This window comes from Tachypleus tridentatus, chromosome 6 (assembly GCF_004210375.1).
Source record: "Tachypleus tridentatus isolate NWPU-2018 chromosome 6, ASM421037v1, whole genome shotgun sequence".
Lineage (NCBI taxonomy): Eukaryota > Metazoa > Arthropoda > Merostomata > Xiphosura > Limulidae > Tachypleus > Tachypleus tridentatus.
Genome location: NC_134830.1, coordinates 26679235 through 26823413, shown reverse-complemented (window position 1 = coordinate 26823413; position 144179 = coordinate 26679235). Strand labels below are relative to the sequence as shown.

Here is a 144179-nt window from a genome sequence, read left to right as displayed (position 1 = left end):
GGTCAACTCAGAACTGACCTTTGTCTTTGTTTATTTTTGAATTTCGCACAAAGCTACTCGAGGGCTATCTGTGCTAGCCGTCCCTAATTTAGCAGTGTAAGACTAGAGGGAAGGTAACTAGTCATCACCACCCACCGCCAACGCTTGGGCTACTCTTTTACCAACGAATAGTGGGATTGACCTTCACATTATAACGCCCCCACGGCTGAAAGGGCGAGCATATTTGGCGCGACGGGGATGCGAACCCACGACCCTCAGATTACGAGTCGCACGTCTTAACACGCTTGGCCATGCCGGGCCCTGACCTTTGTCATTCCTAAACTTGTTGCAATACCAGTTCTTCTTTAATTATGTTTGGCCTAGCGCGTAAAGCGTGCGACTCGTAATCCGAGGGTCACGGGTTCGCGCCCGCGTCGCGCCAAACATGCTCGCTCTCCCAGCCGTGGGGGCGTTATAATGTGACGGTCAATCCCACTATTCGTTGGTAAAGAGTAGCCCAAGAGTTGGCGGTGGGTGGTGATGACTAGCTGCCTTCCCTCTAGTCTTACACTGCTAAATTAGGGACGGCTAGCACAGATAGCCCTCGAGTAGCTTTGTGCGAAATTTCCAAACAAACAAACTTTAATTATGTTATTTATGACCAGATACATAGAATTCCCTCCAGTTCTGATGATCATCAATAATTTCCTATGGATTTGGGAGTCATGACACCACAGCGTTATATTCCTAATATTTGGACTCTGAAAAAAATGAAAGTTTTATAGAAATCAATAACTTATGATCTGTCTATAAAACGAAATAATCAAAGAATTAGACTTAAACGTCGGTTATGTTCAATTGTATATTTGAAAAAAAACAACCTTACTAAGAGTAAATAACGTACACAACGATTTTATTTTTTTACAATATGACCAATGAACAAAGGTCAAAGCCTGTTTTCAACTGGTTTGATAAAGTAACATACATACTTATTGTGTGAGTGGCCATGTCACGATCTCGTAAAATCAGGGGACTTAATATTAAACAGTCTAAAAGTTTAATAAATGTTAACCTTCAAGGGACTGGATGGATAAACAGGAAGTCATTGATTTATTACCTTTAGTTGTATTATATAAAGTGAAACAGAATGTTAAATAATATAGAAATTTAACTTATCTCCATTTTCACGAAGATAAGTGATTTACACTACGCTATTCAAATAATGGATAAAATGTATGTTATAACAGTCGTCGTGTTGATTTGTGAAAGCAAAACAGCAGATTTGTTGAAATCCTATGGACAGTGAGATTGTCTTTAAAATAATAATTTTCTTGTAACATAATAAAATCTAGACATTTATGATGTAATATTACATGATAATATAGTGACATCATCCACCCTACTAAAACTCATGTAAGTTATCATAAAACGATAAAGTTATATATGTAAAATAAAATATTTTATCAAGTTATATGGATATCATAGAGTCAAACTTGTGAAACGCGAACTTAACAAGACGCCCTCTGGTACCACTATGTAAAATTATCAGAGAAGCATCTCGGGTGACAGTATCTTTTCTATCAATTTTCCCTCTTATTGGCTGAGATCGACACATGTGTAGCACTCTCTGGCAACTTGTCTTGCAAATGGGTCCCCTACCTATCTACTAAGACAATTATGTTAGAGACTATATACATAAATTGAATTGACATGTCTTGGTGGTTAGGAAATTCGATTTGCAATCTCTTAGGAACATGATTATCATAATGTTTTTACGATCACTGTGTCTGTTGTGTTCTAACTGGCCTGATGAGCTCTGGATGGAGCGAAATGCATCATCAGCAACAGATATGGCAAACATAACATGATTGAAGTGCTTTTACACTGCACTCTTCTACTTCGTGAGGCACTAGATAGAGATAACAGTGTTTAAAATGAGATAGGTTCAATAGTAATGTCATATGACAACTATAATTAATTACAACGTTAACTTTTGACTTTAAATATTATGTTAAATTTATTTATGTTATGTCCAATTATGGAAATAACGAAGCTAAACTTTCAATAGAGTGTTCAAAGCAAACAAGTAAAGAAAAACTCTTCAAAACTACAGTAAATTTAGGGACAGCTAATATCAGTCCTTAAAAAATAATGTAATCATCCCTACGTAACAGCACATAATATGCAATAAATATGTATTTTGTTCCCTATTTTAGTCAGTTATATTAATGTAATATTACGGGGATCAGTTCTCCGGGGTCAGTTATTAGGTTGTCATGTTTGTATATCATTGTGAAGCAAGATTTCTCACCAGTGGGTCTGGCAATGCCTGTTGGTTAGAGTACTCGACTCACAACCTGTGATTCGTGATTTCGAATCCTTCTCACCAATCATATTCGTCTTTCAGTCATAGTGTGTTGGTATGTAATAATGAAATTCGACATTCATTGTTAAAAGAATAGCTCAAGATCTGGTTGTGTGGGGCACTGACTAGCAAGCAGCCTTCCATCTATCCTATCACTGCTAAATTAGGAATGGCTATTGCAGATATCACTCTAATAACTTTATGCAAAATTTGAAACAAATCAAACCAATCTAACAAGTGTTTAAAAAAAAAGAAGTGAGTAGCATCAGTCTGCAATAGTTAACTGAGGCTTTTATAATATCAATATAATTTTGTTTTTCAAACCTAATATTGTATTCAGAAATAACTTTGAGGCAAAACAAATATTTTCAAATCACCTGAAAGTAACATAATATACAGAGAATAAAGATTCTTCAGAACTATCTCAACACACGCCTATCACTTTTAAGAAAATGAAAGTAATCCTATTTTTCTAGAATTCTCCTTTCAAACTATTGTAAAGCACCATTTTAAAACACTGCCAGGTAGAACAGATTCTATGAACTGATATACTTAATAAGAAACGAAAATATCTCAGCAATACTTTTAGATCTTCGACTTGTATTATTTTGTCTTTAGAATAAACCACAAGTAAAACTGAGTCACTTATTTTATCTATCTTTTAGATAATTTTGTAACTTCAATAACAGTATCCCTTACCAGTCTTCTATCAAAAGAAAACAACCAAAGAGATATAAGATAATTTTCCATCCTCAGAATCACGTAGTAGACCTCTTTAGCATCCTTTTTCAATAAATAATTACCTTAAGATATGAGACCAATATTATGCATACGATGTATGATGGATATGGTACCATAAATTGTAAGGATAAGGTTCCAAATCAATTTTAATATAATGTACTCGACCCTTTATATGCAAATGTTTTCCAAGCACTTGTTTTAACTACCCAATCACACAAAAATCCATGTGTATGATCACTCAACCAATACGCCTTTACATATAAATATGTTTCATAATGTTGCTTGAAGCAACTAAACAGCTGTTGACACTGACCATTGTTTTTGTATATTCTTATCTGTTACAAAACATCACATTTTGATTACCATAGCTGAAGTGTAATTTCTTCCAAGTCTTTTTCTGGATGGTCTTGGTGCCCTAAGTTAATCTATATTCTTGCTTTTTAATACCATTAAATATAAAATGTACCTCATTTTAAAACTTCTAAAACCCCCATCTGAAAAAAATTATTTATGATGTAAATTTATTCATAATTTACATCATAAAGAAGAGGTAATACGTACCTTTCCCAAAGTAGCCAATTTTCAGTAGCACTACACTACTTATGAAATACCAAACTGTGGCTTTATATTAGTGGTGGTCATCATGTAACTTGCTTAGTTACATGTTCAATATCTTGTTCATATAAATATCAATTTTTAATCTAACTTGCCATTTTATATAATAATATGTGACCCAATTCATTTTTATATAAGAAAATTTAAATATTCTAAAAAAATTACAAATTTTTATTCATATTAATATAAGTAGTTAGGTTTCCTGAATAGAAAGCCTACAATTATAAAAAAATAATCAAAAGTTTCGTAATTCACAAACTAAAAAAACCTATTGGATATTTTGTTTAGCAAAAATTTGATTGTACTGGGCCACTTTACTGTTGCCCTACAACTGTTAATAGTTAGGAGGACACTTGACAGGCGAAAGCTATCTCCGTAACACTACTCTGACAGAGAACGTGTTATTAGGGTCAAGTTGCTTGGGGTTATAGTTCCATGTCTTGGTATAACGAGCTTGCAGAAAGTTTTAACATAATTACAGTTTTGTTTTATATGTAAAATATTAAATCTGTGATGCTGTCACAAGTTCCTATATGTGGACTATCTTATCAAAGCTTTATAAGTGGATAGTGTTAATAGGCGGACGGTGTTACTAATATTCTATATGCAGATAGTCTTACTAGGGATAGTGTTTTTATGGGCGGACGATGTTATTGTACCTTTGAAAGATTGTATAGAGATTTTAACTTGTCTAAACTTATATTTATAATTTTCATTTATATATTTAACTGACCATCCACCACCAACTCTTTTACCAATGACTAGTTAAACATAACATTATAACATCCCAATGGCTGAAAGGAAAAGCATATTCGGTATGATGGTGATTAGAACCTGTGACCTACAGTTTACAAACCAAGTGCCCTAATCACGATGCATTGCGGGTCTCATTTATTGCTTTTATTTTATTTTTCTTACATGGTATGTCTCTTTCTTTTATCTCCTTTCTTATATGTCTCTCTCTCTTACTTTTCGGTCTTCTTTTGATTTCCTGTGACATTTTTCTTCATCTTCTCTTGTATTTTATTCTTATTTTCTATACATTTCTTCTTAGTTTTTTGTTTCTATCTGTTTTTACTGTTTTAAATTATTTGTTGAAATAATTTAAGGTCCAATCCCTTAACTTAAATTTGTTAATCCCTCCTTTAATATTTCTACAAGCTTGAAGATTGTACGATGTTGTAAATCGTTTTAGGCCTACATTATAAATTACGTTCAAACTTTTTTAACGTTCGAGAATTAATGTAAAATCAAATATACATACTTGGACAAAGTACTCGTGATAACTAATACAGTAACTAACTCAGTCTGCCCTCTTCTATAAAACCTCTACACACTTTCTTCCTTGACTATCTTCAACTCACTCTCTCTTGAAACATCTATCCCATACCAATAATCGAGCTACAAACATAAGAGAAAACTTGAGGTCAACTTAAACACATGTAACTTAACCCAGTAAGAGAATAGCAGAATATACATGATAACCCTTACTGAATAACTTCTCTGATTCTGAACTAGTTGACTGTAGCGAAACACTAACTCTATCAATTAGTAATTGTTCATAGGTATATTATACCCCTGTTTATAGATATTTAACTAGGCTTCTCAATTATGAATTAGATTATAATGAATTTTCCAGATATTGCATCATCATGATCAGTATGACAATTTTTGCAGGATATATTTACTAACCTCAGATTTGAGCACGAGACCTGTTGCATCCTAAACAAATAGTGTGCCAACTGCAATAAACGACTAGTATCTTAATGCTTGCTACTAAGGAATCGTTAATTCATCAGATCAATACATTATTCCCTCGTTAAAATAAAGGGACATCCTCAGATCTAACTTTAGGGTCGTAGGACAGTCATTGGATGAGTGCCAATATTGTATTTTTTCATCACATAGTTCCTCATCTCAGATTTGAAACTAAGACTTTTCACGTGCTAGATAAATGCTCTAAAAACTGAGTTAAACGGCAAGCTCTATGGTACTTACTAGTATGGAAATGTTAACTGCTTATACAACTACATTCAAAAAGAAGAACTTCTTCTTAGTCAACTTGGTGACCCTCATTTTGTCAAAGGTCACCATACTGACACTGAACATAGAGTATACAGCTGATAAACATAAGCAAGTGTACAGCAGAACTCCCACTGATCTCAAAACAGAGAGATCACAGAACAATACAACGACCTACAGTCAATTGTGATTTCAAAACCAAGTACAGCTGAAGAAAAACTGTGCTTAAATCTAAAATTTAAATAAACTACCTTTCTTTGCCCAGTTGATGGTATCACCTCGTAATCTCCGTTCTTTGAAAGCAACGATCAACTCTCACTTTCAGTAAAAGTTATAACTGACCAAAGAAGAGTACTTCAGTGCTAATCCATTCAAAGCAAAGTCAATCGAGACATTACCGACTAAAAAACAAAGATATAAAGTAACAAGAAAAAAATCACTTTCTGTTCCACGTCCAGCAGTTATGACAGTGATGAAACGAAATAGGCCCGGCATGGCCAGGTGAGTTAAGGCGTTCGACTCGTAATCTTAGGGTCGCGGGTTCGAATCCCCGTCGCATCAAACATGCTCGCCCCTTTAGCCCTTGGTAAAAGAGTAGCCCAAGTGGGTGGTGATGACTAGCTGCCTTCCCTCTAGTCTTACCCTGTTAAATTAAGGACGGCTAGCACAGATAGCCCTTGAGTAGCTTTGCGCGAAATACAAAACAAACCAAAACCAAAAAACGAAATAATCAAAAATTGAAAAAAGAATCTATGTTACTTTAAAAGGTAGGAAATACATGATATGCATGCATTTTTCATACCTTCTTCCTTTCAGATCTATCCTCATGCCAACAGTTATAATAAAACCAATCCTTTTTAATACTCGTGACATAATCCAGAAGCATGTTAACTACCTTATTTCTAAAACACACACACACATACTGTAGACAACACAAAGCATATAACAAAAAAGAAATTATTTGCATCTTTACACTTATAGAAAAACGTTTTTTAACAAAATAAAGAATATATTATCAAAAATAAATTTTAACAAAGTTATCTACCCCCTTCGAACTTTAGCAATTGTCAACGTTTTCATAGAATTTTCTTAGATACTTCGTTCCATTTACAGTTTTGTTCCACCTATGAGGTTTCATTACCATGTATCAGATAGCATCCACCTCCTCTCTATTAATAATTCAAAAGCGATATTTTGTAATGGAACAACATTATGAAAATATTCACTAAAACTATTTACTTATTAATAGCATACCAATCTGCCTGATTGAAAATATTTCTATCACAACAAAAAAAAAAGGATACACCACCTGTATACATATATTATGACACCTAAGCCACTGTTCATAATAATTTCATTTCAAATAAGTCCAAATATTTTCTGCATCAACTTACTACAATAAACAACAGGTAAATCCATGCTGCTTTAGCCATCAGGTACAATTATGTTCTAACAACCTCTGGTAAAACTGTTTTCCTTTTTAACTGTGGTCAATCTTTCATTACTTTAATCTCTTTCATGAAAATTTTATTGCCTGCTGAGCATTTTGACTGAATATTTTAAAATTCTCTCAAACATATCGATAAAAAAAACAGGTATACTGCATTTTCCAGTACAACTTTCAATGTCAGTTATCCCAGTTAACCTCATACTAATCAATTCTCAATGCCAAGGTCAACTTTTTGTCTCCAAGACCGTGCAACTAAATGCTAGGCTTTTCATAAAAAACAAAACACAATGCCCTCATAACTCGTAGATTTTGAACGATTTCTAGTTAAATAGATGAAAAAAAAAATCTGCTGAGCAATAGGTTCGTATACTCCGGGTAGTTCTGTATGACATGTGTGAAACTTTGCACATTCACTGCTGAACATCCAAAGTCTGCAAAGGCGAAGTCCATGCTCACTAGATGAAATTTAACGTCACTCAACGTCAATAACGAGTTTGCCCCCTGTGAGTATCAATAACTGCTTGGCATCTCCTGCCCATAGAAGCGATGAGATGACTAATCACATCCTTTGGAATGGCTGTCCACTCAGCCTGCAAAGCTGCTGCAAGCTGAGGTAGAGTCTGCGGTTGAGGTTATCGCCGTCGCAGACGTCGGTCCAACTTGTCCCAAAGATGTTTGATGGGGTTTAAATCTAGTGATCTGGAGGGCCAGGGAAGAACGTTGATGTTGTGTCTCAAGAAGACAGTGGTGAGTCGGGCTGTGTGAGGACGGGCGTTGTCATGTTGAAAAACGTCGTTGATGTTCACCATGATGGGTTGCACATGGGGCCTAAGAATCTCGTCAATGTATCGTTGAGCCGTAAGATTCCCTCAAATGTGCAAAAGGTCTGTTCTGGCATTGTAGGCGATGGCAGCCCACATGATGACGCTGCCATCACCAAATCTGTCAACATCCTGCACACAGTTTGCTGCAAAACGTTCACCTCGGCGACGGTAAACACGGGTCCTTCCATCGTGCTTACGAAGCATAAAACTTGATTCATTGCTGAACCAAACATGCCTCCATCGTCGATGAGGCCATACCCAATGTGCCCGAGTCCACTGCAGCCTTGCTTGACGATGTTGCTGGGTGAGGATGACGCCTCTGACTGGACGTCGAGGTCGGATTTCTGCATCTCGTAGACGGTTGCGTACTGTCTGATCGGAAATCCTACGCAGCCCTGGTATGGTTGAGGCAGTAGACGTCGCAGTGGTGGTCCTATCCCGAAGATGACGTAACCGGATGTTGCGATCTTGTGCGGGCGTGGTCACACGAGATCTGCCAGATCGTGGACGGTCACGAGTTGATCCATGTTGTTGGTGACGATTTCATAGTCTTGTGATGGTGCTTGGGTGGACATTCACAGCTCTGGCAACATCTGATCGAGATTCGCCTACTTCCAAGCGACTAATGGCATTGTTGTGTTGTGCTTCAGTCAGTCTTGGCGTAACTGTATTGCGTGTTGGTGGCTTAACACTGAGCTATGGAAACCGAGAACCCGTCACTTTTATAGGGATTTTGCACATGTTGCACTTGCAGAACATGCAGATCTCTCAAACAAATTTATTGGACACGCATGCGTTTTGGCGAAAAATCCGATGTTTTCCTCGGATTTTCAAAGTGCACAACTTTTATTGTCATTTTGGTCTGACAATCAGTGCCTTAACACGTGTAAAATCACATACTCTGAGCTTGTAACGTTATTACATATATTTCTCTTTATAATAACAAAAATATCCCTTTTGCGTTTCTTGTTTTGAAGAGTATATTTTACTGTAGTATTCATTATTTAACGGGATATTTCGAGTGTATTACTTTATAATGTACAATGAGTTACTCTACTTTCTGATGTTGGGCCTGGCATGGCCTAGCGCGTAAGGCGTGCGACTCGTAATCCGAGGGTCGCAGGTTCGCGCCCGAGTCGCGCCAAACATGCTCGCCCTCCCAGCCGTGGGGTCGTTATAATGTTACGGTCAATCCCACTATTCGTTGGTAAAAGAGTAGCCCAAGAGTTGGCGGTGGGTGGTGATGACTAGCTGCCTTCCTTCTAGTCTTACACTGCTAAATTAGGGACGGCTAGCACAGATAGACCTCGAGTAGCTTTGTGCGAAATTCCAAAAAACAAACAAACAAAAACAAGCTTTCTGATGTTAAGTCTATGGATATGCACTTGGAAGCGGGGGGGGGGGAGCTTTTTATTAGCTTATAAAAATGAACGAAACACGATTTCATTGTTGTAAAACGGACAAAATGATTTAAATGTATAGAAAAATAAATGTTTTAAATAAACAATAGTAGCTTTATGACTTAGATGATTACTAATTTATTTTCTTATATTTTGTATTTTTATTTTCACGGCACTCGATATTTATATTTAAATATCTGGTTTGGAAACACAGAAGGCAGCTCGTAATTCTGGTGTAGTGGTGAAATTAGCAGGAGAGATTGTGTTAGGTGTGGTTAATTAATATTAGTAGACAACTTTTCTTTTACATGAATATAAAGTTGTAAGTCTTCATATAGATTATTACCTTTATTCTAATATACCTGCCTTGCAATTGCATAAAACTGATGCCTACTGTTGTTTTTTACGCGAAGAGAAATGTCTACGTTTATATTGGCCTTGCTTGAGAACTAAAACCATGAGAAAATAAGTATTCCAGACTAGAGAAAATTCATAATTTTTTTATTTTATAACAGTGTAACAAGACTTGTTTGCAAATTCTTTGCTTTTTTCTACCAACCGAACTTTTAAATGTTTCTTCTGTAGAATTATTTAAAATACGTTCGTGTGACATTTTTGAAGTAGATTAAGGTAGAAAATAAAGCTTTCGGCATGCCCTTTCAGCTTTTGGATACAGTATTCACACTGAACCGTTTGTACATAATAGTACGAATGATATCAATACTAGTGGATTTAAGATGGTGTACGTGCTTTGTTTTTTTTATTCTCGAGGCAGTGACGTTGACAAAAAATAAACAAACAACTTAAATTCTGAAAATTTAAGAGACGCTTGAATAAATTTTGTGCTGCTGCTTGTAGTAAAAATACCTTGGCCATAAGTTGAAGGTTTTACAACTAGTAATTAACATGGAAGTGTTTAATATAGATAAATGGATGGTAGTATTATACTGTTAGCAAAAAACTTAATTTTACAAAATTGAAAGTATGTATATCACTATCAAAAATAAATACAATCAAGTAGGAGATAAAGATGCTGAATAAACTAGCAACATCAAATATCTGGAAGTCATTTATGATAAAAAAATTAACTTGTAAAGGTAATTGGTACAAAAATCTAAATATCAAAATTGATTTGTGTTAAATCTAGAAAGGTGCAAATTGTTTATGGTGCACTTATATTTCCATTTCAATAATGAATTGAAAGATCGACTGATGTTATAAACCTATATGCAGTGGATATATTCATTGTAAAATATGTGAATATTGCGTCAAGGATAAACCATGTAACAACACGTATTTGGTTTCAAATGTTTTGAAAGTCAATAGTGTCTTTTAATTAGAACTGGCAAAATTTATATATAAATTTAACCAGCAAATGTTACCTGTTGTGTTAAAATAAATTATTTTCATATACATGTTGGGCCTGGCATGGCCTTGTGATTAAGGTGCTCAGCTTGCCATCAGAGGGTCAAGGGTTTTACTTCCCATCACACTGAATATGCTTGCCCTTTTAGTTGTGGGGGGAGTTGTAATGTTATGTTCAATCTCATTATTTGTGGGAAAACTTGTGTTGGCAAGTTTTCCAGTTTATAATTACTAAATTAGGGACAGCTAGCACAGATATCCTTCTTATAGCTTTGTACAAAATTCTAAACAAACCAGATCATAACAAAGTTAGTAAACTATCTGGATTCAGTGAATTTAATCTACCTAGATATATTTTGTACTTTTTTAGATTAACAGTGTGTTAAATTTGATGAAGTATGATTTTAGATATTCTTTGATAGATTGTTTAGGCAGAGTATTCATGATGAAACTTTGTAGAATGGATGGCTACTGCCTGTTGCAGAGGCACAAGTGTAGAGGACTACATTTCGAAAGTCTTTTGCCTTTCATCTTCAAATCTTGAAAGACGAAAGGTGGACGACTTTTGAAACATCTTACTTTGTAAATCTGTGGAAGGAATAACTTGTATGTATTTATTAAAGTTATTTTCGGTTCCCCTCGGTGGGCTGAGCAGATAGCCCTTTGTGGCTTTGCTATAAGAAAAACACAATTAAAGTTATTATTTTATGTATGTAACATTCAAATTCATAGATAGTTTATCATAATGATGGTCTACCAGATGATCTTTTTGACATCCTGCATTTAATTTTTTAAAATGATTGTTAATAATTGCATTCATTTTGTGAAGTTCTTAAGCATGATGTTGTTCTTAAGCTTTTGACTATATCCTACTTCTTATACCTTAATAGCACTAGGGTTACTATTATCCAACTCCATTCTGCAACAGAGTTACATGAGCTGTTTAGTAGAAACTATGCTGTAAATACAGGGGAAAACAGACATTTATTTGAAAAAAAAGTGAAAAAGTCTATATGTTATGGAATCCTCAAACCACTGAAAGAGAAATATTAAATAAAGTATTTATCTCATTGAATATTTTATAAAGATAATAGTTGGAATTACACTTCCGTTATAAATATGATAAAATTCACTGGGCAATATGAATATCAGTGTAGGAATATAGGCAGTGGTCAATAGAAGTGAAATTTGTTCATAAGTTGTAATATACTATAATCATGGTCTAATAAACCAGTTATCTGTAAGTTGCCCTTATACACACACACACACACACAAGAAAGGTAATGTAGAAATAACTTATTACAACTGAGGAAAAGGAGGTAGTCAAAGGAATAGGCTCTAATTTCCCCTAAAGTAATAATATTCCATGTAAATTACATAGCCATAACTAAAATGGAATTGTCAAACTTGATACTTAAAATTCGTGTGTCAATAGATGTTAGATCTGGTTATTCTATTTCAGATGAAAACACCTGGCAACAAATCAAGAAATACAACCCAAATATTTACTCATGAAATGAAGAAATATCTATTCCCCAAAGGAATGATTAATTGTTAACCCTTAAAATATTTTATGGGAAACTATGGGTATTCTGAAGGCTATTTTCTGTTGGAAAAATTCAGTAATATTCCTCTTGTTGGTTTAGGTTTTTAACCAGCAAAAAAGAAATCAGTGTGGAATTTCTGGCAGATTTCATTGAAACAAATGTGACTTCTGCAGAATCCTGAAAATAGTGTCATGCTTGCATCTAAAATGCAATGAAAGTGAAAAATTTAGAGATGTTATTAAAGTATGCAAGTATTTTTAATGATAAACCTAGATTTATAGATGTTGCTTAACATGTAGGATTGAAACAATTTATGAAGGTTCAATAATTAGTAAATCAGTTCATTATTTAACTGTCAAATTAAAAGTTTCACAAACAAGTGCATGAAATGCTTTATGATAGGTTGATAAAACTATTAGTTTCTAATGAGCAGCTGTACATGTAAAATGTTGTGTAACAGAGTTTTTGGTGAGAGCAGTGACTCCTCCACCCCTGCATCATAGTGTCAAGCATTAGTTAACTGTTGTGAGCATGGTTTTAAAATCTATTTGTTGATACACAACTATATAAAAAAAAACAACAACTTATAGGTGTGAGGATAGTTCTTAGGCTTCAGCAGTAGTTATTAAGAAAAATAATAATGATTTTTGGTTTTGTGAGGACTAGAGGAAGTAGAACGGGGTCTGCAAAACAGTACCTTTAAAAAGTGACATTTTAAATACCTTGTCAGGAACAATGCAAGTGAGTGCTCTAGATTTATATAGTGGATAAGGGCATATAAAGGTTGGGGATAGATGTGATTCTGAGTTTATAACTAATATTGGACTTTGTGAACTCAGAATTGTGGCTTTTTAATATGAGAATGCACTTGCAGTCTCTCAGGTTTCAGAATAAGGATCTTAAGGTAGATATAGTTTGTTTTAGTTCACATATGGATGATATTATTGTGTTGTAACTAACATTTGAACATTTCAAAGACTTCAAGCTAGTTTTTCATAAGCTTTATAAGGTGAACCTAAGTATGAAAATAATTCAACCATAAGTATCTTATATAGGATTTAAAATGACTTCTGATGTAATATATACAAATACTGTTAACATTAAAGATTTGCAAGATTTTCTTACTGCAAAGAAATGTAAGGAGTTAATACTTTTTTTTAGGTATATGTGTTTTACATACCCAGTTCTCCTGGTTTTACTGCAATATCCAAACCATTATTCCACTTAGAATTAGAGACAAATGGAGTTAGATTCCACAGTGTCAAGATGCATTTCAAAAATGTAATGCAGTCATTGATAATGGCCTCAGTTTTGCAACTACCAATGAAGGATAAACATACTTTTTGCAAATAGATGCTACATTAGGAGCAGTTCTACATCAGAAGGGCATCATTGCATATAATAATTGAACATTGCATTCAAAAGAAGGGAATTACACAACTATGAAGTCAGAATGTTAAGATGTTTTCTGAGCATGACAGAAATTCAAGCCATACAGTATTGTGATGGTGAAGTGTGAAGAATTCACAGTGACAATTTGCCTGTGGCAACGTTTGCTCAAATCAGCCAGAGAACACTACAACTAAATCCCTAAGACAGTCACCAAAGTTAGCTAGTCTCTCATGTATGGTGAGGAAAGTCTAATGAACATTTCCACTAAGTTATAAACAAGAGACCTTTCTGCCACATATATGTATCTAAACAGTATAGGGTTTCTTTTGTTGATGTAAAGGGTATTTGATTTAATGAGAGGAACTAGTAATTCCATTAGAAGTTATATTTGCCATCACCCCTCCACTTTTTTTTTTTTTTTTTTTAAAAGGGGTAAGGTAATTTAGTTATGATTTTGTTTATCAGTTATTTATTTTTTTTACTTCTACCCTTTAGTTTGCCTATATTTTCATTTGCCTTACAATTGCTAATTTATTTACCTCCTAGCAAATATTAAATAATAAATAAGTTGTTTGTATGTAAAAAAACCCTAAAAAACACAAGGTTTCCCCAGTATTGAAGTGTGAATACTAATATAATGAGTGTTTACATGAAACATAGTTTGTTTAGTTGTGATAAATTATCTCACTGCCTTAAGTTAAACAAAACTGTACTGTTGTGATGCAAAAGCCGATTATATTGTTGTATGGATTTGTTTGCTCATTATTTGTAACTCAATGTCATTTTTAGAAGTGTTTATTATGTTTTATAATCTTGCATCTTAGTTTTTTTTTCTGTTTTTTTTCCAAATTTATCTTTATTGTTATTTGGTGTGATTTGATATTAAGTGTTGCTCTTTTGAATATTCATGTTTGAGATTGCTTTAATTACAAAGATATCGCTAAGCATTAATTAGTAATTTTTAACATTTATGAAACTGGTTTGGTGTTTAACAATTGGCTCCCAAGCCTATTTTGCCAATACTTTCCAAGGCCGTACAGGCTGTTTTACAGTTACTTATTTAAGGAAGAGTATATATGTAGCAGTTGTGTCCCAGCCAAGAAGTGGTCCTTTAAAAAGAAAATAGAGCATGACACGACAGTGGGTCATGTGGGTCTTACTGGAAGACTATCACAATCCACTGGTGGGTCATGTGGGAACCAACATGTTAATAAATTTTTAGTTTATCTTATCATATTAGTAAATTGGTTGATATACATATTACATTGATAACATATATTTATATTATGTTATTTTAACTGACTCTTGGAGAATGAATAAAAAACTAATCCAGTGGTGTTGAATCATGTCAATGATACTCTTATTTTAAAGAAATTGCAAGACCATGTGTAAGATACATTTTATATAATATTAAGGGTAAAATAATTCTTAGAGTATTTGTAATGACCTGTTTTTAAGTGATAGAATGCTTGGGTTTAAGACTGGAATTTTAACATCTTGTGTAATAGCTTAAGTTTTTTTGGAAGCCAAGATTTAGACTTACTGAGTAGGATGGTGATTCTCAAACATTTCAGGCTTATGCACCACTTTTTGTTTGTTTTAAAATTTTTGTGAAGTAAAAATCCAATCTGAATTTTTGGAAAAATGAAAACTCGTAGTTGCAAAAATCAATAATTTAAACACTCGTTCATTTTTGTGTATCACACCATATTCAAGTGTAAGAATTCCTGGTTTAGTATAATTATTTTTCTCTCAGAATCATATACCTGTGGGAATGGTTTGTCTGAGGATGTGATGTGTGCACAGCTCAAACATTTATTAGTTAGTATATGAGAACATTTAGACTAACTTGTTTGATAGTAAGTGCTATAAACTACTACTAACAGTGGCTTAAAACACTAATTGGAAAGTTTGCAGATTGTTAACTATTGTGAACATGGTTTTAAAATGTAGGTTTTAATATACAGTGTAAAAAAATGTATATATTGACAATTGGGACTATTTTTATAGCATTTATGAAGTTCTGAATGAAGATACTCTCATAGATGTATCTTGACTTCAAGATAACCTTTCAAATAATGTCAGATTCTCAAGGAATTGGGAAAGTGAAGACTAGAAGAGTGTGACTGTTTGGTCTTTTTGGGTTTTTGTTGCAAAATGTTTATTGTTCATTATTTATTTTAGCAATTTTTGATATTCATTGATGATTTCAAGATGCTGAAAAAAAGCTGATTTCATTGAAGACTTTTATGTACAAAAATGATCCTGCAGTTTTGATTATTGGACCGTGTTCTGAGTAACAAATTTCAACATTAAAAAAAATTATTTTTCATGTTTTTATGGGGTTTTTTGCATTGATAACTTTTTTTCTTGTATTTATAAGTGTTTGTTTGTTGGAGAAGAGAATTCACTGTTACTTTTACAGGAGAAAACTTGTCCCTGGAACTAATGCACGAAAATGTCATACATTAATATATTTTCTGAAATAGTTATGAACTACTGTGCAAATGTAATAAATGCCTTTTAATTTTTTAACAGCTCTCTGGCACAAGCAGTATTCTCAGATTTAGATAGAACTTGGATCAAGTTAACTAATAAAGGAAATTGCAATATTGTACTTTCCTTTTCTCACAAGATGAGTTATTCTTATTTAGTGCTACCCTTTATAAGCAACTTTTTCTTTACGTGTACCACAAACCTTCTGCTCCTTCCCCATTAAAGTCAAATGATTTTCACATGTTTCTTGTGTAAATCATCATGTGTTACTTCACCACTAAGACCACATCATACTCACATGATGCATGTTACTCCTTCCAAATGCCTCTACTGAATTATCACTCATTTAGCAGTAATTGTGCTCAGATGTTTTTTTTTTTTGTTTCTATCTACATGTTTATCTTTAGTATACTCATAAAGTTGTCTTTATTTTCTCTTCTAATTTATATTAAGACTTTCTCCAGTAAGACAGGTGTAAGTCTTTGGATTTACAATGCCAAAATTAGGGGCTTGATTCCCTTCAGTGGACACAGCAGACAGGCCAGTGTGGCTTTGTTATAAGCAAACATACACATACATTAAGATTTTTTTTAACTTTAATCCTAATTTGTCACTGTTGTATTATTATTTATACTTTTGATTATTGGTTGACTCTTTCTCATCATGAATTCAGAAGCTCCTGTTACCACTTCAGGGATCATACCTGTGACTACTACTATGTCTTAGGCCTGGTGGGAGATTTATCTGTGTTCCTTTGCTGGAAGCTTGAATGTTGCATGGGTCAACCTCTGTTTCTGGACCTTGTCACACTTTCTCCCAAACAAGCTCAGCCTGTTCAGGCTGACAAAAACTTGGATTGTCTATTTCCATGTTCTGATTTTGCTGTACCTTTCCTGAGTAGTCAGTTAGGCCTAATTATGTCTTTATGGATTTTACTTTTTAGGTAAGTAATGTTTTATCCCTTTCCCCTATTTCTTATGAACTGCATCCTTCCATACTACTTAACTAATCTTTCCATTTCTATTTGGTTTTTCACCCTTCCCCAGATGTTTGGGTACATGCTGACCAATTTACTTCACAAGTAAGCAACAGGAATAGCGTACCTTACTTTTTTTTGGCTTTGGATCAGCTTGTTCTTTCACATTATTGCACACACTGTTTTTTCTAGACCAGCAATTGTTAACTTCCATTTTGCCTGTTTGGGGTGCATCATCTAAATTCCCTGCAAGTTTAACCCTGACCCAATTTTCTTGTTTTTGTCTTAATACCATAACTTGCTTCCCCTATTGTTACTGTGCTAATGTATTCCTTCTGGATCTATCATTTCCCCAGATGGCATAATTTTCTGGACTGGGAAATTAATGTGTTCCTCTACTTCCTCACTTCCATTTGAACCACTTTCCTTGTGTTGCATGTTTTACTGTAAAACACATTTCCTTCTCTTCTAACCCTGTGGTTGTTAAAGGCCTGTTTTGTTCACATTGATGTTTCAGGTATGCTTTAGCACCCTACCTGTCTCCTCCTTTATAGGGAGAGTAATTCTTCCATTTTGCCTATTTCTCTTCATTCTGCTTCTCATCTGTACTTTCTTAATCTGGATACACGTTCGTATCCAGTCAGTATTCTTTGTTGTTATGTTGCCTGCATGGCTTCCTTCCATGATACTCATTCCCAGTTCTTCATTTTGTGTCAGTCTTTCTCTGTTTGGGATCTTTTCCCTTCTACCTTCACCAGTTTGATTTGACTTTTGATTCAGTTGTGTTATTCTTCCTTGTCTTCTCATCAGATTTGACACCTAACCTTCCCCTCATATCTCATCTGCATTGGCCATTGGAGAAATTCCTATAGTCAGGTATGTGGACTATTCTTAATACATTTATCTCCCATTATTTACACCATATTGCAGTTTCTTTTTGATAGGGTTTTCATCTTCCACCTATGGCTGTTCTTCAGGCTTCAGTGCAACTTTGACTGGGTAACTTAATATTCACACTTTTCCTTTCTGGGTTCCTTGCTTCATTTACTTATTCTATGAGTATTGTTCTGTGGTGAGTGGTGCTTGACCAGTTATTCTTCAACATAAAATGTGCTCTGTACAACCATCTTGATTCATGCTTTGTCTTCCATGGCTTTGCAATGCTCACTGTTGAGATAGGATGCTCCACAAGATTGCTAGTAGGTGAATAACCTTGCAATGTAATTGCCTTGTAAACTTCCCCATTCAGGACTGTAACACCCATGGACTTCATGTGTAAAAACACAAGGGGATAGCTGGCTATCCCTGCCATACATTGTACATAATAAATTAGTATGGTTTGCTTTTCAAAATAGGGTTTTGTAGTTTCCCATTTCTCTGTCTCAGGTGATGACATTTCTCTGGACCCTTGAATGAAGAGCGTGGAGTATAGGAGTCCTTATTACTTTCCAGTTCCAAGTTGCTGGGATAGTTGAGCATGGAGACACCCTATCATAAGTCATAATTTTCCTATGCTGAAAATGTATTTCTGATAGATAGTTCCCTTCATTAACACTTCTCACCCTTACTCCCAACTTTCTTCCAGTGCCCAAGTCTTCTCTGAGAAACCTTGAAGTGATAGTTTAGTAGAGGCTTATAAAAGGAATCTCATGTATAACTTGAGTATGTTGTACTTCTGTTGGTGGTGAAGTAACATGAGAGACATGTTGGAATATTTTGATTCCAATAGGGGGTAGCAGTAGGCTTGCAGCATGCCTAAAAAAAACATTTGCATATAGAGAGCAGCACTGAACGAGAATGGATAATTTTATGAGTGGAGGGAAGTAACTGTCAAAAATATATTTTCAGTATAGGAGAATTATAACTTCTGTTATAACTGTTAATGACTTTTATGAGATTATACAACATAGCATGTATCAATATTTTGATTATTAAGCAAGATAGTTTCTGATTAATACTTTAAAATCATAATTCTTCATTTTATATTGTAGAAATAATTTGTTAAAATTACTAATTGAGTTGGTAATATGCATAATTAACTTAGTTATGTTTGTAAACTAACTTATTCTCTGAAAATGAATATCAACGTGCACTTGGCAACTTTGTCTTTTGAGCTAGATGTTAAATCCACTGTTCAGAAATCTGTTTTGAAACCCCTTTTGTACTTTAGATTAATAGTTTTGTTTAGAAATTCTTAAACTAGAAAATGTTACAGCCAGATATTTGTTTTCATCAATAAATACTTGTTTACTTCATTTACAGGTATACTAAAACAAAGGATGGTTTGATGAGATTGAAATATCTTCTGTTGTAATTTTTATATGATAATCTGGTGAAGGATGGCAGAAAAGACATATGGAGAGAAGATGGATGGAAAGAACTTTCTTCATTTGATGAAGGAAGTAGATGAAAAGCTCACAAAAAGACTGTCAGTGTCAGCAACTGCATCTTCTCCACTGAGTCATTTAAGACCATACTTAAAAGCACTGGAAATATCTTGTCATGGAATTCCTTGGCTTGGTGGATGCATTTTGGCTTTATGGCTGTCTGAAAATCCACAGTTTTTAGCATATGTTTTCAACATGCTCATAGGTATGTATAATAAATAACAGTAACTTTCAGTTTGAGTAAGATTTTAAGAAATGCGATCAATACACACCTGCAGAATTTTTTTTGTTTCTCCATTCATATAAACAAAATTAAATGACAAGTATTTTCTAAGATTATTATTCTGAGTTACTTTCAAATACTCATTTGTGTGTTCAGTAATTTTTAGATGTTAGGATATATATCCTGGTGTGAAGAGAGCTTATTATAGGATTTAATTCTCTTTAGTTGAGAAGGTAAAAAGTAATAAAGTTACATGTATTATTAAAGAATTTAATCCATCAAAGTGAGATTTAGTTGCATCAGATTTGAGTTTTCAACAGTTAGAAATGCCAAAAATAAAAATAAAAAGGTTAGTTATTTGGTTCATATTTAAACATTTTCATTAAGTAAATATGAAAACTATGGTAAAACCTCAATTAATGGGCACCTTCAAACAATCACTGTGCTGTTAAGGACAGCCCTTTCAGTTCTTGCTTTTTACTACTCTGTAACCAAAATAAATTGTACAATAATGAGTACCTCAGTATTCCAGATTATGGACAGTGTCTTTAGTCTCATTCTGTATGCAGGCACTCAGTAAAGCAAGCAGTTAGCCCTTTTGCTGTGGGCAGGTTAAAGTGAGCATGTCATGACCTTATAGAGAAGCATTTTCAAAATGTATTAAGTAACTTTACTCATAACTCCGAAAGTACTCAAAATCTTTCTTTTTTGAAGTATTTGATGTTTATTATTTTGTATTTTAATAAAAGTAAATTAAAGCATTTTTAAATAGACTTTATTGGTTGATGACTAAATTTGGTGAAAGGTAAATACAGCAGTATTTTATAACTATATGCACACACTTGTACAGTATATTTATAAATTCCAAGCATCTCAGAAGGATGACCAATATTTAAACACTTGTTGTGTTTGTTGAATCAGCTCTGAACCATCTAAGTGTGACAAACAATCCATCAAAGAATTTTTTACAAGGTGAACACATAAATGTAAGACACAAAGAATAAGAGTATAAGTGTGTTAAAAACATGTTTGTGCTAATGACCTAATGTGTATGAAATACAAATGCATGGTAACTTTTTATATGTAATTGTATTTCATACATTTGGATTAGAAACAAATTTAGATTACATATATTTTTTGTTCCATTTATTAAATGTTTTTACAGTAAATGCAAAAATTGCTTACATAGATATAAAAAAATGGCTTTAAATATATACATTAAACAAAATGTGAAGAGGGGCATTACAGTTCAGAAATTGAGTGTGGTGAATATGGAATCCAGCTTTCTGTGGCTTATTTTTAAAATTAAGGACACTATAAAATAGGGGGCATTTGGAAGCATTCAGAAGGGTGCCATTAATGTCAAAGTTTTAGTGTACATCAGTTCCATTTCTAAGATATTACATTGTAAATGCACATGTAACATCCCTTCTTTCTAAGGAATTGGAATCTATATATTGTACTGGGCATGTCCCAAAAATATGTTGACTTAAAGAACAAATGTATATATACAAAATTGCATTAGTAGATAAAAAATTAGGCCTGGCATGGCCAGGTGGTTAAGGCACTTGACTCATTATCTGATGGTCACGTGTTCACATCCCCGTCACAACAAACATGCTCGCCCTTTCAGCCATGGGGGCATTATAACGTAATGAACAATATTACCATTTGTTGGTAAAAGATTAGCCCAAGAGTTGGTGGTGGGTGGTGATGACTAGCTGCCTTCCCTCTTGTCATACAGTGCTAAATTAGGGTCAGCTAGCACAGATAGCCCTCGAGTAGCTTTGCATGAAATTCAAAACAAACAAACAGTTCGAATTCCATTCAAATGATTTATTAGGACAACTCCTTCAAGAAGTAAATCAGGTTTTGCTGATAGAAGTTTATCAAGATAGAAATTCAAAACAAACCGAAATGAGATAAAAATCAAATGCATTTTTAATTTTTAATGGCCTTTTGTATATATCTTATATACATACATACATACATACATATCGTTACTCTAACATGGTTTTAAAATGTAGTTGCTATAGTTTATCATACATCATAATACTGATTTTGATTGACTTAGTTTTACTTTGTATTACTGTGAATGGAAAGTATTAAACAATTTTTTATGCTGAGAATAGTTTCCACTGCCATTATTAAAAGTGCATTTTATCCCTCTCTGTAGTTAAGCTATTATTTTTAGCCATATTTTGTATGTAACAAGGAATATACATGTTACAGTTACAAGTAATGAGTCATTTAATGTAGCTTCATTGTCTTTATCTTACCACAAAGAATTATTTTAGTATCACTGGGCTACTGTTTTCTGAAATTGTTTTATAAAATTTGAAGTTTAGTTTGTGTTTGTTTGTGTGGTATATAAATTTAGTCTCACATAATTTTTCTTGCTTCATAAGAGATAGAGTAATTTTATTATATTTGCTTGTACAGCATAAAATATGGAAAACATAATGAACAAGTTTTTAATGGGTTTTTTTAAACATGCATGTGGTCCCCTGCTGGGGCAACAGTAAGTCTTTTTATTTAGAACTATAAGATCAGTGGTTTGATTTCCCTTGGTGGATGCAGCAGATAGTCTGATGTGGCTTTGCTATAAGAAAAAGACATAAAACACATATAGAGTACAATATTCTGATACAATCCCTCCCTTTGTTCACAATATTACCTATTCATTTCTTCCCCATATATGCAAACTTTTTTAATACACATGCCACAAGCCTTCTGTCCCCCTCCCTTACTTGAATCAAATGATTCCAATGTGTGTCTTATGTAAATCATCATGTGCCACCTATCCACTAATAGCAGCATAGTACACTCATGTGACTCTCTTTTTGTGTCTGTACCAAATTATCATTTCTTGTTTGGAAGTTCTTGAACTCGGACATCTTTCTATCTTCATTTTGATTTGTGTTTCAGATTGTATTATTTCTCAAAGTGGCTTAATTTAATATATTTAATGGTTTTTAGAACATTTTGTTTACTTACCCTTATTTTGGTTGCATTTATTCTTTTCTCAAAATGATCTTACCAACTATAGAAATCTAAAGTCAGCTGTTAATGTCACTACTTCAGGTGTCTTATGTTTGACAAGTCTTTAACATAGGCTTCACGTGTTGGTGATCCAAAGGGAAATTTGCCTACATTTCTTTGGAAGGAGGTTGAACATTCTCTGGTTCAACTTCTATCTCCAGACAGAGGTATTGAGAACCAGCCCAGGCCCTGAGGTCAGTAATATCATCAGGCCCCTTTCATCCTATTTCTTAAGTTTTCTTGATTTATTTATAATGGAAATTTATGTAACAGATTTCTTCATGTATCCATGAAAATGCTGCATCCATTTTCAGTTACAGTAGACCTACAAATCTTAGAATTAAATAATGCTAGAAAGTATCATGAAATCTATAATGAAAAACAAATTAAAACCATTGCTTCAGTTCTTCTTGATGCTTCAACCTTACTCATGTAAATAAATATTTCAATTGCCCCATTTCATCCTGAACCTGTGAAACCTGGGGTAGCTGACAAGGACTATGCTTACCTGCTTCCACCTCCTAATTTTACCATACCTTCCCATACCCTACCTGAGAATTCTGTATGCCTTTTTTTTTTTTTTCTCAGATATGTGTTGTTTCAACCCTTGCTCCTACATCTTATGACCCACAGCCTTTCTAACTGCATGAACATCTTTCCCAACACCATTTAGTTTTTTTCCCTCAGTTTCATAATATTAGGGTTCATTCTGTACAATTCACCTCTCTATTGGGCAGTGGTGTCAGTATACCTTGTCACCCACATGTCTTGGATCATTCAGGCTGACTGGCTATACCTCGACAAATTATTGTTGATTTTACCCATTTGGAAGGTGGACCTGAATTTTCCATTGCTCTCACCCATAACAAACCCATTTTTCTCACTTTTATCTTACCTTCATGGATTTTTTTGTAACCTAGGCCTACAGTATAGTAAGGTTGTGGCAGTATACAAGTGTTCAAACCTGTAGAAGCAATAAGGAAAGAAATGCAGCTTTTAACAAGTAGCCGCATTCTCAGTAGAATATCTTTGCCCAATCACAAATGAATTAAACTGTGACCATTTAATTAGGACAGAATTGCTTGTTTTGTTTTTGAAAATAAACCATTCTTGAATAAGAATGACTGTGCATTAAATGGTAGTTTTAATTATTAGAAAAGCATATTACACAGATAAAATTATGGTGCAATAAGTAACCTTTTTTTGATAAAGTAGATGTGATGCATATTATAAGAAGTTTCAATAGATTAATAAGGAAATTTCTATTCATATTTATAGTTGGTTATATTCATATTACTACATTAGATGTATACTACAGGGTGTTCAGAAAGTCACTGTGCAGTTTTGTAATCATATTTTATTCAGTCTATTTCAAGCCAGTAACTGATAGCGGTGTTAGAAACAAAATAAGAAGGATCCAAGCCTGTATTGATGCCAGTGGGGATCACTTTCAACATTGTTTATAATTGTCATTCATATTTACTTACTATATTCTATATTGAAACATGTCTGTTAATAAATATATAAGTGCACAGTAACTTTCCAAAAACCCTGTATAATGTATAATTACAATATTGTATGACAAAAAATTGTCTGGCTCAGAGTCCAGGGTGATCCAAAATTATCTTTTGTTATTTAAAGTTTAATATTGAACTAATTAAAGAAATACAATCATTTAATTTTCAACATCTTGAAATCAAAAGATTTTATTGACATTGCAACAAGCATGCACCACTAGTAGCTTTCAGCATGTGTAATTGATATATGATTGCTGAAACATCACCACAGTTACAGTGGTGATGCTGTTTGTTGATATGGTCATTAACTGTGATTTTAGCTACAGGTGTGCACTGTCTTGTATCCTTAATATATCCCCATACTTCTCCCTGTACTGGCATCTGTAATTATGCTGCACTTGGTTTCCACAAATCAAAACAACACATTGAGCCTTTTTTGCACAGTTGCCAACTTACATGGTAACACTACTCATTAAAATGAAAAAGGTTGGCTATAAAATATTGAAATTATCATGGTTTATTTCCTCAATTATTTAAATATTAAATTTTACATTAAAAATATATATTTTAGACCACCATCTGTTATCAACAATATTAACTGATCATTGACTTATACAAAACTGAATGCCTTAAGTGAATAGGCAGCTGATAGATGTCACCATTATGTGTACTGTCATTACATTTATCTGTTGATGAATATTTATTTTAAAGAGCATTATCTATCAAAGTTAAAAATAATTAAGAAAAGGTAGTAACGAAGAGTTATCCAACAAAAGAAACATTCAGTTATATTTATGACATGTTCCATTGACATTCTTCACACTGTGGGATCATTTCACTTGTAATTAATGTTATATGAAAGTAAATATTATAAGCATGCAGTACATCAGCAGTCATTCTTATTTTAATGCTTATGATTTAAATAATGTACATTCTGTTTCTTTTACACAGTATTTGGATCTTGAAAATACTTGGGATTTTATTTGTTTTATATTGAGGTTGTGGTGTTTACATATCTATTGTTTTCATAGTTAGTAGTGTATATGATAGCCTACTGATATTCAGTGAATAACACATCAGACTTTCATTTTAAAAAAATCCAAGATTGAATCTTGTAAGATTCCCTAAGATGGATACCCTAAGATGAGTACATGTAACTCTAAATGGAATAAACATCTATATTTATTTTAATTTTCAGTTGGATCATGCTTGCAGAAATGTAAAAATTTTATTTTACTTTCTTGTGGAAAATGCCTAGTAGGGAAAAAAAAGACAAATTAATTTTCTACCAGTGGCTTGTTCATAAAATTTCACTTTCTAGTGGGGCACCTCATGTAAAGAAGGAATCCATCTTAATATATTCTGTAGATCATTTATTGTTGTTTATAATTTTGTCTAACATTTATACAAAGTACATAAATGTGTGTGTGTGTGTATATATATATATAAAAGCTACTATACAGTTGGTATATCATTGATATTGAAGAAAATATTACAAAAATAGTTTAAACCAATTTACTTGCTGTTTGTTGCCAAGTAATTACTAGAAATTAAACTATATTCTAAATAAAACAACTGTATGGTCACTTTTACCATATTCTGTATACAAGGCTGGATTAAGGGTTTTATTAGCCCTAGGCTTTTCAGCTTACAGAAGATCCCTCGAGACAGAATCTCTATGTGCAATACATTTATAGTCGTAGCTTGATGCCCCCTACTTAGTGTGAGGCCTTGGGCTTCAGCCCAGTAAGCCCGTGTCTTAATCTAGGGTTGTCTGTATATGTGAAGAAGTTTAGAATATGTTGAATCTCAAAATAATGGCTCTTTGTAAAAGAGTTCATATCTCATTTCTAGCTTTCTGGGAAAGTTAGAGATATTTTATGAGTTGTGTAGCTAATTTGTGCTTTAAAAAAACCCTTAAAAGATGATTTACAGGAATACAATACCACATTAGTAAGTAGAACTAGGTTTAATATTGATTTAAAACATTACAGTTTATAACATCAGTATGTTGTAATTAATACACTCAAACATTTTAAATGTGTTTTTTTGATAACTGAGTTGTAAGTTAACCCAAGTGAATGTTTTGTTTTGTATTATTAAAACTGTAGAGTTCATTATAGTATTTATATGATAATTTTGCCTGTGATAATGTTTGAAGTAACTAAATTATGGAATAAATGTAAAGTAACACAAATTACGACAAACTTTTTTCATATTGAAGTATTTCTTAAACACATTGTATCGTTTTGGATATTTGAAAAGAAAAAAATTCATTAAGACAGCTTTTATAATTATTCATTATTATAGCCTGAAATATAATCTCTACCAAAGATTCAGTCAGCTGTATTTAAAAGAGTTGTATCTGTAAAGATCTTTATCTGTATTTATACAAAATGTCTAGAACTTCATAGCTAGAAAGTAAGAACTAATATCATGAAAAACTATTTTAAATATCTCTAATAAAAATTTTCTCAGTTTTTTCTTATATGGTTTCAAGCTTATTTTTACAAGTTCATTTTCATTTCATGCTTTGCTTGATTAGGTGAGATTGTTAGTTATTTTGGAAAAAATATATTTTTAAACATTTTATTTCATTGGCATTGGACCACCTATCTGTATTAAAAGTAGGTATAATTTTTCTTCAGTGATTAAGAGAATTTATATTTTCAGCTCTTCTCATTGACATAATATTTGTGGTGATTGCAAAAGCAAGTGTGAGACGCCGGAGACCCAAGACTAACAACATGGACATGTTTATGACATTCACAGTAGACAAACTGTCTTTCCCTTCAGGTCATGCATCACGAGCAGTTTTGCTAGCTTGTATATTTTACAGTACCCTCTCCCTGCATACTGTTTTTAATGTTTTATTAGTTGCATGGAGTATTTCTATCTGTAGTTCAAGAGTTTTGTTGGGACGGCATTATGTATTTGATGTAGTATTTGGAGCATTGTTAGGGATTTTTGAATTCAAACTGATGGTATTAATTTGGTGTGGTTCAGAAAGAGCATTATATATTTTAAGTTGGTTCACAAGTTTTGAGAATTTTCATGCAGACTATACTAGTGAATTGTGAATGACTTTAAATTGAGTGGCATAATGTTCAATGTGATATGAGATTAGTGGAAGTGATAGTCTGAAAATAGAACATAAAGTAGAAAGTTTTAAGTGTGTTTCATAACTTATGTAGTTTTGCTGTAAAAATGCTTAGCTATCTACAGGTCTCGGAATAATATACAAGTAATCCTAAAATTCTTGCTATATGACTAGAATTCTATGTACAAACACTAAGAATACCTACACATGAAAGGTGTTTTTGATTGTTTGCTCTTGTTATTTTGATGAACTGCACTTTATGTAAAGTTTTTTAATTTGTAATCAATATTTTCTTCATTAATAATGTGAAACAGGCTCAACAAATGCAGTTTTAAAAGATTTTTGTATACTTTAAATATTTCTGTGCAAATGATTGTTTGAAATTCTTATAGTTGTTGCTTGTGTTTATAATTTATGCAACAATTATGGGTTCATGACATATAGACATAACTAACTGAATAGAGAGATGCTGGTGAACATCTGTCAAATATAGTATTATCACATTAAAACCAATGATTTTTCACAGAATTGATTTTATGTCATATTATAAGGTGACACATTCATTACAGTTGATCATAGAATTGTCAGATGCTTGCAAGTGCATACCTAGCAGACACCTGGATGTCCATTCACACCTTTGAAATCAAAACCAACTAAGCAAAGCCCTCAACGTAAAAAAATGACAAAAAAGAAATTACATGGGATTTGATATTTCTAGAGGTTTATTATAAAGCATTTTTTTTGTATAGATGTTTCAAAACAGATTTGCATAATCCAAAACCAGTTCTGTTTTCTATTTATTTTTTGAAAATAAATAGCCATGTGAATGTAAAAGATCTTGTATATTGATTGTATCGTATTCCTCCATGAATACTTTAATTGGTCAGTAGAATGAAAGCATCTTTTGTGACTAAACATAGTTCTTTCATAATCAACAACTTACATTTTAATTGTAATTGTAGTTAGAAAATATCTTGAAGAAAATTCCAACTAATAATTTAAGTGTACACTTCTTTCTGAAAAGAAATCAGTGTTTATGTATATAAACTGTTATCCTGTAACATAGGCTTTCATTTGGACTTGTTTTGTTTAATATTGGTTTAAGTGATGTCAACTTACACTACAGTAAATTAATAAAAATTGGATGCATAAATGTACTTACTTTTTGTTTAATAACTCCCATTTTTGTGAAAATTTTGATAGGTATGACTCAAGTACTATTGACTTTTGAAATAGTTTAAATGTACCACTATTGTATAATCTATTTGAATTGTGTGTATAGATAAGATTAATTCCCATTTTCTATGAGCTTATGTTGCACATTGTAGTTTTCAAGCTTGCAGAATAAATAATACATAAGTGAAGAAACAGTCTCAGATAATTATGATATGAAAGAATGTAACAAGTTTAAATGAGAACCAAAATCAACACTAAGTGATATTACTATCCAAAACATTGAAGCTTAAATGAATGATGATCTTATTTTTTAACCATCTTGACATTAGAATATGCTGCTTAAACTTAGTTTCACTTTGTAGCTGAGACTTAAATGTGAGACACTATGCTTTATACCAAACATTTGTCTTTGTGGAAAACATGACAGAAACCAAAAGTAGAAGTCAAACAGTGTTGAAGTTTGTCTAATCCACATAAAGTTCAACAGATAAGACAATAATTTGTATCTCCAGTTTTTAACATGATAATTTCTTACAAAGGTCTGGGAACTTCTTTGTAATGCATATATTTTTAGCTACAGTTTGCAAGTTCTTATGGTGTATGTGAATTTAATCCAAGCTGGGTTATAAAATATGTAAATTATAGCTAGAAATATGTTCATTCCAAATAATTTAAACTGGCACCTTAAAGGACCTTTTTTTGTATTTCCTTTGATAAGAAACATAATGAATAGTTAGTGCTTTTAATTATAGTTTTAGTAATGTTTGTGATTCTGTGGTTTATACAGTTATTTATGCAGACCTGAATTTTATATAGGATTTTCTTGATTCATGTAACAGACTTAGAAAGTTAGCCATATAGTCCACAATTCTAAAAGTTAGTTTGTAAATTCTGCAACTTAGCTTTCTGTTTATGATGCCACACATTCAGATCTCACTATGTGTAGTTCCATTAATGATGTTTGGTAAGGTGTCTGCTTATCCATATATCAAGACAATGTAAGCAAATTTAATTACACACATTTTATTCTAGTTGCAAGAATCAGAAATAATGGATATCATTGTCTTGAAATTATGATTTGATATAAGAAAATTTTCTTGTAGATTGGTGAGCAAAGTATTAATCAAAACTTGCATGTAATTTATTTTTATTCTACTGTATAATATATGACTAAGTTATAATATTGATACCTCTGATTTATTAATTAATATACAGATAAATTCAATTTAGACTATTTGTTTATGCAGTTATAAAAAAACTGCAGGTATCTTAATGAACTTAAAGGTTCTGTTGTGTTAACTGTAATTTTGTTTTGTCTGTTATATTTGGATGGCTGTTAAAAGTGTCAAGCATGAATACAAGTTAGCTTGCAAAAGTGCCAAAAGAATAACAAACTGTTAGTTTCCCTTATGTTCTTTTTTTATATACAAGTTCTTCTTATAATTATTTTTGTATTTTTTCTTTACAAAAGTTTTATTTTTGACAAATTTATAGTATTTTCAATCAATGAACTTACTGCCCTATCATCACTATCAGTTCTAAAACACACTAAAGACCAATGACTTACCTGATTTCAGAGCTCCAGGCATGAAACATTGTACTGATAAATGGCAAATCAAAACTATCTGTATGATTTAATTGGTCATCAAGTGGTTTGTTCAACTTTGCTTCTTTAACTTTTGGAAGAATCATTGAAGAAGTGGAGGAAATTGTAAAATTAAATATTGGAGAAAGTAGCTGACAGAAATTACAGCCATATTTTTTTTAATATAGGTAATCATCACACTACTAGTATATATATAAATCATTAATAATTTGTCTTGTCTTTAGACTGTGTTTACATGTAAAAAGAGATGCAGTTTATTTTGGATAACTGTTTTAAAACTTTCAAAGCAGTGATTGACAGCATTTTTCATTTTCTTTATGATCTTTGGAAAATATACTCTTAGAAAGGAGTCCCATAACTTAGGAATCTACCTCCTCTCCAGGTTATTTTAATAAATAGCATGTACATTAGTATGTCTAAAAGTTGTCCATGTTAAAAAAAATGTTTAATTTGTTTTTGTAAATCAAATTGTTTGGGTAATGATTCTGTTTTGCATGTTTTTTTTTTCTGTTGTGATATTATGTAGACTAAAAAATTCTATTTTCATGAAATTAGAAAATACAGTTTTATGAGGTAATTCTAAAATTAGACATTTTTCATTAATGAAGTATGTTTTTGTTTATTGTATACACGTTAAAAGATAGAACGCAGAAAATTTTCTAGAGAACAATATTTATTTTGTACTTCTACAAAATCGAAGAGGTTACTGTGCTTTTGAAAATAAATTATCAGCACAGTTTTCCTTGTCGAGGTATGTTTAACCTTGTTTAATTAAATGGTTTCAGTTTTGAATAAGGATATTTGTTATTTCAGTGTTTTTATTCTACATGTTTTGAATATTTCTGTAAAAATCATTGAAATTGTTAAATTTTTGTGATTTAGTTTTTCTTTAAAAATAATACTTTCTACATACGTCATATTAATTTACACTTCATTTATTAACAAGTAGTAAAATGCAAAGTTTAATTTGTGTTTCAAGAAGTGAAATATAATTATGGTTCTAAAAATTGCTTGGATTTAATAAGTATAAATTACTATTTCCGTTTATTGGTCCTAATAGGGCAGAATAGATACTAATGATTTCAATCTCTCTCTATTAAATAAATGATAATTTTAAATGTGGAATTAATACTGAGTTTAACATTTAAATATTTCACTGGTTTATCTTTTAGGTGAAATAATTAAAAGAGAATTACTATAGATTGTTAGTAATTTTAATTTGTAAAAGAAATTCTGTGATACAATGTTGTATCAAAGTCTCTACAGTGAGCTGTAGCAGTCTGTTCCTAGTCTGAATACTTGCAAATAAATCATTATTTGATCTGTGTGCATTGTTCCTTATTGAATAGGGAGATTGTGTTTTTTTTTATCTTTCTTATTGAGATTTTACCTAAAGTGGCTATTTATATCCATTGTTAGGATATTCAACATGACAATTAGACATGCTATTTCAGGATTTTTAAGCAGTTTAAAAGAGATTGAATAAGATTTTAAATGTCTCCAGTTCCAAACATCTGTTAGATGAATTTTGTATTTTTACAGAGTTAGGTTTTGTGGATTAAAAACAGTTGTAAAGCTATTGCTGTTACTTCAGTAGAATTAAATTTTTTGTAGCTTTTTTTTTCTTCCATCATACTAATTTTTCTGTCGTACGTGTCATCATAGCTAGGTAAGTGATAATAGTATAAGCATAACAGATTGCTAGTTGTAACTTTCATAAGCATAGCAGATGATTTACTTTGAGATTTCAAATGAAAAGTGCCACAAAGATTTTATTATTTATATTCATAAATCAGTTAAGCATTCTGATTTGTTTCTCCAGTTTTGTAGTGTTGTTTTTTCATTTTTCTAGCTTGTTAATTTATTTTATTTTATTTTTTATTGGTTATGCTTCTCGGAAGAAGAACTTTGAACAGCAATAGCTTTTAATATAAAGGTCATTACTTAGTAATGAAATTTTTCCATAAGCATTTTAAACTCTCCCATTAATTTGAATGATATTGTGGGTAATAATAGTGCAGAGTGAGAAGTATTGTACTGTGGGATTTCTACTTCACCTCTTCCAGAATATTATAAAAGATGACCTGGTGAGTAATAGCTCCTATATGAATGTTATCTTTGATGAGTTGATGCTTTCTTCAGTTTAACTATCTGTATCAACGTGTAATTGAAGTTACTGAATTCCATTTTTTTCTGTTGTAACAGACAGTGATATCTTAGAAATTGAGCCCTGAAGTACCCCACTTGTAACATTAATCCAGTTTGACTGAACTCCATTTGTAACAACTCCATTGCTTCCATTCAGCCACTTTTTTATCCAATTTGATGACTTATCCTTCACATCTATAGTTATATGTTTTACAAGTCTTTTATGGTAGCCCCTTGTCAAATGCTTTCTGAAAATCCAAACACACTAAAGCTACATCTTTACCCTCATCTATGTAAGCAGTAACCTTTTCAAAGAATGTCAAAATATTTGTAAGGCTAGATTTTCTCTTAATGAAAACATATTGATTATCCAATAAAATACTATACTATGTTAAATGGCTTTTCAAAGTATTTTTATTAGAATTTTCAAAACTTTTTTTTAACTGATGTGAGACTAATAAGTTTAACTACTGGGACAATTTTTATCATCTCCCTTGAAAAGAGATGATGATAAAAAAATTGTCTGGTACTTGAAACAAAAAAACAAATAGCAGGTGACTAGGATACCTACTCCTTAACATCTTTCAAAACCCTCAGTAAGATATCTCATCTAGGAGTCTTATTATTCTTTAACCCTTAAACAGTGGGAATGTTGTATGGAGCAGCATCAATTGATGATGGCTGCCATTTAAGGGTTAAACTTCCTAATACTTCGTAACAAAACGGGATTAATGCAGCCATTTTGTTCAGTGTCGTTCCTACATATCAACTGTTCAAGGTAAAGAATATTGCTTGAATTTTTATGAGTAGAACCTCGAGTGTTCTAATCCCATTTTAACATTTTGTTTACCCTTAATATATTTAAAGAAATATTTGATATTAATGTTTTTACACTTTCATCCAACCTTTTCTCATACATCCTAATTTGTCTTAGTTTCACCAACTTTCTTGAACTTTTGTATTCCAAATCTTCCAACATACCAGTGAATTTAAATTTCTTAAATTAATGGTGCTTTCTTTTTTAATTTTAACTCTTACACAATGTGAGGTAACCTGTTTTTACTTGCAGCTATCCTTTTTCTATAAATAATATGTTAACCTAGAATTGTAAAAAGATTTATCTTTAAAAATTTTCCATATCTGATCACCGTCTCAATAACTGGACTGCACTCACAACAGAAAACTATAGTTGCAACGTTTCAAAATGTCCCTTTTTTTAAATTTATAACCACATTATCATTATTCCTTTTATTCATGTACAGTAAAACATTGAACGTGGTGGAGAGATCATTTGCACCAGATGTTCCCAAATATCCACACTCGATCATTTCTATATTTGAGGTTAATAAATTTAAATTAGCTTTGTTTCTAATAGTTTTCATGACTAATTGATGAAAACGATTTTTTGGAAACGCTTCAAGATGGATTTTCCCATCACGGTTTGACTTTAATATTTCTCAGTCTGCATGCTTGATACTGAAATCACCCATAATTATGACTTTGTTAACAGTTATAATTTTAATTAATCTCATTGTAAAGTTTCTCTCTAATTGCGTGACTAACATTTGGCAGTCTGTAACAATAATCGTCCCTCAATCTCACTCTTCATCAGTCTGGCAGTGTATCAGTCAGAAAGAAGTATCCAAACCAAAATTATAGAACAACAAGGGAAGGAAATAAAAACCTTGGCCAGACTTTGAGAAGATTTGTAAAGATTTGCCCAATTATCTTACCTAGATGCTTCTCGTGAAATGGTGAATTTATGAGCACGAGAACAATTTATAGATGCCATAACCTAGAACTATACGAGAAACAGGTTGACTCAAACTAATGTACATCTTTACAGGAAGATGTACAGTTGGCGATGGAACTTGAATTACTTGGTTACAAACAGCAAAGGGCACTGCAAATTAAAGAAAACATTTGGTTTCTACATCACAGATGATATTTTCAATTTTACTTTTGCTGAAATAAACTTAGTATCATGTGTATGTGTATACACACACACACACACACATTTATGTTGATGTATTGTGAACTGAAAAATACTCAAACTGTGAATACTTTTGTACTCATCCAAACGTAACTTCGCTGTTTTCGTAACATGTTTTTCAACACATGGTAGATATATTTTCATATGTTTATCATGTATAATTTTATGTACAAAAGAGAATGAGACCTATATCTATTTATTTGTTTTACTACTTGAGGTGATTTATAATTTTTTACAACAGAGTGGTCTAACGTATGCGCTCTTAAGTCGTATATTTATATATGTGCATGAACGTTATCAGTGTAATAGCGTAGTAAATGACTGCAATCTAGCCATTTGTTATCCTGTTATAAATTATTAGTTGATGAAAAATATCGTATACGCTCTATCAAAAGGTGTGATACATATATCATGTCGTGTAGTTGGAATGTCTGTGTTTCATGTAGTAACGTTTTTAAGTTTTTGTCGCTTAGTTTTAAAACTTTAAAACCAGCAGTAAAAAGGAAAAGTTAAAATATTTTGAGTCATTAATAATTAAGTGAATATTAACAAAACAGTGGTCTGAGAGCTCTTCAAATAAGGTGAACTATATATTTTTTAAAATTTATAATCAAGATTTTTTTAAAGTATGATTTGTTTCTGATACCTGAGAAAAAGTGGAAGACTAGTAAACCTAGATTTATTTCAAGTACTTCTCCTTGAAATGGAGTATCCACCCATGTGTTTGCTGTACATGGTGACGCGTGTAGGGGAGGAATGGATCCTGGTGGTTGAAGAGTCCAACCCTAACACAAGACTTTAGCCTTGAATTCCTGTAAATGGGCGGCCTCGGTATCGACCCCCAGGGTCAGTCGGCTGGTACACTAAAACTACGATCAACCGAGTACCAGTGTTGAACATTATCAACAGTTGTTGTGGACATTGTGTCTAATGCTGGTGTTTGGGTATGGTGCTCATGAAATCCTGGCTTTGTTGCAATGTCCTTGTTTAGCATTGCATTACGTCCCATCGTAGGGATCTATGGTGGAAAGGAGCATGGAGCACTGAAATGTACATACTTTATTATAAATACACCTATCAATGAAGAAAAAATAAAACTGAAAATATTGAAAAAACATATCGGAAAACGACCAAGTATGCACGACTCTGTTCAATATTCACCATCACACTCTGACTCAACACCTCGATTTCTCATCCTGCATTTATTGTCTGAGAAATCCTTAGGTCACATGTCTCCATTTTTCATTCAAAAAGGATTAGAGAGGTTTGCTGGCTCCCCAACTTATTAAGGAAGCTGCGCTCAAGAGACATTTTGATGGAAACATCTTCACCACAACACACCGATCTCCTTTTGAAATCAAAGGTCATGGAGGAAAATCCCAGTGAGGTTACTCCTTATGCTACTTTGAATTCCTCAATAGGAGCTATGATTGAGGAGGATTTAAAGAATATTCCCGAATCGGAAATTCTTGCTGGTTTCTCCGGCCAAGGCGTTTCTGTAGTGCCTTACTACATCGCTACGTCCACTTTGCACTATCAAGGTAGGTTACTTAAATTGTAAGGTATGGTCATATATTTCCAACTCTTTCCAATGTTTCCAGCACCAGTAGTTCGGACATTCAAAGACGTTTTGTCGTGAAACTGTTGAGGTTTCCATTCGAATATAGATGATATTGAGGATTTGGCTAATTATTATCATCTTGTGTGTGTCTCCTTACAGGAAACGTTTCTGAAACCTACTGATGCAGTCACGTTTCAACAGTCCTCTTTGTACAAAAATGAGAGGTTGTGTGATAGATGAGTGCATGGAGAGGTAGCACTGCTGGTCGATCAGCATGTACCCACCCTGTCTTTGTCAGTCGAGACACCCTTTAAGGCTATAATCATTTGTGTTTCCTCGGGTCGTATCATCATTGTTTCTCTCTACCTGTCTCCTGGAGAAACACATGATCAATCACACCTTAATGCTCTCATTGAACAATTGCCGTTTTTCTTTTTAATCCGTAAGAATCGGAAAGAGTATGTTGTGCTGGCTAGGCTGCGTACTGGTTACAGTTTTTTAACTCATCGTTTTCATTTATTTGTGACTGATGCACCACTGTGTGGCCTTTATGAAACTCAAGGCACAATAGCCGACATTTTACTGTCGTGCCCTCGTTACGACTCTGAACGTCGGCGCCAGATGAGACACGGTTTTACCATTGGTTTACTCATAACATTGGACAGTGTCATTGGCGATGGTGACACTGACCACCTTCTGATTTTAAATTTTAAGTGTCATTGGCCTTTTTAATTCTCTAAGTTTTTATCCGAAATTTGACCATCCTTTTATTTTAATTTTACTTATTTTTATATGCTTTAATAATTTTATCTTTACTTTCTAACGATTGTGTGATGCAGATAGCCTAGTTGCTTTGCGCCAATAAACGCCAACCAACCAATTATTCACCTACTTGTTAGTGGTAAAAAAAAGTTTTTGTAAAGACAAGAGAGGAATTGGTAGGGAAAAGGCAATAAGACTATTGGGGATCTTTCCAAAAACTCTTAAAAAGGCATAATGCTGGTGTTACAATACTTAGCTTTACGTGAACAATTTCCTATAAAGTTTAATAATCATGAGGATAAATACGTAAATGTTTTAGTTTAACATGAAAAACAGGCCTTTTCACGACTACGTATATTGCAAATTTAAAAAAAGATACATATAGAATCATGTGAGCAAGTCATGGGTGGACTATGGCAAAACATGGTGAAATAAAACAATTTGGTTAGTAAAAACGCTTTATTTATTATTGCAAACTGAATACAACCGTATATTTTCTAATAGACATGCATTTTTCGTTAATGTTTTACATTTCAAATAACTAAATTTTGAATGTTTTATATTAACAAGTAAAACAGTCCCCTAAATATATTGTAAGTTAATCCAATGTACCTATGAGCATATAGTAAACCATGCAAATATTCAACGTGTAAAACATAACATTAATTTTAACTTATTCAGAATGAACAATAAGGCTATGTACTCAAAATACGATTTTGTTGTTGAAATGAAAGTATAAAGTTGTCCCTAGCGATAATGCAGATACTAATATTGTGTTAAGAACAATTTTGTATCACATGACACAACTTGGGATTCAACAGCACTCTCTGGTGATTCGCGAACAAACCACATGAAACATCTGCACGCGTATCATTGGTGATCTAACCGCTCCGCTACATTTTGGAATTAATCGCCCTCTAGTAACACAAATTAGAATTATCAGCCTCTCTTGTAGCATTCTTTGGAACAATTTGCACCCAGCAAAATTCTGTGGAACTGTGACGTCACGTGGCCTCTTTGTCTTAATGGATGCCCCCCTGCATCCTTTAATGTCAACCAACCCTACTGAGCGGCTTCTTTAGGTGGAGTTTGCGAGAAGTAACTACTTACCACGTTACAATATGGGTTTCCATACTCATGGTAGGCACGATCCAGATTAATTCGTGTTGACATAAAACCCACTTGAGGTATAAACGTATCCCAGGATGGCTGGTGTTGGTACTAACACTTTTATTAATAAAGCAGGGAATAACGTTTCAGCCTTTTTGGTTTGCAAATTCTCTCTTTGCTAACCTGAAGACGATCTAAGAAAGTCGAAACGTTCAGTGATGTCGAGAAACCCACTTGTTGAGAAATTTATATGCAAAAACGGATCGTTTGGGTTGAGAAAATATTTTACATAGAAGAGCGAACAACGTTTCGACCTTCTTCGGTCATCGTCAGGTTCACAAAGAAAGAGGTAACTGACCGGAAGCTGACCACATGTTTGAAAGGGGTTGTGTAACTGTGTGTCGAAATGTAGAGGGCGGTATTAGATGTTTGAATATATAATTTTATTTGTTATATTATATTAATATAGGTATAAAGGCGTTCCTTTATATTGGTTTATTTTGGGTTTAAGTTGTTGTATAAGTAAGGCTTCTTTAATTTTGCGTTTGTTTATGTTTGTTTCTTTATTTAGTATTTGAGTGTTTTCCATGGTTATGTTGTGTTTATTTGACTTGCAGTGTTCGAAAACGTGTGAAGGTGACTTTTTTATGTTATTTGAAACTGGTTTCCATTTTTCTACTTGTTTCTCCAACATAGAAGTCGTGGCAGTTATCACATTGTATTTTATAAATAATGTTGGTGTGGTGTTTGTACATTTCGACACACAGTTGCAGAACCCCTTTCAAACATGTGGTCAGCTTCCGGTCAGTTACCTCTTTCTTTGTGAACCTGACGATGACCGAAGAAGGTCAAAACGTTGTTCGCTCTTCTATGTAAAATATCTTCTCAACCCAAACGAGCCGTTTTTGCATATAAAGGTCGAAACGTTGTTCTCTGCTTTACTAGTAAAAGTGTTAATACCGTTACCAGCCGTCCTGAGATACACAATCCAGATCAGCTCGTTGTGCAATATTGCGCTTAACAATAACAAACAAAATTTTATTTTCTGCAGAAATTATTTAAATTCAAAGAACAAGTTCATGGTATTTCGTGGATCATAAATAGTTTATAATAAATTTTGTTTTTCGAAAGGCTTCTTTCAGCAGACACGACATTTACGAACAAGACTCATCAGAATTCTTAGTGGGTCTCGTGTTAGTTTGAATACAAGCTCTTCTATCTATCTGTTTCTCTTTTTTTTTAATGGATTTAAGTCAAAAACTTGAGAAGTAGACAGTGATTCTGGAATGACTAAAAAGAAACCTAAAGTTCTTTACATAATTCCACATTATCTGTATCACAAAAATCTCCATTTCGAAGCAAAAAAGGTTAACAATGATTATTTAATGCTTCAGTCTGATATAAAAGAAAATGTCATTCTCATACTTGCAGAATTTTGATGCTTACCACAAAAAGTGAGCTCGTTTTCAGTGACGTTTTGAATTATTGTGGATATGCGTCCAAGAAAAACCTCCATTGGTTCTTCCTTTCGTAATTCAGCCTCAATTTCTCTCTCAGTTATGTTGTGTGTATTCGTGAAATGATTTTCCAGCTCATGTTATTTTTGTGCACTTTCGAAGTGGATCACAAATATTCACGATTTTTTAAATAAGGAATGCAGATTATGGTTATGAGGAAATCCTGCTTTACAGAGGACTAGGATCTGTTTGTAACAAAAGCACTACATTGGATTTTTGTTTTCTAAATTGATTAATCATGGTTTGTTACTATCTTTGCTTTCTAGAAAATTCTTAATAATATCTTTACAATCAAGATTGGTTATTTTTTCCAACTTATAAAGTTTTAAAATGTCAATAAAAATAGGCCTTTTATCTATTAGGTAATCATGTATTTTCCTATTACAAATTTCAAGTCATGAACTCGAATCATTAACTAATACTTTTTTTTAAATTTGGAAATCCTATTCTGCAAACCTTTTGTCAACATTCACTTTTGAAATTCAAGATGGCACATACACCTGCCCAGAGTGTACTCAAAATGAATATGGAATATATTTTTTATGGGTCTGGCATGGCCAGTTAGGTTAAGGCTTTCGACTCGTAATCTGCGAGTTCGAATCCCCGTCACACCAAACATGCTCGCCCTTTCAGCCGTGGGGGCGTTATAATGTGACAGTCAATCTCACAATTCGTTGGTAAACGAATAGCCCAAGAGTTGGCGATGGGTGGTGATGACTACCTGCCTTCCCTCTAGTGTTATACTGCTAAATTAAAGATGGCTAGCGCAGATAACACTCTTGCAGCTTTGCGCGAAATTCAAAAACAAACAAATATTTTTCATGTATGAACAATGACATCTGAAAGAAAACAATAAGGAATTCTTCTGATGCAATATTTTTGAAATGCAATAATAAATAAACAGTTAAATTTTAATTTTATACAATGCAGCAGCAGACCTTATTATTGTCTACTTTACGTTAAAGCTAAATCAGAGTGTTTACTATTTTTATGTAGTACTTTAATGTAACACATAGAAAATTCATAATTTCGGTTTTTAAAATCATTTCCTGGTCATCAAAAAACTTGAATATGAATATATTATTTTTAAAAATTTGTGTTGAAGCTTTGTCACCCAGAACTAAAAGTTTTTCATATGTTATATTATAGTGCCAGCTCACATTGTTTCGTTCAGCAAAACTTTGGATGTCACATGTCAAGGGAGAGTCAGATTGAACAAACATTTTTAATCATTTAATCACTAAAGGTTCATCCCCTGGAATGACAATTAATACGTTGTGCATGTGGAATTCTTCACCATAAATCATAATATCTTTAAGGAAAATCTTAATATGCAGTTGTGTTTCTTCTTTTCCTCGACTAAAATCTTAAAATCACTTCTAGTCCAAGTTATTCACAGTTGCTCGACTTTAAAGTGCACGTATGACAAGAAAACAGTGACTATAAATTCAGCACCGGACTAACACCTGGTTTAATTTGTCTTGCTTTTCCACTAATTCAGGGTAAGTCATTAAATTCTGACCCTCGCTAGTGGAGCGATAGGTTTACGGATTTACAACGGTAAAATCAGAGGTTAGATTCCCCTCGGTGGGCTCAGCAGATAGCCCGATATGGCTTTGCTATAAGAAAGACACACATATTAAATTCTAAGCTTTATATCTAGGATCTAGCAGATTTATTAAAACCAGATGAGCTTTGTCTGAAGTCTTAACTGTTCAACGTTCCGTGATTTAGCTTTAATTGCTATTACAACTAACAGTAGTACTAGTTACAAAGCAGTGAACCGCACAACTCCCCGAACGTTTTACTTTTAATCTTTTTCTTGTTTGTACTGTCGGATTTCAGGTCCTTAAATTGCCTTGTGTGTTCAGCGAAACATTACTGCTAACAGTATCGAACACAACGTTAGGTGTCACTACATTTAAGCTTCAACTTAACTTACAGACAATATTAAGTTTTCAAATACCAATCTGTGGGATAATATATTTTATTTTTTAGAACAATGAAACACATACGTGATGATGTCTCAGTGTTAAATACAAAACGTTTCATATCAGTGTCAACTTAAGTTGACTTCTCTTGGAATAACGTGGAGTGTATATTCTATGTAAATTATTGTAGATGAATTAAATATTCTATCGAGTTACGAGGCCAGATAGATCAATGTTCTTACTTTTTTGTTCGTTATGGGTATACGCTTTGATCTCTCCAGTAAAAACAATAACTAATATCAGCTGATTAGTAGAATAGCTTTTCACAGGTTCACGTCACTACACTGCTTCAAGCTAATAAGTCTATTTTTATCCTGGACAGCATTATTGAACTATTGTAGGTCATAACAGTACAACTGAGTGAGCTTCAGTCGTCTATGTAAATATTTCTTCTCCTTCTTTGTTCCATTCTAGAAACGTATTCTCATATACTTGGTATGGTACATTTATGGATTATATTCTCTTCTAGATCTTCTATTGTATATTCTTTGGGTTTTACATACATTGCTAAAGCCAACCAAGAGACATAATCGTGGTATATGTGATCATTTATATATAATCCTGTTACTTTTTAATCGAGATTAAAGTACGCTTTAATTATCATAATTTAAATGATAAAAATAGTTCAGGACACAAACAACAAAATAATGGCTGCCAAAATTCTAAAGGTCTAATAACTAACTCCGTAGATTTTCTTGTAACTAATCACTCCCTTCAAACAAAATCTTTTATCGAACTTTTCAAATCATTATATACTGTGATAACATTGCCTTCAAATCAGATTTGTTTTTAAGCTGTTTTTTTATTGTTTTTATTTATTTTGTACTGGATCAGTCCGTGTTTTAGTAACTTGTAAGCCTGCTGTCTCGATTCTTCCCAAAATTCTGTCCACTATGAAACTGTTCCTGCGTCTTATTCATTGCTTCTTAGACTTTTTGTTCCTCTTTCTTCCACTATCATTCCGAACATAAACTCGTGTTCTTCTAAACTCATATTTCGTTCTTTCAAAATTTCCAAATTTTTATAGTGGTTTTAAAAAAAAGATCTAGTATATTTTCGTTTATCTATTCTCTATCTTACCCTTCCATTTTTATGTTACATCATTTTATTTTCTTGGCATATTCATAAAACAAGAGCTTGACTCTGCCTTCATTGACCTCATGATGGCTGTGATCCTTTCATCATGACCTGTGAGGTAATAATATAAATCATTATTAGTTTTTTTTTGTTACATTAAAATATTATTTCCATATAACGACAATTTCATATCGAAGTGCTTCAAGTTGTCATTTTTTCTATCTAGCTATCTCTTTTTAGGTTTGTTTTTTATGACCCACATTGTGGTATTTAGATCAATGTTTAATCTATAAAACGCACTGAGCTTTATATATAAGTTTTGTCGTATTGTACGTTGAAGTTGTAAATGTCTGAAAGTAGTTGACATGATGATCATTTGATTTTTTAGCAATGTTCTCGTTCTTCATCTCTGGCTTAGAAAATATGGCTCATTTTGCATTTAGCAGTATCATCATTGATGTTGTTCTTGTGCTAAAAAATTGTTAGGAAATACATTTGGTGTTTGTTAATGTTTTTGATGTGTATGTTTTTCTTAATAGGTCCAGTTAATTATAAAATTGTTCGTCACTGTTTATCATTGGCAGCTTAGTTAATGTAGATGTTTTACATTATCCAGCCCCTACCATTAAAAGACCAAGCTTGGCCTAGCTTTATCTGACCTTTAGGCATTAGTCATACGCTGGGCATTGACAACAAACCAAAAGGTAGACGTTATCAGATACACTAAATACATTAATCACCTTTTTTGTTTGTTTGTTTCTCAACTTTGAGGCATGGTGCAAGAACCTTGGGTGAAAAATAAACCGATACTGTTTCTTGTTTGTTATAATGTTCGGTGCAGACATTTTGTGTGAATTCATATCTAATGTTTGTTTTACACATGTTGGACATCTGTTTATAGTTTATTTTATGTCAGTTATGTTCCACTGTAAAATAACAAAATTTATCGGTTTCAAATGTATGTCTAAACAGTTCTTCTTATCAATTGTTTCAGCGATCTAATGTTTCATACTTCAATGTGAATGTTCTACAGAAAACTATAGAAATTGTGATATCCTATCTGATATGATGACAGAACATAAAATGACAAATGTTGTCACCCATAAACTAAATTGAAATAATATAACTTATCTAAACAGCAAACCGAAATATTTTGTTGTAAAAATAGTGTGGAATTATTTTTGTGTAAAAATACATTCGTGCAAATTAAACTTTGCATTCACGTGTTGCCAGTATTTCTGAAATAAATTGCTGGTTCTCCATTGCAATATGTGATATGGCTTGTGGCGTTTGAAAAAAGCTTAAACACAATATAGGTGTAACATTTTAAACTTCCAGCTAAATGTTCTGCAGAGAATCATAAAAGTTGTGATGGCGTATTCAATGCTTTTGAAACATAAAGTAATAAGTGTAAACATTTATTTAAATTTCTTAATAAAAAAATCTGAAACGTTTACATGCGTGAATATATTTTCTTCTACAGTAAGTCGATCATTTAAAAAAGAAACTATTAAAAAGTATAATATCAGTGCTATTATATTTAGTTAGAGCAAAATAATCACGTATTGCATTTAATAACTAGACTGTAAAATGAAACATAAAAAAGAAGATAACATTATAATGAAACATAAAAAAGAAGATATCATTATAATGAAACATAGGAATGAAGATAACATTATAAAGGCTACGATAAATTAAATATTATTTGGATGCTCATTTTTTTGAATCTGGACACGAAGAAAATGTTTGAGGTTAACATAAATAACAGTCCTTTTCACGACAACACTTGTAAAGTTTGTTTGTTTGTTTTTAATTTCTCGCAAAGCTACACAAGAGCTATATGCGCTAGCCGTCCCTAATTTAGTAGTGTAAGACAAGAGGGAATGCAACTAGTCATCACCACCCACAGCCAGCTTTTGAGCTATTCTTTTTTCAACGAATAGTGGGATTGACCGTCCCCTTAAAAAACCTCATGGCTGAAAGGGCAAGCATGTTTGATGTGACGGGGTTTCGCACCCGCGACCCTCAGATTACGAGTCGAACGCTTTAACCCACCTGGCCATGCCAGGCCTCCACTTGTAAAGTAATTTCATGCATGTACAGTCGTAAACGCAAAATTAAACTGTACTACGTTACAACTAATTAATGTGACGCATGTAATATTTATAGAGTGTGGGTGTGTTTTCTTATAGCAAAGCCACAACGGGCTATCTGCTGTGTTCATCGAGGGGAATCGAGCCCCTGACTTTAGCATTATAAATCCGAAGACTTACCGCTGTACCAACTGGGGACTGTTTATAGAGAATAAGGATGTACACATTAATGTTTGAATGTATTATGTTACTATGGAAATCAGGTGTCTATTTAAATTGTAACACTAACTAGTGTGAATATTCACAAAGTACGCCATCCTTTAAACTGCTCTTTGAGCGTAGCATAGGGATCCTAAATAATGTGATATGTTCTTAATCTCTTAGACTTCACCTTGTGCTACTGGAGAAGAGAACAGAAAATAAGGTCATATTGTCAGAAATTATTGAGTATGTTGGTGTAAATTGCTTTGTGAAGAACCATTTTGATGTACCGATGTGACGTTCATAAGGTAGAATCAAAGATCTAAATTGGTTTGTGAAGCGCTATTTTGATGTATTAATGTGACGTTCATGAGGTAGAATCAAAGTTCGTTTAAGTTTATTTTGAAATACCAGTAAGTTTATTTTAAAATCATATAATGAAAACTAAAGTTTTGTGTATCACTATGTAGTTTTGTTTCATTTTAATTTTTACTTGTTGTATGAAGAAGTGAATTAGTTATTGTCTTTTACAAATAACATCTGAAATACGAAACTATAATTTCAAAATAAATAATGTTGCTTTCGAAAGAAATAATTTTTATATAAACGTTTACTTCAGAATTCTGGACGTTGGAATATGTGTTGTTCTGTTGTTTGTACGATGAACATTTCAAAGTTTGTATTTTAAATGTAATGCAGCCTAACTCTACAAACGAACCTTAATATATTTATGAAAGAAAAGTATGTTACCATTGTTTATATTAAATACATAAAAATATTGCCTTTAAAAATACTAACATATAGGTAAATTCAATTAAGTTAAAATTAAATGTTTTGTAGAAATAGTAGTCATGCTTTTGTTTCACTAGATACACACCATGTTTTGTTTCAGTGAACTCTAAAAATCAGTAATACGGTTGGGTCAAATTTCATAAATTCAAGTAAACAGAAAAAACGACAAAGCTATAGCGCTGAGTACATATTAAATCTGGACTAACAAAAGTAAGTCACTGTATTAATCCTACTTCACAACAAACTGTTAACTTCAAAATTTTTCATGAAACTTCTATATTGTTCAATAAGATATATTTGTTTGTTTTTTTATTTAATATCAAACATTCGTATTTTGACCTGACGTGAGAAGGATATGGGTTTGTTATATTCTTACTTGAACTTCTAGATGAAAAGTTTAATAAGCAAAGATGATAAATCACCAATAGTCACCGTTCAATAAATGAGATTTCTCATTATTCAATAGATAATCTACTCTACAACACAACGCACGCAAAACAGATGTGAAGTGTAGAAAGAAAATATCGATAGCAGCGCATTATAATCACGTAATGTCGGATTAGGGAAATATTTTTGTGAGAAGAAACATATAGAGATACAGGGTGGCCCGTAAGTCCTTACCCATCCATATATCTTATGTATCCAGTGTATCTGTGTGCTGTTCCTCATTCTCGCTGCATAATATGTGACGCCATGTTCTGTAAGACATTTTCATCAACATAGCAGGGGTTATTGTTCAAAATGCTGTAATAACAGCTGCCTTCAACTCATCATTAGTATTATAACGTTGTTTATATTAACATATGGATGGGTAGGGACTAACGGGCCTCCCTGTATATAAAGATACTACCCATTTTCAATGTAAAGAGTCCACCCCTCTCTTTTCCTTTGGTTTGGTCCGTTCCCTGCCGTATAGCCTAGTCTGAGAAGGAAAACAAACCATACAGATGTTAAAAATAGAACATTCCATCGAACGAAGCTGTGAGGACTTCTCTTTGCACGCGATAACTGCCTAAAAGGTTAAAGTTGTGTTTTATCTCTTCTCTTTGATCATCTTTTCCAATTTACATGAACTGGTAATAATATCTCACTGTGTATCAGTTTTATCCTTTATGAATAAGTGATGGCGGTAAGTAATGATTCAACATAATTTTAAATTCGATTTCCACTGTTCCTCATGTACCAGTGTATTATATCAAAATAGGAGTAACTGTAGCCGTGTTATACCTATAGTTTATGTATGTAGTTTTAAAGTGATGATGAAAAATAAATTCTATGCCAATAACTTAAGCGTTAAGTTATCAGTAGCTTAAGAGTTAAGTTTATCCATGTTTATTTAAAATATCTAACCTAAATTTTAAATCTTATATTTCTGTAAGGCAAATATGAGCTTGAATTAATCAGTAGCTTGACTGCATTTCAATATTGTTTTAAATTACTTCAAAACCATGACGTAATTGAGACTGTGTGTTTATTAATGTCTATTCTTTCTAACTATGCTAATTCAGTTATTCTTCTTGAGTTTTAGACTACTCTTGTAAGACTAATTCATCAGACTTTCTAATGACAAATAATGATGAAAACGTTAGGGCTTTAACTAAGCCTAAGCTAGGTTTTAGTTTGACTTAATTTAAAACTTACCGTTATTGTTACATTTAGGTTGTAAACTAATTCATTATTGATCTTTATTTCAGTTTCACATCACCCCATACCTTATCTAATAATGCATCACAAAATCAAGAAACTCTTCTGTTTAAATAAGTTCATTTAACCAGAAAACCTATGGTTCATTGAGTTCCAGCATTATTCTTTATATCTAAAATTTATCTAACGTTCTACGTACATAGCTTAGATAGAGAAAGCCTTAGGTAGCTGAACTGACATTAAAATGCAATGCCGCTCATGGTGTGTATCACTTAGTACAAGTTACCTGGGTAAAGTAAACTTAGAAAGAATTATTAAAGTTTTTCAGTATTTTTTATTAATAATGTGTTTGGCTTTAATTCCTGTCGCTAGAAAAAATTATTCTGTTTCCTTTTTCATGCAACTGGCTTCAGTTAGTAACCCGTCATTTGTTCTGATATGTGTAATTACATGAACGTTTCTAAACATTAAAATAATTTTACCTTTAAGCTTTCGGCCCTCTTACAGGCGCCTTCTTCGGTCAACAATATGCTGAGCCATAAAAATTCGTTAAACTGTGGAACACTTAATTTAAATTGGGTATCTAAGCAACAGTCATAACAATAAGTGACATCTGGTATTAAAGTTATAAAATTTCGATGAATGTAGACTATAAATCGATTGCTTCGATATAATAAAGATAAGAAAAATACAATTATAGGTATTATGTAGAGAAATAATGGTAAAGGTATTTTCCAACTTCAAATAATAGATTGTAAAAAAAAGGTTAAATTTTACATCGAAACCACGACAAATGATGTTTTTTTTATATTTTTGTTAGTGATGTCCATGTAGTATTTATTGAGTAGTCATTAGCCATTGTTTTAATCAATACCCACTGGTAGTTCACTGTCTTGTGCTTGAATGGCAACAGCTTCTTTTATTTTTCCACGTTTGATGTTTTTTCTCTGTCTTTTATCTTGGCATTTTTGGGTCTATTATATGGTAGTTTGCCTGAACGTGAAATTCTATAGCTGATGTTTTTATAGTACAGTTCTTAATATACTCTTCAAAAAAAGAAACGCAAAAGGCAAAATTTGAGACATATTGTTAACAAGTTTATTCCGGTAGTTCTGTATGACATGTGTGAAACTTTGCACATTCACTGCTGAACATCCAAAGTCTGCAAAGGCGAAGTCCACGCTCACTAGTTGAAGTTTAACGTCACTCAACGTCAATAACGAGTATGGCCCCCGTGAGCATCAATAACTGCTTGGCATCTCCTGCCCATGGAAGCGATGAGATGACGAATCACATCCTGTAGAATGGCTGTCCACTCAGCCTGCAAAGCTGCTGTAAGCTGAGGTAGAGTCTGCGGTTGAGGTTGTCGCCGTCGCAGACGTCGATCCAACTCGTCCCAAAGATGTTCGATGGGGTTTAAATCTGGTGATCTGGAGGGCCAAGGAAGAACGTTGATGTTGTGGTGTCTCAAGAAGACAGTGGTGAGTCGGGCTGTGTCATGTTGAAAAACGTCGTTGACGTTCACCATGATGGGTTGCACATGGGGCCTAAGAATCTCGTCGACGGTTGCGTACGGTCTGATCAGAAATCCTACGCAGCCCTGGTATGGTTGAGGCAGTAGACGTCGCAGTGTTGGTCCTATCCCGAAGGTGATGTAACCTTGTGCGGGCGTGGTCACACGAGGTCTGCCAGATCGTGGACGGTCACGAGTTGATCCATGTTGTTGGTGACGACTCCATAGCCTTGTGATGGTGCTTGGGTGGACAGTCACAGCTCTGGCAACATCTGATCGCGATTCGCCTGCTTCCAAGCGACCAATGGCGTTGTTGCATTGTGCTTCTGTCATTATTGGCGTAACTATATTGCGTGTCGGTGGTTTAACACTGAGCTATGGAAACCGAGAACCCGTCACTTTTATAGGGATTTTGCACATGTTGCACTTGCAGAACATGCAGATCTCTCAAACAAATTTATTGGACACGAATGCGTTTTGGCGAAAAATCCGATGTTTTCCTCCGTTTTCAAAGTGCACAACTTTTATTGTCATTTTGGTTTCACAATCAGTGCATTAACAAGTGTAACATCACATACTCTGAGCTTGTGACGTTATTACATATATTTCTCTTTAAAATAACAAAAATATCTCTTTTGCGTTTCTTTTTTTGAAGAGTATATTTCCTTGTTGTTTTTTACTTGCAACGGGCGTTGTGTTTTCCCAATGTATTGTTTATTAAACTGATAAGTGCTATAAAACACGTTCTTTGTGAGAGGACTGATTTTAACTTCATAAGACTGTCGATGATATTGGCTGGTAGGCAGGGAAGAAATTCATTTCTTCTTTCGTTATGAATTTCAGGTTGTGATTCGTTAGCAGTTAAAATAGATGAACCATATAAGACACGTTGAATTGTTTTATGTGGATAATCATTATCTCTGAAAACACTTCTCAAAATGTTTTAAGTTCTTCATCCAGATAAAAGAGAAACTTGTTGATTACTGTCGTGTATGGGAAGAAGACTCGAACATATAAATATTTTAATTTTCGCTCACGCCATACAGTAGTTGTCAGAAGTTGTATTATCAAAACACTAAAATCTAGAGCTCGCAAATAAAAGTACTTTAACATATAAAAAAAATCTACGTATTAATTTTAATTGCGTATTGAGTCTTGAAAAACAGTTTTGTTCTGATATTGACTGAAAGATATTTTAAATAATAAGAAAGAGTTGCGAGTGGTTCGTAAGCGAGTGTGGAAAAGTAGAAAGGAACAAAATATGTTATTATAAACACAGGTTTACTTTCATACAACATTATATTTTTCATGTAAGTAGAGATAGATGTTAATTGTGGGAAGGTCAGAAAGAACAATCCACCCCTTTCAAGAAGTTAAATGAACCTGATAGTAACCTGATTTGTTTATATGCAAAAACGGCTCGTTTGGGTTGAGAAAATATTTTACATAGAAGAGCGAACAACGTTTCGACCTTCTTCGGTAAAATATTTTCTCAACCCAAACGAGCCGTTTTTGCATATAAATTTCTCAACAAGTGGGTTTCTCGACATCACTGATAACCTGATTTGTGTTCCAGTTTTACGTATTTTAGTGTATGTGGTGTACATCGACAGTACGGTCCAATACTGGACTACAAATTATTGCATTTTCCTTTTAGAAAAATCCAAAAGCTCTTAGGAACGTTCCGTAAAGATTTCCCTTATCACAAATTATAGATGCTGTGGCACTATTGTAGTTAACATTCGAATGTTGACTATACCATGGTGAAAAAAACAAACAACAAACGTAACATTCGAAACAGTTTGACATAGAATTATAAGTAACTACCTATTTGCGAGAAGCGTATACTAATTTGTGTTTTTTTTATGCTTAGGTAGCAGAAGCAGTTCCTTTGGAAAACTTACAAATTCCTGTGATCTTTGTTATTGGTAAGTAGCTTTCAGATTTGCTATTTGATGTATTTACAGTATTTGAAATGTTTTTGTAGAAAATTAAAAATATCGTATATGGCTCTGTACTAAAAGTTTGAAGTTATTGACACTCAAAACAAAATTAACAAATTAATTTACTACTGAAGGGAAATATAATAATATTGAAAATATGTCTAATATTAACTATCCGTAGGTAATATCTAGAAATTATCAGGTTTATTTAACATTTTTATTGGCATATTTAGATATCAAACCCTTGCTGAAAACTTGCTAAATGTGAAAGACTTAACAATTATTTTCACTCTACAGCTATTCCTCTGACCCATCCATTTTCGTTCTCACAAAAATTCGAATAAATACTTGTAAACTTTACACGTGCACGTTGCTTTTGAAGTTCCATGCGTGCTTTTGGTTTTAGGAGGATGTTTCTGATTACACGTTGTCTCCTTTATCAACATATAACCCTGTAACTCTGTCTCAAAAACATACAGAAACTTAAACATTTAAAAAAAAAATAAAGGATCCACATGTCAAATATATTGTTTAAACCCGATCTTACAGTTTGATTTTTCTGTATGTGAATATTTTGTTTATTTGTATATTTCTGTTTATGGAATATTTTAAATAATGTACGAGGGCTGTTCAAAAAATACGCGGACTGTTTGAATTGCGCGGCTCCAGTTGGTTCCAGGGGAATCCGCTTGGTGTCTCTAGGTTCGCACAGATCAGCTGATTACGACGCCATTTCCCGATTGCAGATATCTTCATTTGTGTATTAGCTACGCGGTTTTAAGTGAAGTGCGATTTTTTCGTTTGGCGGATTTCAGAATGAATGACCTGAAGGAGCAACGACTTGCTGTGAAATTTTGTGTTAAACTTGGAAAATCTGCGACTGAAACTTTTGCTATGCTTAATACGGCTTACGGTGATGTTGCTGTGAAGCGTACGGCATGTTTCAAGTGGCATGAACGTTTTAAGGATGGTCGAAAGTCCATTGAAGATGATGAGCGTCCTGGACGTCCTTCCACGTCAACTGACGACCCACACGTCGACAAAATCAACACCCTGGTGCGGACAAATCGACGTCTGACTGTCAGGGAGCTTGCTGAAGAGTGAGGGATATCAGTTGGATCTTGTTACGAGATTTTGACAGAAAAATTGAAGATGCACCGCGTTGCTGCGAAATTTGTGCCTCAGAACTCGTGAGTTTTTGGCCAAACACTCGATCACTGTTCTTCCCCACCCCCCCTACTCACCTGACCTTGCTCCTTGAGATATTTTCTTGTTCTCCAAACTCAAAAGACCCTTGAAAGGAAGAAGATTTGAGACGATTCCCGAGATTAAGGCAAATGCGACGAAGGAGCTGGAGGATATTACAAAAGAAGCGTACCAGGACTGTTTCAACAAGTGGAAACACCGTTGGGATAAGTGTGTGCGTTGGGGAGGAGAGTACTTTGAAGGGGTCCCAGATCTGTAACTTCTAAATAAAGTACATTTTGTTTTATGACGTCAGTCCGCGTATTTTTTGAACAGCTCTTGTATTTCAAATGTCTTGCATTTGTTGTTGTGTTATTCAGGTGGACCAGGTTCTGGAAAAGGAACACAATGTGCAAAGATCGTTGAGAAGTACAATTACACTCACTTGTCCACTGGAGACCTACTAAGAGATGAAGTGAATTCGGGGTCAGAAAGAGGGAAGAGGTTGGAAGAGACCATGCAACGCGGAGAACTAGTTTCTTTAGTAGGTAGATAGTATGTGATAACATTTTTTATGCATAAATTCGAAATGGAAGTTTTTGGTACAGTTAAAACATATTGTACGTTCACTGAGCTATCTCCTCAGTGTAAAATTCCACCTGATGCGCCATTCGAGTACACTTATGTTAAACGACGACTTTATTTGTATCTTAACTCGACACAGATTTCCGAAAAATATGATATAATCTGAAATATGTTACCAGTTTATGTAATTTCAGTCTATTTTTCTATAATAAAAATAATATCAATGTGTACCTCTCATCACATGTAAAAGTTTTGACTGCTTGTCTTTGTGCATTCGAAGATACAAACTTTAATAGAATGCATTTTCGAGATACATAATAAAGAAATTGTTGTTGGATTTATTTCGTTGAATATTAAATAAACTTCATGCACAAGTCTGTATGACTACAAATGAAGTGTGAAAACAGCTGAACCATGTTACAGAGGGTTTTTTCAGCTGTAACACGATTAAAACAAAATTTGATTGCATTTTTGTAAATTAAGACCAACAGCAAAGAACCAGTGGTTTATGTTTTTCTCTCAGGAATTATGTATATTGAATTCTTACATATTCAGTTTAGTTTTATTATCCAGTATGTATATCACATAATTGAGTGCTATTTAAAAATGTTGGAAGAATTAGAAACTCTTTATGGTATGTTATTTACAATTAAACTTTAGGATGGCAACTATACCACTTGTAATATGTTTGAGTTTTTTTTTTTTAGGATTTAAAGATAGGTCAGAAATTATGATTCTTCAATTTAAGCCTTTTGTAATAGTAGTGCATAGATATTTAAGCTGAAAATCAGTAGACTTTAAATGTTTAATGTTAGATACATTATTTAAAAATATGTTTATCACAAATTCATCTTGATAATTATCAAGTTCTGGAATATATAATGATGTGCTGTTTCAGTTGAGGACTGCATGAGTGTTTGTGTGTATATATATGTTTGCAACAGACTAAAAAGAAAATTAACAAACAAACAGATGTATGTCTGAAATCACATTAATCAAATTTGAATAACATTTTACTACATTGATGAACACGATTTTAGCTGTGTAGCGTAAAATGGCTTGTTCTCTGATATGTTCCTCACAATTCACACTCGGAAATATTCCTCATGGAGTGCCAGCAGACCAGTAAGTTTGATTTGGAAACAATAAGGTTTTCTTGAGTCTCAAGCTGTATAAAATATGGTCCACAGTAAACCACACCATACCACTTGAGTGGTTGAAGTATGAGGAAGTTTTTCCAGCTAAGCCTTTTCTTGCTACCTCTTATTTGTGGCATTTTTGTTTGTCTCTGCTCTGTGTTTTTGTTCAAATAATGATTTCCAACAGTAGAGTAAACTTAATCAGAATAAGAACAATATACGTTTATTTACAAATCTCATCGTACGTACAGACAAGGATTGATCAAACTATAACTGGCCGTCAGTTTTCAGTATTTGTATAGGATCTAATAAAATTCTGATCACTAGATCAAGTGATGTACATACATTGCTCCAGTTATATGTGACCATTCTGAGTTGAAATATGTGCTTTACTAATTACTTTAAAAGTGCGTAGCTAATGAATTGTAAGGGTAACAGGGTCAAACACTTCATATTGTACAGGGTAATATCTAGAGTTGTGTTTCTGTGATTTCTATTTCTATAATACATTGGTTTATTCCATAGAAATGCCATTTTAATCATTGTATATCATATAACCCATGAGGTGTGAAAATTAACAACCAAATTTCTCCAGGTCATTAATTCAAACAACCTTACAGTACTTGCAGATTTGGTTTGCATGCTGAAATTTCACACATGTAATTTTATTGTACTCTACAATATATGAATTAATTCATTCACCCACAAGAGCACTTGTTACTGTTTAATAACTTCACAGTTAGTTGTGAATGATTCAAAGTAGTGAAGCCAGTCAAATAAACGTTCGTTGTCACAAACAGCCCCACTACCTCTCACTAGGTTTGGATTGCCGTTAAGCATTCTTTCCACCAAAACTCATTTCCCTTTGGGTAAGGCAAACTTGGCCAAGGGAGTGTGGATTATGTCCATCTATAGTATGCTAATTCAAGGTCTTAGATACGTGAACACAGTGTTTATCCTATGATTCACACAGTGTTCACACACAGATAGGCCTATCTTTCTGTGGTCAGACTTTCACAATTTCCCAAAATGACGACTAGCCAGAACAGCCACTTTGATTGCCCTATTCTGCATATAAACACCGCCCAGCCTATACAGTGATGGGATAACTACCACGTTAGTTGATACAAATTGATTGTTATGTACTCCTGTGTCAATAGTCAAGCCTAACTCAGACTCTATTAGTTTCTTGGATTTTTATTCATGGCAACAACGTCTCACTTCTATCCCTACTACTATTCATATACAGTCAGTCTTAACTTAGTTACCTTTATATTTTACTGCCAGGCAAGATGTGTGCATATTGCACAAATATTCCTGCAGCCCACAACCGTAGCAAATGATTAGGTCCCCACACTTGAAGTAATAATCAGGAAGAGGCACTGGTTATCCCTGTTATGGTGGTGCAAACGCCACAGGTGGGCCTAGCTAGCCCTGCCCAGTGGTTAAATACCAGTCAGTTTGGTTCCAGCATTTTGTAGTGCTGTGTATGGGTCCATTTTGTGCAGTTTCAGGTCTGTGAGGGACACCACTTTGGATTAGATGTCTCATACTTGGAGGAGCCATGGCATCTTGTAATCTAGTGATCAGTCTCTTCTCTTCTTGGAGAGGGTCTGCACCTCTTATCTAGTAATGTTAGAGCTTAGTGAGATCGTACCATCTGACAACCCTTGTTCACCAACAACACCTCGTGTCTGACATATTATGGCTGGGCATCTCCCCTTTCGGAAAAGCTTTGTGTTCCCCCACTGATCGTCAGCATCTTACACAAGGGCAAGTCGTCTTACCGACTGTCAAGCAACTGTTGGTATATTTCGCGCCCCACAGGTTCGGCTTAGCTGAATTTTAAACATTTTATTTTCTAACCAGAGAAATGAAAACGTAGCGCCCCCGTACCATAAGAGAATGCAAATAATCTTCCAAATTAAGTTGCATTAAATAAGATCATATGAATGCCAAATAGGTGAGTGGATATTTAATTTAAAGGCTGAAAACTTATATTTATAAATCTTCCCATGTACTATTTAATCAACCAACCTGTCTGTAATTTTAAAAGTTATTTATAGGTTATTAACCATTTCACAAAATATAATATTAATGTGTAAAACCTCTTAAAATATTTCTTGAATATATTATGTTGTAAATAAGATTATTAAATTATAATATAGCAGATTGCCTCGAGACTGTACAGCATTAGCTAACGTTACAATTTGTATAACAGGACTCGCCCAGACGTGTAAGAGACGAAGGTACAGATCAATTTTGAAGCTTGCTGGCTGTTCTTTAGCCTTTTTCATGAAAGATTTGTGTTTTTAAAGAATGGTAATTAGAGAAATATATGTTGTATTTACCTTTGGCATTTTAGAGAATTTTGTGTAAAATAATTAAGGATAACCGTCAAGAAGTTGATTGGAAAGGTTTCACTGGAAATTACGAAACCCATGAGAAGGAAAGCACATTAATATTTTTTCTTCTTTCTAGTAGCACTACTAGTGACTGTGGTCCATTCGTGTTTGTCATGCTACGTTTATAATTCAGTTGACCTATTTACAACTACATTGCTAGATTTATTTTTTGTATACACCCAGGATGAAGTATTACAACTACTGAAAGAAGCCATACAGCGCCATCTAAAGACTTCGAAAGGCTTCTTGGTGGATGGATATCCAAGAGAGGTTGAACAAGCAATTCGGTTTGAAAAAGAAGTTAGTAGAAATTGAATCATTTAGATATGTAGCTCATCGTTTGAGGAATGTTGGTACTAATATGGATATATTTTTCTTTGACTGACAGCTCAAAATTAATGTAAATTTAAATTTACTTATGATTTATAACGAGATAAATGTTTTTGATAGTTAGAGTAATTTTGAATTTTGTCATGTGATTTAAAAGTTTAACTTCTGAGCATTATATGTCAATTTTTTTTATTTTCGAGAATAAGTATAATTATTCTTCTGTCAAGATTGGGCTGGGTGTGACCCTGTGGTTAGCTTGACCTGAGTCCGAGAGGTTTTACGGTTGCAACTCATTGCCGCAAAAACGCTGTCCAAAGTATGGAGCCGTGAGTTCCCTACAAATGTGACGGTCAAACAAAAGTAATCCATAAGTTGACAACGGATGATGCTAACTGCCTGTCTGTTTTTTAGTATGTCAGTTAAAACCTAGGGACGATTATGTGTAGATAACCCCTCATTGTAGCCATAACGCTAAAATCGTATCGAATACAGCAGGTAGCCTAATGTAGCTCTGTGTTAAAGATAAACAAACCTTGTGTAGCTTTGCCCAAAATCCAATAAACAAATTTTGTATAGTTTTGCACAAAACACAACAGAGCACTTTTCAGGGTTAAACTAAATTTTGCATTATATGTATTAAGTGATAACAGGCCCTCAGTGATACAGCGATATATATATATATATATATATATGAGAGCATATAACGCTAAAAATCGGATGTGGATATCACAGATATTTTATTATGTAGTTTTGTGTTAATGACAAACAAAACCTATTATCAAAATCAAAAATTAAATATTACTACTGTAAAAAATAATGTTGATTGTAATGATGGCTTAGTTTTAAACGAACTGATTACTTATGTGCAAAGTATACAAGACCTTAAAACTTGATATATGTTTTGCTCTTAAGGTTTTTAAAGTATGCTTATTTTACATAATTTTGATAAATTACTTCCTCAACTGCAGGAAAAAGTTTTTAGATCGGGTAAAGCAAACAAAAATTAGTGACAAGTTCATATAGTTAATTTTACTAAATTGTTATAATTTATGCAATACAAAGAACTTGGAAGTATATTAATAAAATATTCAGATTCCATAAACAACACAGGAACAGCTACATGATATTGGTCCAGTCTTCAAAATAGCATATTTTAAGTTTACTTCTGACCTAGTTATGCCAAAATTAAATACTTATATATCAATGAAATCTATTTAATCAGACAAGAAGACCCTGAAATTTAACAGTGGATGCAGTTAACTAGGTGCCTTCCATCTAGTATGTTAAGAAATTAGTAACTTCTAAGCAGATAGCCTTTTGTGTAGCTTTTCACGAAAGTTCTGGAATAAACAAATATACACTGAAACACATACTTATTTAACCAAAAGTAAATGATTGGTTTGAATTTCGCACAAAGCTGCACGAGACCTATCTGCTCTAGCCGTTCCTAATTCAGCAGTGTAAGACTAGAGGGAAGGCAGCTAGTCATCACCACCCACCGCCAACTCCTCGGTTTCTCTTTTACCAACGAATAGTGGGATTAACCGTCTCACAATAACGCCCCCATGGCTGAAAGGGCGAGCATGTTTGGTGCGACGGGGATTCGAACCCATGACCCTCAGATTAAGAGTCGAGTGCCTTAACCATCTGTCTATGCTGGGTCTTGAAGTAAATGAACCAGAGCTAGTATATTTTTCCATCTTTAGATTTCATTAATATTGACTGCAGAATAATCACAACGTAACATATTTAATCATCAGCATAATTTTTAGAGTTCTTATTCTGACAGCACACTCTCTCCAAACATTTACATTTATTCAAATTTATTGTTTTTAAAAAAATCGGTGCATAAAGCAATGCTTCCAACACTTTTTTATGTGATCCCATTTTGAGGCGAAATAAAATTAACCCGGTCACACACAGCAACCCAAAAAACCTAATAATCAATTCATCCACAGGGCGATTTTCAAAGCCTTTCAGTCTAGAACAAATGTAGGCCTAATTGTTATCATTTCTTTTGTGACCTCCACAGTTTGGAAACAATTTAAAACAAATAGATGCTCAAGCTACCTTGCCGTGTAGGATTTTTGTTTTCTTACCTACATTGTCCCCCAGTGGCACAGCAGCAGGTCTGAACTTAAAGTGCCTTCTAGAAAATGGGGTTTAAAATCATTGATGGGTACAACAAAAGATGTACCACTGGGAGTAGCGCAAGATAGCCCACTGTGTATGTGTTTTTTCTTAACTATAAACAACAAAATTCTTTTCTTAAGAGGTTCACTCTTATCGTGAACTGTAATAATTTTACCATAATGTATGTCTGAAAGAGGTTTTATTTTCTTAACGCTAGATACAGTAATTGTAATTTCGGAAAATAACTACTGCTAGGGGAAAAAAGAATAAAAGATTTAGTTACATTCAAGATATTGGATTCTGTGACTAAGATATATGGTTTTAATGCGTGTGTGTCTTTAGAGCCAAACCACAAAAAGCTACCTGTTGTGTCCATCATAGGTAATTGAACCACGATAAGTTCGAATGTACTCATCACTGTTCTTATTACTCTTTCTAAAGAAACTGTAAAACGAAATTTTGAGTATCATATTAAACAAAAATAACATTTGGGTGGTGTAAGGTCATTTGGCGCTAGTATTAGAATTCAATTTCATTTTATTCTTTCGATAGAAAAATTAGGTTAGTATACAGGGTGGCTCGTAAGTCCCTACCCATCCATATGTTGTTACGTTATATTCAATTAAACATGTATTATAAACTTGTTTCTTTTTTTTTTCACAGAAATATGTCCGATGTAAGCCCATTTACACTTGAAGAGCGTATTGCGCATAATATTATGCAGCGAGAATGAAGGACAGCACACAGATACACTGGGTACATAAGATATATGGATGTGTAGAGACTTACGGGCCACCCTGTAGATCGCATAGGCGAAAACATGCCTCGCCTGTATTAGCGCACGTGGCTATACATGTACCGTTATGTGTTTCGTATCTGCACACGGGATTGCAGAGAACTGTACTTCTTTCTGACGTTCACAGTCCGTCTTGTATTGAGAGTAGGACACTCCTGTACCACAGGAAAAACATCAGACTATACTGTATTACCTTGTAATCTGAGTGGTGATACACCTGTACTACACAAAATAACACCACAAAGAATTCTACATGTCTGTACGTTTCATGATCTGTTTTGTATTGCAAGCATGACTACAATTCTGCTACACAAAATCGCATCACAAGAACTACGTTGTACTCTCTTGTATTGCAAGCGAGGCTATACCAGTACTACACAAAATTACACAACTAGAACTATCATTGTATTACCTGATATTGCAAGTAGAGCCACACCTATGCTGTACAAAATAACACAATAGAGAACTATACATGTTTTTGAGCTTCATGGTGTGTCTTGTATTGCAGGAGGGGCTACATCTGTATTTCACAAGAGATATTGTGAATGGAGCTACACCTGTGCCATGCAAAAATGACACCACAGAGAATTATACTTGTTTCTGAACTTCATCGTGTGTCTTGTATTGCGAGTGGAGCTACACTTGTACTCCACAAAATGACACCACAGAGAATTATACTTGTTTCTGAACTTCATCGTGTGTCTTGTATTGCACAAAATGACACCACAGGGAATTATACTTGTTTCTGAACTTCATCGTGTGTCTTGTATTGCGAGTGGAGCTACACTTGTACTCCACAAAATGACACCACAGGGAATTATACTTGTTTCTAAGCTTCATAGTTTACCTTGAATTACAAGCAGGGCTAAAACTGCGCTGTATAAAATAACATCACACAGAACTTACATGTTTGTTTTAGAGTTAATCCATATTAGGCTATGTGCTGTGTCCATCACAATAAATCGAACTCCGGATTTACGCGCTGTAAGTCTATAAAAATAATTCTATATCATCACAGAGGATTACCTGTTTCTAAGCTACCTAATTTGCTTTTTTTACTTTGAGTGTAAAATGCCCTCGGAAAACATCAAGTTAGATACAACTTTAAGTCGTGGTAGTAAATACGTCTGTTATCACCTACAAGTTTCATAATAATTGTTCATGATTGTTATCTTAATAACGTAATAATAAAAAGGAAGTTTCTGATGTACAACTTATATTACATTGCAGGTGTGCAAGTGTTCGTTCCTGTTGTACTTCGACGTTTCTGACGGAACAATGACTAAGCGACTGTTGCAGAGAGGCATTAGTAGCGGTCGTGTGGACGACAATGAAACGACAATTAAAAGCCGACTCCAAACCTTCCATAGCCATAGTCAACCAATCTTAGACTATTTTGGTGACAAAGTCAAAAAGGTAAGAGACAACACGCAGCGAAGATGATTTCTAGATTTGATATGCAGGGGCGCAAATGTTTCTCTTGGGGTCCTGGGAAAGGATAGTTTTGTGAATTCTTCACTCCAATTAGTTTTTTCACACACGTTCCTTCTTCCCGTGCTGAATCAGATTTTGTGGTCATCAGCTAATTAGGGAACATATGACAATTGGATAATGCGATCACTTGATGATCATACAAAGTGACAATTTCCTGATAAGAAGAGTAAGTGGAACCATGCAGTTAAAGCTAGATAAATTACTTTCTTAAAATTACTTGCCTTCTTTCAGTTCGTTCGTAAAGTTGTGTTTTCAGGGTGTCGTCTGTTGACGTTAAATTGAATTGCAGTGACATCTATAGTCCGATTTTGTTTTTAATTTTTTGTAGTAGTAGTAAAAATTGGCAGTTGATTTTTTTATTTTCTTTGGTTACTAGGATCGCTATGATTTTAGTCCAAAGCTCCATCACCTCCACCTATTCATGTGTAGTGTAATTAGGAGCTTCAACAGCGAATATCCCATTTATTTCCGACCAATAACAGGAAAAATAATAGTAAATCCAGAACTTAGCTGGCATTATGCCAGTGACTGCTATTGAAGTCCAAAGTATTGAAATCCAAGCGAGCGTTTTTTCCTTCTTTTTTAGTCGAAAAGAAAATATAAAATATACACAGCCAAAGCAAAACAAACAGAAAACAGTAAGTAATGCACGTATTGCAACAACAACACAAACGTTACTACGATCAGCTTAAAACGATAAATAAAATACGAGAGTTCGATTTGGAGAAATGTGTTGAAATATTTGTCTTAACTTCTACAAAGATTAATTTCTTCGTTTATGAAGCACTGAAGATGTTTAACGTGTTAGTAATTATACATTTTTAATAAAGTGTTGAATAAATGTCAAATTCACCATATTACCAAAATCCAAGGAAATGGTGTGATGTGTTGTCGTACAATGTTGTTTACTGAAATTAGTACTATTACACAGGCGTGCGATAGTTTTACTATCTTGTACTATTACACAGGCGTGCGATAGTTTTACTATCTTGAAATGTTTCCATGTTCTACAGTATTTCGTTCCCCAGTTGCTCAGCGGTATGTCTGCGGACTTCCAACGCTAAAAACCGGGTTTCGATACCCGTGGAGTTTAGAGCACAGATAGCCCATTATGTAGCTTTGTGCTTAATTCAAAATAACAACAAGCTACAGTATTTCCTGTACGCTAAATCCGAAAATGGTGTCTATTTTTCTCCATTGCATACAGATTTTTCAAAAACAAACGTCATGTGTACTTTTAAATAAGTGAATAATTTTATTTGAAATCGGGTAACATTTTGTTATGCTTAATAGGTTGACAACCACTGGCTCTAGATTTCTCTAGACCAATCGCGACAAGAGAGTCATATCGATTGTTCTGTAACCTAAGCATAACAATAAAAAATGTTCATTGTGGTAAACGAAGCAATAATTTGATATAAATAACATTTTGTTCTTCCCGATTTAAGACAGAAAAAATGAATATTATTTTTGAAATCTGCATAGTGCAATTCTGGAAAATTCGTTATTGAAACCAAAACAACTTTTATGAAGTTTAAATTCGCAGGCCCTTATTAATAATACAATATTGTGTGCCTCCCGGTGGCAAAGCGGTTTGTCTGCGGACTTACAACTCAAAAATTTAAGTTTCGATACCTGCAGTGGACAGAAGACAGATAGTCCATTGTGCAGTTTTGTGCTTAATTAGAGATAAACAATAATTTATAAACCAACAGTATCTTTAACAAACTTTGTTAATTATTTTTCTATTATCGATGCTACGTTGTTGTTTTGTTTTCATAGTAACTTATGTTATTTCTCAAGGTTTTTTGTTGTCTATTTTGAACCCCCCGCTAGTGCAGCGGTATGTCTCCGGATTTACAACGCTAAAATCACGGGTTCGATTCCCCTCGGTGGGCTGAGTAGATAGCCCTTTGTGGCTTTGCTATAAAAAAAACACAGTCTATTTTGATAATATCAGCAAATCGAAAAAATACATGTAATTGACTGCCAAGTGCAAAATGTGTCTTTAATTATAATTATATCAGTTTTATGAGAGTCAAAAGGAAAAAAAGAAAAACCCAACGGTGAAAGACATACAAGGACTTAATTCTATTTGTGAATGTTTTGTAGACAAACAATCAACCCTGCTTCTAGATGTAGAGTACTTTAAGCAAATTAGACTTTAATACATGTGTGCAAATGTTCCTTTAGCCGTTAAATACGACTGGGTGCTACAAGTTTTTCAAGTTCTGTTATATCGGTTGTATTAACTTGATAATATATTTTGTTAAAAATTCACTTTTCCGTCTTTCCGTCTGACAAAGTGATTATTTACAGTGTCAGAGTTCACAGGGTAAGTAAAGCAGCTTTCAACTGTTTATGGAACGCAGATGATATTTAACCAGTTTTATCTTACTTAATTATCCTTTCTGTTCCGCAAGGTGGCTGAGATCGTACAGGAAATGTTTCAGGCTACACTGCAACATGAAAAGGATGTTTGAATGAGATTTCATTTACTGCATTAAAAATATTTTAAGTGTTCGGTATTAATTGACCATTTTGTACGTCCTTCTTCAGAGCGTCCCCCAGTGGAAAAGATGAATGCCTGCAGACTCGCACTGCTAAAAACGGGGTTTCGATACCCGTGGTTGGCATAGTTCAAATAGCTCATGGTGTAGCTTTGTGCTTTATTACAAACAAACAAACCTTTGCCAGGACCCCGGAGTAACTTTATCGACCTCCACGCCCTCTGGGTGGGTTTGATGAAATGTTATAGTACACATGCAACCCCGATTGTGTTTATTAGTAATAAACTGTTGTAGAAATTTATGGAACAAGTGTTTGTTTTTTTTAAATAATATACTACTGTTAATAACGAAATGAGCTTATGCGGAATTTAATAACATCATGTTTTTTTTTAAATTGTAACTGACTGACTAAATATTCTGAAACACCTGTAACAGTTTTAAAGATTTTCGTCTGAATTAAAGCGGTTATAATCAGTCTCGGTGACTATATCGTGTTAGAATAGACAGGTGAAAAAGGTTTTTGGTTTTCTGTGTATATTTTAATTTGTGATAAAGAAATATTGTCACAGATCTGTTGGTTTTTAAAACAGGAATATCTAATTTTTATTTTCTTCATCCAAACTAAAGGTTTAGATAACTAGAGAGTGAATAATGTAATAGCTTTGAGTTTCTGTATCATTCATTACAGTTTATCAAGAGATAAAAGATATCCTTCGTTATTTATTACAAAGAAGTGTTCGGCACGCCAGTTCAGTTAAAACGACTTATTGGTTAAAAACAAACTTAAAAAAAGTTTATGTATTTAGATAAAAATAATAAATCACAATATTCGAAATAAAATCTGTAGATATAAATTTAAAAAATGTGGTGTCGCTGTTTCACATACGAACAGAGACAAATCTCCTTGGTTAAACTAAGAAAAAAGGCCAACATAGAAGAGTGCCAATGTATGAGCCAAAACTAGCTATAACAAATAACAGGAAATGCTAATAGATAGTATTAAAAGGCATTAGAAAGCAATAAGCTTCCTATTCTGAAACTTAAATAGTATAGTATTAATAAGTACAGTTGTTCTTAATATTTTTTTAAACTGCTATCGGGCCATTTTACTTGACCATGGAAAATTACTGTGTATAAATCTCATGATAATTAAAATTTAGTTATTTACAGTTTATTAATTATATTTCATACAGTTTTAAAATACTTGAACTGCTATAATAAAAACTAGCCAATACATTCTTCACTTTAAAGGTTTCTCAGGTTTTGAAACGTCTGTTTGTTCAAGTCTCTGAGTGGTTTTTGTAAGCTACCATGTTTATAAAATTAATAATAAAGAGGAAGTACATACTGCACTTTATTCCACTGTTATACCTTTCGAGACCGCCTAAGTTATGGAAATTTCTTGGTTTTGGTTTATTTCTATATCAATCACTTCAAGTTACACACATCCATGCATGAAATTGGTTTAACTATGTTTTGTTTGGTATGAATTTCAAGCAGAGCCGCATGTCCCTAATCTAGCAGTGATATATTAGAGTGAAACAGCTAATTCACGCTACTCATCGCCAACTCTTTAGTTACTGATTTACTAACGGCTGAAAGAGCAAGCATGTTCGGTCACTGGGATTCGAAATCTTAAACCCGAGATTGTGAGTCTAACGACCTAACCACCAGGCCATGCCAGGCCTAGCATTTTGTTTCTACGTTTTGAATTATTGGTTAAAAAATTTATAACAGCTGTCTAAGTTTGATGCCATAAGGCCTGACTTGTAAATAAAAATTTGAAACCGCCATTCGATCACAAGTCTTAAATAAAGAATTTTTTTTATGTATGCGTAAAAATCTAGCTCAAGATTGGTATGTAGATTCTGTGAGGGTTAAAGAAAGTGTATTTGGTGTGTGTGTATGTGTATTTTAAATATTATGAACACAATCTTAAGCCTAATACAACATTGCTTGTGACGACAGGATATAAACATTAAGTTGTTGTTTGGAATTAAGTACAAAGCTACACAGTAGGCTATCGGTGTTCTGCCACCACGGATATCGAAACCCGGATTTTAGCGTTGTAAGTCCGCAAACATTCCACTGTACTACTGTGGGGAATAAACGTTAAGTGTAATACAAACTTTGCTTGTGACGGTAACGTACAAAGATGTTATATTTTATCAAAAACTCGAGTAAATTTAATATCGTTTTACCTGATGTGTTTCATTAGACAGTGTGAAGTGACCTTTCTTTTCCAGATTCCTGCAGAACGTGAACCTGAAGAAATCTTCCTCGAAGTTTGTAACTATTTAAGCGCTCACCAGTCATGCTAATGACACTTGAAACTTGTTATACAATGAGGCACTATAAACGTGTTACAATAACATATTATAAACGTATTATTCTAGGATTTTTTTGAACATTTTGTTCTGCACAAGTATACATGAAAATCGTAACGTTTCTCGTGTGGTGTGAAAAAAAACAACCTTTATTACAGTTAATAAACTGAGAGGTAACAAGTAATTTAGTTTTAAGTTTGTGATAGTAATAAACAATACACAAAGTGTTGTATAAAATAAACTATTGTGGACTTACTTAGGTTAGGCTGAACATGATTTTTAAAGTGTAAAAGCAAGGTTTTTTTTCAACTTGAAACATGAATAGTGAATTCTGCATTTTCTACGATTAGCTAAATAAAAATATTAATTAGTCTCAAGTGAAACAAAACCTTTCATAAAGTGAGATTAACCAATGTTTGTTTGCCTCTGTAATCTGTAAAATAGCTTTATTCGGATTATAAATATTACGATTTTTTAATGATTTCTCCATTTCTGCTTACCCTTTCACTTAGTATTACATTTTTATAAAGTAGTTTACTCATATCTTCAACTGTAGGTGCTCACAGACATTTATTACAGGCCTGTGATTTTCAAAAAAATTAACCAAAGAGTAAACTCATTTTTATAACGTGTAACAAATGCATTTTAACGACTGTTAGCAACAACAGCCAGTGAGAGTCAAACTCTTACAAATGCGGCTTCGTTATTCCAACGGACGCTGTAAGACATTTTCCGATATAAACATATATCGCACCTTGTATTTGACGTATAACTTTACACTATATAAAGGATGTTTAGAATTCCAATATTGGATCGTAAATTAAATCAGACATATAAGTCTGCAGTGAAACTGATCTCTAATCAAACGAATGAAAAGCAATATAGAAAATATATAACAAAAGTTATTCTTTTTCCCAACTCTAGATGGCGTGTTACTATTGTTTTAGTTTTACATTTGTTGTTTTGGGTTTGTATTTTATGGATTGTTGAAATAAAAAAAATAACGTTGTATTATACTGAGTATTTATTTCACTACTTTGCGTCGGTTTTAAGAACACAACTAAAAGATCTCGTAGATGAATGTCAAACAGTCCATCCATTTAACTTTGAGTGTTAAAACGAAATTCTATATTGTTAATGTTAAACGCAAGAATAAGTGTTATAAATTTTTAAATATAATTATATGTAAAAACGTTTTTTCTGTCTGTATCGTTACTTTGTTTTAATTAAAATAAATATTAATGAAATAGCCCTCATCGTCTCAGATATGATTTTGAAGGCTTATGACGCTACAAACCGAGTTTTAATACTCGTTATGGGCAGATCGCAGAATGTGTAGCTTTGCCGTTTACGCCAAGAATGAACCTAATTAATACAATAACAACTACAGAGACATCTAGTGACATAATAACGAATACGATATTTTGTCAGCTGGTATATATTTTTATGTATTATTAAAAGTTACCAATAGCGTAATAATATATATATATATTATATGATAAAAACTATTATTTGTTGCCAGAAAAAGTATACAAGACACAAATTTTAATTCGAAGAGTTTTTCAAACTTGTGTCAATTGTCATAAATATCGCGAGTAAAGCAAACAAAAATCTAACAGGGAAAAAGATAATTTTTACTTTTAGAATTTAATACTTTTTAAAAATCAAGATTTAAGCAGAACAAAAGACTAAAGTTTATTAATCTTAATAAATCATGCACAGTTAAATACCTAAATTAATAATTACTAGAAAGCAAATTCTAACTATGTTGTTATTACCAAAGAAAATTTTGCGAAAACAGTTGAAACCAATTTAATTATAGTTTATTTCAAAGCGACACCTTAGAAATTAAAGTAAGCTCGAAGTGAAACAAAGTCTTTCTCTGTATTGGCGTAAAATAGTTTACTGAATGTCTGCTATTCAAAGGTTACAAAATAAATGAAATAAAACGGGTACTTACACAAAAATTACTTCACGTTAAAACCAGTGTGAAACCGGAACTACAGGGAGGGAAAAGATAAGGTTATATCACGAGAATGAAAAACACATTTTTTATCCTCGCATGACATTGTTTAAGGAACTTCATAATTAAGATACGAAACACAAATTCTCATTTGTATGAATTATTATTTCGATTATCACACCGCTTACCTACCAACACAGTTTTATTATTCTTTATTCTCTGTATCTTTATAACTAACTAGTATGTGCGATCTATTTCCTGGTTCACTCACGGTTGTTCTTCTTGTTGTTTTTTTTAATTTCGCGCAAAGTTACACGAGGACCATTTGTGCTAGCCGTCCCTCATTTAGCAGTGTAAGACTAGAGGGAAAGCAAATGGATAGCACCGACAACTGTTGGACTACTATTCTTTTACCAACGAATAATGGGATTGACTACACCTTATAACGACCCTCAGCTCTAACCACCTGTCCATGTTGGGCAAATCTGTTATTAGTTTATGGTATTATTAGCTGGAGTACCAGTCTCCTGCACGGAAGTTATATAAATTATTGATTAAGGAAAGGTATCTTAGGGCATGAAAAATTGCTTCCTTTATATGTAATTGTCTATACAAAAAAGCCCATAAAACTGTAGAACGCGCAATGTAAAACTGTAAATATGTATGTTCCTTCACTTGGACCTGATGAACCTCGATACCAATTTTTGATGAAGATTCATCCTCATCCTAAGAAATAGTTACATGGACCTACAATAAGTAACAGACAATACTATTACATTTATGTAGATTAATTACGTTACATGGGATTTTTGTTTTAAATTGTCAGGAAATACTAATGTTTTATTTCAGTAAATCTAAATATCGTCTTTATTCTTTATCAAAATGATTATTTTCGGTATTCATGCATTAACTTATGTGATAACGTTAGAATTTTTCAAGGATAGATATAAACTAAACTCTAAAATAGGGCTAACACTTAGGAATAAAGGAAAAGGGAAATTACGTGTTCAGGTTATGACAGTATCCAAAGGATCCCAGGATTAAGTGTCACGGCTATTATATATACAATCACTACAGTGTTCAGGTTATGACAGTATCCAAAAAATCCCAGGATTAAGTGTCACGGCTATTATATATACAATCACTACAGTTTAATTATGAATAAGTTGTTATTTATATTGTTAAATACTAATAATTAATTAGTTTCATAGTTACTAGCCTACACAATCACCGACGTATGTCTAGTTATTACTTTGATGTTTATTCTAATTAGCAATTATTAAGCTGTTTCATGTTTATAACCCTGACCGATCACCTAAACTTAATTATTAACCACTTTGTGTTACTACGAAATAATTAAAATTATTAACTATTTAATGATTAGAATTATGTAGTCGTATAAGCTTCTAACCAAACAAAAACTGAAAACCGATCGCTATAAACTTATCTAAGTATTCCAAAAGAAATGCACTCATTTTGTAACATAGACATATGATACATCTTACTCCAATTTTCAGTTCGAATTCGGCCTGGCATGGCCTAGTGCGTAAGGCGTGCGACTCGTAATCCGAGGGTCGCGCCAAACATACTCGCCCTCCCAGCCGTGGGGGCGTTATAATGTGACGGTCAATCCCACTATTCGTTGGTGAAAGAGTAGCCCAAGAGTTGGCGGTGGGTAGTGATGAATAGCTGCCTTCCCTCTAGTCTTACACTGCTAAATTAGGGACGGCTAGCACAGATAGCCCTCGAGTAGCTTTGTGCGAAATTCCAAAACAAACAAACAGTTCGAATTCCATTCAAATGACAACTTCTTCAAGAAGTAAATCAGGTTTCGCTGATATAAGTTTATGTTGTCTTTGTATAGCTCTAATTTTAATCCAAATCGAGATTATCATAAACACATAAAAGTAAGAATTGTAAGTTTACCAAAGGTACTGTCAGTAAGAGAATGGGTCGTCTTAGTTGGTCATGATCAAAGTAAAAACACACTTATGTTAAGTTTGGCCAGCAATAATCTCAAGTAGATGCATTTATATTAGCATTATGGTTTGGTTTGTTTTGAAATTCATGCAAAGCTACACGAGGGCTGTCTGCTCTAGGCGTTCGTAATTTAGCAGTGTAAAACTAAATAAAAGGCAGATAGTCATCACGATCCTACCGCCAACTCCTGGGCTACTCTTTTACCGACGAATAGTGGGAGTGGCCATTACATTATAACGCCCTCAAGGCTGAAAAGGCAAGCATGTTTGGTGAGACGGGGATTTGAACCCTCGATCATCGGATTACGAATGGAGTGTCTTAACCACCAGGATAGCGTTATGTTATTAACCTTTGCACACTCTCCACTTCAAGTTGAATATATATGAAAAATGTGCTGTATAAAGTTTGTGAGCAAAAATATTTACAAGTTAGTTGTAATCAAAATTTTCTTGTCCTTTCACATACTGGCACTATCACGTTGGAAACATATCGTAAGTCCAGTCTGAAGGTAATAAAACATTATAATATTTACGTGACTTCTGGAAATCCTTAAATTCACGAACTTCTAGTATAGTTAATTCAGTGAAGTTCTGAAATTTAACAATTTCTGCCTGAATACTTTGATATTTGTATTTGTTTTATTACTAAATTACAGAAACTCATTGTGTATAAACTGCATTATGAAAAACAGGAATAGAAAACAACTATAAATATATTAGTTCGAATCTACCCTTCCCCACCCTGATAAGAAAAATGTTTCTTTCATACAATGATATATTTCATGTTCAGGAGCCAGCAATGATCTACTCGTTCTTGAGATTTAGTTTAGTGGTCAATATCGAGAAATAATAATTTATTTTTAATAAATATTTGGTGTCATTTCGGTACATTTTAAAGTCTTTCAAATATTTTTTTTTCAATTATTGATATCAAACTAGAGCTTAAAACAAATACTATCACATAACGAGCGTTGAAATGTATAACCAGAAGAAAATACGAGATTTGCTGAAATAGTTCAAAAGGTGCAGTTTCTCTCTAAAGTAACGACTGTTATCTTTTATTTTAATCCATTTTTTTCTCAAGGAAACAAGAGTGTGCTAATGTTACTCAGATATTTTCCCCCTTTATTTTTCTTTACAAAAGATAAAAATGTAGATTACTCTCTGAGATCGTAATCTGAGGGTCGTGGGTTCGAATTCCCGTCACACTAAACATGCTTGCCCATAGAGCTGTGAGAGCGTTGTAATGTGAAGGTCAATTCAACTATTCGTTGGTAAAAGAGTAGCTCAAGCGTTGGTGGTGATGACTAGCTGCCTTCCCTCTAGTTTTACACTGCTAAATTAGGGACGGCTAGCGGAGATAGCCCTGGTGTAGCTTTGCGCGAAATTCAAAACAAACCAAACCAACCATCAAGCCGGAATTGTTTGAGGGTGGAAGAAATCGTTAAAATAACGTTGTCAAGGGCTCTGGTAATGGATTAGTCCGCGTGAAGCAGCTCTGATGCAAGTTCAGCCTACGAGTCACTATCGGGCACTGAGTGGAGACCTTATGGTCCATTTATGTAGATTTCTTTATCTGGAAGTTTTCTTTAAGAAAAAAAACTAATGTATTACGCATATTTTGTAACATAATCAATAAAAAATAAAAATCGAAAGAACGGAAGAAGTTTTACTGAATTTTAAGTATGTTCTCGCACATCTAATCACTGTTGCTACGAGACAAGTGTTGTATAAATATTTTCTTTGGCTGCCAATTGATTTGACATTTGCTAAACGGACCTAAAATGTACTACTGATTGTAATCAATAGACTTTGATAAGATAAACGTATTTGTGTTACGACACATAACGTGAAATTAACGTTTGCTGAAGGACATACATCTTTCTTTACAAAGCTAAAATCAAGGGTACGATTCTTCTCGGTGGACTTATCAGATAGCCCGATGTAGCTTTGCTATAAGAAAACACACCCACACACACAAACATATTTCCATCAAGAAGCTTTCGATATCATTTTCAATCTGTCCAACTGTGATAATGACAAGTGAAACTGTAACATTCTTCCTAACGTTTCCACTTAAAAAGAAATTTGTTAATAAAGTCCAGATGTAGCTAAATATACAGCTAAATAGACATATGCAACGTTTTTAATATTCGCATAATTAACCTCGTAAGTGCCTTTGCTGTTACAACTATTATTGTTATTTTTCACTATAACACCTTTACTTTTTATCGTTGTTTATTTTTAAATAATGGGTAAAACAAAGAGAGATAACGTTTAGATGTTCAACGTAACTGATCTTGATGTATAAAAATAGAAACCGAAACCTTTAAAACGTCTTAAATGTTATCGTAAAATGTACAACAATAAAAAAATTTATATTTCTAAAGACAATTTAGTCTCTAGATAGTATTTTATGTCATCAATATATAACTTATGATATCTTAAACTTGTTTTAAGGTTGAGAAAAATAAGTAATCTTAATATGTATGCATTGTTTTATTGCTTGTCCCTGGAGTTTGTTCAGACGTTTCGGCGTGATATGCTAGATTGTTACTATTGTTTTACTGTTCGCTCCTAAAGTTTGTTCAGACGTTTTGGCGTAAGATGCTATATCGTTACTATTGTTTCATTGTTCGTTCCTAAAGTGTGTTGACTTTTCGGCGTGAGATGCCAGAACGTCACTACGCTTTGGTAAGAAAGCTGTTTTTTTTTTTTTTTTTTTTTTTTGCACAAGCTCACAAGAAGGTTTAGAACACTATTCTGCTTACATCAGTTATTAGCTACATTTATCGACTAGTGAGCACTTCTTTTAGTCATTGCTATATTATATTATGGGCGCCTGCATAAGTAAAGCATAGTCCAATACACGAAGTGTGTGGAGTGTTTCCCCAAGGCATAGCTTTTCAGCTATTCTCTCTTATAAGAAACCGAGATCAGTTGGTGAATGTCCCCTCAGTGATCCACAATTGAAGATAAAGTTATTTATTTTGTAATATTTTGTTGTTGTCTTCATTTCTGTACGATGTGTGGCTTTGTAATTAGTGTGGCCAATTTTTGATCTGCATGTCCAACGTTCGTCTACCATTACCATTAAGTATAAATAAATAAACCGCGTGAGTGCGTTATAAAGATGACGTAGTAGCCCAAGAGAAAACGGTAGATGTTTTATTGTATTTTTTTTAATTAGATGTCTGACTGTGGAATATACTCCAATACGGAGTTTATCATTCAGTTACCTCTTCACTTACAGTTTCAACTCATTTGCTACACGACCCAAATAATTAGTTTTTTTTGTGTTAACTCAGAGCAACGCTGCCTGAATTGACATCTTGTTCGGCTAATAAGATTTCGTTCTCCACCTCAGTTGAAAGTGGTGTTTGATTTGCAATTTATGTCAAACGGAGGCAGAAAAATGTAAAAATTAGTGAGTGGTTTTCGTCAATTGTTGGTTTAAGAAGAAACTTGAAGTACATTATTTTAGAACGATGAGACAGTTCGGAAGTTTTTTCGCTCATCATTCACAATTATTATTATCTTAGAGTAAAGTTATAGAACACATTAAGGGCTATGTGTAATGTTCAATGTAATTTAAACAGTTGCATATATCTAACACAATTTTAATAGAAAGAAGTCATCTCAATGAAAAATATACAGAGTAAAAACGAACAGAAACTTAGCAACTTTACAGTTGTAATAATAAATATGGAATATTTCTGAAGATAAGACTTGATTAACATTGGAACGATTTTAACCAAAAAGGCAGTTTATGTGCACGTGAACTAAACGATTGGATCATGGTTCAGATGAAGTTGTGGATAACTAGCACCGTCACCATCTTAAGTAGAACTGACCATCACTTTTCTGCCGTACACACAGCTTTAATTGAAACACACTAAGTTCAGCTGCACAAACCTTGGACCTTGCGATCTGTAATCTGAAGTCCTAAGCGCTAGGCTACGTTCGATCCAAAAAAGTGAATCAGTAAGGTTCATCCGAACAAAAAAGATGTCTCTACTGCCCCCTTTGAGAAACAGCAGTGTATCGATTTTATATTTTGTCCAGATCGAGATACATAGTTTTCTATATATATATATGATGCTTTAGTGTTATACTAAATAAGGTATTAAACTGCTTTATGTCGTTCAATAGCAAACAGTTTGTGTTGTAGCTGACCGATTTTCCAGCAAGGTTGATAACTGTTTCACATTCCATTAGATAAACGTCATTTGTTTGCTTTTAGGGCAAAGTTACGTTGAGTAATCCGCTATCCACCAGATGGCGTTAGTGTTGTCCTAGCGAAACTTACAAACTATAATTATAAATATAATAACACGTTAAACGTAATTCAAGACTGTCTAGATGATTTGGCGAAAAAATAATTTCGTCCATTTTGTTAAAAAACAACTATGTACATAAACTTTTACTTTTCCCATACTTGATGAACACGTGACGTAGAAAAGGTTTTTAGCAATGTTAGTTTCATCTGAAGTTTGGTTCATTAGTAGAATGTTTCCATCGGTATAGTGGCCTGGCATGGTCAAGCGCGTAAGGCGTGAGACTCGTAATCTGAGGGTCGCGGGTTCGCGCCCGCGTCGCGCTATACATGCTCGTCCTCCCAACCGTAGGGGCGTATAATGTGACGGTCAATCCCACTATTCGTTGGTAAAAGACTAGCCCAAGAGTTGGCGGTGGGTGGTGATGACTAGCTACCTTCCCTCTAGTCTTATACTGCTAAAGTAGGGACGGCTAGCACAGATAGCCCTCGAGTAGTTTTGTGCGAAATTACAAAACCAAAAAAAAATAATCCATCGCTATGCGATCATGTTCGAGTATACAATTAGGCGTCGACTTAAAAGTTTTCTAAATATACATTTCTAGTTAATGGTTGTAGTTAATTTTATAAAAAATAAGTTTTACCTTTTTATTCTTTTGATTTGACCGAGACAGAGAAATCAAGTACATGAAATTAACTTTAAGTTTGATTTCACAGTACGACATGATATAGCCGAAAGTATACTACACATTTCAATTTCATATAAACCTAATTCCAAAACTGCAATAACCAGGTAATGCCTACAGATTTGAAAGAAATGTTTCATATATCTATGTTTCAATATAATTTCTGAGCAAAAGTGGAAACAAAAGTCGTGTCGAACAGACCAATGCAGCTGAAATAAAACGTTTATTTCTAGGACCTTCCGTTCCACTTATGCCAAAGTAAGTGGAAGTGATTAGATCAGGTATAGATAAGTAATTGAAGACAAGTTACTTTATTAGAAGTCTTATCTATGATTTTGAAACATGCATCTCATGTTGTGAGAATATGTCATTTGACCACGCTGTTCGTGTGCCTAAGCGTATATATTTTTGTGATGTATGTTTTCCTTGGAAAATGAGGCATTTTCGATTATAGTGTAAAAATAATGTGAAAATCAGTTCTCATAACAAAACATTTTTTTTCTTTACTAACTTTTGCTATAGGTTACTTTAAGTTATGGTTGTAAGCACAAGTACACAAATAAATTCCGAGACTATGGAAGTACACTTATCTGACAAATAAGTTCACTTTTAACCTTTCCTTGCTAATAGTTGCACTAAATCTCACTTATGGCACAGAACTGCGAACAATTTTTCCAAGACTGAACTAAACTTACTGTATACTGATTGGCATACTGATTACACATTCTCATGTTTATCCAAATAACACGAACATTTTATATTATTACATCATCATTAACTTTGGACGAATTTTATAACTTCTTCTACAAACTATATAGGTTTAGCGTCATAATCATGATTAGCAGCTCATTTTAACAAACAACTAAGCAAAATCATTAAAAATAGAGCTTACAATGTTGCCATCTTTTCTGGTTTGCAAAATCCCTTGAACAAGCCTAATAATCAAGTAAAAAAGTAATCTGAAGTGTCCATTCACCAAGTCCTTCTGGTTGTTTTTCTTTTCAAAGATTCATAATGTGCGCATGGGATAACGTCTTGTCCGTTATGGCTCGCTCCCAATGGCATAGCGACATGTCTGCAGATTCGCACCGCTAGAAACCGGGTTTCGACACCAGTGGTGTAGAGAACACAGATAGTCCTTATGTCTTATCCACTCTGGACGTAAGAGCTGCGAGTGACGTCGCCCAATGTCATTCCACAACAGACATGAATTGAAAACATTCCAAAAATACTGGAAAAATTCACGGCCTGCTCATGCATTCCCATTGTACTTTCCAGTGATGGGCTATCTTAATACAAAACAAGTCATGCTTTAATAACAAGAGCTCTAATTTCCACAATAATAACAATCTACAGTTGAACTAATACTTTCAATAAACTAAAGTGACTAAAGCCATGGGTCATTTAATGATGTTCCTTGGTCCCGCTGTATATTCACTATAAGACTGCCAAGTAATGAATTTCCAGATGGAAGTGATAAAGTTTCGATAGCGCTTTAATTTTTCTCTCAGATATCAGCGATAATGGTGTATTGTTTGTAACTTAAGGTACTACTGTTTGATGACCTTAGAGTAGCAGAGAGAAATATTGATCGTATTACATGAAAGTAGAGAATTAAATACGCCCTTAGCAATTACTGAGTGGAGCACCAACACAACACCGCTGTAACTGTCCATTTATTTTATTTCATGAATCATTTGACTCACAACATTATTCCAAAGATTTACATCAATTTTACAAAGATCCCAGGCTCCCTCTCTCTTTCTCCAGTGTCTTCGTAATATCTAAGTGTCTAGCTGGTGGGAAGGTTGTGGAGATGATGGGGTACGTCAGAATATAAAGTCTGTGGAAATTCCAACTATAGTTTTTCTTTCTTTAACTTGGTTTGTTTCCTTTTTTTAAATTCGCGCAAAGCTACTCGAGGTCTTTCTGTTCTAGCCGTCCCTAATTTAGCAGTGTAAGACTAGAGGGAATACAGCTAGTCATCACCACCCACCGCCAACTCTTGAGCTACTTTTTTACCAACGAATAAATGGAATTGACCGTCACATTATAATGCCCCTATGGCTGAAAGGGCAACCATGTTTGGTGCGACGGAGATTCGAACCCGCGACCCTTGGATTACGATTCGACGCCTTAACCAGCCTGGCCATGCCGGGCCGAAATTTATACAAAATTGAAAGTAAACCAAGAGGTAAGAGACATAAATTTAAGATAGAAATTTAAAAAAAAAGGTATAATATTTGTAGAAGAATTAAAAATAAATGTGACTGAAACAGTGAGTATACCATCTTACATACATGTTCGCCCTTTCAGCCGTGGGGGCGTTATAATGTGTCGGTCAATCCCACTATTCGTTGGTAAAAGAGTAACCCCAAAGTTGGCGGTGGGTGGTGATGACTAGCTCATATGCTTCAACATAAATTTCGAGACCACGCCTAACTCACAAATAAATCTACTTACAGAATTTCCTTGCTAATAGACATGATAATTCTCATTTTCACCTTTAACTGTAAATAATTCTTCTCACACTGAAGTTATAAACTCACTCAATACTCGACCTTCAGTGGCTTTGTGGTTAGTCTCTAAACATGCGACATTAAAAATCAGGTTTGGACATTCATGAGCAGCACAAATAATCCACTGCGTATTTTGGAGCTTAACAAGAAACAAAACACACAGTGACTACTTATTTACACAATCTGTTTCAAATGTACTTTTGTTTTTCAAACTTCACAAAATTTCTAGATGATTACATCATAATGAACGTCCTAGGTATTCTAGATTAAATTTCATAAATATTATAATTCTAGAGTCATAATCATTATTATCAATTTCCTCCATCAAAAATCTAAATTATAACATTGAAAAGATACCTTACAACAATATATATATGTGCGTGTGTGTATGTGTCTTAAAATATAAAATGTAAATAGGACAACAATAAACAAAAGAGAAGTTACGATATCACAATTTATATAAAATCTTGAATATTGTATAATAAATGTAGGGGTGATAATCTGTTAATCCAGTTCACACACGCAATAAAACGATGTTCACTAATTATTCATGAAGGGAAATCTGTTAGCAGTTTTAATGCTTTGTTGTGCTTCGAAATAACAGATTCGACATTACAACCACACCTTTCGATTGAGTTTGAATTGGCATACTATAGGAAAGTTAGTCAGTGAACAGTGCACACCGCCAAATATTGTCCTACTCTGATCAAAATCTAGGATTGGATTTTCACTCTTATAATGCACCCATGGCCCCACAGTCCGATTTTCTTTAGGGGGGTAAAGGGTAACAAAATGCGAACCATGGACATTCGAATCCACGGTCTACCACTAGGCTATGGTCGGCCATTGAAACTAAGACGCCTAATTTTGAAATAATAAATTTAATATTACAAGCTCACCTGGAGACTGGGATATATCTGCCAACGAAATAAATACAGGCTTCTTCCCTTTTACTTTGTTCCCCGCTGGGACAGCGGTAAGTTTACTGATTTACAACAACGCTAAAATCAGAGACTCGATTCCCCTCGGTGGATTGTTCGTTTTTTTAATTTCGCGCAAAGCTACACGAGGGCTACTTATGCTAGCCGTTCCTAATTTAGCAGTGTGAGACTAGAGGGAAAGCAGCTAGTCATCACCATCCACCGCCAACTTTTGGGCTACTCTTTTACCAACGAATAGTGGGATTGACCGTCACATTATAATACCCCCACGGTTGAAAGGGCGAGCATGTTTGGTGTAAAAGGGATTCGAACCCGCGACCCTCAGATTACGAGTCGGACGCCTTAACCCACCTCGCCATGCTGGACGCCCCCCTCCTCGGTGGGCACAGCAGATGGCACTGAAACAAATACAGTAGACGTTTAAACGTTATATTTTGTTCATTCATTATTCATGTTATGAAACACAATTCAAGTCACATATGATATTTAAGGATTTAGTTAGGTTATTGTGTTTTTTTATTCTGGGGATTGTATTTGTGTATTGTTTTGGTGGCCTCGATTTGTCCTTTAGTGTTATTTCAAGTTTCGGTTTTTATTATTCTCACGGCTCGGATTCAAACCCGAAACCTCTGGCACACCAACTCACCTGAGTTAAATTACCTAAAAGTTACTAGTAAGTTACATTTTACAACAACTCAAACTACCGCATTACTTTTAAAAAAGCAGTTCTTAATGCATTCATATGTAAATCGCGTTACTCAATTCACTCACAAAATTGTTAAGAACAAACATTATATATATATATATATGAGTACAAAGGTCAGAAAGAGTAGCACACAAAACATAGGGTAATATGGAATCGTTCTTACTATACACCTATTGTTATGAAGAGAGACGTGAATGTCATACGTATGACCTGTGAAGTCAGGGAGCTGATAATAAAACACAATGAACTATTGTGGTTCATGTTGTTTAAGAAGGTCCCAAAGTTGTCACCTAATCGGAATCCTTGCAACATGCTTTGTTTGATATTCATCTTAAACATACTAAAGGATGAAAAGGTAAAGATAGTAAAGTTACGATTGGGTTTAAAAAAAAACTTGTATTTCCTCAGTAGCTGGTGACCCAGTATTTATAATAGTAGTAGATTAGTATCGTTGCTTACTAATTTGTTGTTTCACGACGTGGACATTTTTAAGATAATTACACCTTAATAAACCGTAGACAGAGTATTTTTGGATGAAGTACAGAAGTACATGAATTACTATTTAGAGAATTTTGAGTGTGAATGCATGTTAAATAACGAGTAAGAACTTACTGTTAACGGTCGGAAGTGGAAGTGGAAGTACTCATTACTAACCGGAAGAAAATGTTCCAGAAAAGCCAAGTTTTTAATCTGTAAACGAAGTTACTCTGAATTGTCTAGGTGCACAGTTACGTGCCCAATGAATTATTCCATACATGCGCTATGGCAGTACGTGATGAGAGGTTTATTTAGAATATTCTCATCTTAATACGTTTTTTAAACATGAAATAAAATTATCTTCTGATGATAAACAAGAAATAATAACTGAACTAATTATTTCCTGTATACAATGGATACTGAAGGTAAGATGTTGGCTAACAGCTGAGAATACTCTAACCTGGTTATGTACACAAGCAAATTTATCGGTCGACTTATACAACTATAATGAACTTGGAGGAACTGTTTTACTGGAGTCCACCAACGAGAGATGGGAATCAACAAATGAGGGACTGTTTTACTGGAGTACACCGACGAGAGATGGGAATCAACAAATGAGTGACTGTTTTACTGGAGTTCACCGACGAGAGATGGGAATCAACAAATGAGGGACTCTTTTACTCGAGTCCACCGACGAGAGATGGGAATCAACAAATGAGGGACTCTTTTACTCGAGTCCACCGACGAGAGATGGGAATCAACAAATGAGGGACTCTTCTACTGGAGTCCACCGACGAGAGATGGGAATCAACAAATGAGGGACTCTTTTACTCGAGTCCACCGACGAGAGATGGGAATCAACAAATGAGGGACTGTTTTACTGGAGTCCACCGACGAGAGATGGGAATCAACAAATGAGGGACTGTTTTACTGGAGTCGTCCACCGACGAGAGATGGGAATCAACAAATGAGGGACTGTTTTACTGGAGTCCACCGACGAGAGATAGGAATCAACAAATGAGGGACTCTTTTACTGGAGTCCACCGACGAGAGATGGGAATCAACAAATGAGGGATTCTTTTACTCGAGTCCACCGACGAGAGATGGGAATCAACAAATGAGGGACTGTTTTACTCGAGTCCACCGACGAGAGATGGGAATCAACAAATAAGGGACTGTTTTACTCGAGTCCACCGACGAGAGATGGGAATCAACAAATTGGAAGTTTGTGGTTTTAATTATGATTATGCTTAATTGGTGCTAACATTTCTAAATGAGGGAAAATTTTCGGTTCACCAATATATTTTTCTTTATTGCGGTCTAAATCATTCTATAGTGAACTTTAAAAAGAATAGACAGAGATAGTGATTTTTAATGACTGTTCAAAATATTCCTTTAGAGAGAAGAAAATGAAAAAAGCCACATGTTAATGATGATGAATCGGATCTGTCACATTTTATTTCTTTCAGTAGATGTGCAGTCCTCGTTGAATTTGCCTTTGAAGACTGATAACTGTAACATCACTTGCAATACATGTATTCGTATAGGGATCACGAATGTGGATTCCAATGACATTTACTCTTCAAAATAGCTATCACCCTGAAGAAATGTTAAGTGTAAGAGTCAAAGATAAGGATAATGCTGGCTCGACAAGCTATCAAACAGAGAAAACCAATAGTAGCATGGCCTTCAAATCACGTAATAATGCTGTTGATTTAAAACTGCTCACAATTACTTAGTTAGTGACGTGAGATACACCGGTGCATTTCAATGTCAACACACTGAAGCTCTACTGGATAAGTCTGAGTGTTCTGGTATAGAGTGAATACCGTTGTTTACTAGACTACATACATTCATATAGTTGCGTTTGAAAGAAAAAAGGTTAGTTCTTTTTCTTTTCCTTGACAACATGAATGAATATTTTGTAACAGTTTCAAATTTTGTAGCAAATTCAGTTGAGAAAAGGTAACTTTTCTAGTATGCGAGAAAAACTAGTCTTACCAGAACAAGCAAAGCCTTTATGACAATTTGCTGCCTAGTTTTCCCGAATTAGCAAAGTACTCTTGACAACTTTCGACAATTGCTAAAAACTTGTCAAGGTGGGTGCTTCGTATCGTGATTCATGTTGTCACGCTAAAACAATTTACAATTACACGGGAGCTAAGAATGTTAAATGTAAGATATCGTAGGTGTAACAATTAAAAAAACATTAGCTTAAGAAGTTACAGTGTGAGAAAACGAAAGTATATGCATCCAACCAAATATTTATTAAGTTGACTCACAGACTGGCTTTAAAGATGAGTTTGTTTGTTTGAAAATAAGCACAAAGCTGAAAAACGGGCTATCTATGCTCTGCCAACCACGAATATCGAAACCAATTTTCTAGTGTTGTAAGTCCGCAAACGTATCGCTGTGCTACTCGGGGGCATTTATAGATGAAGAGGGGGCTGAGTCCTACAAAGCTGACAATTACGGTCTAGTTTCGAGAACAATTGAGAGAATGGCAAACAATAGAGTTAAAGAATATTTTGGCAATAGTAAAGGATAGAAATTCGAGATAAAGAATATTTTGGCAATAGTAAAGGATAGAAATTCGAGATAAAGAATTCAGATTCAACTGGGAAGTTAGTTAATAATATTCTAGAAAATTCAAGCAAAAAAAAAGGAGTCGAACCGAGGGCAAAGTGAGAACGGTAAGTATTGTGAGATAATGAAACAGAATGGTGATATAGATAAACATTGGGACTGCCTAACGTGCAAACTGAAGAAAGCTGCAACTCTAAGTACGTCACCGTACTAACTGACAGCGAAACTTTAAAGACAGAAGATAAAGGAAGATATTTTCACGAAGCAGTGAGTTTAGGAACATTGTTGAATAACATTCGTTCGAGAAACGTTATGCAAAATCGAGATAATAGGATAACGGAATTAGAAAAAACGAAAGTCAGTAAGCTGAATCGATTACTTGTGATAACGTCAGATCAGCAGAGCAAATATACGGAAAGTGAAAACACAATTAACAATAACGTTTACTCAAACGATACGAAAAAAACCGAGCCGAGTGTTAACGTGCGGAATTAAATGAAAAGCCGTACATTCTGTGGTCAATACATGCAGCTATATTTACATAACATTAAAAATGTCTCTGTCAACTATAATGTAGAAAATGATTATAGCGCGATGGAAAATAATTTACGTATTGAACATAACAGTTCAATGCAATCACATTTCTTTCCCAGTACGGATGAAATGCAACCTAAAAGTGACAGTTCATCATTCGAGCTTACTCATGTAGGAATTGGAGGAGAGAATATCGTAGCGCCGCCTCTTGAGGTAAATGATAACTACAAATATATAGAAGAGGGTGTTGAAATACGATCCTTACAGTCGAATCACGGTAACCTTCTCGACCCAAGCAGTGACGTCCCCACGAGAAGCAAAGTGAATACCATACTACGGAATGTGGGGTCTACGGACGTACTCATTTCTATCCATGCACAGGATCGCGCCCATGTATCTCTAAATCTGGGACATCTCAACGCAGTCGAACGGGAGGACCTTAAGTCAAGCCCAGTTGAAAAGAAGCCAAGAAAGCGTGCGCTAACAAATACAGACGTTCAGTCAAGCAAACATGTTATTACTAAAGCTACAAGTGGTGAATCAACAGGACGGAAAAAAAAAAGCTTAGCGATATCAGAAACTGATGCTTTTCATGATTTAACCTCAAGTATACAGACAAGCAGACATCCTGAATTTAATAAACTGACCACTGATGGTGTTGAACTTTCAACTAGAGTTTCTTATGAAACCGATAATTCACAACGGCCTCAATCCATCGTCACACCAACAACTACAGTTGCAACCTTTACAAACGCTTCAAATCAGCTTTTAGTTAAGAACAACCTTCTGGAAAAGCTGTTGCTGGATATTCCTGTTGTGCTTTCTGCAGCTGCGAACGGGACTGAAGAGCTTCGTAGTTCGGCACGACCAGAAAGCGTTAAGTTGTGGAAGGCTAGCGTTGATGACATTAATGTAGAAAACAGAAGATTTCAGAACTTTTATCACTTTCGGCGAAGTGCCTCCCAACCAGATTTACGATTAGGTCAGCAAAGTAAGCCAGGTAAGTTAACTAAAACTGAAACTTCAGAGCTGGTCGTAGAAGGTCAAGGTAACCTGAGAGAGTTACGACATGGTAATCGTAAAAGAGTGACTGACAGATCGGTAAGTTCTGATGTTAAAACTGTACCTAAACGCTATAATTTTGCGAAAAGTGATATTCCAAGTAATAAGTCACTAAAAACAAATACTCTTAAAAAGTTAATCATAAGGCAACCGAAATATCGCGAATTTTCTTCACTCGAGATGGCTAAAGGTGCATCAGCAGTTCAGTATAAGGAGGAATTAGTACAAGAGCCAGTGTCTCTTATAAGACAGATAGTTAAGGTTCATTCATCAGTCATTCCATCAGGTAATAAACCGAAAGTAAATTTCCCAAGTGTACTTTATAAGCCAGAACTTCCACCGAAACCAGTGCATTTGTCAGCCATCGGCAGCGTACGTCAGGTCCGCCCCTCGTGTTTGATAAATTACGGCCCGTTGGTTAAACCTCGGGGCTCCATTCCAGTAAACACTGCTTCAACTGCGACGCTTCCAGGTGCAAAGAACCAATTTCTGTTGCTTAGCAACAACAATAACACTTCTCATGATAGCACGTGGGAACAAGGCTGTACAAACAATCGTCTTAAGACTGTGAGAATTCTAAATTCAGCTGACAACTGCAAAAATGGCAAAATCAGTGATGTGTCTGCAGCTCGTGGACCAGCAATTGACCGCTCAGTGAAGAATAAAACCGACAGTGAGAGTCAGAATGTGGTCATGTCTTTAAAGCAGAAAAAACCGGCCTCTGTTCAGAATTACGTCGAACAAATGTGTTCACCGTCTCCGAGGTATGAGAAGAAAAAAGATAAATCTTCTCCGAGTGATAAATACAGAAAAACTATCACACACGAGTATCCTTCACTAATTCATACCCAGAAAAAACTTTCCCTTCCTTCTTCAACGTTAACACCGTGTATCAAGGCCCAGGATAAATACCGAAATAGAAATAAAGACGAGGGAAGTGCCGGGTCTACTCCACAAGATAACTTTACCTCTAAGTGCCTGAAACCAAAGAATTTAGAATTTTCGTCTTCTCAGCTACCAATATCATCTAATTGTTTACTTCCCGATAAGGAAAATTTGACTGACAGAATAGAACGTATTACTGGTTATAAAGCTGCAGAAAAATATAGCTCATCTAAACCACCTCTGCCACTTCATTTTCAAAATGCCACAAAAGCGAGACTAAATGCTGGAATAAGAACCCGTATTGCTAACGCACGACAACAGTTTTTAGAGGCCATTCAGAACAGTGAAGAAAGGAAATTTGATTACAGAAGCCAAGATGGCGACTTAGATAAGTTCAAAGCCTTCAGACGTTCTACCGAAGCGGAGAGAGCCCGACTAATAGCCAGTACTCCAGATCTTGCGGCACTAGAAAGATCAGTACGCAGCAGTAGGAGACATATTGATCGGATCCTAGCTTCTAAAGGTCGGAGCCAGCTAGAAACAGAATCAGAACGCAGTCATTCCGAGCCTCGGCATGCAGATGGTTCAGCTGTTGTGTGGCCTTCTTATCGTCGAAAAATATCCCAATACAAAGACAAGTACGAACACGAGAGATACTTGAAAAGAAGAAGCAAGAGTTTCGGATACTTAGAGACAGATATTGATACATTAGAATGTAGACAGGTGTTTGAAACAGAACACGATAGGTCACGCCGCGAAAATCACTTGTACAATGCATATTTTACTCGTAGCTTGTTTACTCTGGATCAACAGAACCTAACAAATCACACTACCGAAATGGAAGATAATTCACGAGCTCGAAGCATGGACTTTCTCTTAGACGACGATAATCGTCTGTCTGTTTTACCCCCAGAAAATACATTGAATGCTAATAAGACTAAGTCTGAGCATGAACTACGAGTAGAACGGTCTTTACAAAATCTAAACATCCCAGAGTGGTACAAGAATTCTCCTTGGAGTAAAAAGTCTCAAGAAAAGCTGATTTTGAAACACAATAATGGAAAACGACGTCCACGATGGCAAGGACTAGGGTCAAGAACCCCTTCTTCTTCTAGCATTGCTTCCAATAGTTTTTCAAGCAGAAACCTGAGAACCCCTGATCGCTCAGTTAATACCGACTGGCGATATACAGAATTCTTGCGATCGTCACGAGAGAGTCTCACAGAAGTTAGTACAGGGTCTGTGTCTCCAGCTGAGCCATATCCACTGTCCAGGTGGAGCAGTACTCGTTTATCGTCAACTAGTTTTCCTGTTTCAGGATGGTCAGCTTATCGCTCTTTTAGACAGCCTTACCTAGGATGGAGAGCAGCAATTGGTCAGAATTCTAGCAGCAATTTTTCAGGAGTTCCATCTCCAGCTCCATCAACTCCTCTGACCACCAGCAGACCTGTATCACCTGGTCGTAGCTTCAGAGAATATCAGTCTGATTATACCAACTTATCTGATAAATCTGAGATACAAATTTCGTCACATCATCGAATAGAGGATGTGAAAAAAGATGACCTTTTGGCAAACTTCAGTGACCAACTGGGCACGTGTAGTCAACACGTTAATACTGTAGAGAAGGGAAGTAATTACAATGTATCAAGAAGCAATTTTACCAAATCAAAACAGATTTCACTCCTTCAATACCACCCTACAAGTAACTCGGAGACGATAAATGGTCACAGTGACTTGTACCATGAAACCTCACGTTCTTATAACTATGTCAGAGCCGAATCGGCTCAACTTTACTCGGAATCAACTGATGACGGATCTCCTTACCAACAGTCATGTAGCACATTAGAAAAGGACTTCACTTTTCCGAGTTATTCAAAACGCATATATGATTATCCGGTAGAAACCAGTATACCTACTAAAGTATATACAGCTGAAAGTTTACTCTCTCAGTCCTCTATTAGGCCATCTGGAGAAAAACCACATCCAGACTGTCGAAACCGAAACATTTATCAAAATAAAAACTCTTCTTTGCAGAAAGATATGTTCTCATACCATACTCCAGTCAATAGCAACTCATCACCTTGTTATCTGAAAAAGTCTTTTGTCAATGAAACTGGTTATTATCAGTCCTCATACTTGCCTGATGAGAAAAAGGACGACAGTTTTACAATTGTTACATCAGAATTTTCCCATCCAGACCAAGAGCCTAGAATCTTAGAGGACAGCAATACTGAACAAAAAACAAGTATGAATGGTTACCGTGAAGAGAGTAGAAAAGCTTTAAAAGAACTGGAAAATTCCTCATTATCAATCAATCACGACTTTGGAGATGGATCTGAGAGTCCAATAGAACGTAATCCCAAGAGGGACAGGTCATCGTACGCTCAAAGTATTTACAATGGAGACCCCAAGCGTGACAGATTTTCGTACATTCAAAGTATTTACAATGGGGACTCTATCGTAGATAAAGTGACAAAGAAAGGATCTCGTCAGCCTACTTCTGATGGACAACAAACTTTTGTTGACATCAGTCAAAACAGAAACCAGAGCCAGACTTCATCTCCGCAGCGTGTCCTGTGGATGGAATCATCATTTGTAGGGTCAAGACCAACGACATCCGTGGTTGTGATGCCCGCCAACAATGACAAACTTCTCTTTGAAAAGACAAATGTCGTCTACAACACAGATGATGAGAATGATAGCCTCCAATATCAACATGGTGAGTATATACATCTAAGTAATTTTAACTTTCAGAATAGACGTGCCAAAGATAACTTTTGTACTTCAAAACATCTATTGGCGAGTTCAAGATTTGAAACTGTACCTCAATGAACTAAGCTTTAACTGACTGTAATTATTATAACAAAAATGTCCTCAAAGGAGTTACAACACGCCACATTGCTAAAATACTATAGTGCCACCATGTTTTCGATAGTTAAAAACTTGACAATGTTAAAATGGTGCTTAAATAGCTACGAATGTAAATAACTGAAACTCTCCCGTTTAATAATGTTCAGAGAGAAAGGTATTGAGAAAACGTGAGAATAAGGCTTAGAATGAATATTAAATGAAGAATCTTCGTATGTAAATTATTTCAAAATTTGTAACGAACTTTATTATTCAAATTATCCCGCATTTGATAACTATTTGTAATAGTTGAGCTGAGAAAAAAAACAAACTACATTGACACATTATGTATATCATTGGAATGCAATTTTTAAAATCGCTGATCATAGTCACATCTGTTTGTATTATGTAAAACTGGTGTGAAAAAATAACTGGGAAAAAACAAAAACAGCTAGATTTATATTATTGAGAGATCAGTAAGAAGCCTGTACTTCTTAGATTATAACTTTATTTGTAGTTTTACCTCATTAACAATTTACTTTGTTCACACAAATTTCATGACGATAATATATTATGATCAGTTCTAATTATAATGTATTTTAAATAAACTTGATGTAATTTACATTCATTAAATCGAGTTACGCTTTATCTTTGAAGAATCATGTTGCCCAAGTAGGAAGACATTCAGTGCATTAAGCCTGTGCAAACCAGTTGTTTCGAAAGTCCATTTCATGACCCACTAATTGGAAGTAAGCCAAAAGCAGTTTTATAAAAAAAAACAACACACATTTAAATGTTTCGACAGTCCATTGAACACGTACTATACTGGCAAATGAAAATAATTTTCTGAAAAGTTATTTTATTCTAGAAACTAAGAATCAAAACAAACGAATATTAAGGTTTCTTCAAGTGTAAGCTGCGTTTGATTTCGTATATATATAAACTTTGTAGCTTCTAACAAACGCAATCAGTATTTACGAAAAGACTGTCTGACTTGGTTTTGTAATTACTGACACAGGGGACATTATATAAGATACGTGTATTAGTTTTCGTATGTTTAATATGCTATTTCTTGAAAGAAGACTTTAAAAACTTTAGTGTAAATAAAGCGTCGTTTTTCTACAACTGGCATATAGGCACGCCACGTATGTCCCAGTATGTCTAAATCACTGATAACACATATCTTTTAACAACTAAAGTGTATTACTCCTTTTACAAATTTAATAACTGCTGAGACATAACCAGGTGGTTAAGGCACTCGACTCGTAAACCGCAGGTTTGAATCCCCGTTACACCAAACATGCTCGCCCGTTCAGCCGTGGGAGCGTTAAAATGTGACGGTGAATCCCAATATTCGTTAGTATAAGATTAGCCTAAGAGTTGGCGGTGGGTGGTGATGACTAGCTGCCTTCACTAGTCTTACACTGCTAAATTAGGGACGGCTAGCGCAGATGGTCCTCGAGTAGCTTTGCGCGAAATAAAAAAAAACAAATAAAAAACAAAACAATTCCTTATTGTTGTTTGTAATAGCGACTGCCACTTGTGGACTAGCGAAAAATATTACTCACTTCACCCCGCAGTTTAAAATCGAGTGAATAAAACGTTGTTTTTGCTTGTACAGAATTTTCAACTTATGACATATTCAGTTTTTAGTCACATCACAGGGGAAAATCTAATCGATTTATTTGTTACTCAAACTAACTATCAAAAGATCAATCTGTTTACTTATTTGCCTAACTTTGATAAACATTTATCTGTTAACTTACGTATTTATTTATCTGTTTTCTTCATAAATACATAGATTTATTATCCCTCTGTAGTTCAAACTTTGTATAGAAGAAGAGCTTTGTTTTCTTCAGTGTTTTAGGTTATTAGTAGTGAGTAAAATTACATGTATTTTATGTGTCTTCAAGGAAAGGTTGAACTTAAATTTTCCTAAGGTGATTATGTAATTTTTTTGAAAAATATCATTTTGGAATGTTACACAGCGTTTCAGCAATAGTTTTGATACATTCGGTAATTGCTTGTGTAATATATTGGTCACGGTACGTCAACAAAACACCTTAAAATGTTATGGTGTACCTATACATGTACCCGTGCTTGTAGGTGTGGATTTAAACGAGCCATGGCTCATAGCGAAAATCAACCAGCTGCATTCACTTACACATGCACTGTTACCTCTATACCCTTGAATTACTTTAACAGATGTCCTGTGTAAACTATAAGGAATAAATTACTGAATTCAAGTGCCGTATCTCCAATGATTCATATTTTACTTACTGGGAACACACGTACAAATATATATAACTGGAGAGTGAAGCGAGGCGAGAAAATGCTTTGTAAAAAAATATTCCAAGTGGGGTAACAGTGTGTTTTTAGTGCTCCCTTGTTAGGTGCCTATGTATGTATAATAAATAAGGAAAATATTAATAATTGGAGATACGGTGCTTGAATTTCGATAAATACAGTTCATTCCAACACATTCCACTTGGTAATTTTATCAATCAGCGATTTATAAAAAGTCGTGTTGTTGAAATACAACTGTCGTTTTATGTTGTACTTACTGAATAACTCGTTCGAAATGAATGAGTGTCATTAAATAGCAGATATTGTAGTAAATGTGGGTAAGATTGAGTCTCACTGCATGACATTATGTTACTCAAACTGACAAAATTAATTTGACTTTACATATTAGTCTCAAACTAATAAAAAATGAAACAATATATCTACGTATGAAAACTGTCCAGTATAGCAACCAGGAATACTTTAAATCAATACATCACCGATTTTCTGCGTCAATTTTAGCAGGTAAATCAATACACCAGAAAACTATTGGTTTGGTTTGAATTTTGCGCAAAGCTACTCGAAGGCTATCTGCATTAGTCGTCCTTAATTTAATAGTGGCACACTAGCGGGCTCAACGCCACCAACTGCTGGTTTTGGGGTTACTATTTTAAAAAGGAACAGTAGGATTTTTTCGTACATTGTAGCGTCCCACAGTTGAAAGGGCAAGCATGTTCGGGGACGGGAATTCGAACCCACAATCCACAGGTTGAGAGTAGGTCGCCCTAACCATCAGGGCATGTTAGGCCTCCAGAAAAGTGAACCATATATAATGGTGAGATTACACTATATCATCTCTTGGACACCTTCGCTGTTAACGACTATTTTAATCCAATGGAAGGTTTAGGCTATTCCTCAATCCAAATACGTAGCCAACACTGCAAACTAATATCTATATGTGTATATATATAACATTACAATCAGTAACATTTAATGGTGTTGATGTAACAAAATGATCGAAGTTTAAAAACACAAGCAGTTACCGTATAGATCCACATGGTTTGTAATACAAGAAACATTATTAATGTACCTTTTAAAGTATTTGCAAAAGAACACAGCCAATATTATAAACCAGTTGATCTTCAAGTATTTGTGGTAAAATACCCACCATTATCCTTATGTAGTATTATTTCGATGCTTTATCTATTCTTCTATCTTCGTGTTGTTACCAGAAGATTCTATAAGTGTTTTAAGCTTAATATACTTAGACATGATATTACGTATTTATCCTGAGGCCTAGTATTTACTTAAAAACAACATTAAGAACTAATAAATAAGTAAAGTAACGTGCCGATTTCTAAATCTGTTGACGTGGTCGTTTTTTTTCATTTTATTTCACTTTAGACGCATGCTTTATTTTCAAAATAACATGCTACTGTTTTTCATCATCAAAGATATATTTGAATAATGAGTCACTTGAAACGGTAATTCAGCATAAAAGCACAGAACCTCCGTTGGGTGTTAGTTTACCAAGAAAAGTAATGTTTATGTGGAGTCATTTTATTTGTACAAGTGGATCCTCAGATGCGTTTTCTTCAAGCAGTTCAATTTGTAGAACAAAAGTTTTGCTGTATGTGTAAACAGTGGTAGCTGAGAGAAGAAAAACTGTAATAATGTCTGGCGATGTCTTTTCTTTAAAAAACGTAAATCTATTTGAAGGCAAATAAATCACCCTTTTAGTGGCAAAAGAGTTAAATTTCAGCCAAATATCAGTGAGAAAGGATAAGTAGGCTCTCTTTGCTCATTTACTGACTTAGAAATAATCGATACGTGGACGAATCTATTGAAGATAAAGTTTTGTGTTCTTAGTCGCTCTAAGAAAAATATTATTGATTTTAAAGTGTAGAGTTTTTTCTACTTTTGTATGGAAAATTCTATTTGAGATGCTTCCAAATGTTCTGCTCAACTAGAAATGTTATAAAGTTAGTTGTTTAATGTTATCTAAAACTGAAATTTTGCTACGGAAGAAACGGTTTCATCTCAATGTGTGTATGTGTATTTCAGAAATTTTTTCTATTCAAACTGTTATGAGGACTTGTAGTGATAAATTATAAATTAAGGTTGGAAATATGGCCCGGTATGGCCAAGCGTGCGACTCGTAATCTGAGGGTCGCGGGTTCGCATCCCCGTCGCGTCAAACATGCTCGCCTTTTCAGCCGTGGGGGCGTTATAATGTGACGGTCAATCTCACTATTCGTTGGTAAAAGAGTAGCCCAAAAGTTGGCGGTGGGCGGTGATGAGTAGCTGCCTTTCCTCTAGTCTTACACTGCTAAATTAGGGACGGCTAGCGCAGATATCCCTCGAGTAGCTTTGTGCGAAATTCAAAAACAAACAAACAAGGTTGGAAATTTCAGAACTCGTGATAACGGAGTCCATCTAGTTTGAATTGCGGTTGGTGTTAGTGTGTAAAAATAACCAGAAGCTCGCAATTACTTTTGATATATTTCGCTTACACAGAAAAACATATTGAAGTCAATGGACAAAAGCTTGCAAATTTAAACTTCATTAAAGTTGATTTTATTTTAATAACTGATTTTCCATAATTCAGCTTCGCAGATTTCGAAAATGATTTTTTTTTCTATCGGAAAGGAAAAAATCGATTACTTAGATCAAATTTACGAAACATTTACCTCAAGTACAACAGAATATGTTAGGGTAATTCGTATAACTTCTTGTTATTATAGCAACAAATAACTAACATTCAAATAATAATAATTTCAAAGTGTACGCACAAACAAATTCTATCCAGAAATGACACGTCATGCGGCCTGTTAACCGTTTATATACAAACGGTGTGCTTCTCGAGGGTTCTGGAACGATGAATGTGATTCTTACATTACGACTTCAAAAGAAATCTATAGCCAGTTGTTGTTAACATTTTAAGTATACCAAAATGTGACCCGATTTCAATGAAAATGATTCATTTAAAAGTACGTATAAAGTTTTGTGAAACACGTGTAAGCGATAAAGAAAAATGGATATCATTACCGAATTCAGCGTACAGGAAATACTGCCAAGCATGTAAAAACTTCAAGACAATAAAACCACCATAGACCTGTGCTATGTTTATACTGCTGGAAAGAATGGAAAAAGCATGTTTTATCGATCAAATGAAGCATTTATAGCAAATTCTCGTCTATCTTGCAAAGAATTGATTTTTATTTATTATTGAAATCACCATTATTTTATATTTGTTTGTTTCCCAAATGAACACAATTGTAAAACATTGTAGACTGACCACATTTGGACGGTAAAGGATGAAATTTCAATAAGATAGCAACTTAATATTAATGTAAAGGTTGAACAGTATGGTTGCAACAATATATCACAGTACTGGTGATGTTAATATCATGGTAGTGTTACAAAAAGCACCTGCACACGAGCAGAAGAAATGCACGAGCTTGCATTTCACTCAGTAAATATTTTGAATATCTGAAACTAATTTTAAATGAAAAATTCGGCATAAGACATTTAGTTGTACTGGTAATGTAGCTGGAAGTAGTTGTTTCTTATTTTTATTAATTAAGATTTCTAATATTTCTTTATTTTACTTTCTTAATATTTTAGTTTAAGTGATAAATCAGAATTGTCTAGAAGATATCATCGAATAATATGTTCTTTTTCTAGGCACATATAGTTAATAACTTCGAAATGTATGTTTGTTTTTCTTATAACAAAGCCACATCTGCTGAGCCCACCGAGGGGAACCAAACCCTTGATTTTAGCGTTCTAAATCCGTAGACTTACAGCTGTACTAGTTGGGGGGGGGAGTTCAAAATGTATATGTAAATAGATAAATATCTAAATGATACTGGGATAAAAATTACTTCTTGAAAAGTAAAATGAATGAAAGAGAGTCGGTTAAATAGAAACTACTTAAAATGCGATCGTTGTGACATAGTGAACTACACGTTCATTTATTGTGAAAGATACAAACATTTCTCTTAAAGATGTAAAAAATCTGATGTGTAATGAGAACAGCACGCAGTAAACTTCTCAAGAATAAATCAATATCTCTCTCAATCTATTTTTTTTATTAATCTTTGTTGCTTCGAGGTTACTAATACACCGTTGGGCTCCATATATATTATAACGTATATTGAGAACTAATAATTAATAGATATTTTTACACAAGAATTACTTGTAAACCAATTTATATAAGTAATAACGTTTCACTTATTAGCCTGTCAAATGGTAATTTGAGAACATATAGTATTAATATTCTATATATATATATATATATATATATATATATATATATGTTATGAAGCTGAGATTAATTTAATATTAGCAAGTGAAATAAAATAAATGAAAATTAATTAAATAATAAATATTTTAATTAAATATCAGCAACCAGAAATATCTCATGAACCTGTTGGAAATTAATCGAAAACCATTGAAGCCTGTTTTTCAATAATGATGAATATGTAGGAATACGGCTTTAAATTCATTAAATAAGATAAATACACTTTATTATCTAAACGTTGTCTCCTATCATTTGATCTGCAGAAAACTGATATAATTTGTATGTTTAACTTTTTAGATCTGATCTCATACAGAACCTGTAAACATTATTAGTCTTTATTATTATTATTAACAATTATGTTACTTAATTAGTTCACAATTCTTATATAGTGATGACGAAAGCAAGGTTTAATACTTCCTCAGTGACATAAACACTTATCTAGTTTCTCAGGGCACGGCATGGCCAGGTGGTTAAGGCTTTCGACTCGCAATCTAAGGGCGACAGGTTCGAATTCCCGTCACACCAAAAAGACTTGCCTTTTCTGCCGTGGGGGCGTTATAATATGACGGTCAATCCAACTATTCGTTGGTAAAAGAGTAGCCCAAGAGCTGGCGGTGGGTTGTAATGACTAGCTGCCTTCCTTATAGTCCTAACAAAAACATTCATTCAGCGAAATTCGTAAACGATGTTAAGCCTAAAGGCATGACACTTCCACCAAGAAAGTCTCCAATGTTCAAAGGAAGCGCGGAAACTTGCAAAATGAAAAATTTCTATGTCCTGATATTACATTTCAAGCCAATTGAAAGGTACGGTTACTAAAGGGGACCGTTTAACCCAAACTGACAGTGTGATGAAACTCGGCATACCTCAAAGTACTGGTAGCAAGATAATAACACGGGATTTCAAACTTATGAAATCTCACGACGAAAAATTCATAAATATTGGGATACCTAAAAATCAACAGTTTTTGTACGTAAGAAAGATGGCCGAAGAATCTGGAATCACCGAAGTTTTACCTGTTCGACCACATAGTTACCAAGTTATCTTTAATACAACTCCAACAAACTTTTGTGAATCTGTTTGTCTTCCGAGTTATACTCTTTGAACTCATAGATCTGCCAAAAACTGCACAAAAGGAGCGAAAAAACTGACACGTGGAAACTTTCCTTACTGCAAGATCATTGTTAAGAAGCAAGGATGACATGCAGAACACGATTCCTGTGAGAAAAGTAGCCCTCAGTACTAGTACATTGAGCTGAAAGTGTCAAATACTTTCGTAATTACGTGAAAGACATACGGTATCTTTTTATAGAATTATCTACTTATAAATAAATATTCTCAAACACATTGACTAACTGTATTAATGAGATTTTCTATGCTCATTTTGAAAACAAATTTTTATTTTTTCACATTGATAGATAAACTGATCATGTAATGTGTCGTTGACTACTTGGGGCATTTAAATGTAAAATGTTGTCAGTTTGCAAAACAAAATAAACAATTATTTGTCCAGTGAATAACGTTATTACATGACCTTTGTTCTCTCATAGCGTTGGTCAGCTGTAACATATAGATAACGTCAACTCAACCAGACAAATAAATTACAGTTGTTATACTGCAATATCTTTACTGGAAGAAAAAAAAACAAAGAAACAAAGTAAATATAACAAGATAATATCAGGAACTCTCTGGACAATGTATTTATGCTAAATCTGTAAAAAAAACTAGATAAACAAAAATTCATATACAACTAAAGCAGTTAGAAAACGTATGATATGTTTGCAAATCGTAAATCTTTCACGAGGAAGAAACATTGCCACTAATGACCCGTAGATGATCAAGAGATAAGACAATTAAACAGACTTGTAAAATCTCTGTGTTTTAATTAATTGACTCCTATATTAGCGGTAAAAATTTGACAATCTCTAACTGTAACATGGAAATACATTTATACAAAGTATCATGTGAAATTCAAAATATAATTCAAAATTACTTATGGTTGTATGAAAATATCAAGCTTGTCTTCATTAGCGTGAAAATTACAAGTATTGAAAAATCATACATGGTTGGAATATGGCCTGACATTCTGCGTTCCACTCATTTCTGTAATGACAGCACGTAAAAATTATGAAGAAAATAACACGAGGTATTTGACCCTGCTTCTCTTATTCCTGTAGAGATACATGCTAAAAGTGGCGTAAAGTATTATAGGGGTAGCTGGGTTTGTTTTAATTTCTTTACAATTGTGGATAATATCCAGATTGTTGTTGTTTTGAAGTTAAGCACAAATATATACAATGAGCTATCTGTGCTCTACCCACCACGGGTATCGTAACCCGGATTATAGCGTTGTAAGTCCGCAGACATACTGCTATGCCGTTGAGGAAAGCATATTAAGAATGTACCTGAACGTTGTTATCAGCCATGTTCACCTCATAATGCTCTACTTTTCCCTAATGAGTAATGACATTTTGTTGTCAGCGATATCTATCTCATAATACTTTACTTTTTCCTAATGGACAAGGACTGTTATTGTCAGCCATGTCAACTGCATAATGCTATAATTTTTCATAATGAACAAGGACAGTTGTAGTCAGTCGTCTTCACCTCATAATGCTCTACTTTTTCCTAATGAACAAGGATTGTTGTAGTCAATTGTTTTCATCTCATAATGCTCTACTTTTTCCTAATGAACAAGGATTGTTGTAGTCAATTGTTTTCATCTCATAATGCTCTACTTTTTCCTAATGAACAAGGATTGTTGTAGTCAATTGTTTTCATCTCATAATTCTCTACTTTTTCCTACTAAACAAGGACTCTTCCAAGATAATAATATACAAATCTGCTTTACGTATTATCAGAGGGTTTGTCCAGAGAGTATGATTGTGACCTTTTCATCTTCAATGACCACCACATCCACGTTCCTGTGTGGAAAGACTTACACTGTTACTAATCAGTTTGAAATAGGATAATTCATGTGAATATATTACTTTATAAAATGCATTAAACGATGAAGTAAAATTTAAGACAAATATAAAACTAAGACTTCGAGGGGGGTAACATGATAGATTTACTTGTGAAGCATTTCTGACATGTTCAGCTTTCACATTTTTTCAGATCAGTAATGCATCATAAACTGGCCTAATATGTTTGTTTTATATAAGTCAGATATATATATATATAACAGATTGTATAATAAGTTGGTTTTGTGTGAGGATAAGTCTGAACACAAATGACACAATAGCGTTCGATAAACCTGATCGTGGTAGCAGCGTTTACTCATCTTGCTTTTTTACTACATCAAAACCCATTTCGATACATGATTTGGTGAGGCAATCATAACGTGATTCCTCCATTTTTCATTTCATGGAAAAGTTGTCTCTGGTTGTGCTGCTCTTGTTATGACTTTGGAGTAAACATCTTGTAAATATTTATCCTGATTCGAGTATTTTCATTTTATTATATCTTTTCAGGGTGTATACAGGTGATTGTGTTTTGAAGACAGTTTTATGTTGTTCCTTTTAATGACGTTTAGATAATCTCATATCTTCTTTTCCTTGTTTTCTTTGAAATAATTTCTGAAATAATGTAACAAATTTTGTTGGGTTTTATTTTGTGTGTTAAACATGTACGTAATGATTTCGTTTTTCGGGTAATTTGTCGAAAATAAAAGTATTAGAATATTTAAGAGAGAAAATTTAAAATCATTCCATTCATAATACTTCAGAATGTACCTGATCATGTACCATTTGATCTGCAGAAAACTCCTATAATTTGTATGTTTAACATTTTAGATCTGATCTCATACAGAACCTGTGAACATTATTAGTCTTTATTATTATTATTATTAACAATGCTGTTACTTAATTAGTTCACAATTCTTATATAATGATGACGAAAGCAAGGTTTAATACTTCCTCAGTGACATAAACACTTATCTAGTTTTTCAGGACCCGGCATGGCCAGGTGGTTAAGGCTTTCGACTCGCAATCTAAGGGCGACAGGTTCGAATTCCCGTCACACCAAAAAGACTTGCCTTTTCAGCCGTGGGGGCGTTATAATATGACGGTCAATCCCACTATTTGTTGGTAAAATAGTAGCCCAAGAGTTGGCGGTGGGTGGTGATGACTAACTGCCTTCCTTTTAGTCTCACACTGCTAAATTAGGGACGGCTAGCGCAGATAGCCCTCTTGTCGCTTTGCGTGAAATTCAAAAGCAAACAAACAAACAATAAGGTTTATTATCGATAGCACGACTGATATCTACAAGACCCACGAGAACTGTCGAGTTGACCTCTGAAGGTCATGTAAAATAGTAAATACAAATGCATTTTTACCTGCAAAATTAGGGACGGCTAACGCAGATAGCCCTCGACTAGCTTTGCGCGATATTCCAAAAAAACAACAACAACAAGCAGTCGTTAAAATCCTGGATTCAATTCCCCGCTGTGAACACAGTGCAGCTAGTTAGTTGAGTAGCTTTGCACTAAAAGAACATTTATAAGTCCGTTAATTCAGCACACTCTTTAGCAATCCAGTTATTTTAATTCCTCATTTCCACCCCTTACTTCGGTTTAAATGATACCGTTCTTATAACCTTCACTACTTAAATCATTCTTTTTACTCTTCGTAGAAAGGCGTTTTACATCTTTTTAATTTAAGCCTAATAGAAATATTCATGGCTTACATAATAATGATAAAATCAGGTTTTGATGCTAGTAGTAAGCAAAGTACAAATATACCATTGCTTAGATTTAGTTCAATGACAAAAAACAAAACCTTTTTCTTCGCGCTCTTCTTTCATAATTATTGTTTTTTATTTGAAGCGCGCGCGTGTGTTTTCTTATAGCGAAGCCACATTAGGGTATCTGCTGAGTCCACCGATGCTTAAAGCGCTCGCTCGTGCGTTTTCTTCACCAGATTTTTGATTTCTGGTTTCTAGGTTTTTCGTTCATTTCTGTTTCTCTTCTCGTGTATCGTTTTAACTTTGGTGCAGAAGTTTTCCTTTTCGATATTTTTGTTTATTTCTAATTTGTTGTTGTTGAATTAAGCACAAAGCTACACAATGGACTATCTGTGCTCTGCCCACCACGGGTAAACCCGGATTTTAGCGTTGTAAGTTCGCAGACATGCCGCTGAGCCACTGGGGGGCATTTCTAATTTGTATTTAAATTTTGTTTTATATATTTATTTGTTTTGAATTAATTTCTTTCATTTTCATATTAATAACTCCCTTTGCTTTTCAGATATTGTGTTGCTTTTGTTATTATGTTATTATTCATCTAAAAATAGCTCATTTCATTTTAATTTGTTTATTTTAACATAAACGAAAAAAATCATTGACAACACTTCGAAAGTATTTTATGAAAATAAAACAGGACCTTTCCACCTGTGACGTCACCCTATGCGCACATGGGCTGTTGGACGAGGTCAGAGACCCTTAGTATTCAGGCGTAGCAATATCTAATTTTGAACTCTTGACCGGAGAGAGGGCAGCCAGTTACAGCACCACCCGCAAGAAAACCTTTTGTTTTGTTTTTCTAACTCTTTGAACCGAGTAGTGTGACTGATTGATATCGCGTTTACAGCTGAAAGTGACATCATATCTTGAGCCTGGATGGACATTTCGATATGTTAATAGATTAATAGATTTTTGTTTGTAACATGCATACACAAGTTTATGATTACATAGCTAATGCTACGAATAACACGAGCGAATACAGAATACAAGTCTTCAACTACTCTTAACAAGACAGAATATTTCTGCCAACAGTATACCTACACCACCTAGAATTCTAATAAAACAGAACCAAAGATCATTTCGCTAAAGCGTTACCTCAACTCTGTCTCATGAAATGTTTTAAGCCAAATGAATGTTTCGAATTTAAAACACGTTGTAAGTGTATTCTTTACTTACAGACGTCGTATCCAAGAGCATCATGGTAGAGCAAACAACGTATGCGATCTCTATTTTTCAAATAGCTATCCAGATTACTACATAAAATCTTGTCGCACATTAAGTTAACACTTCATGAAATTTACAACGCTTGAGGTATCTTAACATGTGACAAACTTTCTTCAGTTTGGTTTTAACTAGCTTTATGTAAAAGTAACCTGCTTTCACAGGTACCTGTAGTGTCTCCAGACATAGTCTACGCTGCCTTGCCCAAGATATGCCACATTTTAAACGTATATATTACTTTAAACCAGTTTATTTAAATTTTAGTCTACAGCCCATTACATTCTGTAATTATTTCTAGGTATACAGTGATTCGTCTCACAGAAAACGTAATGTTAAGTTATTAACATAAGTTGACAGAAGTCAGACAAGTGGCACGTAAGAAACAGTTACCTGCATAATGTGCTGTAAAAATCCATTGTGTTTATCTGCTTATCTCTGTCTGTACAAATATACTGATAGCTAAAGAATACTAATACAAAACTACAATAATATTTAATCCACTCTACTGTCTATAAAGCGATATATATATATTGAAAGTTCCTGTTCCTGTGAAGTCGTAGTTATGAAAACATTTATGTTACGAAACATTCATTTAACCTATTAAAAAAAAGGTATTGGAAGCGTGATTTATTTATTTGTTTTTTCTAAGAAAAGGTTTCAAGTACATGTAAAATAACGCTAAAATTTTGAGTTCAATCATCCGTGGAAGGCCAAGCACATATAGCCCACTGTGAAGCTATGCACATGGCGACGAACAAACAACCAAGCAAATATTTAATATCATAAGCATCATGGGTTTCTTGTTTAATCTCACACAATTATCCCCTGAATTTATTGAATACCAAAGTCACAAACTACACTAAACACCAACATTCCTAAATTACACTAAACAGAAACGTGCCCAAACGATAATAAATCATCAACATACCCACACTGCACTAAATATCAACATACTCGAACTACGCTTAAAATCAACATCCCCGAACTACATTGAAAATCAAAATCCCAAAATTACAGATTAAACTTGACCTCACCATTTACAGAATAAGCTTAACGCTAACATTCTTAGACGCACTTAGAATTAGCATGTCCAGACCATAGATATTACCGAAATTCCAAGTCTGTATGTAACACCAAATACATATGTAACTTATCTTTATTGGATAACTTTAGAGTAATGGAAATACATAAAATATTAAAAAAACAGAAGTCATAAAAATTGATAAAATGTGAATCTGTTTAGATATACTCCTCTAAGTTTCTTTAGTGCTTAGCAAACTTCTTTGAATACTAATCGCTTAGCTTTGCTAAATGTATGTCTCTTAGATACCAGCTTGCCAAATATTGTTGTTGTTTCTGTTCCAATATAATCATGTAGTACCTATACTTAGACGTCAAACCAGGGTCTATCTGTCACAAAACATCTTTTATCTTTCTCTAGCTAACTGTGTACTGCATTTCTTATTTTGAGAGTCTTTATCTTTATTAAAGCTAGTATTCTCTTTATAACTGTTATTATTCGAAGAATCATCAGTGGAGTCTTCCTTCTCGAATTCGTTTGTCCAGAAAGACCAAATTTTTTGTTTCTGGATAGTTTCATTTCTACTCGACTGCTGTTCTCAATGGATGTTTCACCCCTTTCTACCATTTCATACATTTTGTGTCTTTTGCAGTTCAGTTTTCAATTAAAATGATTCATACATTCTGTGCAAATTGGTATGATTATAAGAATTTCGGTTTCTAAGGGCGATGTCCCAGATACAAGTCCCTTTTTTACTCATTCTACTGATGAGCGGTAAATAGTTCAACAGCTCACAAATAATATGAGTTATACTTATATTCACGAGCTTTTCCAGAATATTACTAGAAACGTAATAAAATTCAATGAAACATTTTTATTTATCCATAAGCAACTCTATCACTAATATAAATTTCTATATGAGTAATGTGAAATTAATTCTAAAACACCTATTATTATTATTAATTATTATTATTTAGTGCTGTAAAAGTCACTTCTTTTTTATCAGTTTTAAGTTTAAAAGTATCGGTTTGTAAGTAACAGGAAAAACCTTCCACAAGAAACAGTATTTTCTCATTATAATTGGACAGAAAGTTTAAATCATAATTGATTATTTATTACATTGCATGTTTATTTTAATTACCCTTTATACAGTTCTATAATTGAGTTATTGCTGGATAGCACCAGTTTTTCTGTTCAGGAACTGCTTTTGATATAATCTTTATAGTACTTCCATAGAGCTTTCACATCATCAATAAATTATTCTAAGCATTGGATATTCAATATGATATCATTTATCAACCTTGTTAGTTACTCATAAAATACTCTAAAATCACAAGTAGCGATGATATGTTTATCCTTAATAAAAAGATAAAAACACGTGAAATTTGCTCTGGAATTTTTACTAGTTAGTTGAAGTTAAATATCATCCTGCTTTTCTATTAACTTCGAGCTTTAAAACTATCACGTTTTCTTAATCAGACAGAAAGAGAACTTTCCATGCTTACTACCATTCACTAACGTAATACTGGTTCGAATGGCGATACCTTTATCCTTAATTGAAGAACACAACACATTATAAAGTTCACTGAAGCTAGAAGTTGAAGTAGCTATAAATTTCAACATGACAGCTTGTTTGTAGTACTAGGCAGTGAAAGCGTGTAATATAGAAGCATAATAATGGATAATTTGTGAAACCTAATCACAACTGTTGTTCTAATAGAGTGCAGGTCGAATTACTATTGGTGAATAAAAACGAGCTACTAGCTGTTTTGCGAGTACAACAGATTCGAATTAGATTTGTCTTTTAAACATTTCACCCTTTCAAACATTCCTCTAGTTGTACTTACGATATAAGCTAACAGACAACATGAAATTTCATTATCTATGGGAGATTAGCAAACAAACATTTATGTGATGTGACATAATAATCACATTTCTCCTACCTTTGAGAAAAATAACTACATGATATATTCAGATGTAAAGAGCACGTGTCTCTAGCCTTGCTCATTTAGTCTGATACCCATTTCCATCTTTAGGTTTAATTACCGTGTTTCTCCGAAAATAAGACAGGGCTTATATTAATTTTAATTTCAAAATATGACACTAGGGCTTATTTTCGGGAGATGTCTTATTTTGATATATTAAAAAAATGAAGTTACAAAGTAAAATTATTAAACTAGCCATTTAAAATAAACTATTATTAAACTATTAAACTAACTGATTAATACTTAAACAAACTAATTAACTAACTATTAAACTAATTAATAAATTAATTTTTTTTTATTTCTTTCCTCTTCCTGCCACTCTTAACTAAGGCTTATTTTAAGGGTAGGGCTTATATTAAAACTATCCCCAAAAATCACACTAGGTCTTATTTTATGGGTAGTTCTTATTATCGGAGAAACACGGTATCTCTTTCCAGCCGAGTTTTTCAGAAAATTGTATGTCTATTAATATCAGTAGTTGCGGCACACTTGCCTGCAAGATCTGAACTCTACAGTGTTTTTTGTGGTGAAGAACATACCTTGAAATATTTATCATTACTTTTGTTGAAGAGTTTTGATTTTCTGCTTCTGCCATTCGTGTTGTCAACAGCGCCACTTTTACACATTCTCTTTTTAGTCCTATATAAAACCTTGTGAAACGTGGAGTTTTGGCACAATTTTTCGCACGAAGTTTCTTTCAACAACTAAAATTTATCTTTCTATACGTTGTCATTCAGTATTTCAGTCCTGAAAACTACAAATGGAACGCACTACTACTAATGGGCATAGTATTTTTACCATTTTTATCTTATTGGTTATATGAAAACCGTTTAAATTAAAACTAACAACACATTACTGTGTTTTGGTACAGGTTATTTTCACACTATTAAAGGCCAGAATTCCTGTAGTATTTGTTTTCTTGTTACCCTTTTTCCTTCAACATTTTTCTAATTATTTCTAATACTATGTATATTGTATGATTATTATCAAAACATTTAACAAAGATTATAAAATCCAGCAATTTTAGTTCACAGTTTTATCTAGTTTATTAGAGTATAATCATTTACTTTTACTACGCTAAGTTTCATTTTTTACTGCGGGTTTTCGGCTCTCATAATGAAATATAAACAATGTTATGAACCACAAGGAATACGGTATTATAACTCATAGTGTGAAATAAGTTTATATTTAAGCAAAGTGCATTCCGAGGCTCCCGGTAGGCTTTGATTTTTTCTATTTTTACTTTGAAATTATTGTTGATAAATACCGATTGTCAAGGTTTCCTTGCTGATCTTTACTTTCAGAAGTGGCTCGTAATGTGAGGGTCGAAGATTCGAATCCCCGTCACACCAGGCATGCTCGCCCTTTCAGCCGTGGGGGCGTTATAACGTGATGGGCGACCCACTATTCTTTGGTAAAAGAGTATTCCAAAAGTTAGCGGTGATGGGTGGTGATGACTAGCTGTCTTTCCTCTAGTCTTACACTGCTAAATTAGGGACGGCTAGCGCAGATAGCCTTCGCGTAGCTTTGCGCGAAACTCAAAACAAACTTTCAGAAGTCAACGTCGCTCAAGTTAGGAATTTGACCTTACTATAGACGTTGTTTTAGTTTCGTGTTATTAATGTTTTCCTTTTTGTTCTTAATAACACACAAAATTAAATTTAAATATGTCTGAACAGTTTCTTTTCATTGCAGTTGTTGAAGATTAAATATATTTTATACCGTATACCTGCACACGTGTTTCCAAGCTATTTCCTGAAATGCAATGATCTTTCACCTTACACAATGCTGATTTGAAAATATTGAAAACGTATGTATTTAATGGTATACACAAGTGCCAAATCCGAAATGGAGAAGTATGTTATCGATACCTAATGTAGATTAAATTTTAATTCAGGATTTTTTTATTTTTTCTGAATTTTTTTCTTTTGAAAGCTGATTCGCTGAGCTAGGAAACGGAAAACGTGAGAAGAAAAACAAACCGGTTCTTAAAACTGTTTATGTTTATACTTTGAAGATTTTCAGATGTTTCTCAGGTGTCTATGACTCAGCGATGAATACGAGGACGCCTAAAACAGACGTGTAGTAGGACAATGCATATACGCTACACAAAACCAGTTGAAATATTAAAAATAATTATTACAAATTACATTTAAGAGACCCAGTCCTTCCGTCTTCTTGCCTAAAGCAGTATTAGATAAGTATTTCTTAATGACGTTCTGTCCAAATTTTATGCGTAAAAATGGAAATATATGATATTAAAAAAATACTTCATTGCCAGTTTACAGTAGCTAACTGGTTTATCATGTCTTTGGGGAGAAGTAAACTAACAAAAAACTGGAAATTTAAGACCCCAAAACAGTCATAAGTAATATTTATTGTAACTAGAGCCACTATTATAGTTTGAAATATTAAATTCATGATGTTAGAAGAATACGTAGGTTCGAGAAGTCTTTGTATAAATGAATAAAGAACTCTACAACCCGAGGGCTTTTGAGCTGTGATCCTTTCTTCTTCAGGGGGAAATTGGAAATAAACGAAACTGTATAGCAGCCCTAGAATAGCTCAGTTTTACAGATATGTAGATTGAGAGTAGATAAATAAAGAATAAGGGTTTGTCTATAATACAATGAAACCGGAGAGAGTGCAGCGGTATGTCGGTGGGCTCAGCAGAAAGCCTAATGTGGCTTTGCTATAAGAAAACACATACACAGTTGTAAGGTGCATGTCTAAGACAGTGCAGCCATGGTACGAGAGACATAACTAAAAAGACCTTTTGCATTCTCAACTCTTATCCGTTTACTCAATATATATACTTTTTCTTCAGATACTTTGTGCTACTGTAAATTTAAAGTACAATTACTAAAACCAGCGGGCTGAAACAACTTACAAAGACTTTATCTTTCAATTTGCCAAAAAACTTAGTTCTCGTTTTCTATTCTTAATATGCAGGTTATATTCTTTCATAACGTTATTGATTATTTTGTATCACAAAGGATTGCTTTATTACCTCCTCATTCACAGTGAGACTTGTGATTATTTTGTATCACAAAGGATTGCTTTATCACCTCCTCATTCATAGTGAGACTTGTGATTATTTTGTATCACAAAGGATTGCTTTATCACCTCCTCATTCATAGTGAGACTTGTGATTATTTTGTATCACAAAGGATTGCTTTATTACCTCCTCATTCATAGTGAGACTTGTGATTATTTTCCCCGTCGAATGAATTTTGTTATATTCGTAGAGTCATTTCAAGAGATCTAATTTAAGCTTATTCAGTAATTAATATTACTTAAGCTATTGCGATGTTTATTCAGATATGTTTTTGTGTGTTTATGTGCTATTTTCTCTCATATTTTTTGCCTTCGAAGTAGAAGCCTTTGGTTATAAATTGGCGAAAAATTACTAAATTTCAGAAAGTGTATTTACGTTAGAAATTTTTTCGTGTTTGCTTCTTCACGTGATTAATCAAAACTGTGACTAAGAACCATGATCCAAGTGAAAAAACAAACTATTAAAAACCTTTTTCATCTGTTACAGTTGTATTATAACTGTTTTAATGACGATATGTTGATCTTCTTAAAGCGTTTATCCTGGATAAATGAAAAATTCAAAATGAATAAACTCACATTCAGTAAAAACTCTTAAATAACAATTACTCCCCGCTAGTACAGAGGTAAGTTTACAGATTTACAACGCTAAAATCAGGGGATTCGGTTCCCCTCGGTAGGCTCAGCAGATAGCCTGATATGGCTTTGCTATAAAAAAGATGCTCAAACAAGAAACACGTAATGTTTCAAATATTTGTTAAAATCGTGGAATGAAAATATCTCTTGTTATGGTTATTAAAAACTCTATATTTGTTTCTATTAAAACTGTCGATTTTTACAACCAACTGTGCAAACTATACACACTTGTTTCGTTACCAGATTGTGCTATAACTTTAATGTTTATACAGTAACCAAAATTCCAGACGACAAATATCACTTTGTTATACATAACCGAGTATTAAAAAAATCCAATAAAATTACATTCGATTCATTGCGCCAAAGATCTATGTAATACAAAAATCGTAACGAACACGTGGACTGTATATTTTTAATGGGTGTTGAACAAGTGCTGCCAGAAATAATCCTAAAGTTGCTAAACGTGTAGTAACTGATCGAGGTAGTGGATATCTCCAGTTAATCAACCTGAGTCTAGTGTTTGAATTTAATAGCACAGTGTCTTTTGACTTAACATATTTTTAATCGTTGAACATTTGCACTGCTGACGTGGGCTTTACGTATACCTTCCTTTCCTTATTCTAATATTAACATCTAAACACTTGTTTACAGCGCTGAAATATTTTTAGTTTATCGAATAAATTTACGATTAACTCTCTGACAATCCCTCAGTAAACGTGTATATGTTACGTGTATATTATATCATTTTAAGTATTGAATTCGTCACACATCACTAACTATCTTATTAATGTGAAAAACAAATTTTTTTTCTGTTTATGGAATATAAAACTAAACGGTCTCGTTCCATACGAGAAACAGGGTAAAAATCACACAGTCAGTGCCAAAATAGTTTCCTCTTTTAATTTTTCTTTAATATATTTATACATTGTCCACAGCACCAAAAAGAAAACCATCTCTTATCTCTGAAACTTTTTAAGATAATCAGATACGTGATTACTTTTGGTTGAGTAAAAACGATTTTACTGATTGCCCTGTGCGCTTGGGGGTCGTATGATAATTTACTGAATTTCTTTACCTTGTGAATGAGGGAAAGACACTGCTTTCTTTACGTCTCGCCCCCCGCTAGTATAGCGGTAAGTCTCCGGATTTACAACGCTAAAATCAGGGATTCGAGTCCCCTCAGTGGGCTCAGCAGATAGCGCGATGTGGCTTTGCTATAAGAAAAACACACACACGTTCTTTACGTCTCATTGTGACTTGTCATTACAGTCTACTGTTACAGTTATCACAAAAACTACACTGTAAATCAATCGATTCTTATTTCCTGTTAGAAAGTCAAATGGGTTTGGGTCGATTTAATAATAGGGCACTTGGGGCACGTGCCCCAGAATCACCCACAAGACTCCAATTATTTGTTATAATAAATTCAGAAATATTTTTTCATTCAATCGAAATATTGTACCCTGAACAATAGCTGTTTGCATAATGAAAATTATTTTTAAATTATTTTTCATACTATGAACGAATGTTGAAAGTTGACAAAATATAGTCGTTTATTATTGACGGTAGTTGACTGATAAGTGTATGACAAAAAAACTAGCTCAGTATTAATAAGGGGTCTTCCACGATTTACGTACACCACCGCTACACTACTGCTAAATCCAGCATTGCGCATTCGCATTAGACGTATTTTTTTTTTACATTTAGAATTAGATTTTCTATTTCTCAGCTACATACAAAGTCTCATAGAAGATTAGAACTGATGCGAAACATTGTCTAAGTTGTTTAGTACTGTGATAAGATATGTCGTTAACATATTTTTAATTTTTATTTGCATATACCAACGTTTCGGCTTCACACTTTTGTCAAGAGCATATGTGTTATTTGTGACGCACTATAACACATATTATCAGTCTTAGTTTTGGATTAATCCTGGATATGTGGTAATAATTAAAAATATGTACGACTTAGTGCGCATGCTTCTAACCATTGTTTATAGCTTATAGAACCCACTTATGATCATTTTTATTTCTATTCTGTCTTTCTAAGAGACTTGATAGTAGGAAAAAAAAGGTTTTCTATTGTGTCTGTAATAGAAGCTAGATAAAATAAAATATTGTTAACTGAATTGTTATATTGACAACTGATATTATGAAATAAAGGTGAACAAAATTATGCTTTATGCATCGCAGAAAATCCAATATCACAAAATCTGTCTGGTCTTATGGGTATGAATTTGTGTCGTTGGCACATAATAGACTGAAACATGGATTGTTATTAATAAGGTACCTCTGTTGATGACGTCTACACTTTTTCTCACTGAATTATACAATGATAAGATTGAGAACTCGTGAGCTCACTTAGTGAAGGATTTAATTCTGTTAATACAAATACGTGTATTCACTCTCAGTATTCATTAATACAGTAATTTAGACAATCTTGAAAATCAGCTTTGAACGATAAAAATTATGAAAAATATAAGGGCACTAGCGGCTTTGTAACAACAAAATTAAAAAGGAAATACGGTAGTTTGAAAGCCTTTTCATTGTTAATGTTGTATAAATATGAATATATTACAAGACTATACAAGTAATACTATGTGTTATCATCTCGTATATTTAGTTTGTATTACCTTCAATAATATCATTCTATTATTTGTTATATATTATTTGTTTGTTTCAGAGCAGACACATTAGGCTAACTGCTGCGTTGACCGTAGGTAATGGAACCCCGAATTTTAACGTTGTAACTCCATAAAAATATTGCTTTCCCACATGATGACTTCACTTTAAAATAACATAACATTGAACTAATCTTCACCACAACTGCATCTGAAAAGTGTAACATTTCCTGTAATGAAACTCGTAATTTGCCAGAAAGAAAACTTTGATTACTTGGGAATCTAACTTGACGCTATAAATCTCTGGAGATGTTTGGTTAATCTTCTTAACTGTAAGTTACCATATTATTAAAGGCTGAGTTTGTACCATTAAGAAGGTTTGTAAATTGTTTGGTTAATCTTCTTAACTGTAAGTTACCATATTATTAAAGGCTGAGTTTGTACCATTAAGAAGGTTTGTAAATTGTTTGGTTAATCTTCTTAACTGTAAGTTACCATATTATTAAAGGCTGAGTTTGTACCATTAAGAAGGTTTGTAAATTGTTTGGTTAATCTTCTTAACTGTAAGTTACCATATTATTAAAGGCTGAGTTTGTACCATTAAGAAGGTTTGTAAATTGTTTGGTTAATCTTCTTAACTGTAAGTTACCATATTATTAAAGGCTGAGTTTGTACCATTAAAAAGGTTTGTAAATTGTTTGGTTACTCTTCTTAACTGTAAGTTACCATATTATTAAAGGCTGAGTTTGTACCATTAAGAAGGTTTGTAAATTGTTTGGTTAATCTTCTTAACTGTAAGTTACCATATTATTAAAGGCTGAGTTTGTACCATTATGAAGGTTTGTAAATTGTTTGGTTAATCTTCTTAACTGTAAGTTACCATATTATTAAAGGCTGAGTTTGTACCATTAAGAAGGTTTGTAAATTGTTTGGTTAATCTTCTTAACTGTAAGTTACCATATTATTAAAGGCTGAGTTTGTACCATTAAGAAGGTTTGTAAATTGTTTGGTTAATCTTCTTAACTGTAAGTTACCATATTATTAAAGGCTGAGTTTGTACCATTAAAAAGGTTTGTAAATTGTTTGGTTACTCTTCTTAACTGTAAGTTACCATATTATTAAAGGCTGAGTTTGTACCATTAAGAAGGTTTGTAAATTGTTTGGTTAATCTTCTTAACTGTAAGTTACCATATTATTAAAGGCTGAGTTTGTACCATTATGAAGGTTTGTAAATTGTTTGGTTAATCTTCTTAACTGTAAGTTACCATATTATTAAAGGCTGAGTTTGTACCATTAAGAAAGTTTGGAAATTGTTTGGTTAATCTTCTTAACTGTAAGTTGCCAAATTATTAATTGTTGTATTTGTACCATTATGAAGGTTTAAAAATTGTTTGGTTAATCTTCTTAACTGTAAGTTTGTTTGCTTGTTTAGAATTAAGCACAAAGATACGCAACACGTTATCTGTGATCTGCCAACCACATGTATCTAAACCCAGTTTTTAGCAATGTGAGCCCCTAGAAATACCAATGTGCCACTGGTTGAGTTAACTCTAAATTACCAAATCGTTAAGTGCTGTTTTCATGGTATTTTCCCCCTTTTAATTCATTTCAGACTTAGACTAGTGTGATATCAAACAGTAAATATCTACTGTATAGTTCAGGTTCACGTGTTATATATATTACAGCATAATTTTATTGAAGTGTTATCAGAATATTAATTTAATACTTTACCGTTTGTTACTCATACCGTTATTTGTAGACTTTCATCCAAGACTACGCATAACAGACAGGAAATGTACTTACAAACCTATTTCAAGTTATACCTTGAAAAAAGTAAAAAACAAAAACAAAACTACTTTATGACATAAAGAAATAAATATGACATAAGAAACAACACAAAACAATTAACAGACGTTTTGAATAGTGGTTATACCTTAAAATCATGTATCTTACGATGGTTAAGTAATGTTACGGGAAAAGGTTTCCAAGTTACCAACTGAAGTACATGAATCAGATAATTATACTACACAGTGTATGTATCAACTCAATCACTTGAGTTTGATTTTTTTTGAAATTCCAGACCATTATGTGTTACAACGTAGTCAAAATTCCTTGCAATGTAAAAGCAGACAGCAATTTGCTGCACACAGCACGTAACAGTAAACTGAAGCGTCGACCACTCAGCTGTTTTCTCCTCGTTTCCTGTCACGTGATTGATTGCCAACATTTTAAAGGAATTCACTGTTTTAACATAATACAACTCATTCTTCATGCACTTGAATGTAATTTTTCATCTCTCAGCTTGAATGTTTTGTGTCAGTCTTCGAGTGCTGCTCGATTCTATTCACCCCTATAAGAATAACAGAAAGAAAGACAGTTGCGTAATAAAATTCATTATTTTTCTAAGCAGTAAAACATATGATGTGTATTCTACAAGTGAAATGAAATAAGACCAATAATGGAAGCAGTAAAACATATGATGTGTATTCTACAAGTGAAATGAAATAAGACCAATAATGGAAGCAGTAAAACATATGATGTGTATTCTACAAGTGAAATGAAATAAGACCAATAATGGAAGCAGTAAAACATATGATGTGTATTCTACAAGTGAAATGAAATAAGACCAATAATGGAAGCAGTAAAACATATGATGTGTATTCTACAAGGGAAATGAAATAAGACCAATAATGGAATAGTTGTATGTTTACGGTTTCCTTTCTTTTATGATGTGTCATCATCATACATCTCATCAATTACGATGAGATTGCCAAAAAAGATTTTCAGACCTTAGTTATCCAGTATATTACAACTACCGTTTATTCTTTTTAAAAGAACAACTTTCGTCACTCTAAGTTATAAGTATGGTTTACCGGTTGTTCGTTTTTTTTAACAAACTTCTATCTACATCGGTGTTTCCCCAATTGCTCAACTAGTTACTAGAATATTAAATACCATATGTGAATGGGTCCTCTTGGCACAGAAAAAAACAACAACAAAGCTTTGCTTTGTTATCTGAATATTTTTAATTCCACGAGGAAAGATCAGAAAATTGGGTTTAGTTTATGAAAAATTATCTAGTTTGTAAATATTTTACAAATAATTTCAATGAAAGTGAAAGAATTACTCTAAGAAGTTTTCCAAGACCCTGAATTTGTTAAGCAAACTTACACTTCGTCAATCGTTGTTCATGTACATTGTTTACATTAACAGCGACCCTGCCTGACGGAATAGAAGGAAGACAACAACATAGACATGCTGAAAGTAAGTACATTAGTGTGAGTAAGATATGACCCTGCACTCGAGCCAATACTGGAAAAAGGCTACTTAAGACAATTTGAACGGGACGTAAAACTCTCCCAGCTGGTTAACGGGGGTAAAGAAAGTCTGATAAAGGAATTCTGGGTGAGAAGGTATTGATTTTCTCAGAGAGAGTGAGACACATACTCTTGCTGCTGTGAATGTCCGTGAACATGTACACATACATATTTGAAGAAAAGTTTTAGTAACTCCTTGTTTTCTATATTTTCTTTTATCGTTGAAGCAACACACCTCAAAGACAACCTGATCTAGATTAACAATTAAATTCACGTAGTAGATTTCAAAATCAGATTTATGAGAAATTATTTAACCTTTATTTTTATCTTGGGCATTATGCTACTAAAAGTGATCCTCTTTAAGCTGAATGCTGTAATGCATATTAGTTACATTAAATTATTTTGAGAGCCACGTCACGTGTAAGTTGCTAAAGCTTCAAAATTAAACATGAAACATAATAAACGTAAGTGAACTACAGTTGTGATTTCCCCCAGCAAAGTCTAAAGGTTTAATGAATGAAAGTCATTGGTTTACTTTGTATATAATCTTTGGCCTTTATTTTTCTTTGGCTTAACGAGTCAATGGATTGATAATTAGTGTGCCAGACAGCTGATACAAAGATCCGGGGCACCATCTGTAATATTCTAATTAACATACTTTCCTTTTTCATCTGTGGGGACGATATGACTACGATAATCGATTCTGAGTAGTTATTCTCAGCAGTTTCCCTTCATCAGGATTCGGTCCATGTTTTGAACCTGGAAGGGTCAGGTTCATCGTTGACCTCTTGTTTCCTCTCAGGAATTGTTCTTATGTTTGCACTGTTACTAAATACTGGGTAATAAACCTTGTTGCATTGTTACATTTCTCATAGTATGTTAGATGTTTTTTTTTTCCCTTGTCCACAGTTTTAATTAACGCGTCTTTTTTTGTCATGTCCGTTTAATGGGGTAATATCAAGTAGCTTCACTTCACGCATGAACACAGTTCTAAATTAAGGTTTGTTTGTTTTGAATTTCGTGCAAAGTTACTTGAGGGTTATCTGCGCTAGCCGTTCCTAATTTCTCGGTGATGGACTAGAGGAAAGGAAGCTGGTCAACACCACTCACCGAAGACTCTTAGGTTACTGTTTTAGCAACGAATAGTAATCTTGGTCATTATATTATAACGTTCTCATATCTAAAAAGGTAAGCACGTCTGGTGACGAGGTTTCAGTATAGGTCGCAGATTGCGAGTCTAGAATCCTAACCACCAGGCTATATCAGAATCTAAATTATGAATGGTTATGTCTGCGCATTAAGGGTCATTGCCCTAACTATTTAGTTCACGTGCCACGTAAGGTGCTGCTTTGGGTGAGAATTTCCAATACTTACAAATCATGTCAACAGGTCAGAATAAATTCATTTAAAAATGACATAAAAAAAAACAGATCAAGCAAAAAAAAAAGAATTAATCTCAACCTTCTAAATTGAGAAGATTAAGATATATTATACGGTGTTAACATGCCACAAAATAAGATATATTATACGGTGTTAACATGCCACAAAATAAGATATATTATACGGTGTTAACATGCCACAAAATTATACACCGTTCTTTAGACCATTAGAACTTATGTCATTGTAACGAAATTCAAGCAAAAACTTTAATTATCAAAATCAATAAGTATAAATACTAAAACGCAGACACAAATGAACATAAATATAATTTGCACGTGTGGAAAAGAATTTGATAGCAAGAGTTTTAGAATAAGTTCTGTGCTACTTACTAACATTTTACCTGGAAAAAGGTTTGCACACAAAGCGATTTCACTCTCATTGAAATCAGAATACCTGTAAGAGAAAAAGAGACACTGGATGTTGTCAGGGTTTAGCACTTGAATTTAGTTGGTTGAGTGCTTGAATTTAATTGGTTGAGTGATTGAATTTTGTTGGTTGAGTACTTGAATTTAGTTGGTTGAGCGCTTGAATTTAGTTGGTTGAGCGCTTGAATTTAGTTGGTTGAGTACTTGAATATAGTTGGTTGAGTGCTTAAATTTAGTTGGTTGAGTGCTTGAATCTTGTTGGTTGAGTACTTGAATTTAGTTGGTTGAGTGCTTGAATTTAATTGGTTGACTGCTTGAATTTAGTTGGTTGAGTGCTTGAATTTAGTTGGTTGAATACTTGAATTTTGTTGGTTGAGTACTCGAATTTAGTTGGTTGAGCACTTGAATTTAGTTGGTTGAGTACTTGAATTTTGTTCGTTGAGTATTTGAATTTAGTTGATTGAGTGCTTGAGTGGCGTGAAAGAAGCACAAAGTCGGTTCAGCGAGATCCGTAAGGTTAATTAACCTAAATCAATAAAATGCCAGGAGGAAAGAGAGTGTGTGTGAGTGTGTTTTCTCATAGCAAAGACACGTTGTGCTATCTGCTGAGTCCACCGAGAGGAATGGAACCCCTGATTTTAAAGTTGTAAATCCGTAGACTTACGGCTGTACTAGAGGGGGACCCAAGAGGAAAGAAGAAAATATATATAATCCTAAATTTCAACAAAGAAAGAGGTACCAGATTTCTACAGATACACAAGAGAGGGTCTGTTTTGAGTTTTGGAAAATAATATTTTAAGCATTCACGGGCCTACTATTTTGGATGGGGTTTGGTTGGAACGGATTATTATCATTAACTAAATCAGTCAAATATAAACGAGCAATGAAACAGAAGAAGTCTTGAAGTTGCTTATGGTGTTTTTGCCTTTAGAATAAAAAATTCGCAACAAGCCTCGGATCTCAGGTTGGAAAGGGCCCGGTGTATGATGTTTAAAAATATCGAAGAATAACCGGTTTAAGAATTGTGGTTATAATATATGAAAAAAGGCACAGAGATGGCAGAAAAACAGACACTTAGAGTGTTTAAAAACCTTGATATAACAGAAAACCCTAAATAATGGGCATTTCTAAGTGCCTGAAACAGCCCACCAGTCACTTAACAATACAGTAGTAACGAAACACGAAACCTTGAACAGGTTTTCTGTCTTAAGCAATAAAAACGTTGAACGTACGCACCACATTGATATCAAAACTCTACAAAGTTATACTTTGATACACGGAGAAAAGTGGAAAACAACATGAATTTGTTAGAAATAATCCATTACAGTGTACGAAATTGATACTTGCAGAGTATGCTGTGTATTGGAGACGTTAGATTGGGGCAGTTTTCAGTTCTGTACTTCTTATCAAGGACTTGATCTTTCTAAATGTCGAAGAAGTAAAACATTCGCAAATATTGGTTGTTTTTGTTTCGTTTTTACGAATTTCGCGCAAAGCTACACGAGAACTATCTGCGCTAGCCGTCCCTAATTTAGCAGTGTAAGACTAAAGGAAAGACAGCTAGTCATCACCACCCACCACCAACTCTTGAGCTACTCTTTTTCCAACGAATAGTAAGATTGATCTTTAGGTTATAACGCCCCCACGGCTGAAAGGGCGAGCATGTTCGGTGTGACAGGGGTTCGAACCCACGACCTTTAGATTACGAGTCGATCGCCTTAACCACCTGGTCATACCATAGCAGAAGTTACGCAACAAAGTGTTGATCGTGATTGGTTGATACATTGCTTCACCTGTAAAATCCTGGATAAAGACATGCCTAAGTCACAAAACGTCTTATGTTAAAAACTACGTAAGGATTGTTTGTGCATCTTACAAGTAATTCCCGTCAACTCTAAAAAACAAAGTGAATGACGATTGCACAGAAAATGATGCCAATTTCATTCCAACCAAACAAACTTGAAGGAGGATATGCTGACAGTTAGGCCACTTTCCAGGAATTACCAACATGATGTTAATCTGCTATCGAATCACAACATGTTGTGCTAAAGGGCTATTTCCTATGATGCTACATCATTTTGTTACCCGATATCTGTGACTGGTATTTCCAGAAGTAGGGATGGTATTCTTATTACTTCTGATTTGTTATGTTTAGGCTTTCACTATCACCAGGTCACCTCCTAACACCATAATATTATGTACGTTGATATAACTGATCAGTTTGGATACTACTACAGAGTGATGCAAATACTGTAAATGACAGTGGTGTAGATTTATTCGAGTGCTGCTCAGGTTATATGAGTCGAAGATTTGTTTATATGATTTTCTTGTAATGCAAGGCAATTTATTTTCATATACTGACTGCATATTTTATTGTACAAGCCACCATAATGAAATACTTTTTAAACAAATGTAGTTCCAATCGCAGTAAGTTATTACCAATTCAATATGTGACCTTTCTTTATATATTTCAGAAAATATATACTTTGATTTATATATTGCTCAGAATGCGTTACAGGCCGCCAATTTAGAACTTGTGAAGAAATATAATATTTCACAAGCCATCCACCACACGTACAAAAACGTAGCGGACGGTACGGTTTTTGTTGCACCACTTTTGTAACAACAGTTTGGCCGCAAAAAAATTAAAAATATATACAGGGTGAGCCAAAAGTAGGTGGACAGCATATAGTTGTACGTATACGTGATCTCTAAATAAATGTTTTTTTTACTGTCCACCTACTTTTGGCTCACCCTGTATATATATTTAAGTTAAAAATATAATGACTTCAACAACTTATTAAAATCTTTTTAACGTACTATCGTTCATTCTATCTTTAATTGCAACTTGTTTGTCGCTTCAATCATTAAATTTCTTTGTTACTATTTATATACATACATATATCGAAAGAATCTTTTATAAACAATTGGCATTTGTTCTCCGTTGTGAGAGCGATGAGTCTACGGACTTACAAAGCTAAAATCAGGGGATCGATTTCCCTCGGTGGACTCAACAGATAGGTAAATGTGGCTTTGTTATATTAAAAACAAACAGTTTACATTTATGTCGTATTCTTGTTTGCTTTTTGTGAATTTCGAGCAAAGCTACAAGAGGGCTATCTGCGCTAGCCGTTCCTAATTTAGCAGTGTAAGACTAGAGGGAAGGCAGCTAGTCACCACCACCCACCGCCAGCTCTTGGGCTACTCTTTTACCAACGAATAGTGGGATTGACTGTTACTTATAACGCTTCCACAGCTGAAAGGGCGAGCATGTTTGGTATGACGGGGATTCGAACTCGCGACCCTCAGATTACGAGTCGAGTGCCTTAACCACATGGTCATGTCGTGTTCTACAAATAACTTCAGAATCTCTAAAATACCCCAGAGTGATTCTTTGACCTAAACACTTCTGATTTACTAGAATTTTGTTCCTTTATTATCATAAGTTAAAAATTAATAAATTTTCACACTGCCTTGAACATAACTGTTAAATTTGTTTCACTAACATCTCATAAATTACTTGTAAAACGAATTTTGAGAATTTAGTTATTAATTAATTATTCTTTTACTAGTTTTCACTTTTGCACCTTACTAAAGTAATTGCAATAAAGAAACAAGATTATACGGTCATTAATAATGACTTAAAGCCAGAGTCAATTTATTCGTAATGTTAGATTAAATTCAACATTTTTGTAATGATCGGTTTCATGTCAATAATACAAGGTTATAGATCCGTTACACATGTTAATGTAATATCATGAGAAGCTAAGACCCGGCATGGCCAAGTGCTTACGGCTCTCGACTTGTAATCTAAGGGTCGCAAGTTCGAATCCCCGTCACACCAAACATGCTCGCTCTTTCACTTGTAAGAATATTATTATGTGACAGTCAATCCCACTACCCGTTGGTAAAAGAGTAGCTCAAGAGCTGGTGATGACTATGGTGATGACTAGCTGCCTTCCCTCTAGTCTTACACTGCTAAATCAGGGAAGGCTAGCGCAGATAGCCCTCATGTAGCTCTGCACGAAATTCAAATCAAACCAAACCAAACCAAAAGCGAAGCTGAGTGTGTTCTATGAACAGAAGCCACAAATAACATTCTAAAACACCAACTCAAACAGCTGTTTGTAAGCTTGAAGGTTCTTTTCCTGCTTGGTAAAACATTTTAAGAAGTTTTAAGGATTACAGTATGTTAAAGCTAAAAGCCAGTGAACAGTTTATATGCAAAAACGGCTCGTTTGGGCTGAGGAAACACTTTTACATATGTAAAAGTTTTTGCATATAAATTTCTCAACAAGTGGGTTTCTCGTCATCACAGTGAACAGTTTCTTTATATCAGCATAACAGTAATATTATACAAAGGTATGTGATACCACTGATCGTTAATTGATTAATAACATTATTAATATTATATATATATGCACACAAGTTTGTCACTAAGTTTCTGTTATCGAATGAATTTTTATGGCCTGTACTTAATAATGTTTGTTTGAAACATATGAAACACATCCCATAAATATTTTATATTATTTTACACACACAGAAATATATGCATGAGAGAGAAGACAGAAATGATACTACTTACCCTAAAAACTATTCGAGTCCGATAACAATAAAATTGAGAATGTTTTATTATTACGCACATTACTACAAAATATATGTAATGTTTTGTCTTGTATTTTTTATTATTTTTCAGTGCTTTACATTAAACAAAACAAAGAGGGCTCTGAGGCATAGAATGGATGTATGACAATATAACGAACCTTTCAGTTGAAATTCCCAGTACAACAAGTTCGTTCTTTTATTGATCAAAACCTCTGATGTAGAGATAAAAATAAATTTCGATTAGGGTAAACTAAGTACATAGGCTAAACTAAAACTCAACCTCCCCATCAACAGAGCTAACTGCATGTACATTACTTATGTTTATAGTTATAAAGATTAGTTAATGATATTTTTGGTCTTAATTCAATGAATATATAAAGTCAAAGCTTCGCTGGAATCATGTTTTATTCTCATTACATAGAGTCATAAATAATAAATCAATTCTGGGCGTAAGGTTTTGTTGTGAAGCGATAATACTTTAATGGTATAGATAATGTTGGTTCAAAAGTCACATATTTGATTGGTGCTCTGCACATTACGGGTATCGAAATCCAGTTTTTAGTGATGTGAGTCTGCAGACATGCCGCTGTGCCACTGGGGGCGCGCCGGTTTGAGATCTGTCACAAAAATAATATATATAAAGATAGATATATAGGATTTGCACAGTCCGAAATAATTTTATAACTGTCCTCAAAAATAAAAGCCTTGAACCAAAGAGATTTGAACCTAATGTTATTGAAGCCTTGATTTCAAAAGCTGTTAAGTGTCTGTTTTAATTTCTCTAAAAACTGTTATAAAATATTTTCCTACTTTTAACCTGTCGACTGCCAGCTGCTACAATACAACTCTAATGCTCCTTCATTTTGTAACTTTTTTCGTGACGCCATTTTGGATCGAAAGTGAAACAATTTGTAAATAGGTCAAATGCATGTATGGTGCTTACACCTAGCGTTGAAGTTAGGTATTATTGAGAACGAAGTAACTCGTCCGTGGCACTGTGTTACCGATCGACTTGGACGAGTTATCTCGTCTACGGCACTGAACAGGTTAAACTAATCAATCTACTGATGACCCACTGAAATTTATAATTATGTGCTCACAGATAAACGTATCGATATGATATACAAGTAATGATCATATGTGAAAACAAATGCTGCATTGCGGTGTGTTGACTAAACAAAGATAGCAAGTATCATTCAGTAATGTAAAAATTGTCAAACTTTGATATTTTCACATGCAGCTGATGTATTCGGCACGTCTTATACATTCTCACAAACACGTTTCCATAAAAAATAAGATGTGCCATAATATTTTAAGATAAATCTGTTTTTTAAACGTTTAACGCTTTGCTGTCTGTCTATCGTGTTATTTAACGTTGTAGCATTCACAAAAATAAAAATGAGATTAACTCGACATTAATACACAATTAAAACCATTTTAATTAAGGCCAGTCTATGACCGCCAAATAGATGACTCTACACGTTTCGACACTGCAACGTCATCTTCAGTTGTGAGATGCAAGACATTATTTACACTTATATTTTGTTTCATTGTTAAATAGGTCATGTAACCTATGTACAGGTTTACAATTCCCGCGTGAATGTTTTTTAAGAGAAGGTCATCTCGTATTTTTCAATAAATTTTGCTGGACTTTTATTTCTATTTAATAATACGATATATTTTATATTTAATCATTTCCAAAGATCTGCAAATATCATTGGCTACAATACCTTTAGGTTGAGTCAATATTACACTTTTCTTTCCACAGTATCGTGTATTATGTTTCATAGAGATGTTTTACCGGCATGGCATGGCCAGGTGGGTTAAGACGTTCGACTCTTAATCCGAGGGGCGCGGGTTCGAATCTCCATCGCACCAAACATGCTCGCCCTTTATAGGGACATTATAATGTTAATCCCACTAGTCGTTTGTAAAGAGTAGCCCAAGAGTTGGCGATGGGCGTTGATGACTAGTTGCCTTCACTCTAGTCTTAAACTGCTAAATCAGGGACGGCTAGCGGAGATAGTCCTTGAGCAGCATTGCGTGAAATTAAAACAAACATGTTTCATTACGACTGAATTTGTTTATTTCTTACACATCTTTTATGACTCATTAAATTACCACATTAGCAAATTTCTTAACAGCTCTACCTAAAATATTCGGGTTAAACCAACTTTCAGCTTGTTCAGTACGTATTTTCAAAACTCTGTAAACATAAGTGTAGTAAGCAGATATTTTTTGTGATCTAATGTATATGATTCATTATATGGAGACATAAAAACAGAAGAGTATCTGATAAATAAATGTTTCAAAATTACCTTCTTAATTACTTTTCACTAATAGATCTACAAAAGAAGAGCTTTTTTTTCTCAATTTTTACAAGTAAATTATATAGATGGTTCTAGACTGTTCAAATAGTGTGCAAACTCAATTAATGCCTTCTTGTCATATCTCTACGTCAATAATGTATCATCTATATATCTTTTCCAAATATTAGATTTAGATCTTGCATCATTTATGACTTTAGTTTCAAATACATTAATATACAAGTCACACAACATTATTGAAAAGAGAGGATCCCATAGTTAACCCTTCATGTTGTTTATAAACATTATTGTTAACTTGGGAAAGAAAAAGATTTTTCGCACATACCTTTATTAAATTAAGTATGATATATCTGTAGCTTGACACATCTGTAGTTTCAACTGCTAGGATTTTATTCATAACCAATTTATTACGAAAACTCTTAATAGCACCTTCTACTGAAATATGACTTATCATATGGCCAGGTGGGTCAAGGCGTTTGACTCGTAATCTGAGAGTCGCGGGTTCGAATCCCCGTCGCACCAAACATGGTTGTCATTTCAGTCGTGGAGGCGTTATAATGTGACGGTCAATTCCACTATTCGTTGGTAAAAGAGTAGGTCAAGAGTTGACGGTGGGTGGTGATGACTAGCTGTCTTTTCTCTTACACTGCTAAATTAAGGACGGCTAGCGTAGATAGCCCTCGTGTAACTTTGCGCGAAATTCAAAACAAGCAATGACTGAGCATAATAATTTTGTAGAAAAATGTTATTTTCTACTTTCTTAGAACTTATTAAGAAAATGGAAATGGAAATTATTAACTATTATTTCATAAGCACCTTAGTTTAACGAGAAACTTGAATTAGATTTATTTAGTTTCGTTTCTGCTATTTAAACTTAACTCAACTGCTGAAATTTAAAATTATTTACGGTTTAGCGCTTATATTTTGATGTGTGTTTAAGTAAGCAAAACAGTGTTAATTAAATCAACTTTTAATAACTACAACTTGGTTTCAACTGAATAGATTTCATACGACCAGTAGTGTTCCCAGGGTTTTCTATATTAGGGAGGGGCATAAAGTGGGTAAAAGTGTGTTTTGGGAGACAAAAAATTAACACTTTTATATCAGTGACAGTCACATTGTAGAGAATTTGAGAATCTGAAAATACCGTATCTCATGTTGGAGCTGCTAGGGAAAGCAAAGCAAAGCTCTTCAATAAAGGGGAGGGGGGCTTTCCTCACCCTACATCAGTGGATACTTCCCTGTTCGTGTCGTATTTACAAGAACAAAAGTCGTTCGTAAAAAAATGTGTCACTTGGCCAAATAAGAATTTCTGTGCACACTAGACCATTAATGATTATTAGGTCACTTAAATTCCGATAGATGTAGCTGTGCACTTAATGTGACTTCAGATTAAGTGGATAATCGAAAAAAACAAACGTTATAAAAGTGCTTGAGGAACTGGAAGTTTTATATAATATCAGAAATGAAAACTACATTCGATTTTTCTTCTTCTTCGTATAATTCATATTATTATAATAGTTTTTTCAACAAAAACTATATTGTAGCGTGTTTTGAACATTTATTATATTTTTATCTATAAGCTCCTTAAAATCAGCGCAACATGCTACAACTTGAAGAATGTGTAAAAACACTATGGATTATATTGATATAAACAAATGTTGATTCATTTTGGTTAGCATAATGAGTTTCACCTACGTTTGAACACTACGCCACCAAACTAAAGAAACAAAAGTTTCAGAATACAAGTAAGATGTTATTTCGCGTTAACAAGACGAAAGAAATAGTGCCATGAAAAAAATGACAATGGATCACAGTGGTTTTATTTTTCAATCACTAACCCAGAAAAATGTCTTGTGATCTATTTCAGAGGATATAAAGGCATCGTAGCTTCAACTTTTCCACAACATTGCAGTGTGTTTTTTCAGACTGAAAATGTTTAATTTTTTTATTGGCTTAATGAAGTCCAGTGTTTGCAGAATAAACGTATATAATTTTAGCAGTCAACAACTTGACCAGAACCAGTTATCGTTGTTTTACAAAATATCCATTTTTCCTCTTTTTCGATGGATCACATAAGCTGTCATGGCGACAGTGGTACAACGTTTGTTCCCTTTTTAAATGGCCCGACATGGCCAGGTGGTTAAGGCACTCGACTTGTAATCTCAGAGTCGCGGATTCGAATCCCCGTCACACCAAACATTCTCGCCCTTTCAGCCGCAAAGGCGTTATAATGTGAAGGTCAATTCCACTATTTTGGTAAAAGAGTAGCCTAAGAATTGAAGGTGGATGGTGATGACTAGCAGCCTTCCCTCTAGTCTAGTCTTACACTACTAAATTAGGGACGGCTATTGCAGAGAGTCTTTGTGTAGTTTTGCGCGAAATTCAAAACAAATCAAACTCTTTTTTAAGGTGGTAAAATTTAATTAATTAAAACCACCAATCTCTTCATATTTGTCATAGCTTTCTGATGGATAGATAATTTTAAAATATTTTCAAAGGATTTATTTATTTTACTTAAATGAAAGGACAAAAACATGAGGTTTTAAATGAAATATTTGGCCCTCCTTAACTAATACATTTAAAGATGAAGTGAATAAACAAGTAAAAACTTAAATGTATATGCTGATAAAAAAAATTGAGAAAAATCATAGATGTTACTGGGAAGAATAGATATTAACACCAGAATAGTAATAATTCGTAATTATGAAGTATGTTAGTGCACGTGCATATTTATATGTTATTAAAAAGTTCATTCGATCGATTTTAGTTGAGCGCGAAGTTAAACATTAGATTTATAAAAATAAGAGCTGTGTTTATCGCTTTTATATCTCGATTCGATATTTGTAAATAATTTCGATAATTATTATAAATTATTCTAATTATATCATTTTTAGAAGAAAAAAAACGTGGAAGTACGAAACATAATAGATGGCTTGTTGTTCATTAACACTATAAATAATACTAGACATAATACAAGAAACAAGAGCAATATGAAACCTAGATTTGTTATATTAATAAATAGAAAACTGTAATTTCTTATTATGCCTTCTTGACTTCTTTAAAAGTATTAGGCCCAGTATGGCCAGGTGGTTAAGGTACTGGACTCGTAATGTGACAGTCGCAGGTTCGATCCCCGTCACACCAAACATTCTCGCCCTTTCAGTAGTGAGGGCATTATAATGTGACGGTCAATTCCATTATTCGTTGGTAAAAGAGTAGCCTAAGAGTTGGTGGTGGGTGGTGATGACTAGCTGCCTACCTTGTAGTCTTACATTGCTAAATTAGGGACAGCTAGCGCAGATAGGCCTCGTGTAGCTTTACGCGAAATTCAAAACAAACCACACAAACCAAACCTAAAAGTATTATAAATATTAAATAGATTGTTTGTACATGTATATGTGTGTCTGTATAGTGCATATATTTAAAATATAATCACCTGGTATTACTGACTGACAGATTGTCTTCTATGAGTTTTCTCTCGTGTGCTGGTGAAAATATTATGACAATATTTTTTACAAATAAAAACGTTAACAAAACGTTCGATATGCATTCTGGGAATTGCATTTCGAACAGAAGAGCTTGTCTCCACTTGCATTACTTCAAGGCTCCTACAATACTAAAAACACCATAGTGGCCTGGAGTACAAGAACTTTAAGGGTTCTTATCAAAATAAATACAAAAACTTAATGCACTTTTTAACACTTCTTATTTTTACGCTGCGGTTCAATATTAAGAAGAAAGATTTGTTTTCTATTAACCCTGTGGATAAGATAATGGTGAGAGCAGTAACCTCGAATCAGTACCCTCTGTTAGTGCACACAAATGGTGATAAGTTTCAGGTGCTTACCCAATCGAAGTCTAGGTTCCATGTAACTGTATAAGTTCGGTTTTGATATTTATTTTAATAATTGAAATCTAACATAATTTTTTGTTCATCTCTCAAGACTACTGATAACACTTACAGCACAAATATCAACTCATAAGCTTGTTGTGAAGTTACGTCTTTTACTATGGTGTCAAGGTTCATTGAAAACAATTTAAACTAAGCGTAGAGTTTTGGTTTATTATGTGAACCTTAGTTTGCACTATATTAATAATACTAATTCATTTTTGTGAACGCCATATTACACTACATTAATGACATTCGTTCATTCTTTCAAAACTGGTTTATATTACAATAATGACACTTGTTCATTTTGTTAAGGCCCGGCATGGCCAAGTGAGGTGAGGCGTTCGACCCGTAATCCGAGGGGCGCAGGCTCGAATCCCCGTCGCACCAAAACATGCTTGCCTTTTCAACGGTGTGGGGTTATAATGTGACGATTAATCCGACTATTCGTTGGTAAAAGGGTAGCCCAAGCGTTGGCGGTGGGTGGTGATGACTAGCTGCTTTCTCTGTAGTCTTACACTGCTAAATTTGGGACGGCTAGTGCAGATAGTCCTTGAGCAGCTTTGCCCGAAATTTAAAAAACAAACATTCTGTTAATACTGGTTTACACTACAATAATAACACTTGTTCATTCTGTTGAAACTGGTTCATACTGCAATAATGACACTTGTTCATTCTGTTGAAACTGGTTCATACTGCAATAATGACACTTGATCATTCTGTTGAAACTGGTTCATACTGCAATAATGACACTTGATCATTCTGTTGAAACTGGTTTACACTAATGACACTTATTCTTACTGTTAACACAGGTTTGCACTCCACTAGTGGCACTTCATATTTGTGAAATAACTTGTAACTGTTCCAAACACAACGTAAAATTTAGATTACGTAAAACACTGGTTATTATAGTACATTGTTTTATTATATCACAAACATATTCCCTGAAATGCAAACAGTTAACTTAAAGACGAAATATTAAAAATATTTATTTTTCGGGTAAAGTTAATTGTAAATTTCACTGAAGAGTTTTTTTTTATCTTTTTATAACAAGAAAAATACCTGGGGAATTATAATATCAACCACCTCCACTCATTCTAAATATTGATAATATTTATAATTTATAATTGATAATTATAATATCAACCGCCTGCAGTCACTAAAAGTTCTTGGGTAATTATAAAATCAACTACATTAACTCACTAATTTACTTGGGTAATTATAATATCAACCACATAAACTCGTTAAAAATAATTTGATAATTATAAAATTAACCACCTGCACTCACTAATACGTTGTTCCTCTTTTACAACAGGTAAGTGAACAGTTGTCATAGTTCGTATTGTATTTGATATTAACACGCCAGCTCGACTGAATATGTTAATTGAGTTATTCATGTGTAGATACAGTCTTTACCCGAGAATTTTTTTAAATTATTTTAAATATAATCTAGCAGTTTCTAGTGATTGAAATGTTGATAAGCTGCAGATATCTGTTTTAACCCTTACAATTCACAGATTTTACACGGAAGTTTAAAAGTTACGGATAAGAGAAAATATTATCAATGAAAAGAAGTGGTATCAGCTTTTAATATTAGGAACTTTGTAGTTTTTTGTCTAATATTTAAACTGTTTGTCATTTGTTTATCAAAATGTATCTCTGTTGTTTACTTCTTGTGAAACTTAGTTATGCCATGTATTTTTCTGCGAGATGTCTTTTCGCGATGCAACAAAACACAGACACTGGTCAGAACGAAATTCTTTTTATTTTGTTGAACTTCCTATGTCATCTCAAGAATTTTATTGGTGTGCTTTATATGCACACAGAAAAACAAACAAACGATTATTCAACCAACTGTGTATTACGGTAGGTCTGAGGCCTTTACCTAGCGTTATAGATAAATTAATTAATTTATACTTATGGTTGATTCCTCGTATCTAGGTCTCGACGAGAAACGTCCACCAATCCGCTGTTGTCGACCTCTTCACTAAAACTAAATGGAATGCAAGATATCACCATTAGCAAGTGGCCAGATAACTGAGTCTGAAGCACATCTACAGTCATGTCAAAATGTAAAGAAACCCTTAAAATGAAGCGGTCTTGATCAGGCTGATATTTTAGGCCTATATATATTTATGTATAGACACCTTAGTCCGAAAATAAGACGAGAAATGTGACACTAAACTCACCGAAATTCTGAGGTTAAAAATCGTGAGTTGCACGTTAGTCAAATTGTTTATCGACTAAATATAAGAAATGCCAATACTTTCTGTAGAAAGTCCGTCGCGTTATTCAAGACCATATACCAAACATTTATTTAGCTAAAGTTATAACTTATTAGCACAGGCAGATTACATAGTACATTTAACTATTTATTAAAGTACAGCTGTTTAGTAACAAGATTTTACTAAAATACTGCACTTTTTGAATATCTTATCGACAGAACTAGTTACTTGTGTTTTGAAGCCATGAACCTCTATTACTGAGGTGCAACTAGTTATGCAGTTTTCTCCTGGTAAGCACAAGAAGTGCAGCCCAATGCTTTCACGCATTATGAAACAAATGCTAATACATTCGTTAATATAATTTACGAACACCCTGGTTACCACAAGTACTAATTTACTAGCTCATATCAGCTACAAAACACTGTAAGTATCAGAATTAAAAATAACTTTAGCCAGAATTGCGACATTACTACATAACAGCAGACGCGCAATGTGACAGCCTGCTATTTGTAATACATATATTTTAATACAACCATGGCTATGAAATGCAATCAACTTTTTACACAATCTAGTTCTCAAAAAAAAAAGGTTTTTATAAATTGTTTACAGCTATGAAATGAAAAATATTACCTCCACCAGAGGCCCTCTATTCACGTGAAACGTGTACATCATGGTGTCCTTTTCAAAGCTTTAATTAATAATTCATCTCCATTTTTATTTTAAACCTTCTCCGTGATATGATTTCATTTATATTTTAATGTTGAAAATGTTCACAGTTACTTTTCCATTATCGAATGACACACACTTACCTGGATCTATATGAGTTATATAACTATAGCAATCAACCAATCAAAATTATAATTTTATTACGTCATGCTATTTCATTGCTTCATGTGCCCACGAGACTTATTCTTCTGAACGTAAGGCACACTTTTAGTAGTATAACAATTGTGTCAGAAAGTTTCGTATAACAGTGTAAAGAAGACAAACTTTATTAAAAACGTTTTATCACTCGATTGAAAGTATTTTTGCTGCCACAAAATAGTAATTTATAAATTCGACTTGTAAAACAGAAAAGACTAAACAGTAATAAACTTTCATCTTCATCGGTTCATGGGTTTACAGTTGCGACAACTGCTAACGAGGTTTATGATCAAGACGCTATTACATCCGTATGTAATACGTTTACAGAAATTAAAAAAGTATCAATGCCCTCCAAAGTTGTTTACAGCAATGTGTTACACTAAGAGATATATAAACGATAAACTGTTTACAGACGTTACATGGGTTCCAAGACGATTTATTTCAAAAATATTGGTCGTTTACAGCAATGAATTTCCCCATCATTGAGTATAACAGAAATGATCTATTTACAGCAGTTACATAAGTTTTAAGACAATATCGCTAGTGAGTTAAGTGGTTACAGTAATTAATAAAACTAAGACTTCCTTAATCTGTTTTGAGTAATATAAAGTAATACGGTTTTAAAAAAAATGTATATTAAAGCGCCACCAAACAAATGTCATCAGCATGATTTATAGCTCATATTAGCGGAAAATAAACATTAAATAAATAAAAAATCAGAAATGATATTAAGTAACATTTTACATTTGATAAGCGAGGTATTAGCTTTTCGATAAGGGTGAATAAAGCGCTTGACTTTTGAACCCAAAGTGCTTACACGTGATGTAAATAATTTCTGGCTTGCTATAAGTGTTGCGCAAATAAGCAAAACCCGGCAGCACCAGCAATTATTTTCAATTTATAAATTCACAAGTTTAGAAACTGTAGAATATTCACAAGTGCACACACGTGTAAAAATCAACAATGTTTTAAACATTAAGATACTTTGGTGCAGGATATGCCAGTACCACATTTATCTGCGTCGCCTTCAATCTTGGGAGAAAGGCTGAATTATTTTAACACTTCTTGCATTCGTCCTTGCTTAAACATTATACAAAAACTACTTATTTATCTCTTACAAGTAACTTACATTGTCCATATCATCTATTTTACCTAACATATTTTATTGTATGGAACAAGAGACATCTCCAAGTTTATGACAGGGTATTCAAACAACATATTCTTACGAAAAGAAAGCTAAAATGATACAGGACTCGAAACTTTTGAACGAAATATCAAATCATTTCATCATCTACATAATACGTTACCTGGCCTTACTTTCACCCCAGTTTGAAAGAAAAAAATAATTCAACAGTATTTTTTGCGTATTATTGGATGACGTAACGTACAGAAAATTATTATAGCTTTATACGTTGTTGAGTGATTATTCTAAATATACACATACGAATATATTACAAATCCTCGTACGTTTTTACTAATATGTAACACTGTTCGGTTAAAAGCTGAACTTCTGTCATATGACATGTATCGTTATACATAACATAAATTTATATTTGTTAGTACGTACATATAAATATACATACATAGGTAAATGCATGTGTTTTATTTATGAAAAATAACAATTTTCAATTTTACGTTGTAAGTCTACGTCATGTTTGGATTGGTACTAATTTCATCTATTCTGACGCTTTCAGTTGCTATTAATGTTGGCGCCATCTGTTGATTAATTGTGAATATGTTTTTCAAGTACCATAAAAAATATTATGACCCATAATAATAAAATATCGTTAACCAAAATATTGGAAATTATCATATAACTATGTTGATGTCTTATCGTTATTTGTGTATGTACAAAATTGTAACACGATTTGGTTTGAATATTATTCTTTATTTTTGTTGTTCTAGACATTTTAAGTTTTTACATATGTAATAAATTTATCACTGATTATTTTGTGTCTCTTTGTCGTTTGTTTCATGTGTTTATTGTTTTTGCATCTGCTTTATGTTTGTTTTTACACTGCTTATTCATTACATTTTACACAGTTGCTTAAGTTAAGTGAAGCAAGTCATTTCCATTAATGTATTATAAAAGAAAATAAACATTTGATCCAGCATGGCCAGGTGTTTAGAGCACTCGACTCGTAATCTAAGGATCGTGGATTCGAATCCCCATCACACCAAACATGCTCTCCCTTTCAGTTGCGAGGGTGTTATAATGTGACGGTCGATCCCGCTATTCGTTGGTAAAATAGTAGCCCAAGAGTTGGCGCTGGGCGGTGATGACTAGCTGTCTTCCTTCTAGTCTTACACTGCTAAATTCAGAACGGCTAAAGCAGATAGGCCCTGTGTAGCTTTGCGCAAAATTAAAAACAAATAAACAATACTAAGTTTGAATTTAGAAGTCTAACAGAATTGAATTTTTTTTTCTTCCGAGCTCACGGAAAATTTGAAGTATAAAGTATAAAGCTTACACACCTTAATAGAACTGAAATTATTCCTTTTATTTTGATAATAAAATAATTTCCCACCTCGGTTTCATATTGGTTACGTCAATACGAAAAATGTCAATTTTATTAACATCTGTCACTTTGCGAGTGGTAATAACTCCTCTTTCTAATCTTCCTCAATCAGAAAGAGGAAGTGATATCCTTCTCAATTAGAAACAGAAACCCTTTGTTACGCTTAAACACAAAAATATTTACTAATTAAAAGAGTAACGGATCAAAAGGCGTGAACAAATTTACCTTTGAATACAAAATCTAAGTAAATGAGGCCCGGCATGGCCAGGTGGTTATTAAAGTACTCGACTCGTAAGCCGGAGGTCGTAGATTCAAATCCCTGTCACACCAAAACATGCTCGCCCTTTCAGCTGTGGGAGCGTTATAATGTGACGGTCAGTCCCACTATTCGTTGGTAAAATAGTAGCCCAAGAGTTGAAGGTGAGTGACGATGACTAGTTGTCTTCCTTTTAGTCTTATACTGCTAAATTAGGGACGGCTAGCGCAAATAGCCCTAGAGTAGCTTTGCGCAAAGTTCAGAACAAATCAAACGAACCAATTCCAACAAATGAAAATAAAAAACTCTCTTACTTAAGAGTAATGAATTCGTAAACAAATTTACTTTTGAATTTAAGATCAAATAAACTGAAAAGAAGAAAACTCTTTTACTCAAAACATAAAGAGATTTTTGAGCCCTGCTACGTAAGTTGTATTATTTATAAAATGTATAAGTTTTGGTGTTTGACTGGGTTTCTTTCACTCTTTTTTTTACAAATCCATAATTTTACACAGAAACTTAATATTATGCAAAACCATATTAAAGGTTTCTTCTGAAATAGCCCAAGAAGTAATAATTAATATGAACTTTTTACTATTTGCTTATAACAATATTAAAATTCAACCCGGTAATGATGTAGCGAATTAAATATACTTTCTTATGTTCTTATTTGTAGATAATATGATAAATCGCTTCAATAATTTGTTACTCTCGCTGTTAACGATATTTTCGGCTGTAAACCCAATAATAACTCATAAGGTTCACCCACCTTAGGGGATTTAAGTTCGTAGTAAATCAAATATACTATGCTATAGCAACAAAAACTCTCTAAATAAAAATAGAGTATAAGTAATACAACTAGATAGATTAAACATTTTAACAGATACTTTTAAACCAATCGTATAGTAGAAAGTGTTAAATGTTAAAAGTCCAAAAAATATGTTTGATTTTTGTTTTTTTTAAACTAGAAAACACATAATGACAACGTACTCACGTTATACTTGCCTTTATATAATCTGGGAATCAATTTTTGTAATACACCCATATCTATCTTCCTACTCATCTGTTTATCTATATACATGTCCTATGGACAAACCCTTGAGGATACCAAACTGTCGTCCTGCTATAATCTTAGAGGTAATTTTTTTAGGTATACATTATGATATAAATATTTGATGTACTTTATTTAAAGTTTAAAATCATTGTTTTTCATCTTAAGATAAGTTGGCGTGTGAATCCTTTATATAACGCACTTTGTATTCAGGAACTTACCAAAATAAACATTGTGACTAACTTTCACATAAAAAGCATTTCTCTTATAAAAAGGTTAATTATGAAGTTATTTCCTATGATTAAACATGTCAAAATGTTTACTCTCAGTTTAGACACAAATCACGCGAGAGTTTACCTACAAGTGCACATAATGAGTAAAAGTTCTATAGGATATCTTCGAACAAGAACAGAAGCAAAGTGTCTTAAACAGTTTCTAGATTTAAACAAAGATCATCAGAGTTTTGCATAATTAATTTTCTGAAAGTAACAAGATTTCATTTTTGGTACGTTTAATACGAGTAAACTCCGAATAACAAGTGGTCATGCTGATAAGCCAACATCCCTACTCGTCTAAATGTACTATATGTTATGTGTTTTCACAACAGTTGACGTGGAACACAATTGCGAAATGTCAAATACATTAGTTTTAACTAAAATGCTGTAACCCAGATCTTAACAAAGAAAAATGAAAGGTTAATTACTGTACACATACTCTCGGGTTAAAATGCGTAAACTGTGATTTCATCAGTGGTTTTCTTTCCTTCAATGACGGTCTGGATGGACAACACTTTCAGAGAACTAGTTTCTAAAGCAGGTAAATCTTAAAATCACATCAGCGTTTTATCAAACTGGTTTAAAGAAGTTTAGGAAACGCTAGATTAAATGCATTGTTTTGAACAGGAGATTATTTTGAGAAATGACGTTTGACTTCCTGCATTCTTAATTCAGTGTATCAATAATGTATGTATGTTGGTTATTATATAATATGGTTGATGTATACAAAAAATTCAAAGTGTTTTTCTTTTTAAAACTCCCTGTGATCAAGTATTATTTGTGAGTAAACTTTCATCAGGAGCTATGCTCTTAACCCACAATCATTTGAACATTCAGCTACAGAATGAAAAGTTACGTGATACATCAACAATTATGATTCAATTTCAGGTAGTTGAACAGCTTATAAATATAAAATATAATAAACATGAATCACTGAAAGGTTTGTATGAGAGTAGACTGATTATATTTTGTAGAAATATCAACACCCTAACACGAAAATTTCTACATCAAACAAAACAGAAACAAATGCTACGTTCTTATCTTATCCAGGCATTGAGCAGACGCCACAGCTTAACTTGTTTGTTACAATAAACAGAAGTAAGAAAAACAAAATATTAAAAGGACAGTAATGTAACATGCATAGTAAACAGAAGACAAATTAATGTAATATGCGTAGTAAACAGAAGACAAATTAATGTTACATGCGTAGTAAACAGAAGACAAATTAATGTAATATGTGTAGTAAACAGAAGACAAATTAATGTAACATGCGTAGTAAACAGAAGACAAATTAATGTAACATGTGTAGTAAACAGAAGACAAATTAATGTAGCATGCATAGTAAACAGAAGACAAATTAATGTAACATGCATAGTAAACAGAAGACAAATTAATGTAACATGCATAGTAAACAGAAGACAAATTAATGTAACATGCGTAGTAAACAGAAGACAAATTAATGTAACATGAGTAGTAAACAGAAGACAAATTAATGTTACATGCGTAGTAAACAGAAGACAAATTAATGTAGCATGCATAGTAAACAGAAGACAAATTAATGTAGCATGCGTAGTAAACAGAAGACAAATTAGTGTAACATGCATAGTAAACAGAAGACAAATTAATGTAACATGAGTAGTAAACAGAAGACAAATTAATGTAGCATGCACAGTAAACAGAAGACAAATTAATGTATCATGCATAGTAAACAGAAGACAAATTAATGTAACATGCCTAGTGAACAGAAGACAAATTAATGTAACATGCCTAGTAAACAGAAGACAAATTGATGTAACATGCCTAGTAAACAGAAGACAAATTAATGTAACATGAGTAGTAAACAGAAGACAAATTAATGTAGCATGCATAGTAAACAGAAGACAAATTAATTTAACATGCATAGTAAACAGAAGACAAATTAATGTAACATGCATAGTAAACAGAAGACAAATTAATTTAACATGCATAGTAAACAGAAGACAAATTAATGTAACATGCATAGTAAACATTAGACAAATTAATGTAACATGCATAGTAAACAGAAGACAAATTAATAAATATCTTACAAAGATGAATTTTGATTCCTGCAGGTTTTATTCGAAACATTATCGTTTCAATATAGAATCATGCAGAATATAAGAAAGAGCATCTATTTGACAACTTATATTATACTTCTTATATGGAGAGGTAGATATATACAGAGACAAATACACTAAAGTACAGCAATTACACTGTTATTATCGAGCTTTATTGAGTATGATCCTGACATATGAAGGCTAGGAGCGTATTAACTTCATATCCAGCTGGATTAATACCCAATAATTTGTTGGCCCTTCACCCTCCCAGAATAATACCGAATAATTTGTAGGCCCTTCACCCTCTTAGAAAGCTCCCTTCCCTTCATTTGCTTCTTCTTGAAGCTTCTTAGGTCATAATAATCCACGATCCTAATTTTTAACTTAGTTTTCAATGATTATATTTTAATTATTTACATTATAAGTCAAAGAGTTTTCAGGTAATTTTTCTACAGCTTCGGTTTCAGATTTGTATTTTTACAATGCACAGATATTTCACTCAAGGTAAAAACATTTTTGCTTTTTAGAATTTAGCTTTCTTCATCTTCAGGTCACGTGGTAGGAGCTATATTAATCAAAGTTGGCCTGTTCACTTTCTATTCTTTCAACTGATGGTCAATTATTTCCATTTTGTCATAAAATTGGGCTATCTTAACAGGTTCTGAGTAAATCTGTGATTCAGTATTAGGTTGTTAAAGTCAGTGAATGTACCTAAGTATATTTATTGATAACTGAGGCTTCCAACAATGATGTCTTATGAACGTTTGATCATTGTCTTATTCTATATACTACGATTAAAAATATTTGTTTGTTTGTTTTGGAATTTCGCACAAAGCTACTCGAGGGCTATCTGTGCTAGCCGTCCATAATTTAGCAGTGTAAGACTAGAGGGAAGGTAACTAGTCATCACCACCCACCGCCAACTCTTGGGCTACTCTTTTACCAACGAAAAGTGGGATTGACCGTCACATTATAACGCCCCAACGGCTGGGAGGGCGAGCATGTTTTGGCGCGACTCGGGCGCGAAGCCGCAACCATCAGATAACGAAGTGCACGCTTTAACGCGCTAGGCCATGCCAGGCCCCGATTAAAAATAATAAGCGTGTATCTTAATCTAATGGAAGTTTAGTCATTTTCTTGTTCTTATCATCGGATATGTTACGTATTCATCCTAATCATTTTAAATGTTATTCACAAATGTTTAAAACATATTGATGTTCAAATTTATCTTTTCTACTACCTTATGCTAATCTACCCTACTGTAGATCAATGTCTAACTGTGGTGGACTTGAGTAAAGAATACGTAATAGAAGAAAAACCTTAGAAAGTACACAATTTTCAAATATCAGATTGTGCCAACTGTTTTGCTAATTTGTTCTTCCTAGAACTACTAGTCATTCCTTCCGTTTCATTTAGTGTTCCATAAATATTATCTGAGCTTCCATTAAACCAAGTTTAGATATTTAAGACTCCAAACTGCAGATTGTAGGACATTTGCTGCACTACTCGTGAGGTAGTCTGTAAGGGTCTAGAAAACAATAGCATCAACCACACGATAACACGTTTTATTGGTCAATAGCAGACGAGAGAATATTGCACATACCAGAATAAATTACTTAAAATTAAACAGCTTTTATTAGTGATGAAGGCTATTTTTAACGGTCTGTTCTTATTCACTTCTACTTTTCAACTGCTCACAATGACATATAAGAAGCAAAACTACTGTGAATCTGCTAAAAAAAAAAAACTCTTTTGGGAGTACTGAGAGAGTATACATGCATGTTTATCTTTCTGTCATATATTAGCATTTTCTAACAGTCAGTGGTTTTAGATAGCTGTGTATGTCTCCAATTAACTTGACTACGGTGATGTTGAATGTCACTCCTTGGCTAAAGGCACTTACCTCATTTTCATTTATATTCGGATTTGCAATGCAAGTGGCTCATGAGTACAAATTAGGATAAGAGTGATTCTTTGTTTCCAGCTGGATAAATACTAAATACCCTTCGTATTCACAGAAATCTCCCATTCCTTCTTTGTGAAACTTCTTAAGTCACTAAGTTCCTTATACTGTAGTTCATACTCTTAAGTCACTAAGTTCCTCATACTGTAGTTCATATTCTTAAGTCACTAAGTTCCTCATACTGTAGTTCATACTCTTAAGTCACTAAGTTCCTCATACTGTAGTTCATACTCTTATTTTCCTCATTATAAATAATATTGTCTACAGGACACAGTTCAAGATTTTTTTCTATTTTACATTATCTTTTAAAGATCATATCTCTCTAGCAACAAAATTCAGCGATAACAATGTACTAGTTTTATTGAACCGAAGTTACAGAAGTCAGAAATAACCATATGGTAAGTAAAATATACCACTAGTACAGAAGTCAGAAGTAACCATATGGTAAGTAAAATATACCACTAGTTTGTTTCCCTTTTTAAGTGATAAAAATAAACATTTAACGTTTATCCAAAATTTCAAGCACTACACCCATCTATTCACAGTGTAGCATGCATATGATCGAGTTTTTTAAGGAAGTTGGCTTATTTTTACGCTGTGAGTACACATTCCCAAAGTTCCTTCCTATTTTGGTATTTCTGGACTTTCCCACTGAAGATGTCGCTGTAAAATTATTTAGACCTATTCTACCGTTTTCTCAAAATAGCATCGTGTGTGTAAAAAATGACTAGTACTTGTTTTTGCTTATAGTATGGCCAAGTAACATGAGTGATGACTAAACTTTGAGAGATTTGACATGATTCGATAACTGTGGATAAAACACTCGATTCGTAACCCGAAGGTCGTGGGTTCGACTACCCATCATACCAAAACATGTTCGCTCTTTCATCAGTGGTGGCGTTATAATGTGATGATCGGTCCCACTCTTCGTTGGTAAAAGAGTAGCTCAAAAGTTGGCGGTGGGTGGTGATGACTAGCTGCCTCCCCTCTAGTCTTACACTGCAAAATTAGGGACGGCTAGCGCAGATAGCCCACATGTAGCTGTGCGAGTGAAATTCAAAACAAACAAACAATCCATAAGTTTATAGTTGACAATAAAATTATATTTTCTTTTGGCATAGATATTTTGATCATTAACATATAAATAAATGTAATTATCTCCCGTACATTGCACTTTAAACTCATTGAATTGAATGCATTGTGTGTTTGACACGAATAACTAAATAATTTTGCTTATCTATGAATTTGTCTTTTTTAAATCAGGCAATTCAGATTTAATGACATGATACATGTTATTTTGAAGCAGTCATTAGAGTAGTCACTGTTCTTACCTTTAAGAAATCAATGCAGCTCATGATACCATAACTGTCAAGAGATTGACTAAAATTAAATGACTATTTGTTTTTAGGCATACATAACCGTATAATATGAGATATAGTTAGTATATCTTAAGTAGTAGTAATGAAAATATCATAATTTTAAATACGACAGAGGTATCCTCTTTTTCATAACAGTTTTACAGAAGGGTATTTACAACTTATGGTTATAATAGAAGGATAAGTGCCTTTTTTACCACTAGTGTTATTTTGCATGTTATCCCTTATTTTAGCCTGTTACTGTCCGGTGTGGTTTGCAAAGCAAGAGGTCAATGGTGTCCCTCTTCTCTGTAAATGTTTTCCAAAATCCATTAATTGTGTATGGACAGCAACTTCTGAAACGAATTTTCAGTAACACAAGAGCAAATGAATTATGTTGTAGTAATTCAATCATTTTTTCATTATGATGACATACTTTTATTTGTCACATGCCAAATACCATTAGCACAGCTTTCAACAGAAGGTTTTTCATTTATCTGTGTGCCTTTAAAAGTATCTTGAGAACTCAGCCTTTGTGTTGTATCTATTAACTTAATGTCAATGATGAGTGTATCTTCAAGTACAGTTACCAATTAAATGGAAACACGTAAAAAATCAACTTTGAGATATTATTTTGTGTCTTATTAGCGTGTGACCGATTTGAATATATTTCTCTTGCCTCCCGCAAGTACAGCGGTAAGTTTACGGATTTACAAAGCTAAAATAAGGGGCTCGATTCCCCTCGGTTGGTTCAGTAGATAGCCTGATGTGGCTTTGCTATAAGAAAAACACACACACACACACACGTTTTCCTTGTAATGACTGGACATAATTTAAAGCGTGTTGAGCCTATACGTATTCAAATTACATAATATTGGTGATCAAAATTTGGATTATTTTGATTTTTTTACAAAGTTGAAATGCATAACTGCATATATCAACTTAACACTTAATATATGCAGATCCATAATTAATGCTTTAATTTTCTGACTTACGCATTAAACATCTAATGATTATGCCAGATTTTAATAATCTAATTTACAAAAAAAAACTTTCTTGTGTTTAACTGTTTATGTATCTAACCCCTTTTTGTTACTCAGATTTAAATGATTTTGAAGAAAAGAGGGAGGAAATAATTACGTCACTAGATGATGTTCTGGACGCTCTACTGGCTATTCCTTCCAGTTCTCGATCATCTAGCCCTGTGACGTCACGCCGTACTAGCCCTGTAGCTTCTCAAATGATTAGTTCGGCCCAGGTAGACCGAGAAGAACAACCCCCATTCTTTAGTGATTGGACAGAAAATACAGACGGTCGCCAAAATTCAAAAGCTGATAAGACTTCATATCCTACAATGTCTGTTAGTAGCTGTACAGGATCCCAGGAGCCTCCAAGTCGAAGACTGAGCGAAGTCAGCTCTCACGGATCTACAACGGCAGACGAGAACAGGTATTCAAGCAGTTCAGCGATTTCCCTAGAACCCGAGCTTGAACATTCACTCAGAGAAAAGTACGATGCTAAGAGCAAAGAAGAGATGTTTAGAAGTGAAGAACGTCTGTCTTCAAAACAAGGTAGGTTGTCTGTTTACAAACATCTCAAAATTCCTCTGCATGCTCTTACTACCCTTGCATGTCAAGAACCCTACGGTTTGAAAGAATATCAAAAATCTAACATTAATAAAGACAATTTAAAACTGCACAAGTATTTAGGGAAGATGGTAACAGCATGCAAATGTTAAACATCGTTGAGGATAAAAGTAACTTAAACCACATAGAGCATGTCTTTAAACCTTCTCTCAAAAACAAACCTCTCAAGACAAAGAACAATACAAGTATTTCCTCAACATCATGTGCATTTCAGAATAAAAAAGAAAGAAAACTATTAGATGACAAATATCTATATAAACATCAGTCATTCCCTTCTTTATACACTGAGGATTCTTCCGTTTCTGATGGATGTGATAGAAATATTGTTACTACATACACTTTACCCAAATGTTTGTCTAACAATGAGTTGTCTTTTGGCGAAAAAATAAATGTTTTGTTTGATTTCCAAATTAAGGGAGGAAAAACAGATGAAAAGGTTTTAATAATATTCCCAGAATCAAACAATGTATTGAGTGATTGCAGTTTTAATTATAGTAATGCACTAAACAGCGAAGAAGAAAATAACAAAGGGCATTCTGCATATTGTAAGAATAAAACTAATCGTTGTGATTCTTTGGCTTTAAAGACACATCACACAGAAGTTCAACCGAAGATGACGTATGGTGATGCCGTCATCTTCAATAGTCTTAATAATTACCATTTATTGTTTAGAAGACAGTTTAAGATAAAATATTATAATGGATATCAAAATAACCAATTACTTAATACCAAACAGCATGAATTTCTCGTGAATTCTGGAAAACGTAGTTGTAGTGATTTGATAAACTCATTCACATCTGCACATGTGCATGATGACAGCATGATGAACGAAGAACTCAAAATAACGTACTCATTGCCTGACTCAGATTTTCTAGGTAGTTATTTTTGTAGAGAAATGTTTCCCCAAACCTCAAACGTTTTTGTAGAATATAGTTTCAGTAAACGACAATGGAGTGTGAATAAAAATATGCATGCTCATGCGCAGTATGGAAGTTGTATTTTATTAGATGGACAGGCAGAACTGGGTTTGCTTAACCACAGTAAATCTATATCTCTGGCTTCCATTCCAATGGTTCTGTGTGATGAAACTGTGTCTAAAGATGGATACGGTGATGCTCCAGAAAATCAATCTATTAAAAATTTAAAATATTCACCTCATACTCACCAATTCCGTTTTAAGAAGTCTATTTCTGCAGGTGATCACGAAGCTAGAGCTCAAAAACCTTGTTATGCTTTCTCAGAGTCGGGTCAACAAGAAGAACCATCACCTTTAAAACCTCCAGATACGAAACACTTGCGTCATTCCTTTCCAGAAACAGTCCATCAGGCTACATCATCGTCAGTTATCTCAAAAAGGGACAGTACTTTAGATGAACCACATCAGCAACGAGGAACGATTACGTGTAATCGCCCAAAGTGTACCAAGACCCTTCCTATGGAAGAAGGGCGAGTCAAGTTTCGCATGTGTCCTAACTGTTACACTTATTACTGCAGTAGACATTGTCGTAAGATTCACTGGGACCGTCATAAAAATCAGTGCCCTTATACAAAAATTAGCAACCTGTGTCAACAAGTATTGGTTAAAGTTCGACAAGACCCTATTTCCAGACGAAATCTGTCTGTGTGTGCAAGACGAGGATATTTGTCCCGAGGACGAGGGGCTGTCAAGTTAGTGTTTTATAACACTGAAGACGCTTTAGACTTCATGTGTAAAGGTTGGAACTCTATTCGTGGGCAGAACTTTTATGTGCCCCGAGGTGATCTTATGCCTCAAGAGATGGGCGCTGATATGTTTACTTACATACGCAACCTCTGTGACCGCTACAATCCAGGAAAGAAATTCGTCCTCTTGGCAGCTGTACGTGTAACTCAGGAGATATCGAGTGTGGCTGGTCCCTTAATAGAGCGAGAAATAATAATTCGAGGAACAAAGATGCGGCTAACCCTTCCCCTACCAGAAGATGATGTCCAAATGGTGATATTGACTTTAGCTAAACACCCTGGTTCTGACGTAGCGGAACGACACCGCCAATGTTTGGCAATGGAAAACCACCTTCAAGAAAGAGGAATCAACATTGCCACAGAATTTCCAGATATGTACGCAAAAATAAAAAATTTCGTGAAAGGAGGTGAACCATTTGTTCCTTTAAGCGTGTTCCTCACCGATCGAAGAACAGCAAAGATGTTTATGTGTATAATTCTACCTTGGGCTGATGCTGAAATTATCCAGAACATTTCAGCCAAAGCAGCTGTTACGAAGTCCAAGCGACTTTGGATGCTCTGATTCTAACTAATCAATGTTATTATAAGTAATGTGTCAGTGTCTATCAAAGTCTTCTTTTGTAACTATATTTATAATTCCAAGTTTTGCAATGGTGCATTCTAGGTACATACAGGCATTACTGTCTTATTATGCATGAATATAAATAAAATTTAATATTTTGCGCCAAATTTGCAAACTCTTACACGCGCAAATAACGTTTAGAAATATATATTATCCAAATACACTGTGTTATGTATTACGAACTCAACTTCAACTTCCAGTGAATTATTATTTGTTTATATTTGTGTACATTTTTGGTAAAGATGAATTTTAACCGTACCATATTTATTGGATGCACATACTGATGTAACGTAAGCCTAAAGTCCTGAAAATAATTAAAATTTAACTCGTTTCGGAATAACCAGACTTTAAAAAACTAACTTAATACTTAGCGTTTTCTTAATGATTGAATTCCATTGTAAACTATTAAACATCCCATAATAATTACTTTCAACTACTGATTCCTCACCTTCACTAAGGAATAAAGTTCTTCCTAAATTAAAATCGAATCTTATTATAAGACTCACATTTTATTTGGATTCAGCTATTTTCTAGATTTTTTAAGTGATATTTTTTCCAAAATTAGAACTTGAGATTTCTTTTATAATTGGTTTAGTTGAGTTACGGCTAATGCGTAATAAAAAAAAATTGTTTGAATTTTGTACATCTCGTACTATTTCCAGAACAAATCTTAATCCAAATTATTTACGTTTGGATAAACATACAAAAATTATCATATTAACGTATTTAATAGCTATGTAAAATAAAAGAAGATGTAAAAAAACAATTATCTTTGAGTTGCAAACTCGTAAGAACAAGTAAACCATTTAAAGCTTTCAGTTGAAAAAACAACTATTATATTTTAAATTGATACAATTTGGTCTTCATTGAGATTCGATGTTACCCGACAAACCGTTAAACTGTCATTAAATAATGATTTTCACATTTACATATAAGAGTATGCAAATGAATGAAATCTAGTCAAGTGTGCAAATTTTGTAATTGTAAATCGTGGTATGTGTACCGTAGGGTAGATCGGGCAATATTAACCCAGCCTGAAGTTACATTTCAGTTACATTAACTACGTTATTTGGTAGTGAAACGGCATCGAAAGTGACAACTTTGAAAACGAGAAAGCGTCGTTACATTAGAGGTTGAATATTTGTATCAATGCCTTATTTGTATATTTAGTATCACATATATCGAAACTTTAGATGAATAAATAATTGTTCTTGAACCATTCATTCGTTTATGTAATTATAATAAGTTACAAGTAAACACTTCTCACTTCTCACTAACTATAGCAAAAATATTTCACATTCTGTTATAATGTACACCTTTGAAATTAGTATCCTTATACCACACTGGAGTAACGCATAACGCAGCTCACCATATGTAGAATTTTAAAATGTATATTTTCCTCATTCCTTACTCAATCGGCTTGGCATAGCCAGGTGGTTCAGGCACTCGACTCGTAATTCGCGGGTTCGAATCCTCGTCACATCAAACATGATCGTCCTTTCAGCCGTGGAGGCGTATAATGTAACGGTCAATCCCACTATTCATTGGTAAAAGAGTAGCACAAGAGTTGGCGGTGGGTGGTGATGAGTAGCTGCCTTCCCTTTAGTCCTACATTGCTAAATTAGGGATGGCTATCGCAGATAGCTCTCGTGCAGCTTTGCGCGAAATTCAAAAACCAAACCTTTTATTTTCACCAAGGTAAAACTGAAAATATAATTTGTAATGTCTACGTCATTAAAAGTTTGTAACCACATTGTTTGTTTGAAGCTTAGCATAAAACTATACACTTGAAAAACGAACAAAAAAGCAAAGAAACTTATAATAAAAATGTAAGTTCGATATTGTAAAGTTTATCGTTGTATAAGTTAGTAGAAAGTTTTACTTTTTAAAATAAATTAAATTCTCTTTTAGTAGTTGTTGTTTTGAATTGAGCACAAAGCTACTCAACGGGCTATCCGTGCTCTGCCTACCAGGGGTATCGAAACCCGGTTTTTAGCATTGTAAGTCTAAAGACATACCACTGAGCCACTGGGGGTCATTTGGATAAGTAAATGTTAATAAAAGTTAAAGATAGCATCCAATGCTCGGCAAGACAGACTCGTTACGTCTTCAGTATATCACTTAGATCACAGTGAGTACGGCTAAATATTGTGCTAACGTTGTTCTCTCGTTGATAGATTCCTTTTAAAGTATTTGGTGAAAATAATTCGAAGTCTAGTCCACGTAATAAAGACAATTTAATTTAATCCTTAACCTGTAGGATACTATTACTTGTTGTACACATTTATAATTCGTATACCTAAGTTTACTAACAACATTTCAACGGAAATACCTCGCTAACGTTACTAACATACAAGACAAAATCGGTCAAGTAATAGAATACACTCGGTAACTAACACTGATCTAAATAGCTTAATGAATACTTGTACTGAAAAATTATCAGCACTTGTTCAACCACTTGGCATTTACACGTTGAATATTCTAACATCACATTTTCTACCACTTCACTCTAACAACTCGTATTTATAACTGATGTCTCCGTTGTCGATACTCATCGAAGTTACTGTATTTTCTGACATCATCTGGAATATATTCTAGCATTTTAAGCATACTTTAACGTCATGCGCTCCCTAGCTAACACCTGAGTGAAACATTAAAAATTCAACTTACAAAAATATGATTTAAATTAGTGAACAAAATTTCAACCACAAAAAATCGAATCTAACAGCTTATTTTCGAGAAAAGTTGTCTTTGTCCTGTACCACCTTTTGACTGAACTCAGAAAAATATTTCTTGTGTCCTTTTAATCGAATCTATGACTTTTGTCCTAATTTTATGCCCCCCCCCCTCAGTGGCTCAGC

General features: G+C 33.8%; 3 protein-coding genes across 9 annotated transcripts; all 3 read left to right on the top strand.

Moving 5' to 3' along the window:
• The first annotated feature begins 9586 nt into the window (after positions 1-9586).
• Positions 9587-31550, top strand: LOC143252125 (polyisoprenoid diphosphate/phosphate phosphohydrolase PLPP6-like). 6 transcript variants are annotated; one of them, XM_076503804.1, is made up of 4 exons: positions 9704-9718; positions 13470-13937; positions 19511-19764; positions 27015-31550. In XM_076503804.1, exons 3-4 carry the CDS (start codon positions 19512-19514, stop codon positions 27419-27421), a joined length of 660 nt encoding a protein of 219 aa, XP_076359919.1. In that variant the 5' UTR covers positions 9704-9718; positions 13470-13937; position 19511; the 3' UTR covers positions 27422-31550. The 6 variants fall into 6 exon arrangements, with proteins under 6 accessions (XP_076359916.1, XP_076359915.1, XP_076359913.1 ...); XM_076503801.1 differs by lacking the exons at positions 9704-9718; positions 13470-13937 and adding an exon at positions 9587-9665 and having other exon boundaries at positions 19435-19764; XM_076503800.1 differs by lacking the exon at positions 13470-13937 and having other exon boundaries at positions 9601-9718; positions 19435-19764.
• A 14570-nt stretch (positions 31551-46120) lies between these two features.
• Positions 46121-66483, top strand: LOC143252124 (adenylate kinase isoenzyme 1-like). The gene is made up of 6 exons (XM_076503797.1): positions 46121-46597; positions 50499-50553; positions 52134-52297; positions 56066-56182; positions 60372-60557; positions 65392-66483. Exons 1-6 carry the CDS (start codon positions 46592-46594, stop codon positions 65464-65466), a joined length of 603 nt encoding a protein of 200 aa, XP_076359912.1. The 5' UTR covers positions 46121-46591; the 3' UTR covers positions 65467-66483.
• Positions 66484-80813: 14330 nt separating this feature from the next.
• Positions 80814-142518, top strand: LOC143252123 (uncharacterized). Of its 2 annotated transcripts, none has more exons than XM_076503796.1 (3): positions 80814-86805; positions 138429-138899; positions 140216-142518. In XM_076503796.1, exons 1-3 carry the CDS (start codon positions 82101-82103, stop codon positions 141256-141258), a joined length of 6219 nt encoding a protein of 2072 aa, XP_076359911.1. In that variant the 5' UTR covers positions 80814-82100; the 3' UTR covers positions 141259-142518. The 2 variants fall into 2 exon arrangements, with proteins under 2 accessions (XP_076359911.1, XP_076359910.1); XM_076503795.1 differs by having other exon boundaries at positions 140171-142518.
• The last annotated feature ends 1661 nt before the right edge of the window (positions 142519-144179 follow it).

Coding starts and splice junctions, on each gene's coding strand:
- LOC143252123 (XM_076503795.1), top strand. CDS start 82,101: ATGAAAAGCCGTACATTCTGTGGTCAATACATGCAGCTATATTTACAT. Junction 86,806..138,428: donor TAGCCTCCAATATCAACATG/GTGAGTATATAC, acceptor TTTGTTACTCAG/ATTTAAATGATTTTGAAGAA. Junction 138,900..140,170: donor ACGTCTGTCTTCAAAACAAG/GTAGGTTGTCTG, acceptor CTATTTCTGCAG/GTGATCACGAAGCTAGAGCT.
- LOC143252124 (XM_076503797.1), top strand. Junction 50,554..52,133: donor TCCTGTGATCTTTGTTATTG/GTAAGTAGCTTT, acceptor TGTGTTATTCAG/GTGGACCAGGTTCTGGAAAA. Junction 56,183..60,371: donor CAATTCGGTTTGAAAAAGAA/GTTAGTAGAAAT, acceptor ATTACATTGCAG/GTGTGCAAGTGTTCGTTCCT.
- LOC143252125 (XM_076503798.1), top strand. Junction 19,765..27,014: donor TGTTTTCAACATGCTCATAG/GTATGTATAATA, acceptor TTATATTTTCAG/CTCTTCTCATTGACATAATA.